This window comes from Triturus cristatus, chromosome 5_1 (genome assembly GCF_964204655.1).
Source record: "Triturus cristatus chromosome 5_1, aTriCri1.1, whole genome shotgun sequence".
Taxonomy (NCBI): Eukaryota; Metazoa; Chordata; class Amphibia; order Caudata; family Salamandridae; genus Triturus; species Triturus cristatus.
The window spans coordinates 126143656-126287834 of NC_140587.1; the positions used below are offsets into that span (position 1 = coordinate 126143656).

Below are 144179 nucleotides of genomic sequence, written 5' to 3' on the forward strand. Positions count from 1 at the left end.
ACGCACTACGTTGTGCGTAATTGACGAACTGTTGGCTACGACGAGCGGCTGCTCGTACAAGTGTTTTCCCGCGTTTGGAGTGCAAGCCGTGGGGGTTGCGGTTGCTTCGGCCCAGGGTTTCGGCATCAGAGTCGGGTATCCAGGAGGAGATTCGGAGTTGGTTTTGGCGACGGAACGTGGTGAGGAAACACCACGAGTCAGGAACAGAGGCATTTTCCGCCTCATTACGACACTCGAAGGATTCACCTGACGGAGTTCGGGGGTACACGCGACCGCAGCGTGAAAGTCTCCGAGTGGTATCCGGGGAACTTCCAAACCGCAAGTATCAAGGGGTGTGCGCGCACGGATCCAGAGACAGGCTAACGCTAGCACACCTACAAAGGCTCTAACTTGAGAGGCTCAAAGACCTCTGACTCGGTCTACAGGCAGAGCCACTACAAACCCTGAAAGGAAGGGAGTACTTACAAATAGTGGTATCATATTACCCAAACGTTATGATTCTCTTTTGACCGCGCACCTATAGGACAAGTATGTAAAGCAGGCTGGGTGGCATTTAGTACTATCACACGTTCTAGCGCTGAGATAAAGGTCAGTCAGGCATTTGAAGGGTCACAAGGACCTACCAGTATTGTTTTCTGAGAGTGTGTATCCCGAGAGGGTTGTACACTATAAGAGTACCATTTACCTCGTGCTAATAATCATTACGCAAAGACATAGCCTCTCACAAACTTCTATGGTTACTAGACATAACAACCCCCGAAGTAGGGGGATAGATGGAGATTGGTCATATGGTGTGTGGTTATGCTAACGAGTTGTGGTATGCGTGTTTACGAGGAACTAAAGAAAATCATTTACTGGTAACTGGTTAGTGAGAATTACTGAGAGTAGCTAAGTGTTAATGCATTGTATTTTATTATTGTTTGTACCTTAACTTTCTTTACAGGTTCTACTCCCCGCTTTTCCCATCCTTCCCTTCCCTCGCTTGATTGCTCCAGTCTTCCGTGCCTTTAGTGCAGGAAGTTGGTGACGTCGAGAGGTGGACCCCATATAGCGTCGCCCGAATCCTGAGGAGTATCGGACCTGGGACTGATTCATAACAACATCGAATAATATGCGGGTGCTGACTAACGGTGAATATGATGCACCCCTAAAAATTTCAGAGTCACATGACGCTATATCAACCGCCAGGAATATCCGGTTATATCCTGGCTGTACAAGGACAGTAAAAAAACAATGAAACCCACACTGAGAGAGAAATATTCCTTGTTATCGATATCATTGTTTTTTTCCTTTTTAGAAACGAGCTCTTGCTTTGGGAGTTTGTTTCTGGAATGCAAAATGTTAGTAAATGTTGGATGGCTGTCCATCAAAGCCAGCGATGGCCAGCCTTTAGACTCTCACAATATGGACTGGAAGCGCCTCCACAGCCAATGTTAAGAGATCACTGCTGGGCCAGGTCTTCTCTCTGTTTGGCATGCTGAAGAAGGCCAGGTGGCGAGTAGAAAGTACTCCACTACCCTAAAAACCTTCTGTCTGCCCACCAAACTCTAATTCAAGCAATTTGATTCAGTGGCAGAATGTCACAACCTAGTGACTGAGGCTGACTTTGAGTGGCAAAGCCCTAACCTCAGGATAATGAGTGATTTTATTAAGTCACGTTTCTAGCAAGGTGATATCATGAGTACAAGTGATATTGTAACTAAGTAGTTGGTACTCGCTAGTGTTATAGGTTAGTTGAGGAGAAAAACGTACTTAAGACAGTTTGTGGTCTGTGATCCAAGGAGTTAAGGGAGCGAAGCTCTGATGAACATTCTTTTTCTGGTCAGGGAAGAGGTGTGGCGCAGCGGTCAGGGCAGCTGACTCCAGAACACGGGGGCTCACGGTTCGATCCCCGGCGCCGGTGGCAGGTTAGCCCAGCACCACGTGACTCCGGGCAATAGCTTGCTTAATCTTCCCGGCGGCCCCCAGCGCCTTGACATCCTCGGGTAATTGTTCGTGCTTTACAAATACTGGATTTAATTTCACACGTTCTTGATGTAAATATCAAACAAACGGCATAAGATCCTAGGTTGGGGATACATGTGATAATGCCTGAGTAAAGTCCTAATTTAAATACAAATACTCCATTTGAGGCCTCATATTCCAAAGTCTGGGCTGAGCATTTTGTACTTGCATGAAATTCTCATCTGGAGAAGAACCAGAGAAGAGGAGGAAAGGAACCTAAACTGGGAACACATTCTGAAATAAGGGATTGATGACTCAGCCAGGAAACCCACCAGTGCCAATTATCCTTCTTATCTACACTGACCATTCCCTGAGCAGAAACCCTGTCTCTATCATCACCTAGTGATTCTGTGTTGGGCGTGACAGACAAAACTGCTTGATAGTGGCATGATAATGCCTAACCTGGGGATATATCGGAGTTAAATGGTTAATAGAAATAGGATGGGTCTATCTCATCTAGATTCTGCTGCTTGTAAGGTTGTTGGCTTCAGTAAGGAAAGGGGAGGAATATGCCAACCAAAATTCAAACTGCTGTTGGTCAGGAAATTGGGCTTTTTTTCCCTGACAGGTTGCATGGGGCCAGTTTGTAACTTACCCCTCGCTTGCTCAAACAGTTATTCACTCAATGCCTACATAACCTTACTCATCACTCTTGCTCACTCAGTTATAACTGACTGACTGTCCATTAAGTCACTTTCCTCACTCATTCTTCACATGCCTCATTTAATCCGTGTTCATTTTTACAACCTTTTTATTCACTCCATCCCTGCTCATTATCTTGTTGACTCACTCTCAACTCACTTCTCAGTCACTCTTACTCTCCTAACTCTGGCTACATCTCACAGAAACTTTACGTTCTGAAGAATACTTTTACCTGTAGATTCCTCATCTTTTGAATATCCCAGGTGCCAGTCTGGATCTGGAAACTCTTCAGTAGCTCTCCTACCCAAGTAAGGGGTGCTAATTCCACTTCAGTGCCAGATCTTCTGAGTGTACCTTTCACTTTGGCTGAGGTATATTCATGAATTGTCAGTTGTATTAGGCCATTGGAAATACTGTCATGTGTCATAGCTTTATCCATATGAGAAATAATAATTGTTTGAAGGTTTATCTTCTAAATCAGGAAGTATATACTGACATGAGAATAATTTATAAACAATTTGAAATCTTACCTACTTATTCAGTAAAATTCATGTCTGTGTTATGGTAACGACATATGTGGATGTTGGTGTTAGTTTGTTTTAGAGCTGTATTTTATATTTTTTATGTATATGTCATGTGAGTATATCTTTTGAATATTGATAACATATTTTTGTAATTTTTCTCCAATTTTCATGTGTTGTAGAGCTCTGCTAATTATGTAATAATGTATTTTCAAACTAAAGAGATTGATTGCCCTAGGAGTTACATTATACTAACCGTTAAGCTCCTTTCATAGCGCAGCTCTGTCTGGCAGCTGCTGCTGTCCCTGTTGCTGCTGCTGACCCGGAGGTCAGAAGTACGTGGTACTCCTCCACCCACAGGCTCCTACCTGTGCCTCAAGCGTGGTTGTCCAGCAGTAGGGTGTCTCTGCTTTGCTGCTTGAATGCCCTTCTGTCTCTCTTTCTGCTTTCCTCTCTCTCTTTTATTTTTCCTGCCTTTTTGGCTGTTGCTTTTCTTTTCATTTCTTTGTTTTTTTCTGTTTCCTCCTTCATCGCATTGCTGCTGCTTCCTCCGTGGCCCACCTTCCAGCTGTCCAGACCCCTCTCAAAGCACTACTTAATGGCAGCCGCAGTGAGGCCGTGCCTTTGGCCCGCCAAAGGCAAGCCTGTCAGCACCCAGCCATGCCTGGACCGCGCCCAGCGCCAGGGATCCCGATTCTCGGACCTTCCACCACTACAACGCCAGCACCCTCCTCACCCTCAACTGTGGATGCTAGGCCATCTGCCACCTAATGTCACCGAAGGAGACCCATGGACCTTTTGCTTGCCGAAACTGCAACCATGCCTTCACTCATGCAAACACGACAGCTCCTCTTGCCGCCCCCCAGTGCCCCCGACCGGCTCAACTTCATCCTCCTCACCATGCGATCCCTCCACAAATACGCCACAGCAATCTGGGAGCTTCATGATGCGGCCTCTTCCAACATTGCCTTCTTGACAGAAACCTGGACGAACCCCAGTTCCGGACCGGACATCGCAATCACCATCCCCTACGGCTACAAAATCACCCGCAAGGAGCGCACCGACCGGCCAACCAGGAGGAGGCATTTCCATCGTCCAAAAGAAAACCTTCCGACTGACCGCGCACTCAAACGATCCGACGACAACCATGGAACATCTCCACCTCCAGACCTACCCCAAAACCTCCCTCCATGGCACCCACGTCTGCTTGCCCCCGGCCCCTACCCGCCATTCACCAATGGCATTTTAGACCTCATCGCACCTCAGGCTCTCACATCCACCAAGTACATCCTACTTGGGGACCTCAACTTCCACCTAGATAACCCCAGTGACCAGAACACTGCCTCCCTACTGGAAAATCTCCCCAACATCAGACTCAAGCAGCTAGTGACCACACCGACCCACATAGATAGACAAACGCTCAACTCCATTTTCTCAACCAGCAGGATCATCTCCTACAACCACACCTCTGAGCTCCTCTGGACCAACCACCACTGCATGCATCTCGCCTTCACCACACCCACTGTACATCACCGCCCTCATCACCCCCCATCGCAGCTTGAACAACGTCTCGTCAACCTCCTTGGCACGCCGACCCCACCAGCTCGCAACCTTCACCGATGGATCTCCAACTGGACCGACACTCTGGCGACCCTCACGAACACACTAGGCAAGCACAACTCCAAGAAACCCAGCTGGTTTATTTCCACCCTCCATTTTTCCAGCTGAACCTGCCAGCAACTTGAGAAGGGAAGGAGGAACAACAAAACACTGGAAACCCATGCAACCTCCAAATCCGTCGTCAACGTATACCACCTTCTCCTCAAAATCACAAAGAAAATGCCCTTCCAAGACAGAAAAAATGCCAACACACACAACAGCAAAGAACTCTTCGCCATCATCAAGGAGTTTGCTAGGCCCAACAGCGAGATCACAGGAGTCCCACCCTCCTAAGATCTCTGCAAAAACTATGCACCTTCTTCCACCAGAAGATCAGGCTGATCTACGACAGCTTCAACACAAAAGATCCCGCCAACCACACCCACCACCACCGCACACAACTACGCCGCACCCCAACAGATCATGCTCAACTGGCTCCGGTCACCACAAACAACACACTCAAGACAATGAAAAGCATCTGCACATGAGTTCCATTGGATCCCTGCCCGTACCACATCTTCCACAGAGCAGCCGCTTCCATCGCCACCCAGCTTTGCCGCACAATCAACTGCTCCATCGAAACTGTCACCTACCCAGAAGACAGGAAACATGCCAAGATGAACCCCCAGCTGAAGATACAGTCCACCAACACCACAGACCTCAAGGACTTCAGACCCATCTCTCTCCTCCCCTTTCCAGCCAGCGTCAACAAGAAGGCCACAGATGCCCAACTCTCCGAGTTCATCAAAGAGAACCACCTCCTGGACACCTCCCAACTGGGCTTTCGAAGCAACCACAGCACCGAAACCGTACTCATCGGTGCCACAGATTACATCCGCTCCTTCCTCGACTGAGGAGAACCCGCAGCCCTCATCCTGCTGGACTTCTCGGCCGCCTTCGACATCGTCTCCTACCGCACCCTAGTCACAAGACTCCACGACACCGCCATCCGCGACAAGGCACTGCACTGGATCCACTCCTTCCTGAAGGGCGGAGCACAGCGAATCAGACTACCCCCATTTCTCTCTGAACCAACAGAGATGTGCTGCAGAGTGCCTCAGGGCTCCTCCCTGAGCCCCACCTTCTTCAACATCTACAAGGCACCCCTCGCGGCCATCGTCAGAAGCCAGGGACTCAACATCGTCTCCTACACCGACGACACCCAGCTGATCATCTCCCTCACCAAGGAACCAACAACCGCCAGAACCAACTTTCACAACAGAACAAAGGCAGTCACAACCTGGATGCAAGACAGCTGCCTCAAGCTCAACTGCGTCAAAGATGAAGTACTCATCCTGGGACCCACCCCCTTAGCTTGGGATGACACATGGTAGCATGCCACACTAGGAACCCCTCCCACCCCTACAGATCATGCACACAACAGTGGCATCATACTGGACTCCTGGCTCTCAATGAACCGCCAAATCAACGCTGTATCCTCATCCTGTTTCCATACGCCCCATCTACTTTGAAAGACCCACAGAATCTAGAAAGACGGTCACTCACGCACTCATCACCAGAAGACTGGACTATGGCAACTGTAGGAAAGTGGGTTTCTGCTGCAGTAACACCCCCCAACACACTTTTTGCCAGATTTCTGATGTACTTTGACCGGTGTGCCCTCGATCCCTGCCAATCAGGTTCCCAGGGCCTATGTTACTTCCCAAAACTGGTACTTAAACTACAGAGGTGGCCCCACCAGCCAAGGGAACAGGCCACTACTCAACAGTAGAGAAATAAGGCTTCCCTTGGGTAGCTATATATCAAAACAATTCACCCACTCACGCATCCATTGCAAACACCATGAACATTCTAAGGTGTATCAAAAATAACTAAATCAAAATTAGTATTTTAACCTCCACCACCAAACTGAAGATGCAATATCAAAAATGTATTTGATTATTTAAGACATCCGTGTGTCACACACAATATACGACCATTTCAAAATATATAAAAACATTATTAATAACATTCATACCGTGGTCTTTTGAAATAGAAGGAAATCACCTTCCAGGACCACGCAGGTTGAGTCACCGCGCGAGGATTTCGGGATAGCGGTAAGAGTATGTGTGATGAGGAGATGGCTGTGTGATTGTAGCAGCCGTGGAAAATGAACACAAGGGCATGTATGAGTCTTTAAAGAAGGAGTGACTCGCGGTCCAGTTATTTGGACTGGACCTTGTGTAATTGCCCAGACATGGCCAAATACGAAGTAGATGATGACGTACAATCCTGTTTGAAGTGATGAGATTGGGTGCGTGCCTCGAGTCAGTATTTAGCAAGATATCGGTATGCAGCGGAGATTGAAACTGAGGTTGAGGTACTATTATGGAATTTATACAAAGGATTTTGTGATATTTCCAGGGACAATTTTAGGAGTACATAATGATATATGTCTATTTCCACGGATGAACCTATAAGCAACGAATGTGCTGTTTGTAAGGGATCAAAAGTATAAATAATATACAGCCTTATGACTGAGTGGGAGATGGTATGTGGGCCCATGGCTCTCACTAGGTAAATATTATGATCTCTACAAGACAGGACATGGAGCTAGACCATAGTCCATTTTCTGTTTTTATCAATACCTGCACTAAAGTAAGCTGCAAATGGGGGTGTTTTTCTAAAACAAAATCTTAGTCTCTTTTGTTTGTTTGTCAGTCACTCTTGATTCAATGCTAGATGTCGAGGGAGGTGATTGCTGACCTCGATTGCCCTGACGAATTTGCCGCTAATACATAAAGGCAATGAGACATGTCCTTGAAGTGGTTAACAACATGCCGTGTTTTTAATGCTGAGCAAACTCACATTTCGGATTAAAAAGTCACAATTATATGTGTGAGTGTAGCTCAATTTTATTCAGAGACACCCTCTGTCTCTTCTTTTCACGGGGTCTTCATTTTATATTCTTTCTTTAAACCTTCTTTTTCACTGGACACATAATTTTTTCTATATGAGAAAGTTATCAATGATGACAAAAACGTGGGCAAGCTGGTGAGAACCTTCCAGTAGCTCCTCTGGTGGTGCGCACGTGAGATACTTTCTCATTTCTCCACACATTTTTCTTTGTGGTACACATACACTTAATTAGAGTGGGTATGTTGTATTTTGAGTGACTTGACTGACTATCTTCTTTCTCTTTCTTGTTTTAAAATATTAGGTAGATGGGCACAGAGGATTAGGTCAGACTGTATAAATGAGCATCTGAGTTTTGGGTGGAGATATAAGTATCCCCCGATACCAATCCTATACAAACATTTATGAGGGTGCCTTAAATTGCTGGATCTTTTGTGATTGATGTATAGCTACCCAAGGGAAGACTTATTTCTCTACTGTTGAGTAGTGCCCTGTTCCCTTGGCTGGTGGGGCTATCTCTCTGGTTTAAGTATCAGGTTGCACAACCAAGTGGTCGGAGAGGAACACTGTTACAGTGTAAGATGGATGCATTTAAACATTTGGCTTTAGTGATGACCAATTGAATATAATATTGAGCACAAGTAATAAAAGTGGTAGAGGAGGAGAAGATCCAAGAGTACTTTTTAAATGAGATTTCGGCAGCCATCAAAGCAACAGCTGGGGCCAAAGCATGTGGACAGGATGGATTCCTTATTGAATTCTATAAGGTTTTCTTAGGGGAGTTAATCACTCCTTTGAAAAAAATATTTAATTATATAAAAGGAGGCGGCCTAGTTCCAACTAGCTTTAAGGAATCAATTATTGTATCCTTTGTCAAAAAAGATAAAAACCCGGCAGATGTTAATTCATATAGGCCCATTAGTCTTCTGAATTCAGATTATAAGATACTTATTAAAGTATGGGCCGAGCGCTTTTCATTTGCAGCTCAGGAGACTATCGGTAGCGATCAGACCGGGTTTCTAGCTGGTAGATTAATGGCAGCGAATACCCAGTTTTTAATTCAGGCCCTGGACTTTTTTAATACGAATTTAACCCCGGCCTGTATCGTTATAGTCGATGCAGAGAAAGCATTTGACCTCGTGAACTGGAAAACCTTGTTTTTCACTCTTGAGCGATTTGGTTTTCCGGTCCAGGTGGTCAATATGCTCCATAACATATATCAGGGAGCCACGGCCCAGGTAGTCATTAGCTTAAAACAAGCTGGGACCATAAAAATTAATCGTGGGACTAGACAGGGCTGCCCGATTTTGCCCTTGCTTTTTACTTATTTTATTGAGCCACTTGCAATTAAAATACAGAATAATATGGCGATTAAACCCGGCATGGCTAAGCTGAAACTCTTTGCAGATGACATATTTCTATATCTGACTCCAGATAATGACAATCATGAACTGGTTTTAAGTGAATTTACAAGGTTTGAGTTAATTGGTGGTTATAAAAATCAACGCTAATAAAACTGAAGTTCTCTCTCTCAACGCAGATTTAAATTCCTTTCCACCTTGCCTGAGGAGACAAGCAATTAAATCAGATCCAATTAGATACCTTGGGATATATGTATCCAGTCAATATCATCAGCTATTTAGATTGAATTATTTAAAGATGAAAGAAAAATTTAAGAAACTTTTGGATCAATGGCTTTTACTTCCCCTATCGATAGTAGGAAGAGTGTCCTTAATTAAAATGTCTATACTTCCGTTACTTATTTTTCTTTTTACTAATGTCCCAATTAGGATCAATATGTCCTTTTTTAAAGAATTAGAAAGTCTATTTATAGAATTTGTCTGGGGAAAGAAATTACCGAGGGTCAAAATGACAGTGGTTCAATTATCTACTGCACAAGGGGGTCTAGCCTTGCCTCATTTAAGAACATATTACGAGGCAGTTTTATAGATTTAATTTCGGGACTCATGGGATCTAAATGTTTTAAAGATAGCTTTTTTTAGATAAAATGATTCAAGAAAGTGACTCGCAAACTCCAGTATTCTTAAAAACCTCGAAACTTCCAAAAAAAAACAGGTATAAGATTTTGAAGGATCTGGCTTTTCGACTCCAGTCATTTTTTTAAAAAAACGGGTTCTTCGGGTTTCCAATATTTAAAATTGAGTGAAATTTCCACTTGTGGTCTTCAACTTCGATCTAGACATACCAAGAATTGGGAGAGTTGTGGACTACTTGAGCTAAGACATTTTATAATTCAAAATCGGGTGATATCATGGCAAGAGGTAATGGCCCGGGCAGAAAGTCATCGAAAAAACCCTTATTTTGAATATCTACAGATTGCTCACTTTTTTAAAAAAATGATGAATGGTGTCCTGAATATACCTGATCAATTGATGGTAGCCCTATATGGGGCCAGAGTAAGCGGGGTGGGGAACTGGTGCCGGTTAATATCTAAATAGGGTCAAATGCCCGTGTTGGCAAGCCATTTAGCTAAAATAGATCGCGAGACCGGGTGTACCCTTTCCCTGAATGACTGGGAGGCTATATGTCAGCTAGGAAATAAATCTTTGCGTGCGGCAAACTTTAAAAGGATGGCCTTCCTTTCGCGATGGCTCTCCTATTTAACTCTGGCTGCTCTTGAAAAAAGATTTCCGGGAGCCGAGTTTTCGCTGCCAGGCGGACGGGGAAGGCGGGTGGCACCATATTTTTTTCGGATCATAGTATTCATTTTTCATTTTTATGCTGTAGCTGCATTATATGGTACTGTAAAAGCATTTGCACTTTATAGCACTGCACTTTATTGATATTTCCAGGAACATATCTAGGTTTACTGGCTATTGCACTTTAGAAAGGTTCAAAGAGGGATTGTAGTACTTACTTTCTATATTAATGTTTTAGTTACAGTTTATTGCACTTTAGTAGCATTTGCACTTTATACTGTTGTACCTTTTTTTTCAGAAGAGAGACTACAGTATTTATTCTTTATATCAATGTTCTAGCCGATTCGTATTTTATTTTTGAAATATCTGGCACGTTATACTGTTGCATTTTTATCAAAACTTATTTAAATTTGTAACTGTATTGTTTACTGTGCTTTATCTTAAATGATTTGCACAAAATTAATATTGGATGATGATGATAATTTGCTGCTGCTGCTGAATACTTCTTTTTCTTGTGTTTTTGAAAATGGAAGCTATCAAATGGATTATGTATTTCTGGATTCTTTGAATTCATGTATATTAAGCTCTTCTCAATAATAAATAAATACAAATAAAAAGTAATAAAAGTGGCCATAATGTAACTATCATTCCGAATGAAGACGAGAAATGGAATAGATGAATATATCTGAAGAAAAAAATGACTAGAACAGAACTCCATTCAGAGTTCCTGATAGAGTATTGCACATCAGGAACAATCCTAATAGGATTACAAGTAAAGAATGAGCCTAGGTTCTTTGTAGTAAATAAAACATTTTTAGACACCAGGACCCTAATTGCAAATCGTTGCAGTAGGACCTGGATGTTGCTTATCATAGAGACTGCAAAGGAAACCATACTCATAGAAAAATGTGAGATAGAAGAACTAGAAACTATCCTTAAAGATAGTAATGCTCTGGGTGAAGCCCAAAAAAAAAGTTAGATGAGATCAATCAAGACATCCAAGGTTATCGAGAATATCTCACCAATAAAACAACGAATAAATTGAGAAAAGACATGAGTAGATTTATTTGAAGAAAGATTATTACACTGACAGGCAGGAGCCACAGTGGAAGAGACAACCCAGAGCAAGATATTTTAATCAAAGGCGCCCAAAACATGTGGCTTTTTCAGACACATCTGGTTCCAGCAGCCAAGAGGAAATACCTAACCGAGAAGAAGGACAGATGCAGGGACTAGATAAAGAGTATGAGGGTTTCTTAGGAGCACGACAGAAAAGGAACCAGAGGGGTTACATAAACAGAGGCAGAGGAAATGGGGGGAGGATCCAAGGGATAAGGAACCAGCAACAACAGGAGTACAACAGAAACACACAGGTGTAGGAACATATAAGGACAAGGAGCCAGAAGTACTGGCGATAAAACAAACCCCCCTAATCAACCACTCCAAAAGGGAACTTAATGCAACAGAAGAGGAAGTGTCAGGTAGAGGTTTTAGTTTTACCTCTACAACAGGTGTAAATAAATTCCAAATGCAGAAAGACCTCCATGCATTTTTTAGAAAGGTGAGACTGCTGCGCTTTTTTTAAGGCTAACCAGAGAGAGAAAGTCCACAGGACTCAGGGCTTAGACCTAAATCCACCTTTAATCCTAGTTTAGGTTTAGTGGGCAAAAACGTCGAAACATTTTAGACGGTTGTCAAGATAGGGGTAAATAACCTCCTGTAAGAGAAACACTATCAAACTCATAATGTGTCTAGAGACCAGAGAGAAGCTATAGAATCTCTAGTAGCCGACACTGGTATTACAGTGAAACCGGCAGGTAAGGGAGGGGGAGTAGTGGTTTTTGATACAACCGACTATGAACGATGAGCATTGGCTCTCCTTTCTAATCCTGAACATTATCAAAAAGTACCCTATACTAGATTACAGAGATTGAAAAAAGAAGTGGAATCTGCTAAAAATGTAGAATGGATAAGCATAGAAGAGTACCAATTTTTGTGTAATAGGAATCCTAAAATTGCAGCGTTTTATGGACTTCCAAAATTACATAAAAATACTAAGGATCCCCCCCTCAGACCTATAGTTGCCTCCATAGATTCACAATTAGAGCCTCTGAGTAAATATGCAAATGCATTTTTAACGCCTTTAGTGCAAAAACAAAAATCGTTTGTCCCACTAACGCAGTAAGGACCCTTGTACTGTCAGCAAAATGTATGCTATGTCATCTTAAGTAAAATGTGTGTATACGAATCTGTGATTGCCGCAATGTACGAAATGTGATTGTGTATGTGTAATGACCAACGAGTTGCAAATAAAAAGAATTATACAAAAAAAAAAAAATCGTTTGTCAAAGACACGACAGATATTATCAATAAAATTGAAGGCCTGGATTTTAACAGTAGAACAGAATATATGGTGACCCTTGACATAGAGGCACTATATACAAATATACCTAAATTAGACACAATTAAAGAGGTAAGACAAACCTTGGAAAAATCTGATATAATAGGGGCAAACAAAGATTTAATCCTTAAATGCGTATCCATGGTCCTCCTTAACAACATTTTTTTGATTCAAGGAAGATTTATATCTTCAACTCAAGGGGAGCAGGATGGGGGCAACCTGTGCTCCGAGCCTGGCATGCACCTATGTTGGAGCCTTTGAGGAGAGATATATATATATAATTAAATCTCCCCATTTTATGAAAATGTTCAAAATTGGTATCGTTTCATAGACAATATTTTTTTCATCAGGCATGGCCCACATGAATAGCTGGACAAGTTTATTTCATTGCTCAATCTAGGTGATAACAATTTCAAATTCACAGCTCATATAAGTAACAGCAATATGAACTTTTTAGACATCACAATCAAACATAATGAGGGCCACCTAGAAGTTGAATTATAATCTAAATCAACAGACAAAAATACACTCCTCCACTATAGTAGTTACCATCCTTAAAGTCAGAAGGACAACATACCATTTGGGGAGTTTCTGCATCCCAGCAGAAATTGTACCTCCTTAAAAGATTTTTATACCCACTCAGATAGGATGAAAAAGAAACTGAAAGAGAGAGGGTATCTGAATAAGTTAATCAATCACTCTTGGAAAAGGGCGAGATTTTTCGATAGGGATAACCTCCTTAAAGGAACTAAGAGAGATAAAACACAGGAAAAATAGTGATGGCGAGTCAGTTCTGCACGATTAGTCACAAATTAAAAACATCATTAATCGTAATTGGAGAATCCTTAATGATGGGGAAAGTACAAGTCTTCCCAAGCCCTTGTATGCATTCAGGAAAAACAATAAGAAATTCCCTTGTGTTTAACTATAGGGAAGATCAGGGGGAAACACAGAGAACCCTGTCAGGCAGATCAGCGATAGGGAACCACAAATGCGGATATTGTAGCATTTGTGATTTATGTGTGACTACAAAGGAGGTATCCCTTAATGGGGCTACACATAAGATTACAACAAATTAGGGGTCAATGGGACCCATCTCTGCGCACTGTTGCTACTGGGTATAGAGATATATCCCTCCTGGATTTTCAATTTTTTTTTCAAAATCATAAACTTCATTCAGTTCATTGGCTCTTGAACTCACGATTGAAGTAAAACATAAAACGATATTCAGTACATCACAATTTTATTCATTGGATATCAAAAGGTTTGTTTCTTGTTATATGAATAAGTGAACTCCTTAGTTGATCAATACATTTATTGAGTTGCCCAATGCATTTCGAGCCTACTCGGCTCTTCTTCAGGGGCTTGGAATTCTAAGACAGAGATAACAAAATTAATGAACTTAGGTGATCAAGATGCTAAAACGCGTCATGTCAATCAAGTTAATTATTGGTACATACATAGATGCATACTGGTTAATGTATCAAACGATGAAACACTCAAGAAAAAATGTGTGTAGAATATACCTCCACCTGGAGAAGTGATCAAAAGATAAGAGTGATAAGAAAGAGACATGTGTCTTCATGCAAAGGAAAAGCGGTAACTGCATACCTGGTTCAAAACCGAAGGAAAAGGACTCGTTCTGAAAGAAAAAAATCTCATAGGAAATGCGTCTAAGGAAACCAAAAGGCAATCTCAGAGAACTTACGAAGAACGAACTGGAACAGTACAGGATCTCTAATCTGAAATCAATCCCGGATATAGGACGAAGGTACTGGTCAGAAGTCTTCGTCGGATAATAGTAACCAAGACTGAAGGCAAATAGATATACCTCCGGGTAAACAAACGTGAACTGGAAAGTCTCGCGGTAGAGAAACTATCGAGCAAAGTTCTCAGGGAAGCTCAGTGGCCATCTTTAAATGGCTAAGTAAACATGGGTGCGCATAAAGAAAAACTCATTACAAGTAAGAATGCTCCACGGATGACTAACAGTGGAGTCTGAAATACACGAAGAACTGAAAAACACAAAAGTTGAAGGGAACGATAAACCTGTGCAAGAACGTTGGTAAAAAATTCGTGGGTAATAAATTTGTGGGTAAAAATTACAGTAAAAAACGGCATTCTTGGAATAGGCTGGAAAAGACGTGGAAGTGTGGAAAAGATCTTAAGGTGGTGAATACAGTATAGGAGGAAATTCAAGTGAAGTGAACACAAATGTCAGGAGGAAAACGCAAGAGTCTTGAGGAAAACGTTCAGTGATCATGCGTAATTTTTCTACAGTCATGGCTGGAAACATACAATGTTTTATAGATAACAAGCAAAATCTATTTTATCATTCATTCCCTTATCGATTAAGGTGTCCAGACGTTTAATCCAATATGTCTCTCGTTGGAGGAGACTTCTGGTGAGATCTGTGTCTGGATGTTGGACCACTGATTCAAGCACGGAAAACTTGAGTTGGGCAATGTTGTGTTTCTCCTCATTCCAATGAGTGGCTAAACTGCTGTTTTTGTTCTGTGTCCTTATTGTGCTCTTGTGTTCGGAAATACGAACTTTGATCTTTCGCTCAGTCTTTCCAACATATAATTTGCCGCAAGGACATTTGATATAGTAAATTAGTTTCGATGAATTGCAATCACAGTTGTAATAAAGATTGATCTTTTCTCCTGTGAGAGGGTGATGTAAAATGTTCCCTGCGATAACATTATTGCAATGAACGCAATTTCGGCATTTGGACATTCCTTTATAGTTGGTGTGATGTTGTTTAGTGGGGGTGTTGATTATTTCTTTGATATTCTTCGAACGTTGATATGCAAACATGGGTGGATCTTTAAAGATGTTATTGAAATCTGGTTCATTTTGAAGCATTTCCCAGCGTTTATTGATTATTTTCTTCATTAATCTTGAAGCAGTGGAGAATTTAGACACGAAAACTTGTCTCGTTGTCTGTTTGCGTGGTTGTACTTTTAATAAACTTTCTGTGGTCTGTTGGGTTGAACGTTGTTTTGCATGTTGTACTACATCCTCAGGATATCCTCTTTTCAAGAACATCTCTTGTTGCTGTGTGGAATGACTCTCCATGTCTTCTGGTTTGGAACAAATCCTTTTGATCCTTAAAAATTTAAGGATGTAGTAGAACATGCAAAACAACGGGCAACTGTTGGACTTGGCCCTTTTTGCAGGGTCATCCTTGAACTTTTTGCCTTCCTCCTGTATTTCTTCTGACCTGTTTTTGGCGGTTTTATGACTCTGGGCACTTTACCACTGCTGATCAGTGCTAAAGTGCATATGCTCTCCCTATTGTAAATTGATGTATGGATTAGTGATTCCATAATTGGCTGGTTTGGTTTACCTATCAGACCCTTGTACAGTGCACCAGGAGTGCCCAGGGCTGGTAATCCAAATGCTGCAAGTGGGTTTGCAGCACTGGTTGTGCCACCCACAGAAGCAGCCTGTTAAAGTGTGTCTAAGGCTTGCCATTGCAGAGCCTGTGTGCAGTCTGGTACTGCCATGTTGACTGGGCAAGTGCACCCACTTGCCAGTCCCTAAACCTTCAGTTTGCTGCATATTAGTCACCCCTATGGTAGGCCCAAGGGCAGGGTGCATTGTAAGTATAAGGTAGGACAAGCCCTGATGTGTGTGGCATGTCCGAATAGTGAATTCCAGCCATTTTCGTTTTGCACCGGATCTTCAACGCATTGCCGTCCTTGCAACACTTTTGTTGCCCTGCGTGTCGCATCTCAAGGTACATTGAACTCTGAGTGTCGCATTTACCATCTTAAGAGAACTAAGCTAAATACTACCATTTTAAAGTAACAGTATTGTGGATTTGTGTTGTTTATGGTCTTGTGTTAAGTCTATATAAAGAATACTTATTTTTTATATAAAACTGGTGTGGTGTCCATCTGTAGTGTTGTCACTTGATTACTGTATGTGTTCACAAATGCTTTACACACTCCCTCTGAGATAAGCCTGTCTGCTCGTGCCAAGCTACCAAGGGGGTGAGCAGGGGTTATTTTAGGAGTGTGCCCCTTACCCTGACTAGACGCAAGGGTCCCTATCACAGGTACCTACCTATGCCAACTAGAGACCCCCAAATCTAACAGCAACAGAAACCATGGAGCCACCCATCATGAGGCCCGGACACCCAAGAGGGCCACAACACCCTCCGTCACCACACCGAGGCCCGCAACACCCACCCCCCGGGACCTCCCTCAACACTGGACCAAGAAACTGCACACCAACACCACGAATCCCAATACAAACATCTTGCCTGATGTCGCACAAGCAGGAAAATCAACAGACATGCGTGGCCAGGAAATGGAGACTCAGTCAAACAGCAATGCAATCACCAACACAAAACACCATACAAACAAAAGCCCAGACAACCCATAGGATGAGTCCTAGTGGCTCCTCACTGGACAATCTGTAGCACACAGCCTAGAAGACCAAATCCAAGAGAAGAAGGTGTGCCATGCACCCAACAAAGGAAAGAGAGGGAGAGAGCGAGGGAGAGAGAGAGACGGACGGAGTGAGATTGCACAAGCAGCGCAAGGCCCCTCGGGCATCTGCCTAAACATGCCAACATGTGTGTGTGTATTGCCATCCGTACACCCTGAGCCCAAGGCCCTGTCCCAAACTCAGCACCAAAGCCGCATCACATTCTGAAAATGCAAGTAGTAGTCAGACAAACATCAGGGATGAAAGCTCCATTGTTCCAATGCGGAAGGCGGGAGGACAACTGCACCTCTGGCCTTGGTCCAGAACGCGCCTGGAACACCCTGCTAGAGATGCCATGGCAGACAGAGACGACTCTCACACCACGTGCACCCCCAAATGAACTATCCGACTCATCCACACCACACACACAGAAGTCCCTTCCTGTGGTACCCCCGCATGGCATGCCCTAGACACTCCTGGAAATAGCAACCCACTTGCCCCAACTTTGCACACACAACCGAATCATTGCTCAGACCTGTGGCATATCCTCCACACAACTGCCACAGTTCAGAAGAGTGCCCGTTCCACGAGACGCACCAACGCAATGGCAGGCCATAACGGGCACATGCACAACCCCCGTCATGTGGAACAGTACCGTGCACGTATGCTGCATTTACTGGGCGCAGTGCCACTGGCAGTGCTGCGGATCAATTACCGGCTCGGCTTCCGCATTGCCTACGTCACATGCGTCCAACCCTGGTTCCACTGCCGAACAAGCACATTCGAGTGTCCCATGTATGTCTGCATATCCAACACGACTGTTGATGAATTGGACTATGACTTGTATCTGCGCCCCCTGTTGGATCACGAGCAGGAGTAGAACTGAGACAGCCGTGCATGGGATGCCTTGACATACTGCGTATGTATTGGTGGTTGTGCATGGGAGATTGCACAATTCCTCCTGTGCAGTGACCACATCGAGGCGCTCCCCTGTTGGGCTTTGTTGCGGATTGGTGAAACGGCGTGGGCTGAGCACACCTGCCTGGACCACTTAATGGATTGGCTCACCCTGGGGTTCCTTGAATACGACAACAACATACTAATGGAACACATGGCACATGAAGCTGCACGGGCATTCATGGACGAGTAACTGTGTTCCTGCAGCCACATCCGAGTGGCACCCACAGCACATGTCCCAACAACTTGTTGCATCGTGGGGATAGCTCACACATCCCACCACGACAGAGGACACGTCTGCCTTTGTCCTGGCTCTGTATGCATGTGCGTGGAACAACACGTGTGTACAAACACCTGTTCAAGGTGATGCAGGTCCATGCCTGGTGCAACACAGCGTCGCTTGGCAACTTTGCCAATTCGAACACACTGTTGGGGGAGAGCACACACATGGCAATGTAGCACGACATGTGAACCTGTCGGACCCTCACACCTGATCACTGTCAGCAGAGCAGACAATCGGTGCACTTCAGAGGCAGAGCACTCTGCAGATCCCATGGGCAGTGAGTCATGCCCCCTCACACGGGGAAATGGGCAGACGCCAAACAACACATGACTCATCCAGCAAGGTGGCCTGAGAGCGTTGCCACCCATGATGAATGTTGCCCATTTTAGCCCCAACATTTTCTGAACTTCGACATGTACCCATGCTGCGTGTAAGTGTCTTAAGCATGTCCCTGCCTGTTGTGGCCCTTGCAAAGTGATTATGGTGTCGAAGCCCTGACCATGTGGAGCAATGTCCTATATCACAACAGAATGTGTCCACACAGATGTGTGAGAGTAGGTATGCGACGTGAACTTCAGGTGTCACATGTGCTGTAGGACACCACTCCTGGCCTGCTTTCATTTGGGTCACTCCTACACACAACCCTATTCAATACATGGACGTGTGCCTACGTTGGGGGTTGTGACATTGTTGTTGATGTGCAATGGGGACACAACTAGTACTCACCTTCACAGTCATCCAATTGGCCATGTGTCTCAGGGATACACATGCGCATAGATGTCAGTTACCAGGGTGTACCTTCCTGTGCAATCATTGTACCTACATCCAGCCATACCTCCACATGTGAGTGAACATAGTGAACACACATCTGTGTGATTTAACATGTTTTATTCACATTCAGGGGATTGTGGGAGCTGGTGCTGTACATGGCCATCCAAGCCCACATCACATGGAAGCCCAGTGGTGTGCCAACCAGTGTCCTTTGGGGATTGCAGAGTGATTGGGAAGAGGGAGAGTGCAGTCCGCAGCAGGATAGCTGTGTAATTGGCCAGCGTTGAAGAAATGGCAGTCTGTGTAGGTGTCTGGGTGAAAGTCGCAAAGTTTTCCAGGGGTCACTATGAGGTGTTTCCCAGGCCATGATGCATAGGTCATAACCAGGCAGTGACAGGCCATACGGGGGTGATGGCTGCTACTGCCTCCTTCCCCTCACAGTAGTTCACATCCCCTTCTTACTCCCCTGATACAGGTTCTGTGTCCGGTGTGTGTGGCAGGATGATGGCTGCATCACTGTGTGCTACTGACACATCAGACTGCGAAGGTGATGGGGCAGCATCACTGTGTGCCACGGACACATCAGGGGTCGGAGCTGTGTGTGTCGATGTTCCCGCTGCAGTCATCTGGGAACGGCTCAGTGGCAGCAATGGCAAGAGGCTGGTCTTCGCTGATTTGTGTACTGCGATTGTCCTCATCACATGATTTTTCGCGATTTGCATTTTTGTGGCATGACGTAGATTTTGACGCTGACATTTGACGAGTTATCTGGTATCTATCGCATGGTACCACCTTGTTGTGAATTCCACGTTGGCACAGCGTTATTTTCCCGCGATGGGCTGCGATATTTAAAATTGCGTTACGCTACTCTTATGGTAGTTAAAACACGTTCTTGTGAATATACCCCGTTGTGTACCTGATACTGTGTCCCTGTGGACTCGGATATATAGGGAAACTAGTAGGGAATTCGGGAAAGACTATGTAAACACAGGTCTGCTATCAATACTAAAAAGACAATGCACCTCTAGTCAACCACTGGATGGAGATGAAACATGAGATAGCAGAAATAAGATGGATAGTTATAGAAAAAATAAAGGATCAGAAAAGAGGAGGTAATGAGGACAGCAGACGTAAACTGAGAGAGCAGTGGTTCATTATTAAATTTGACACCATTAAAAATGGTCTCAATAGCAGAGAGGATTGGGAGAAAATAAATGTGGGATAACAGGGACAGAGGCTCTGGGGACAATTGTTACCCCGGCTTTTACGAGTGAGCCTTCATTATTAGTTATTTATAATCAATAATTACGGATTAGTTTATATTGAAACAAAGTCCCTAGAAAGTATCGATGGTATCTTACTACAGAGGAATAGTTTCAGTAGCACAAGTAGAGTAACCACCATTCATCTCTGGATGACATAATACTCAATTTTGGAAAATGATGCTCCCCTCACGCAGAAGTACGCATTTTTAACTTCAGTAGATGAATAAACTACCAAAAGGAGTCTCCAGTTTTTTGATACCATAGAACATGTTAATTAGATCATTTTTGCCAAATGACCATTGGTATTATAGTACGAGTGTTGACAGTATGTTTAAGGTATTTAAAGATGGCCACCAGACAAGCGCTTCGAGTTAGGAATATAGTATGAGTGTAGACAATAACCTTTAGGCAGTTAAAGATGGCCTCTAGACATGCGCACTGAGCAAAGAGCATGTAATGCCGGGAGACGTGGTACCGCGTTTCCAGGTGTTTTTGCTTTAAATAGCAAGCCATTAAACCAAGGAGGTAACCACAGAGCAATAGACACGGGTGAAGACGGACAGAAAAACGGTAAGTAGGATGCGACAAATAGATATTTTGACATGTTTCTGTGTGAGACAGGGGGCCGTGACAGAACATAAGAGAGGAATTGGTATAATCTCGTATAGGTGTATTATCAAACCTCTGGGGGGCACTAAATACCAAAATTAATACGAGGTAGAGTCCTTTTGTCTTCGCTATTTTGGCGTACATGTCGTATTAATATCCAGTAGCGTGTACTATCCTGTGTTGATTTAATTTTCATGCAGATGGCCATAAATTAATCTAATAGTTTGGGAGTTTAGAGGTACCCTGCAAGAGTGGATATGTCCTAGAAAATCTATCTAATATCATATACCTTCGGTACATAAGATTTTTACAATACATTTTCCCTGGTATTTTAATAGAAATCTGACACATTGTCCGTTTCCTTTCAGGTAGCTACCCATAAAATTGAACACTGCATGACTCGCTGAGCGTGCAATATGAACATTTACTGCCCCAGATCAAGTAGGAGGCAGCACCAAGAGGAGCAGATTCCCTGTTCAAAAGAGGGCTAGAACTCTTACTCAATACAAATAAGTGTTTTTCGTTTTTGAGGTAAAAATCACAGTGGTCAGCTTTAGTTTCTACCTGGCCAGAGGGCAAAGCTTTATTTAGCAAATATGTACTCTATACTTTAGATGTTTCTTTCCCTCTTTGATATTTACATTTGTAGAAGTACCGCTACGACAAATAGGGTACTTGGTGCGTGGTGAGATTTAAAATAGGTTCCCTGCCACCTACAATAAAGCAAATTGAAGCATCTACACACTACACTGAGAGCGATGAGTGTAAATAAAGTAGATTTTTTAATCCTGAGTGTATGTGGAATGGATGTATGGCGTGTTTTAAAGTGGATTGTGATCATTCTATAAAACAAGTTTATTTTGCTTCTTCCACCAACCCGATACAGAGATGCAATGTAAACAGATTTAGTAAAAATTTTTAATTGGGTTGTTAATTTGGTGAAGGTAACAGTGACTCATACATCTGAGGGAGGGTTACTGGTCCAATAGTACAGATATTGAAACCCCCTCATTGTGTATGTTTTCCCTTTATTTGTTTAGAATAGATCTCCGATAATATATAGAGGAGGAAACAAATCCCTTATCTCGCTTGTCCTGATGAAGGTGGTCCACAATTGAATGATTGCCACCGAAACGTGTCGACACCATTTTCCCTGAATCCAACCACAAAGAAATTTAGGAAGGAATAAAGTGTTATACCGACCAGTGAACATCTTTGATGAATTAATGTTGGATTAGCCTGTGCAATAGTTCATATAGATCTGTGCCAACAATAGGATCCCCAATGTATTTGTTTGTTGTCTTTTTCGCCGGATTTTAACATGTGTTTATTATGTATATGACTCATATACTTTCATGCTATGTATGAATTTTATTAATGTTCAAAAAAATCAAATACATTTTTGTTATTGCATCTTCAGTTTGGTGGTGGAGGTTAAAATACAAATTTTGATTTAGTTATTCTTGATACACCTTAGAATGTTCATGGTGTTTGCAATGGATGAGTGAGTGGGTGAGTTGTTTTGATATATAGCTACCCAAGGGAAGCCTTATTTCTCTACTTTCCCAAAACTGTACATTTGTACCCACAATTGACACCCCTCTGGCCACATGTAAGTCCCTTGTAAAAGGCACCATGGGTACCAAGGGCATTTAGAATAGGGAAGGCCTCCAAGGACTGCAGCACATATTGTGCCACCCTTACAGGTCCAGTACCTTATCACACATACACTGCCATTGCAGGCTGTGTGTTTTGGTGCAGAGAAATGTGAAAAGTCAACATGGCACACATACCTGTGTGGAATGCCTGCAACTCACTGCCTATGGTGTAGGTAAGTCACCACTCTCACTGGGTGCCTTATACCACTGCTGAGAGTACAGTTGCATAAGCACTGTACCCCTGCAGTGTCAAAGTCCATTCTTAGACATTGTAAGTGCAGTAAAGCCATAAAGAGTATATGGTCTGGGAGCATGTCATTACAAACTCCACAGCACCATAATGGCTTTACTGAATTCTGGGAAGTTTGGTAGCAAACTTCTCAGCATAACCACCCCACACTGATACCAGTGTGGGATTTATTATACAATGCACTCAGAGGGCATCTTAGACATGCCCCCTGAAAAACAACCAGCCTCTGGTGCGTTCCCTGACTGGTAAACACCAGCCTGCCACCACAAGACACGTTGCTGGACCCCTGGGGTGGGAGCCTTCGCTCCATGGGCCCAGAAACAAAGCCCTTCCTAGACAGAGGTATTCACACTTCCCCCAGGTCAAGAAGAGCCATATGTGGCAGGGGAGCTTCAAAGGACTTGCTGCCTTTGCGATACGCCCCCCCCAGCCTCTCCTGCTATCAGGAGCAGGCTCCCTTCCTGTCTCTCCCCCTTTTCAGCAGGAAGACAGGCTGGAAAAATAAGAACAGCCCAGAAGGTTTGCCTACCTCTGCCAACCCCACCCCTCAGGTGGGGGAGGCAAGGTGAAGCTCACTCTTCAGTGCCCGCCATCTTGCAGATGGCATGCACTCTCCAATCAAGATTAGGGATTGTACCCACTCCCCCACGTGGGGTGAGCCTGCCAAGGGTGTAATCACCCTAAGGTCAGTAGCCCATTGGCTACTACCTCGAGACACCTAAAACGCTCCCTAAATACAGTATTTAGGGGGCAGCCCCGAACACAGAAGGTAGATTCCTGCAACCTACGAAGAAGAAGTATGGAATGAATCACAGAGGAGACTACAGAGAAGAACTGACTTGGCCCTAGCTCTAATGGCCGGTATGCAGTTTCCAGAGATCCTGCGCCAAAAGTCGAACTGTCCTGCAGCCAGCGACCTTCAAAAATCCCTGGGAGGAGTGACTGCCTTCAACAAAGATTGGATTTCCTGCGAACAGCAGCTCTATTCAAAAGTAACTCCAAAGACAGACTCGGAGCCTGCTGAGGACGAATCAACATGATGCCTAGAAACACCACTGCACCCGTTGCCTATGCCCCGAGTCCAAGTGGATCACCAGTCCCAGCAAGGTCCCACAGCACTCCAGACTCTAAGTCCACCATGGGTAGACCCCTCCAGGACTCCCCGATGTTACCTGTAGCCTTTGCATGGAGACCCACCCCACCCGCGAGTGGCCAGGTAAGGTGAAATCTGACCTCAAAAGGCACCCCTGCATCCAGCTGCCCTGTGCCCTGGAGAAGAGGACATGAGGTGCACCTACGTCCCCGGGCCCTCCAACCTACCTGCCCTGCTGTTTGTTCCTCCCGGAAGAATTCCTGGACCGAGTCTACAGCCAAAATCCCATAACGGCAACCTCAATAGGATTTCATTGGGCTTCTGATCCCTCCTAAGCACCCTGTACCTGGTCGCCCCTGCGCCACTGGTGGTGTGGACTTGGTGCTGACCTGGGACCCCCTTTGCCCTGACCTTAACCCTAAGAGCTTTGGTCCCGAGACCTCGTGTTCTGCTCGTGAACAGACCCCAACCGAGGTGACCCTTATCCCTATTGGCTAACATTGGCATCCTACACTCTGCACCCTAGTGCCATTGGTGGTGCAATTTGAGTGCCTACCTGGACCGTAAGAAACATTGGTCCTAACCCCCCAAAGAACCCACTTGTAAGACGTTTACTTACCTGTGAAACCGATAACCATTTTTCTCTCATAGTAACTCATGTTATACGATTTTGGGTCTAAAATGTTCTAAGTGTTGAACTATTGTTTTTTATGGGAAAACAGAAACTTTAACTCAAAGCCAAGAAAAGTAATATTTACCTAGCATTGCGAGATCCCTAGGTGTGGCATCTCGGCATATCACCACCACTACTCAAAGTAATCTAAAAGTAATTTTAAAGTATTCTAAAAGTAATTACTGTGCAATTCAAACTGCTTTTTAAAGTGATACTAACTTGTAACAATTGCAAATCCATCCTCAAATGCATTTTAGTGTAAAGGTTAACAATTGATAGTATATTTTACCTACCTATACCTAAATAAAATACAAGTATCCCTTTTTGATACTTACCCAATTGTTCTGGATTTTCAATAAGCATTTATTGAACCAGCATCATTCTGGTATAAAACATGTTTGTGGCGACAATCATTAGACAGAAACAGATGTATAAGATTACAAGCACCAACAGAGTAAATGCAATGTATAATTCTACCATGGTTCTCAAACAGTGAATATATGCAGGCATATAGATACATGGCAGTAATCACGCGTACTCCTACAATGCAAACCCTATTAAGTGTACCTAGCATGTATGTGGGTGTAAAGCCAAGAATCCCCCATCCCCTCTTGGTCTCAAGTTCGTCGCCCAGCAAGGGGTGTCAGACCACTGCATGCTGGAGTTTCTGCGTGCAGGAACCTCAGCGTCTTGTGTCAGCATGGAAGATTCTCCTCTGGTTCGCCCAGCAAAGATGTGGCTCTTTTATACCCAAATGACACCCTCTGCGGTTCTACCTAAATGTGTCATTGTACTGTGGGCCTGTCTTCCAAGGATGACAACAGCGGTGACTTTTGTACAGAGGTTTTATACAGAATATGGTAATCCTGTTGTGTGTTATTAAGAATCCTCATGCATAATAAATTAGGCTAGAGTGCGAAGAAAACAACAGACGTTTATTCTGCACATAACTATGTAAAAGGTGAGCTCCCGATCTTTATGTAGAACAAGGTAAGACAAATGTAGCTAAAAGGTTGTGCAGCTACTTATGTCTATATTGGGGTACATTGGGGCTCATAACACTCTGAGGGATCTCCCCTTACAAGAGGTACTTAATGCCAATCAGAGACCATATGCGAGATTGCCCCTGGGGTACAAGAATAGCCCTGGTGCTTTTGCGGCACGCATTGTGTTGATTTGACATGAAATGTTCCCTAATGCCTTTTCATATGACAATTATATTTACTTGACTGATGATTAACTAAATCCGCATCTCATGCTCGTAGATCGCATTATCAAGCGTTTTGCAACTCTAGGTTACAAATTAAATTTTGCAAAATCACATATTGCCTTTTTGGCAGTGCTTTTCCCTGGTTACGAGCTAAGTAACAACAGTAGGGGGTTAGCACCACACTTTTTAGAGAGATGTGCCCAATTGCAGCCTCCAACTACCCTCAAGAAGTTACAGTCTCTGCTGGGTTTCTTGCAGTCCAGATTATGCCCAGAATATCAAACCGTTATGGGCGTTAATACAATCTTTTTCGTCTTTCTGTTGGCTTCCGGAACATACCGCTGATCTGCGGTCTTTACAGTCTGATCTGCTTGAAACTCAATTCTTATTAACTAGGGACAATACCACAAATTTGGTCATAAGGATTGTACGGGGTAGGATTCACCTATGTCACATTTAATGAAGTAGACCCGGGACCCACAGCTTACAAATCACATTTGTATACTGCTGCAGAAATTTGTTTTTCTTCTACTGAATTGTTTTTAACAGCAGTACAGATGGCGATTCTAAAGGAACGCTCGCTGTCTCAAGCCAAGCGCATCTTCATTGTTTCACCTGTGCCCGCTTTGGAAGCGGTCACTAAAGCGAGTATACTGAATTCTAAAGCTCTGCATCCACGTTGGATACAATGGGCTAGTTCATTGACGTTGGCTACTGTCAATTTCTTTTTTGATCCTTCTTTGCATACATAGGAGTTTGTACAATATGAACATGTGCATACACTTCCTTCATACCTACTCCCTCTTAGCCAGACCTGTATTGTTTACACTGATGGTTCTGCACAGCCAGCCATTGGCTCTAAACATGCTTATTCAGAGCCATACGCTATTGGGCCTGGTGATTTTAAATCGTCCTTAGTTCACAAACAATCCCTTGGGGATTGCACGGCACAATTAGCAGAGTTGTGCGCTTTACTTTTAGCTCGAGTTTGCTGATCCTGAGGTGCCAACTCTTGTTGTATGCAATTCCTTCACTGTGTACAGTCCTTTAATGACAACTTGTACTTTTGGAAACAGAATGACTTTCATGATTCTACGGGTAGCACAATAAAGCATATAACGCTTTGGGTCAGAGTAGCCGCTTTTTAAAAAAAAATTATAAATGTTTTTATTAACAAGTTCGACATATAAGTACAGTTCAGCAAAAACAATGGATGGGATCACAGTGGAGCCAGTTGCATTATACACATACAGTAGGATAATTCATTTGAAATCACGGGGAAGGGCATCATCACAGTCGAAACTACGGGGTGCAACACACACATGGCCATGATACTCATTCCAGGGCTCACATACCTTGGACCATTTTCGGGGGCAGCCGCGGGCAATGTATACCGTCTTTTCCCTCGGCATACACCAATCAAGGTCCTTCTACCAGTCTGTGATGGTGGGTGCGTGCGAGGCCCCACAGAGCTGGGCTATGTTCCTCTTGGCGACCATGTAGCCGAGAGTGACCCACTGTGTAGTATAAGTGGCGAGGTCAGTGGGCACCCATATGTTAAGGAGGCACAGAATAGCCGCTCTTAAGGAACATTTACCACTCACACGTTATCCATACACTGGGCCATCAGCGTGTGGGAGTACACGCCGTTGGTAATTCTATGGCTGATGAGGCAGCCAAATCTACTCTGTAGCAGCGGTTACTAGGTCCGTGACCAAGATTGACGATGACATCTTGGAGGCTATAACCGCAACCAAAGAGGGAACACTATATCCCCAGGGTTTCACTTTGCATTATACCCATCACTTAACCACTGATAATATTCCATTTGTAACTATTCCTTCAGTTGGTAAATCGCTTGATTCCCAATGAGGACCGCAGGCTTTCATTAATTGTGGCTGCCCATGAAGGAATGGCTTCCGCACATGCAGGAGTGGCAACAACAATTTCACTTTTACAGCAGAGTCATTGCTGGCACTGCTCATACCAATAGACACACAAAAATTAGCTTTCCTGTGACATTTTTCAACAGATTAAACCTTCTACATGTTCACGTCCACCGCTCGTGCCGTTATAAAAGATTTGCATGTCTTTGCAGGGACATATGCCTGTAGCACCTTCCATTTAGAGCAAGGTCCGGTTTTTGCCTCCAAGGCTTACCATAGTGCGATGAAGTCTATGGGGGTGCATGTGCATTTCTCGTCTCCATATCGGCCTAAGGGCAGTTCTGTTGTGGAGCGGAGGAACCGTGACTTAAGGCAATCTTTAACAGCTAGGGTATTAGGTAAGGACCAGGGCTGGTTGACTCATCTCAAATCTCCAACGTGCACTAAATAATCTCCCTGGAAGTTCTCTGGGTGGGCACACCTCGTACGAAATGCTCTTTGGCATTAAGATGTTTTCACCAGACATTGGCAGTCTAGCCACATCGGACGTAGATAACCATTGTGGTATGTTACAGGATCTACAAAAGAAACAAGATGCTCTAGCAAAAAACCATTAGCCCTTGCCATTGGATGCAGCATCACTGATTCCAGTTTCTGGCTGGCTTTGCTAAAGTTGGTGATCTGGTCTGGGAAAAGGTGGCAAGCAAGAAAGAATTTGGTCCCATATACTGTGCACCGGTCCCAGTTCTTGGTCTAAAGGGAACTCAAACTGTGATCTTACCTCTGCTACCTGGTTGGAAAGATAATCAATTTATTTCCATTGAACATGTCAAGTTACACCATATGGCTGATACTCAATAGTATGCCTACAAGCATTGCACGTCGGGATGTTTCACTTCATCAAATGAATTCTGTTTCTACGAATTCTCCCCAGCAATTGGAGGGGGAGATGGAGTCTTCAATTGATTTATTACCTGTTTTGCCTTCTACATCTATGTTGTGAAAAGGAGTATGCTTCCCCACCAGTTGATTTTACAGTTGAAATTCCTGAAAGTAGGATACATTCACCTTCCAATGAAACCCCCATAGTTTCAGCTCAATTCCAGTGGTTACTATATAGGCCGGGACAACTTTTCTTCAGACACATCTTCGTTGTCTTTGTCTGTGGTAGTGCCTCCAACATGGATTTGTGTTTTCATCTTGTGGTTGAAAAGAACTTACCTGGTCCCACCATGGACTTATATCTGGATTGTGTTGTCCATGGGATTCCTCTTCAAGTGGGTCAGATTCGTGACTGTCTTTTTCCTTTTGATTAATAGCCTGAACGCACTGCTGTAGAAATGGTTGACGGAGTACTGGCCCCTCATACTTTATCGCATAAAATGAAAAAAGAGATCAAACCCTTGTTAATATTTCCCGAAGTCCCGATCGCTGATGGCATTGTTTGGGACAAGGTGCCACTTGATGTATATGGTCCTACAAAGACCCTACAAATTCCATAGGTCTTCCGTGTTTCTTTGGTTGATTTTGTTTGCCCAGGATACATTGAGATGATTATGATGTCAATGCTGTTTACTCACTGTTTTCAGATTTGCAATATTATACTGGTTTTGATGCCAAAGTTCTATATTTAAATTCTGCAGATTTATTTTGCTACCAACATTATGGTCATCACTTTTTACACAAGACCAGTACTCAAGAAACAAATTTTATTTATACGCAATGGGAGCATTGCCCAACACCATCTACGGAGAGTTCTACAACTCAGAAAAATAAATCTACATACTTTCCTGGTTACAATCTATCAGACCCAGCATCATATTTTTTCAAACTGGACGTCCCCACTTTGACAAATACATGCTTACCCACACTAAATTAATTTATTTATTGTCCGTTTTAGAAAATCTGTCCCTAAAACAGTTATGATTATTGGAAGGACACAATTGATTTAAAGACTATATGGGGCACTTAATTTTGGCAAGTGCAAGGTATTGAGTCCTTGCATCGTGCCTGTTTAATACTGTCTCAACTGATATTTTTAAAGCAGACGGTCCAACAAACAACATGTTTCAATTTAGCTACTGCTAAAAATTTGAATATTCCCTCTATTCCGTCTGTAGGAGAGTAGGATCTGCACTTATGTTGCCCCCACTTTTTTTCTGATGTTAACACTGGTTTCTGGCTATAGTCTGGCTGGGTCCCTGCTAATCAGGGCCCCAGTCTCTCTGTTCTCTCTAAACAACTTGGCGTGCATATTAGATGCACTAGTGATTGGATGCTGTGGTACCTTATGAGCCCCTAGTATATGGTACCTAAGGTACCCAGGGCATAGGTACTTCACAGGCCTACCAGGGGCTGAAGCATGTATTATGCCACCCCTGGGAAGCAGACTAAATCTGACACCACAGGCCTGCTACTGCAGCCTGGGTGAGGTAGTGTTAGCACTCCTCACTGAGGTATAGATTCCTACATCTCACCACACACATATATCCCTGTCACCCCTAAGGCGGGCCCTATCAATCCTGAGGGCAGGGTGCTTGGTTTACAATGTGAGGGGGTGCCTCTGCATGAGCAGGACCCCTCTGCAGCTGGCAGAGTCTATTCTCTGTGGCTGTTTGTGGATGCGGTTAAACCATATACTCAAGTGCATTATAACCTACCGGTAAATGCTAACTTTGGAATGACTGCATCAAAACTTGGAATCATACCCCGACACCAGTAACTGGTGTGGGAGTATGATCCCACCCTTCTAGAGGGGACGACATGTACCCACTGTGGAAACACGGTAGAAATCTGAAAGAGCCCTGGCATCACAAAATGGATGCCACCAGCACAGACACTGGGCTGCCCTCCTGCTGCTGACTGAAACTCGCAGTGGAGGAGGCCCAACAATAGGCATCCTGTCACAGGGAGGTGTCACCACCTTCCAGACAGGATTTAGTGTATTGGGGCTGGGTGGGTGCACTCCTAGAGTGCTTTGAAGTCCTGCACTGGGGGAGCAGTAGGCTCCTCTGTGCATATGCCAGCTCAAACCGGTTCAGGGGCTACCTGTCCCTGCTCTGGCGCGAAACTGGACAAAGGGAAGTGGGTGTAACCACCCCCTACCCTGACCCTCCCAGAGGAGTGGTCATAAAGCTAGTCCCTCCCTTTCTTTTAGTACAAGATAGGGAACCCTTGCCATTGCAAACTAGATATCCCTGGACGACGCTTTACAAGAAGAATCCTGACCCTTCGACGTTCCACTACCTTTGGAAGACAGAAGAATCTCCCTTGGAGTCCAGGAGTGACTCGTCTGCTTGGCAGGCCCCAAAAACTGTAATCAACGGTCGCAAACTTTCCCGCTCCCTCCGAAGTCCCTGCAGCCCCGGAAGTGGATTTAATGACTTCTCGACGGCCATTGTGAGTCCCCAGCAAAGCGGAGGTGAGTGGACCCCACGAGTGACGAGGAACAGCAATACCCGGGTGCCGTGTACTATTGTCGAGTGCAACCCCTTCACGACGTTCTACGAACTTGAGCGTTGGACCATATGTGGTCCAAGCCTCCAGCAGGATTTCCCTCGAAAATCAGATGCCTACCTCGTCCCAAGTGACCGTGGGCTCCTGTGAAGTGAATCCTCACAAGGAGTCTTCGTGATCCCTTGCCCGTTGGCTTGTGGGTCCCCGGAAGACTTTCTCATCGAACCAAATGGCTCCCCTGGTTGCTCCAGGCCTGCCCTCACTTACCCTCTCTGGGTGAGTCCCTCAGACCTTCCTGGTCTGCACCGCTGACTTTCTTCATTTTCCACGAGACTTGCTGTTGTCAAGGCTTGTTGGCTCCAATCCGGGTGCCGACACCTCAGTAACCTGCAGACTTCGTGGGACACGCCGAATCCTGCACCTGGTCGTCCTCAACGCCTCCTGGACCTCGTGGCTGAAGAGTCAAAACACCCTTGATTACCTGAAATCACCCGACTTCTGTGGGCATCCAACGTCCTGGCCCCGGGTCACTGGCAAGTGACTGTGAACACTGTCCCTTCTGCTTTCAGGACTTCTTCATCTTGAATCCAGCCTTGGATTCCACCGGACACTTCTTCAGTCTTCACAAGCAGCAATACTTCTTCGGCTTCCACTGAAAACGACGCCACCCGACACCAAAAGACACCTATGCACCCGGCTTCCCTGGGTGAGGTAACTCGTGCACTCCAGTGCTCCTGTGGGTGTTGGCCCTCCAACTACTTACCTTGTAAGTGACTTACTTGTAGACCTCCTAGAAGTACCCCTAAACTTTAAAAATCCAACCGTGACTTGCTCCATTGAAATCAATAGGGAACCCGCGGCTGTGTTCTCACACTGCACGCGTCTCCCATGGGTCCATTACTTACCTGCCTTGGGTGGATTAGTGAAGCCCCAGCAATTCTACAGGCCCTAGGCCTTGTCCCCTTGCAAGTCGACTTTCCTAAACCTCTTTTTTAGTATATGGTCTGGTACGCCCCTAGGGCCCCAGCCATATTTGTGCTTAACTTATTGTGAAATGTTGATATTTGCATATGTTCCTGACTTCTAATCTCATAAAGAGATTAGTAGAGTGTGTCTAGTAATAAATACATATATATTTGAGATATATACCTGTGTGGTGTCCTTTCATTTGGTAATTCAAGAGATTTATAAGGTAAAACAAGCTGCTTTACATTCCTCTGAGACTTAGCCTGAAGGCTGCTCTCCACAGCTACCACTAGGATAGCTTTCTTTAAAAGGTTGTCTTAAACCTATCTACCATAAGAGTCGAATTGTACTGGTGCAAGGTGGCCACTATAACTAGTGACCAGCATATGCCTGGCCAACTTCTCACACCATCCCTGGCTCAATATGAGACACAACATACACATACCAACTATACGATTGAGGACTTGACTTGAATACCAGATGGCACTTCAAATTAATCTATTATTAGTCCTGAGGGTTGGTGATAATGGCCCGCAGACATCAATGCTTTATAAATGTTACAAATGGGTTTACCCAAAATAGACCTGATCCTAGTTACCCCCGCTCACATATAGTTACAACTTATTTGGTTGGTAAATTACGTCAACAATGGTCGGAACACTCCACGCTATTGGCTGTGAAGTAACATCTTTCCCTTTTGTCAGGTGCCATTAATATTGGTGCCCAAAATCCCTGCGTACTAAACGTTTTGTTTATGCAGCCTTTAATGAATTTTGGAAGCTGACACAAATGGAAGCAGTCGTACGCTTATGACAAATTGAGCAAGATAATTTGGAAAAAAATCTTGCCGTGGTCAATAACATAAACGCTCTCTTCTTGTATATATACTTTGAATAATATTGTATCATCCGTTAATAATATTGTTTAAAATGAGGTATCTTTCTGGGCATTGAGTCCACTTTGTCTCCGTCCGACCTATCCCCCCCCTTGATATTCCTGTGGATCGGTAGGGTCCCCCCTAGGGGAGCACATGCTGCTGTTTCCGATTGTGGGTTGCCTTGTGGACTTGTTTTTTCGTTATTTATATAAAAATGAAACCGTTGTGTGGGGTCCGGATGGTGTGGCTGCCAACGCCTTTTTTCAACTCCTGTGATCTCTCTTCTGCCGCAGCGTGTGTTCTACTGTTTGTATTATATGCTCTTCCTGTTTGCTAGCGGCCGGCCTGAAGGTTGTAGGCCCATCTTTGTATATTTTTGGGATTCTGTAATAAACTGTTTCAACAAAAAAATAAAAATAATGAGGTATCTTCTTTGTATCATGGTCAAAATCAGCTGCGGTCAGTCATACAGTTTGGTTAGACCTTACAGACACTTAAAATGGGAGAGTACCATGGGATTACCTGAATGCTTCCGCACTGTTTTTACCTTTCAATTTGACAGATAAACAGAAACTAATGTCTATGAAAGATGCAACATACACTATATTACATATTGAAACACTTGAACAATTACCATTTCCTGTAGCGGAAACAGATTCAGCCATGGGGTTAATACATAGTGTTATTTCATTACCCATCCTAGTTTTACAGTTTACAGCGTGAATAAAACACTATCTTGTAGTTGGATATGAACCACTTGGGAGCAGTTACATTCATGAAGTGTGGTCCTTACCATGAGCATTCCGTTGACAGAGTGCAGAAAAGGAAGTTTTCCTTACAAGGGAGGATTGTGACTCAACAGTTGGCCACTCACTTGTGTGTAAGCAAGTAACACTTCACAGTGACTGCAACGTTTCGGCCCCTAATTTAGCCTGTTTTTTAAAAGGAACCCCTGTTCCTGCTGTTATTGCAACTCTCACTTAATTTTCCAATGGCAGTTAACTAATTTTCAACAATCAGAACTGCTGTGGCTTACGGGCAGGCATCCCATGTATAGTAAGAGTTTCACAACAAGTTACTTGTTGCAGCAACATGCTGTCCCCTCCCCCCCGCCACATGGGAGTGTAGATAGTACGCTGTGGCCTTCCATTCCGACTTTGAAAACAGATTTCAATAAGCTAAGCAAACTCAAAGTGCTATTGTTTCAACAAGTGGCTCTCGCGTCAGCTCGATAGACCTCTGAATTGCAGTTGGCAAGAACATCAAGTAAAATTCAGTCACTGCTAAACACGAATCTCCCACTACACTTAACCAATTCTTTAATGCGTCTGATACAACTGGCCTGGCCCACTTTTTTAAAGTTGTGGGATCTGGCCTTGTAACATCTTTTCGGACCATTTTTGGAGTAATCCCTGCTTTTATTCATTCTACTGCTCCTCCTGGTTTGTGTCGTTCTACTACTTCTTTTGCTGAGCCGCAATGGCTGCTCGATGTGTGATACTGCCAAGCCAGGAACAGTTGCAGCTGTACCATGATCAGATGCGGCAGTTTTTTGGTTTAATGCCATTGGAAGTTCTTGAAATCGACTATTGGCTGACCTTCCATTACATTTATTTAAGTTGGCTAAACTTGGGTGACCCCTACCTCAAGTTTACGTCGTAACACAGTAGAAAAAAGTTGACTTTTTAGATATATCAATTAAAGATGCAAATGGAGTCCTAGAGGTTGAGCTGTTTACAAAGCCAATTGCAAAGAATACTCTTCTTCACTTTTCAAGTTTTCACCCAAAGTCACAAAGAGAAAATATTCCCTTCAGCCAATTCCTCCGACTGCGGAGAAATTGCTCTGATCTGAGTGACTTTTATAAACATGCTGAGATTTTAAAGGGGAAGCTCAAGGATAGAGGATATCCCAAAAAACGAATCTCAAATTCATTTAAAAGAGCTAGGTTTTTTGATAGGGATGCCATGATCAACAAGCCTGTGCGTGAAAAGACAGTTTTAGAAAAAGTAGTATTCGTTAGCAAATTCTCCAATTTAAGTAATCAGATCAAGAATAATGTCAATAATAACTGGCATATATTAAATCATGAGGAAGAACACAAATTAGAGAAACCCCTTTATGTTTTTAAGAAAAATAAGAATCTAAGAGATGTGCTAGTACACACTTATTGAGAGGAAACCCAAATTGTACTGAGAACTATTGTAAACACAGTTGCCATTGGCAATGTCAAATGTGGAACATGTAATGTGTGCGCGCAGTGTGAGCAAACCAAAGAAATTCATTACAAATGATTGCCACATTAAATCAAGAACACTAAACAACTGTAGAAGTAGGAATGTTATTTACCTCCTACGTTGCCCATGCAACAAAGAGTACATCGGGGAAACTGAAGAAGAATTAAGAGTAAGGTTGCAAGAACACAGATCAGCTATTAAAACTAAGAAACTCAACGCCCCTCTAGTCACCCACTTCTTAGAACAATACCATGGTGAGAATGATTTCATATGGTTCATTCTGGAGAAGGTGGCCATTGGAAAGAGGGGTGGAAATATTCACTTGAAACGGAAAGCCCATGAACAGTGGTATATTTCCTACCTTAATACGGTCAGAAATGGTCTCAACTCGAGGGAGGAGTGGGATCGATTAATAGGAACAACTTGAAGGAATGGATTTATATTATAAAATACATTTGGAGAATAGATATTTATCCAACTGTGGAGGATAGTCACCTCAGAAAATGCCCTTATTTTAGGTTAGGAGGAACTATTTTTCAACATTTCGCTTATAAGTTTTAGATATGTGGTTAGCCTTTAATTATAAGATGCCCTTTAAAAAAACACGGATTAAATACTCCCGTGACTCAAACTGTGATTTGGCTAATAGATGCACTATCAGTATGGTTTAAATTATTTTTACTGTGTCCATCTAATATTTTTAAATTTGAAGTGGGAGCAATATATTACCAGCTTCAATCATTTTTTATAATGTTATTTGTGTCGTTAGAAATATAGGCATGGCAAATCATTTTAGCGTAAGTGCGTTGAAGCACTCGCACTATCCAACATATTAACGTATATTGAATTAGAGTGCCGGCCCAGATTTGGGTAAGTCGACAAACATGAATATCAATAATATTCGTGTCTAGATCTGTGCAGATATGTAATTTGGTTCGAGAGATTGTAGCCGTAGCTAATAATACTAGTACGAAACTTCACCTCTATAAGATGGCGGCTGTTTGCCATAGTTGGTCATGTGACCTACACAGCTGAAACTCGTTTTCAGAGTGGAGTTAATTAATGAACTAAAAGGAGGATATTTAAAGCGCGTACTCTTGAATACGCATTGCTACACACTAAACGGAGGTATATACCCCGCCCTACTCCCGGCCAAATCGAGGTAAGCTGAACGGGAGGATTTACACTGCTAGACAGGGGCAACCTCTATCGGAGGCCTAAGAGTTCGATTTGTTTAAGGGGATGTTTTTCTTCTTTTTTTAGTTCAATTATTGTTAAAAGCAAGAAAATGGGGATAGATGGATTTAGAACGAGTCCCAACAAGGCTACACGAGTCACAACATGGATACACTTCTCGAAACAGGGGGGTTGGTTTGAACGACCCATGAGTAACTAGTGGGTTGACGCATATGGGTTTAGAGACTAAAAAGGCATCTAATCAGTTTTTTATATAGCGGATTAACTCGAACGATAGAGTCGTGGGTTTCAGCTTAACGAGCTAGAAAGTATGAGGGAGAGTGTAGTCACTAACAATTCTTTGATGTATTATTTTTGGTTGGTGATACCCAGAATCCTTCACTGCATTTCAGATATCGTAATGTGAGTGATTTTATCGTAATACCACTGGTATCGCATCTATTGGAAGTGAAGGATAGATGAATAAAAGTCGAATCGAACAAGGTAATAAACAAACTGGGGTTTTTAAAAAAAAAAAATCTGACATGGCGTACGTAGAATTCAAAGTGTAGCTTCAGTGTCATTCTCTTTTGTACATATAGATATTTAGAGACACTGCTTTTTTCAGGAGAGTCACTATCCACGCAAAAATAGACTTCGAGGTAATTTTATGAACCATAGTATGGTCGTAATAAGAAGTTACATTTGGGTAAATATACAACCACATAATGACGAATGCGGTCGTTTCACGCCCAACAGGTATTGGAATAACACTGTCCTTAGAACTCGTGCTGTTTTTAAATGGTAGGAGGGCGAGTGTTTTTAAAGAACACTGATGTGGATAGAAATATTGAGGTAACCCCCCCCCCCCTCCCATTTTAAAATAAATGTGGTATATGGGAAACGTGATACTGGCACTAACCTAATGAATAATGGTATAGATCTCTTTAGATATTCGTAGGAGCAAGTAATAGGGATCTGCCCACGAGCTCTGGAATTGGAGACTTTTTTAAGCCCCATTTGGTGGATCACACCTAAGGTATTGTGTTTATGATATGATAGTGTCCATTGACACATCTGACATGCGGATGCAGGTATGAGTGCGGTTCGTACTGTTTGGGAAATCCCCTTTTTTTGTCACCAGTGTGTGCATGATGTATGTGAAGAGGAAAAATCAAAGGACAGGTTTAATTGTAATTTGTTTTATTACAGAAACTGGTTCTTACTGGGAGTGATATTGTTTTGTCCTGAGGAAGGTGATGGTTATACTGTAATACTCACCGAAACGCGTTGATGCTTCAATAAGGAAGGTCCTTTACAAATCTATGTGGACAACTATGTTTGATGAAATAATTCTATAAATACATTAGAAAAATTGTTATGATCCATGCAAAATTGAATGGTCCTTTCATTTAGGAAGGCTTCTTCCTGTTTATTCTCCCAATTTTGTATTTTTGCCACTATGGATTAACTGTATAGGTGGTTTTAAGCAGATAGTTTTTCAATAAAAAACTTTTTATCATGAAATGTACTTAGGAAAAGACTATTTTGATATATGTTTTTATAAAAAGAATGTATATGTTATAGCATATTAAATACATTTTTAATGCCCATTTGATTTTTATCTTTTGTCTCGTTGTTTGCATACTGGTGACAAGGGATTCTTAGTATAAGTGTTGATTGGTGTATGTTGAACTTCCCAAAGGTTTTTTTTTTTATGACTAAGACCTTCCATTATGCCTACTTTACCTGCGTGCAACCTGTGTTCTACTGCATCCAGTGCCCTTTTCAATGGGCCCTGGACATCTGCTTGTCCACTACGTCACACGCTGCCCTGGGTTATGAACTGTTGATGGGTCCCTTCGTGTCCCATAACCAGAACTGTTCCATGGGTAGGCAACTTGTATATGATTCTTCACTGGGGCCAGCAGCCGAATCGAGTTCCTTTGCCCGTGCACAGCGCTTCCTAGATCGGAGTTCCATCGAAGTCGACACAGGTCGACACTCTGGAAAGTTCTGACGCCTTATTGGCGCTTATGGCATTCCACTTTTCCCGTGAGGTGTTTGCCCCAGATGATACACCACAATTGGATATTTTGTTACCTACCAACATTTTTTTTCTTCCCTTTTTCAAATCTCGGCCCATTAGGGTCCAGCTTTGGACCCAAGTTGCCATTTGGTCTTTGACTTAGGCGCTTTCTCTCTGCTTACCTCTATGTTAGTCCAAGGCTAACGTCCTGACCAAGAGAGGGTTTCACATGGCCCATGGGGACATTGTTGTCTTCTCTAAGTTACAATGAGCACTCTGCAGACTGTCCACGGCTTTGCACACAAGAACCTACTATCGTTTTCACGCTCTCTGAGGGTTCCTGGGATTTTGTCTGAACATTGAAACCAAGGTCGAACAACAATGCCCCTTGTTATTATGTTCAGGTCCTAGCACCTAGACAAAACATACAGATGCAGCTGTTTGGGAATACGTGCTTTGGTCTTATTGGAATACATGGACAGGTTGCGAACACTTGGAGAGGGACCTTTCCAGGGAGAAGAGCATAACAACACATATGATGTAGATCTACCATCTATAGACTGAGGTATGGTGTCTGCAGATAACAGCCAGAGATCTTCTAATATATAATCATCCTGCTTCTATACAGTGGGAGGGAGGTTAGGCTTATCTGTCTTTTACAATGACAGCTCTTTTTATGATTTACGGACTACTTGCTATGCTGACTGTATTTGTGTTATGCATTTTTCTGCTCATTGCGGCACGTATACTGCATATTATGGCACGCAAGTTAAAATAAATATTTTAAACTTCTTCGTGTCTGTCAAATCATATTGTGGACAAGTACAAGAGTGTGAGCGAAAGGGTGGGTCTTGCAACCGCACGATTCTTGAGAGAGTCAGGAGTGTTGTGTTCTGGGGTGTCTAATCACTTGTTCCTCTGTGAGTGAGTAAGAGGGCAAATGAGACGCTATAGCAAGTCGGTGGTCCCAGGCTCATGGGTACTAAGGTGGTGGGATGACTTAGTACCTATATACTATGGTCCCATAATCCTACACATAGTTCTGTGTTTGTGCAGAATCCCTGCAACATGGGCATAGCTGAGAAGCTCCATGCCAACAAAAGAATACCAGTTACATGACACGGTACACAAAGAAAAATTGAAAAATTAGATATATATCTGCCACTAACATCAATGATCATCTGGGAGAGATACACACCTTTATTTGCATACGGATGTGTGATGCCGCAGAGAAAATAACTGAGGTTTTGTTTAACATGCTGTAAAAATGAGAAATGTAAGTTTGATAAGCCTTGGGACAACGGTGAGCTATACTGAGTCTTGGGTGGCACGCCAGTCTCAAATGGCAAGTGCACCACTCTGGAATACTGAAAGGCAGCGTATACCTGGACAGGCCAAGCACAGCATCATCATCATGATTTTTTTACATGTTGACATAACAGATTTAAGACACCTAACATCTTGGTGGTACAGGACACTCAGTTACCCTTTCAACCAAGGACTTCTTATGGCTCTTTCACACTTCTCTGCTAAGTGGTCCAGTGAAAAGTGTCCATTACATACCACTGTTGGTAGGAGATCGGGCTTACGGCCTTACACAGCCATATTACATTCTTTTTATTTATAGAAAAACTCAAACTTTTAATAGTTCATATGTGGGCTAGCACAAACCCAGCCTCATGCATCCACTAGCTTGCTTACGTTCATAGTGCATTCAATGTCACATTCCTTATTTTCCATTTGCTTCATGGTAGTGCTGAAACAGTCTTTCTTTAAAGTTTTTTCGAATCATTTGGAAATGGTCAAGCTTTTTTGCTTTTACTTTTTAACCCTCTCCTCACTCATTAATCGTAATCAGGGCAAACAACTTCCCCTTCTCCCCCGAGGAAACTAAGAAAGCAGCCAACATAAGAAGCAAACCGGCTCCTGAGAAACATGCCTTTGTCCTTCTCACTTCTCCTTGGCTGTTTGTAACACCTGAGGTCGTTGTAATACTACCACCTGCAGCAAGAAATGTTCTTCATGCCATGGTGGCCCCTCATTTCCAGAAGACAACATTCCATAGCTGAATCCAACAGGGGTAAACAAAGAGGGCTATGAAGGGGAAGATGATGGAACCATAGAGGTAGTGATCCAGCATGCCTCCGGCCAGGGCCTGTAGGAAGAGCTGCCAGCACTCTAGCAGCGTGATGGGGAATTCAATGAGCTCCTGATACAGGAAGATGCAGAACAACAAGGTGACTGCTGGCGTGACCAGGATCAGAAGCAAAGCATACAGCAACCTGCCAGCGAAACAAACACACAGGTTGGTGGACTGAAATGGAACAAAATCCTTTAACAATGGCATGTCAGCAGATTAAGAAGCACACATTTTCGATCTCTTCTAGCAGACCAACTCTTACGAAATGAATCTCGCTATCTCTCATGAAAGGTAATCCCACTTTACTAACATGCAGAGCAGCCATCCACAGACTGAACTTCCATATCTACCATAAAATGAGAGGAAAAGTAGGGGTGGATGGAATGGTGCCCTTCCCTCCCAGATGAAGCCATTATAACTGCTTCGCAGTTATACCTGAATGGAGAATCCAGGAATACCTCAAACTTGAGACTTGTAGACATCCCTTAATGAAGTCAAATCAAGCACCACTTTGGTCCATTGCAAATTTCAGAACCATGTTCCTAATAGGTGTGAAGAAGTGAACTTACTTGGGCCCTACTGGTTGGACAACGGCTGCCACAGGAACCAAGGTAACGGCCAATACAAATCCCAGTGAGAAGTTAATGAGCGCGATGCATCCAAGTTGAACTGCCAGGTACAACAAGGAAATCAGCTTCAAAGTCATCCATCCTCGATCTGTACCTGCACCAGCCAGAAACCTAGGAAAGAAGATACAGGAAATAATGAAAGGTGGAGCATGAGGACAATGGCAAAGATGGAGCTGGGACACAGAACAGGGGATAGAAGAAAAGAAACTGCATAAAAGGCAAGAGTAATTGTTGGGACAAAGGTCAGCAGCATGGCTCTGAAAAGCTGTTGCCCTGCCATGTATGTTTTTCCTGGTCATTCCAATATTTTTCCACTAACAAACTCGACAATCCCACAAAACACAGATAATCCACATTTACTCATTTGTTGGTTAGTAGACCTTTGCTCTTCTGAAAGAGGGTCATCGTAAATGAAATTTTAATCTGAGTGAAGATGGCTGTATCTCACTCATCATAGGCTGAGGTCACTGGTGATGGTAGCAGCAAATTTCAAGTCCAGAGGCATGGCACATTAAAATATGGTAGGAGACTGCCTCTGGTTTGTCTGTAAATGTCTGAATTATCTCCCATGAATAGATTAGTTGTCTATGTTTGTGTATGAGAAGTGTTTATGTTTCACAGTAACATAGAACACTGTATGGATGGGCTCACACCTGGGCTCCCTCCATGCAGGCTGTCCTTTGATCATGGTGGTACTAAGGCACTTCCCCTGAAACTAGTCTTACTAGCTGGGTGCCAGAGGCTTCTATCCCCTTCCTCTACTACTGTTGTTCAGGGTAGGCTCTGCACGCTCAAGTGAAACTACCACACACTCTTGTGTTGTTGGCTGTTGCCTTCAGCTCAATTCCATCCAAGTGCAATCCGCATTGATACCTTAATCAATCCAATCTGGATTGACCTCAGACTCTTTTTTGGAAGGCTGCAAAAGGCCAATGAGAAGATTCACTTTTCCAAGATTTGAGAAAAACTTTGGATTAAAAAAAAAAAAAAGTTACTTGGTGGGTTTATGCTCCCAGTCCTCATCATGAAGAAAGGCTTTATACTAGTCCCCTTTAACCAGTATTTCATCCTTGCACCAATTTGCAGCAGAATGCGGATAAGTCTAGACTCTTGGAGAAAGCTTTGCTCTAGAGACCCTAAGTGAGAAAGGGCACTCACCAGACCTTTGAGGGAGGAATTCGATTTCCCCTGCAAAGACCAGCTGTTCAGATCCAAAGCAGAGTTGTACAAGGCCAGTGTATTGGAGGATTTCCATGAAAGACTCCTCAAGGAACCGAGCAGACATAGGAATTGAAAAGATCCCCACAGTCCAGTTAGTGTAGAAAAGAAAAGACCAAGCACTGAAATGATGGAGAAGAGGCAAAGATGCCTCTTCTTCAGAGTAAACTGGTTATCCTGCACCTTACCCAGCCCTTTCCATGTATTTATGATGCCACATTGGACCCTGTTTTGGGAGTTCAAACCTAGACCTGTCTGGAAATTTGAAAGGGAGTCCAGTTTATTTTTCAGGCAGGGAATATACTGATTTCTAAACTATTTGAACCATATCTCTGGCCCTTTACGATTCAGGAGATGATATAGACTCTAGTCAGTCAGTCAGTCAGTCAAGATTACTTTATTCGGCTCATATCAAGAACCATAAAAGTGTGAAACATCAAATACATACACAATAAATAACATTTAAAATAGACATTTACAAATATGTTTAAAACCGTGATAAAAATAAGACTTAGTCAAATGTAATCAGATTTCAGAATTAATTATATACAACACTATATCCATTTAATTTTTTTCCTTAATCTCATCGCAATAGCCAAATAATTAGCTATGTTAAAAATCTCCCAAGTAGTACCTAGCAGCTGGAGATACAAAAGAGCAGGTTTGACTTGTCTAAATCCTTTGTTTTTAATAAGGGGGATGATGAACTTTTTACGGAGAGGGGACAGATGTTTACAAAAAAAGAGGAAATGGACAGTATCCTTAAGGGAGAATCTGTCACAAGAACAGATCTCCAGGTCCCTGTTCTTCATCCAACCTACAGATTCAGTGAGTAAAAGATGGTATTTGTTCAGTCTAAACCTGGTCAATAAAAAGCGATGATTCATGTTGTTCACTATGGTCAAGTAAGGTTCTATACTACTAGAGGTAATGATTAGCTGGTGGGCCTTTACTGTAGGTTTTGCTAACTCCTTTTCTTCTCTGGCTAAGGTTGTCCGAAGCTTATGTGTGTCTTTCACCCATTTTGTGTCCCCCTTTGACAGATTATTAGGGTTATCAAATAATTCTGGGCGACCTAATTCATTGGTTAAATTCTTGACATAGCTCAGCCAAGGTATAGCCTTACCGAACTCGAGAGATAAACAGTCTTTTATAATTTCACGGTTTAGCTCAAGTTCCGGATTTTGCCAGATTGATAGCCATTTTAATAGAGGGGCTAATGCTATCCGATCAGTTAAGTAATCAACCCCACATTCTTGATGGACGATGTAACCGGCGGTTGCCTGGGGGAGTGATAGAATAGATTTAAGGAACTTATCCTCTATCACCTGGAGATCCTTAACATTTCTGAATCCCCACAGGTCCGCACCATACATGGCTATAGAAATACACTTAGCTGCATAGATATTCAATATAGCCTGCATAGGCTTCACCCCCAGTTTTCGAGCAAAGTCCAGCACACCTATGAATGATCTGGCAAAGGCATTACGTTTTGCTGCTAATTGAGGGGCCCATGAAGACTTATCATCAAAAATGACCCCCAAATATGGGAAACTGGTGATTCTAGATAGGACATGACCCTCACAGAGCATGGTCTTAGCTTTCTTGGGTTTGCAACCTACAGTCATAACATGAGATTTGGCGAAATTCACGCTTAAATAAAGTCTTTTCATAAAGTCAGCGAATGTATCTAAAAGACTTTGCAGCCCTACTGCCGTACGTGCTAACAGTGCGGCGTCATCTGCATATAATAGTGCAGGAATATGATACTTCCCTGCCCTAGGAATATCCTTACATGACTCAGTTAAGGCAGTGGCTAGGTCGTTAATATAGAGTGTAAAAAGCAGGGGAGCTAAAATACAGCCCTGCCTAACACCATTAGAGATTCCGAACTTGCCAGTACAGTTACCCAAACGGTCGAATCTGACAGTGGCAGAAAGATCTCCATGTAGATCTGCTAGAAAATAGACGATGTTCTCATCTACGCCACACTTGAGAAGTAGTTCCCACAGTTTCGACCGATTCACTCGGTCAAAAGCCGAGGATAGGTCCATAAAGGCAAGATATAACGTCCCTTTCTTGGCTATAGTATATTTGCCTATTAATAGGTATAGATTCAGGCTTTGGTCTATAGTACCCCGTCCCTTACGGAACCCATATTGTAAACATGAAAGGGTGTTGGTATCCTCCAACCATTCTGTTATTTTACCCAAGACTACTCGCCCCAGGACTTTTACTGCGGAATCAATAAGGGAGATAGGGGGGTAACAACTAGGGTCCCCTCGATTGCCCTTTTTAAAAATGGGTATGATCACAGACTCGGACCAAGTGTCCGGAATGCCTGCGACACAGACCCTGTTAAAAATATTCATTAAAACTGTGGACCAAGTCTCAATATCTGATTTAAAAAGGTCCGATGGGACGCCATCGGGTCCTGGAGCCTTGTTACTCGTCATTTTACCGATGGCCTCAGCCACCTCGACCTTGGTTACCGATAAAGTATATGTGTTCTGGAGGGGGGAATTCAGCCCTCCGTTTGTACCCCCTTCATAGACTGACTTGAAGTGAGAGTGCCACAGGTGTTCCCCAATACCGCAATCCAATTGGTCATTGCAGGGATCACGAAAAAAAGGTTTATTAACCACGGCCCAGAACTTTGTGCTATTACGAAGGACGTCAACGGAAGAAAGTTCTTCCCACGCGTCCTCCCGGATCTCCTTTTTCCTGATTTCCAGAGTTTTTATATATTCTTTCCTAATCTGGGCTACGGTAGACCGAATCACTGGTTTGCTGCTCAAGGCCGCCCTCAACTTTCTGTTGGCCAATGAGCAGTTTTTGTCAAACCATCCCAACTCAGCCTTATCCATTGTTTTAACAGGACACCGAAGATCTGCTGAAATCTGAGAGCAGATTACGGAGTACGCCCCTAGTACTTCCACATTCCCTGCTTCTTGGTCAAGGCACGTAATCAACTCAGGACCAACCTTCCTTTTTAAGTTAGCAATAAAATCATCAGGAATAACTTTATTCCATCTGATCCTGCGGTCCTGGTCTGTGGGACGGATATTGGATTTATCCATTTTATCATGGGTCATAACAGATTTTAAGAAAAGATCAGACAAAATGAGGGCCACGGGATTATGGTCACTAAAATGTGTCCAGGCTACTGAATATCCATTAATCCTGTCCCCGAGTACTGTACTGACAAAGATGTAATCGATCACAGAATGTTTACCGTTCCCTTTAAACGTAGGAATGTTCTCATCCACCATAGGTGGGAGTATCAGGCCGTAGTCGGCGAGGATTATTTCCAAAAAGTCACCCTGTGGTGAATGCTCAAAATGAGCCTCCCTCGACTCTATTGGCCCTAAGGGGTCTATCAGTAAACATTTTTCTGGGCATCTGTGAATGTTAAAATCGCCCATGATAATAATCGAACAATTTTTCTCGTTGTCCTCCTTAAATTTTACCAAAAAACAATTTAACGCGGTAAGATGTTCAACTGTGGTATCTCTATAATAAGAATTATAAAAATTAACAATTAAAAAGTCACTGCCCCCATTTAGCAAAATTTGAACTGCCAGACAATTACATGAGCCTGTATCGAGTTGAGTCAGCGAGCCAGAAATACTTGCTGAAATCAAGGTAACCAACCCCCCCCTTGGCCCTCCCCATATTGGATGGTACTGCAGGCACAAAAAAGCTTGTATAGCCATCTATAAACAGGGTATTATCAGTGTCCCAGGATTCTTGGAGACAAATCACTTCTCCAGAGCAAATAAGATCTCTCCAGGCTGGGTCGTCTATTTTATTTCTCAAGCCTGCTATGTTCCAGGTGACCAAGTTGGTTAAAGGACTCATGGGTCCATGAACAGGACCATTGGTTATTGGTATCACTGCATCTGGAACCGCGGGCCGAATTTCAGAGACAATAGTGGATTCTTGTGACCCTAGTCACTCATTTTCGTCTAAAGTGGAAAGGGCGGAATATCTATTTGAGACAGGGACAGCATAGTCATGAGGAGCACCACTCTTTGGAAAGTCATTGAACGTCCTCATGTCAAAAGCTGGGGGATAAAAAAAACCCAGAGGGAGGACATTGACATACTCATGATGAATTCTAACTGAGCCAGCCTGCCTCAGAATGTCCTCAACCAGCCTAGGGGATCTAAAACTTATAACAATGCAGTCACCATCAAGACACTTATTAATCTTGCCCACCCACGGGACTCTTCTTATCATCAGGAAATTACTGTGCAAGTATTGCCCCAGAACAGTTTTATTCGATAAGTAGTGGAGGGCCTTGTTTCTAAGGGAGGTCCAATGCTCCCTGTTCCCATCCACGAGCTTTGGAACATTGGCTAAAATGATTGAATAGGGGCAAGCCTCTGGTGGCAAGTGTAATGTCGAGTCCCTCCCTAAGGGCTGAGCTGGAGAAGGAAACCTCCCCCTTGGGTTCTGTGGGCATGTGTCTTCACCCCGAACTGTTTCTGCAACATTTAATGGTCGGGATTTAATACTAGGGCCTACACCCGGGGTGGTACAGGGAAATATGGGTTGGTGATGTGTAGTGATCATTGTGTCCAGCAAATTGTCAACTGTAGCTGTACATGCGTTTAATGAGTCAACTACCGAGGTACTTGGCTCAACGTTTAAGACCTTAGTATTAAGATGTGACTCAATTTTAGTAATACGGTCCTCTATTCGCTTCAAGGTGGCCATTAGCGGTGCAGTAAGTAGCTTAAGGCGGGCATCGATGATTGTCGCTAGTTCTAGCCCCAAACTTTCAGTGACAATGTCAGGGCCCCGAGTTGTACAATCATTTGTTCCCACGCACATTGTCTCTCCAACTAACTGGGGAGCACTAGGATTAACCTGAGCCAACCCGGGAGCAGAATGACTCAATCTCGAAATTTTCGACTGTTTCCGAGTTCCCAGGGGGTTGTTTTTGGCCTTTCTTTTACCAGACGTAGCTTTACCCCCATTTAGTGTCAAGTTCGAACTAGCTCTAGTTTGTCTTGTTCTGACAGCCACAGGGGAGGGGGCAGAACTCATTTTGGGTGACATTGTGGATATGACAATGGAAGTGTCCTCAGTGCCTAACCCGTTTTGGGACATACAAGGATGGGCTACATCGGGGGGTGCGTCGCTAGCAACAATAGTCGTGGGAGGGGTAAGAGACAGAATTAGCCTAGGTGGTTCTAATGAAAGTCTACGTTCCACCGAGGCAATTTCTTTAACAATAGCAGATTCAGCATGTTTCAGATAGCTATCTAAGGTCCCCAAACCCACGGTTCTTTTACTGGTTTTGGAATTCATTTTCAACAACAAAAATGTGAGGTCACGTGCCGTGAGAACACAACCAACCACCTGAATTCACAAATCAATGGTACATAAATTCAACACAACATTACCGGCACCAAGTAGTCCGTTATAGAGCAGCAGGTACTGTCCCAATGACGCAGGACAAAGGGAGTGGTCCCAGCCCAGCCTCAATCGTCCTCTGAGGGCCTAAGAGAGCCCGCCCTTTGCCCGGGCTTAGCCCGGCGCCGCCCGCGTGCGTCCCGCGACACGGAGGGAGCCTGACGCCTAAGAGCGCCTCCGGGCGCGGAAGCGTGCGTGTTGGGGGCGGGACCAGAGCAGGGGCTTTTGGGGGCTGTAGTCTCCCGTCTCCGCAATCACGGAAGATCGCAGCTGCCGCCCTCACAAGAAGCACAACGAAGAGGCACCAAAGCCCAACGCCCAGCAACTCCAGTCATCACTTGTGAGGATTCATCTCCGCATGTTCATGTTCCACAGATAGCCTTAAACTGACACCCATCGAAATATATGCAATGTTGTTGATGTCTGTAGGTCACTGCACCTCATAACCACCGCTGTCCCCCAAAGAATTCGCTGTGGCTCTAGTCACAAATGCATCAGGATGCACTAGAAGTACGGCAAGCGGGGTATCTGTCACTTTTGTGATAGAGTATCGAGAATAATGAATCCTTTTGGAAAACTGTAGCAGTATGTTCCAGAGGAGCAAGTAGGAACTTTGAATATAGAATCTGTAATGATCCTAGCAAAATGGAATTTGAAATAAATGAAACCATTGCAGCCATTAAAGCCTGCTTAAAAGTATGTACCCCTGGGCCTAACAAGATCCCCAACGACTCATTTGCCCAGCGTTGAAATGGGCATCATATATTAACATATTGTTTAATACCATCCGGTTAGGTATAAAGATACCATATTCATGGAAATTGGCAGAGAGGATTCCAATATTTAAAAAAGGTCAAAGCAGCTATCCAGACTACTAAACGCCCATCAGCTTGATTCACGCTGTACAGAAATATTTTTGTAAACAAGTGTTTGCCCATTTGCAGGAGTGGATGGAGGACCAAGCAGTTCTATCTGAATTCTAGGCAGGCATTAGTTGTAAAGTTAGCACCATAGACCAGGTCTTTCGCTTTATGTGTATCTCCTAGAAAACATTGTTAATCGACAGGGGAAAACTTTATGTTGCCTTTGTTGATCTAATAACGGCTTTCGATCTGGTTCCTAAAGCTAAGCTCTGGAAGGTTCTAGAGGTAATGGGTATTCCTGGTAAGCTCTTGAACATACTGATACAGCTCCACTCAGATAATTATACACAAGGGAGTTAGGGTTAACAGAGCCCTTTAGAATAAATCATGGAATTAGGCAGGGCCGTGTACTAGCCCCTATGGTCTTTTCATTACACTTCAATGGTGTGGCAAAATATCTTGATAAGGATGGCTGTGACTTGTCCAAGGTGGGTGAGCAGAGGGTCCCTACCCTGGTTTTTGCAGACAACACATGACAACTCTCAAAATCACTCCAGGGTCTTCAGCAGCTTTTAAATAATTTTCACTTGTTTAGCATTGAGGGGGGGCCTAGAACTGAACACTGAAAAAACTAAGTTTGTGGTCTTTAGCTCGGTCGGGCAAAAGAGCTTTGATAGGCAAATGACTGTGGGCAGCATACCCATTGAACAGGTGCCCTATTTTGACTATCTTGGTGTATGGCTTACACCATACTTAAACTGGGAACATCACTGCATCAGTGTTGTCATCGGTGATATGACGGACCATGTCATGAGTGATGTAATGTGTGAGGTCATAAGCAGTGCATTGCAGGGGCGTAAGTTATAGTTCGCTCAGGTGACTAACTGCGTAATTCTATGATTTGTACGAGTTAAATCTGAGCCCAACTAGAACGTCCCTGTAACATCTGTTCATTAATTGAATTTCTGAGGTTTTTAAAAATGTTATTTCCTAACTAGAACGTCCCTGTAACCTTTGGTTCTTTCAGAGAATTTCTAAGGTTTTTTTTAATTGTATTTCCCAACTGCAACCTTTAACTTTTTAGCGTGAGTGTAAGACTGAGTGCATGAGTGTCTCAGTGGGTGAGTGAGTGTCTCAGGGGGTGGGTGAGTGGGTGCATGAATGTCTCAGTGGGTCTGCGAGTGTGTGCGTGAGTGTCGGAGTGGATGCCTCAGTGAGTCTGTGAGCGGGTGCGAGAGTCTCTGGGTGGGTCTGTGAGTCAGGCGAGAGTCTCGCAGTAGATCTGTGAGAGTAGGAGTGATTCTGTAAGTGGGTGCATGACTGGGTCTGTGAGTGGGTGTGAGTGTCTGAGTTGTTCTCTGACTCGGTGCATGAGTGAGTTCTGCTCGTTTTCTTGTCACTTCTGACCTTTATTTTGCCTTTTTCTGCTCACTGCTGGCCTTTATTTTGCCTCTTCTGCTCGTTTCCAACTTTTATTTTGGCTCTTTCTGATCGTTTCGGATCTTTATCGTGCCTCTTTCTGCTTGTTGCCGACCTTTATATTGTTTCTTTCTCCTCATTTTGGACCCTTATTTGGCCTCATTCAGCTCATTTCTGATCTCCATTTTACCTCTTTCTTCTCATTGCAGACCACTATTTTGCCTCTTTCTTCTGGTTTCTAACCTCTATTTTACCAATTTGTACTCGTTTCTGATCTCTATTTTGCCTTTTTCTGCTCAATGCTGGCCTTTATTTTGCTTCTTTTTGCTAGTTACTGACCTTATTTTGCCTCTTCCTGCTTGTTGGTGAACTCTTTTGCCTTTCTGCTCATTGGCAACCTTTACTTTCCCCATTTCTGCTAGTTTCTGGCCTTTAGTTTGCCTGTTTTTGCTTGTTGCTGACCTTTATTTTGCCTCTTCCTGCTAGTTCCTGACCTTTATTCTGCTTCTATCTAACCTTTAGCTAGCCTCTTTCTGCTCGTTGCTGATCTTCATCTAGCCTCTTTTTGCTCTTTGCTGACCTTTATCTACCTTCTTTCTGCTTGTTTCTGACCGTTATTCTGCCTCTCTCTGCTCGTCTCTGATCTTTAATTTACCTCTTTCTCCTCTTCTCCCGGGACCACAGGGGGAGCAGCAAGGCCCCTGTGGTCCCAGCAGGCTCTCGACTGCTGCGAAAGCCGGCATCGCTTTCACACACAGGAAGCTGCTAAACATGCAGCTTCCTGTGTGAGAAAGCAATCTGTCCGTTTCCTTGCTTGCCTGACAGCGGGCAGGGAAACAGACGAAAGCTCCGCTTTCAGCAAGCGCGAGCATTTTCACAGCCGTTTAATGTGACTTAGCGGGTGCTGTTAAAGTAGGAGCCGGCCCTAGGGTGTGGCGGTACCCAGGGCATGTATGGCTACTGGAGAGTGGTTGCATGCCCCCCCCCCCTTTCTTAAAAACAGGCCGCCCGGGGAGGTGGTGGGCACTGGGGCTGAGAACGTCCCAGGAAGTGGGTCAGCCTCCCTCCTTTTTAAAAATAAAAAAGCCCAGGGGAGGTGGTGGTCCCCGCGGCTGGATGGGGGAGGGTGGGCTCTGAGCCCCCCTCTTATTAAAACAAACCCCAGGGAGGTGGTGGTCCCCGGACCTCAAAGAGCCAAAGGAGGTGGGCCCCATGTGCATCTCCCCTTGTATTATTTTCCGCATGCCCTTGGGACCTGGCCCACCCAGGGAGAAGTTTTATACAAGCACGGCAGCCTGAGCTTTTTTTTTTTTTTTTTCAGCGGGAAATGCGGATCCAGAGTGGCTCCCATTGCAAATTAAAAAGAAAAAAGCTCTTTAGCCAGATGGGGTCCATGAGGGACCCCTCACCCTTCGTCCCTTACCAGAGGCCTGGGGGATCAGGTTATTCCTACCCTGCCGAGTTTCAAGATGGCTGCCAACACTTCCTGGTTGATGTGTTGGCAGGCAATCACATTTCAGCACAGTGACTGTCGGATCCTTGGAAGATCTGCGGTCCTATTTATAAAAATTTGGATTTTGGTTAATGTCTCTAAATCTACTGAATGGATTTACACCAAATCAGAAAAAAGGCACCCCTCTGGACCAATATCCACCTATCTGCCAAATTTGGTGCAATTACGTTCAGCGGTTCAGGCTGTAGCGGTGTCTAAAATCCCTATCGGAAATTGCATTGGGAAACGAGTTTTGGTACACCCCACAACCCCGCCCCCTGTTTTCTCGAGCCCCGCTGCACGGATCGCCCCAGAACTTTCAAAATAGCAGCTGAAGTGAGTGGCAAACTAGATCTGAAAATTCCATGAGGATTCGTCAAATGCCGCCAAAGTTAATGGCAAAATAAAACAAAATAATTCCTATGGAAACTAGGTCCTAACTATAACTACCTACTATATGAATGTATATGGTTGTGATGTGACAGTCAGAGAATCCATTTGTCAGTAGACAACGGCAGTTGGAACTGAAGTAGATGCTAAGGACCTCAGATGTTGTTGAAGAAACTCAAAAGGACACGCAAGGAGGATAAGTATTGTCATCTGGTAGTTTTGGGTCGGCCATGGTGAAAGATTGCTGAATGCAGTGTCGAACCAATCAAGTGGTACTAGACAGCAGAAGATGAAAGTCTTCATGGTGGAGAGAATGACATCAACTGTGTAGCCTTTTGTGTGGGCTGGATCGGAGACATGTTGCTAGATGTTGGTCGAGGAGAGTAATTTTCATGAAATTGGTACTGTAGTCACAAGCCGAAATCCCTGAGAACATACCAGGGATTTGAATTTGGTGGTTAAGAAGTCTATGATTTCTCCTACCAGTGTTGTGCTGGCAATGGTAGGGTGGGGTGGGGAAGAGTCTGAACATTAGGTAGAAAATGGTTGCTTGTGGGGCAGAGTGTGTACAGACAGGTGAGGAGCTTCAAGTTGAGCGGGGCATTCCTTAAGTGGGCAGGCCTAATATTTTATGGGTCTCTTCAAGTTTTGAGTGTTCAGTCAATGTTCTCTTTGTTCTACCGTGGGAAAATAAGAATGTTAAGAATGTCTGTAGAGGTGGCGGTGAGTCCACTTTCTGGGATGAAGACTACATACAACTGTGTCAGTGATATCTGATGTATCGAGCACTAAATAGCATACATTGATGAGGATGATGTACAATGTGTGTTTGCTGTGCAGATGGTAAAATGGACTTAGAGGGCTGTTGAGGGTTAAATAAGTGGGAATGATGTGTGAGTGCAGGTTGATTATTAGCAGTAATGGCGATACGTGATTATGCTAAAATGTAGATGGTGAAAGCTTACTCAAGACAAGTTTTCAGGCTCACAGTCAATTCTATGCCCTAACACAACAACAATATAGATGCCCACATATTGATCTGCCTCTGGTGCAGAGTTCTTGAGGAGGTCAACAAATTGACTGTCTGGATGGGGCTTCTTTTGGAAGTTCAAGATGCCCTTTGTTCTTTTTGACAGAACTGGACGTTTCGTGATTGCTTTAGGCTGGATTTTTTTTGAATGTATGACATTGTTCTGCATTCTGTCCATCAATTGTTGTTTTTGCATTTGTCACCCCGAGTGGGAAGGGTATGCTCAGACGTGAGTCCCTTGCTCTCCATGCCACTGGAATCATGCTATCCTGGCTGACGAGGGCTGAAAGCCCGAAACCGGTCCTAGGATGCTTGTTTCCAGTCCAGGGAGGACCTGGCTTGGCAGTTCGGGCTGGCCTGTTCCCATGGGGCACAGGGTCAAGACTGATTTGCATATGGCTGGGTTCAAACTGAAATGGCATGGTGAGCAAAAAAACGATGGATTTAGGCCCAGATCTCTGTACTGGGGTGAATGTATGACATTGTTCTGCATTCTGTCCATCAATTGTTGTTTTTGCATTTGTCACCCCGAGTGGGAAGGGTATGCTCAGACGTGAGTCCCTTGCTCTCCATGCCACTGGAATCATGCTATCCTGGCTGACGAGGGCTGAAAGCCCGAAACCGGTCCTAGGATGCTTGTTTCCAGTCCAGGGAGGACCTGGCTTGGCAGTTCGGGCTGGCCTGTTCCCATGGGGCACAGGGTCAAGACTGATTTGCATATGGCTGGGTTCAAACTGAAATGGCATGGTGAGCAAAAAAACGATGGATTTAGGCCCAGATCTCTGTACTGGGGTGAATGTATGACATTGTTCTGCATTCTGTCCATCAATTGTTGTTTTTGCATTTGTCACCCCGAGTGGGAAGGGTATGCTCAGACGTGAGTCCCTTGCTCTCCATGCCACTGGAATCATGCTATCCTGGCTGACGAGGGCTGAAAGCCCGAAACCGGTCCTAGGATGCTTGTTTCCAGTCCAGGGAGGACCTGGCTTGGCAGTTCGGGCTGGCCTGTTCCCATGGGGCACAGGGTCAAGACTGATTTGCATATGGCTGGGTTCAAACTGAAATGGCATGGTGAGCAAAAAAACGATGGATTTAGGCCCAGATCTCTGTACTGGGGTGAATGTATGACATTGTTCTGCATTCTGTCCATCAATTGTTGTTTTTGGATTTTTTTTCCGACTGGCGGTCATAATTGATCAGCTGATTTCCAGCCCCACTAAGCCCTCTGATCAGATGCCACCAACACTGCGGAGCAAACAAGTGGGAGTAAACAAACATGAAACAAACCATATTTTCCCATGTACTACGCAAAAAACAGTACTCTAATATGTGGTCATTTTTATCCTTAACCCTCTATAACAAAACATGTTTGCTAGAGAGTCGCAATATTATCTTTAATCTATCACCAGTTTTGGAGGAGCCATCATGAATATGCTCCTCCCCCTTGTCTCTATACAAGATCTCGCCAGTTCTGGTTCCATTGCTGTCTCAAGCATACTTGCGTGTGTTGTGTGGAAGAGCAAGTCCAGCAACATAGATAGCGATGAAGATCAAGACAACGGCTTCTGACTCAGAAACTGGAAAGTGGTCTGTGGCGAGCTCCTGACCCAGCACTGGGAGGTAGTATAGACTCAAGCCTGTGGCATGGCTGATGAGAAGCGGAGCCACCAATGAAAGAAAGCCAGGCTTTGACACCTACACATAGAGAGGAAGAAAGTAGTCAAAGAACTGTTAGTAGGTCACGGGGCTAGGGTTCCAAATAAATGACCTGCGAGTACAAATGTGATGCAACTCTCTAAAACAAAGATATGCTTCACTGTTCATGTTTAGAACAGTATATATATGTGCAGGAGCAAACTTTCCTCTAATTTACTAGCTTTTTTGTCTGCAGTAAAAAGGTTTACCTATGACTAATTGTTAATCCTCACACAGAAGTTGCGGTTTCTTTCTTAAGATTATCCTAGAAAGTGTACGAACCATAATGTCATTCAACAAGAAAAGGCAACAAGCAAGGTATCCAATAAACAACATTTTAGAGCACAGAAACATGGAATTGAAACAAAGAAGAAAATATTATGGCACACTAATGAATCCCAGAAGCTTGAATCTGTGAATAAACCTCAGAACTGTTTTGAAAGGCATTCTTGGAAACCAACTAGGCCCTGAGCATCTAATGGCTTCCGATAACAAACGGTAAGAATGTGGATGATGGAGCTGGCTGATGGGCGAGTGGATGTGCGGTTTGATGGATTATTGGATGTGTGGGAGGATGAGTAGGTGGACAGGTGACTGAACTGATGAATAAGTGGTTTAATGAGTAAACATGAAGGATTTGTTGGCAAATAGAAGGGTGTGTAGGTCAGCAGATGGGTAGGTTGATGTGTGCCCCTACTTATTAATCCATGTTTACATGAGGGGATCAAATGGGTATTTGATTGAATCAGTGGATGGCTAAAGGAAACAGCTTGATGGATGAGTGAGTCCAGGATAATTGGCTATGTGGATAGACGAGCAAATTGGCCGATGGTAGAGTAGGTGAATAAATGAATGGTTAGGTTAGTGTACAGATGGAGGAATATGTAGATGGTAGAGGAGTATGGAGTGGAGGATGATTAGGTGGTGCAGTATTAATACAAGTGAATGAACAAGTGAGTCACTGTACTAACAAGGGGGTAGCTGGATTGATGAGCGGGTAGATGGATTCATTTGTGGGTAGATGACTATTGATGGGAGGGTTTACGAGTAAACAGGTTCACGAGTAGGAGGATGAACAGGCTAATGGTGAATGATTGAATTGTAGGTTGAGGGCAAGTAAGTAGGAGGATGGATGTGTGAGTAGGTAGACAGCAGGTGAGTAGGTGGCTAAATGTATGGGTTAATAGAAGATTGACCAGGAGGTTAAGTGAGAGGAGGGATGGTGCATGAGTAGGTGGATGGCCGACAAGTAGGTGGGCGGATTAGTATTTGGATAGAAGAATGAGTAGGTAGATTAAGTAGGGGATGAGCAGGTCAATGGATCAGAAGGTGGATAAATAGGTTGATAGGTATGTGGATTAATATATATATATATATATATATATATATATATATATATATATATATATATATATATATATATATATATATTTAGTTTGAGACCGAATGAGTGGAATTGCAGGATAGAAGTCAGTAGCTTGATGGTAGACATGTGAGCAGCCAGCTTGTGAATGTTCAGTGAATGGGTTGCTGGTTGATGGTTATGTGAATACATTTAAAATTGGTGATAAGATGGGTACGTTGGTGGATGGCCGAGTAGGTTAATTGATAATAGATGTGTAGGTGAATGAGGAGTATGCATGTGGTTGTGAACAAGTGACTGGCAGGTTTAAGGGTGCTGGTCAGGAGGATGTCTTTCAATAGATAGATAGGTGGTGGATAAGTAAACGTTTGAGTGGGATGTGGATGTGTAGGTAGTGTATAAGTAGGTGGATGGATGAGGGAACAGGTAGAAGAGCATGTGCATGAATCAATGATTAGGTCAATAGATGTGTGAGTAGCTAGAAAGCAGATGGATGCGTGTGTAACAAAGGATAGGCAGGTGGATATGTGAATGGAGAGATTTGCAGGTGGATTGATGATGCAGTAGTTTGATGGTGGATAAGAACGTAGCTTACATGTTTAGGAAGCACCAACAGAATGCAAACTCCTGGGCAGTCACATCCAGTAAAATAACCCCATGTCTATCCCCCAGCAATGGGCAAGACAGTAAAGTTTACATACCTCACGATTCTTTCCAACCATTCTCTCTTCTCCAACACCTTCCATCAACACTTATCTGTTGATGAAAGGTGGAAGGACTCAAAGCTGGAAAGTTTCTTGCAGTGAGACTAAACGTACTAAATCACCTTTCCATTTTTAAAGGGTTGTTGTTGTCTGTCCATGGAGGGTAGTACATGGAAAGCAGACAAAATATTCTTATCAATGAAGCTTCTGCCTGGTATTTTCAGATGAATAACTGAATTGACTCTAAACAGCATAAGTAATTAAAAAAAATATAATGTGTTCTGTTGAACTTTAATTGAACAACCAAGGGTCATTTTTTATTTTTGTATTCTTAAAGTGATTTTTTCAGTTCGTTCTCTGAAAGAGAAATAACCTATTCCAAAGTATACCAGCAAAGAAGGTTGTTTCAGGAACCAAACTCCTCGTAGAGTCACCACGTAGCTCCAAGCTTAACATCCACCTTATCTACGGTAGGAAGGCTAGCGTTGCACCATTATAAATCACAACTTTAAGTACCTCCTCTTCCTCATCATCGTCGTCGTCCTCATCATCATCTTCCGCGACACCATCTTCCTCTGGACTTTCAGACCTACTTAGTTTCATCCACAGGTCGAGGGCGTAAGACAGTTAAGAGAAATGTGTGAAACATCACGGTCACCAAAACGTCATATCACCAAATCCAGTACAAGGTACCTTGCAGCACTCCAAGTATACACAGCATTGCTTCATATGAGCAGTAGCATGTCAAAGAATAGGAAGCAAAGGGGTTATGATGTATAGAGGAAGGATAGTGTGCCAGTGCAAAGGAGGACCAACTGAAAAGGAAGAGGGATTAGAGTGTTGAAGGGGACAAAGATGACACACAAGGGGTATGCAACAGAAACAGAGAAACCACATGGCAAAGGATGAAAAGCAATAGAAGAATACTTCCATGGCGATTCACGTTCTTAGTTCTGCTCATCCTCCATCACTACTGGTTGAGAACTGCCTGTGCCACCAGGCAGGACTGGAAACAACCAGAACCATGTCACTTTAGAGAGTTTGGAGTCCACATGTGAAAGGGTGCATTAACATGCATTACCTCCTCTCCACACAACGTTATAGGCATCACAGTCAGCATCTGGTTTAGCTGCACATCCACTGGCTGCATCTCACTCTTCCTTTCCCCATGCCCCTAACTTTAAAAGTTTCGGCAAGTGAGGAGTTGTGGGGCTGGCACTAGGGTGGGTGGTGAAAGTGGATGTCCGACCTCATCACTAGCAGCGAAGGGGACTGAATGCACTGCTACTGCAATGACGTCACGCCAGCACCCCCAGTTGACTGATGATTCAGTGGAGTACATTGTGTATGCAGCAGTGTAAAGCTAGATATGCATGGTTTTATTTCAATGAAAACATGTACGGAGACAGATCACTGCCTCACAACTGTTAAGCCAATTAGTAAAACACTGTATTCTGGCCTTCCTGCTACTGGGCGTAGTTCTGTAATCTTAACCCTTGAATGACTCGCCCGGTTTCAGCGTTTGTGCCTGCTTATGATTATCTGCTTCACTACAACGGCTTTGCTCATCTTTAGTTTGGATCCCCTGGTGTAGTCTACTCTTGTTGCTGCACACACTACGTTAACTACTACAGATATTTATTTAGATTACTGAATTTAGATTAGGTGCACCTTGCTACGGACTGTGTCCGTGAATCAGTCCCTAAAGGCACTGAGATAGTCTAGTCTCTGGGATAATTTCAAGGATCGTCTTGGAACTGAATGTTTTATTTTGTAATTTTGTTTGATTTAGATATGACTACAGACAACTTTAGCTATCTGAAAGACATTATGTTAAGCATTCATAATGCAAAACAAACAACAAGAAGTACTGAGAGACCGGGCTTGGCTCAGCTCCCTTCATCCAGTTGCTTTTATGCGTTATAACAGTTTATGGGCTTGAACGGGCTGCCTGTCAAGGCCTTGGTATTTCGTGACTGGTTATATTGTCGGATGTGTTCCCATTAGGCTTAGACGATCAGACATCAATTAGTCTTTTTGCTAGAGTGCAAATCCGACATGACTTGCAGCTTGTAATTGAGAGCCTATGTGTGCTCTTTGAAGTATACACTTTCCTAGCAGGAGAACTTTTTTAATGCAGCTGTACCGCGTTTTGCTTAGGAAGGGCATGTGGTGTGAATGCCTTAGCCAGCAATTAAGAAACAGTGCCGTTCAGTAATTGTCCGTGACCGATCACTTATATTACTCTGCTGTAATGTGAACATGGTGGATTTGTGGCTTTAACACTGCTAATGCAATCTGTTCAGCAAAGGTGGCCTACTTCCAATATCCATATTGTTGTAACCAAATATATTAGACTGAGTGAAATTTTCTTTCTAGAAAAGCTTACACTAAGTCAGTGAGTGTTTGTCAAAGACTTCCCATAACAAAAATGCCAAACCTACTGGCTTTCCTGTTGCTTGTTCCTTTTAAGTTACTAAGAGTTTTGAGAGGGGGTGTAACGTTTGTAGCTATTGTTCCTCTGACCTTAGGCATCTGCTGAGGATTTTACAAAAGCTTGGCACTTAAGAGCCTTTTGTCTTAGAGCCTGTTTTTTCTACTCACTGCTGAAGCTGGTTCACCAGAAATCCACTGTGGAACGACAGTAGTGTCTTGTTCACTTAGGACGGTCTTCCTGGAACACATCAGTAGACTAGCATGCCAATATGTGTACTCAACCACCACAGCTAAGGATGAACAGCAAAGAGTAAGAGGACAGGAATCACTCATGAAAGCAACATTTCCTTACTTGGCCAACATAAACTGCTTCCTTTTCAATCCTGTGGGAATGTCACTGCATAGCTGCAAACAGAAAAGGGACAGGATATGCCCAAATGCTGAGAAATAAGTTGCGCAGAATATCCTAGGAGAGAGGCATACATTTTTTGGAAGTGAGGAGAACAGACAAATCTGCAATGGACACATTCCTTTGAATGGCCTGCAATTTTGACTTTAAAATGAATGACTTGAAGACAACTGAAATTTCTCCTTAATTCATAGTAAAACAATCTTGGCAATTTTCAATTTTATATTGCCTCCTAGTAGGATCCCAACTGACCAAATGATACATGTACTTCAGGGATGACCAGGTGTGCATAGTTCGAGTTTCAGGGACAAGGCTCTCAAATGGGTGTTGCTATCTGTTGCAAACCGGTCTAATCGCAGCATGTCCCAGCTTTTTTAACAGAAATGTTTTCTCTGCTGATCTTCAATGTGTGTGCTTCATATTTCAGTCAGCTGATGAAGTCTACCAAAACACTAAACTATTTAAGCAGAAATGTTCCTACACTACTAGAAAGATTTTCTTAGAGGACCCTGACCCAGACCGGAATTAGCATAGCAGTGTTGTAGTCCTTGAGAATACAAACCACTATACCCTTGAAGAAGTGAAACAAAGATTTCCAGCCCAGGAAAATAACCTTACGTTACAGGTAATTGTTGTGGAGCACAAATATAATAGAGTGGCAAGAGAAACTGTTGGCACTTGTCTCCAAGGTCAGTCATATATTCAAAAAACAAAATCACAAGCAATAGAAGGAAGGTGGCTTATCCAAATAAATTATTCTAGTTTAAATGTTTTTCAGAACATTGCTCGCACTCTTCTAGAATCGCTAAGCATACTCAAATTCTTGTTTATTGGCTCTATGTAGCTCTATGTAGCACAAACAGGGGATCACGTGTTCTGTACCAGTATATATGAAACTAATGATTTTGTCAGGGCTCAAAGTATCACATTTCCTAATATGTAGAAAAGATCTTTGTTCTCTCTCTCAGTCAATAAGCGACTAGAATCAATTATAATATATATCCAGGAAAAACATCTCTAAAATAAAATATGTAGCCACCTTCATTCTCACAGCTTCAGTTATGGAGGCTATGGAAGCCATAAGACTAATAATTTCCATAGACATACAGAGCTAACAATACAAGTATAGGTTGGGACTGATTAGCACCATTTCAGCACTAAAACAGACATCAATCATTGGCATAAAATCGATTTTTTAAATCCACGCTGAGAGACTGACTGCATGCTTTTTTGTAAGACTACGATACAAAATATGCATCTAAAACTGAGCCAAGGGAACTACATGACTGCAGTATGTCATTAGAACCAAGAGCTTCTGGAACTACTGTGGCAAAAGGTTCTTCACTGCCTATTAAAGATGCAATTTGTTCTGGCGGTAGAAGGCTTCATGTACAGAGTTGGCCACCACTGCTATAAACTCAAATCCACGTGATCAAACTTAATTTCTTATGATTGACAGAAAATCCTACAGTATTGAGTGCTGTTGAGGCAAGGTGAGAATTCCCTTGATAAACAGCAAATTAAGTCTTGTAAAGCTAACTGTATAAATATGGGTAAAGATACATTCCTTGAAGATTAAACTGGTCTGCCAATGCAGTAAGAACATTCTGGGAGTAGAGTTCAAGTCAAAGGGTAAGCATCTGTGCCTACAAACCTTCCTTGCTAATTACATCAACATAAGCATCCTGGAGATCGACTGATGTTATTCAATTGCCAAACTGACTGGGGTTTAAATTCAGAGTTAGTGGGACTGTAGGAAAGTTTTCTACCAGGTGAAACGGGTTTGGGATGTAGTGGCCTGGTATCAGCAGAATTCACCCAGTTTTATTGCATATTACTATGCAGTACAGTAAAACATTTCACCTTGTTCTCTAGAAATAGCACCCAGCCGTTTTTTATCTTCCTAAAGCTCTGGAAATATTACTGAAAGTTTAAAGGAAAACAGATTATCTGATGGAAAAGTCAAAGCAGAATGTACATTTAATAGTTAATGAAGCAATTTCGTTCAAGTGATCAGTGTCCATTACTGTTAAGAGAAGGATTACAGTCTCCCAAAAACATTTGGGGTACTTATGGACATATTTATTAGACATTTTTGAGTCAGTGCTGAATAGTGCAGAGAAGTGGGCTTTTGTTGTAGTTACCCCCAACTTGTTGCCCCTTTTTTACCTACTAGGTGCCGATTTTCGATTCTGAAAGTGCACCGAGGTGTGCTAACCAGGCCTCAGTGCTCCTTTCCTAAAACAAGGTAAAGTGTAATTGCGCTACAAATGGCTAAGGACTTTAGCACCCCTGTAAGTCCCTAGTAAAGGGTGCTCCAGGTACCAAGGGTACTACAGCTGGTCCCTAAGAGCTGCAGCATATATGATGCCACCCTAAGGGACCCACATACAAATTTTACACAGACTGACTGCCATTGCAAGCTGCGTGACATGGTGCAAACCAAGAGTGAAAACACTACATGACACACTCCTGTGTGTCATGCCAAAGTCACTGTATCCAACATATGTAAGTCACCCCTAAAGCAGGCCTTGAGACCTATGGCAGGGTGCTTAGATTTTTATGAGGAGATCTCTGCATGAGCAGATATGCCCCTGTGATGTCTAGTTCCATTGCTTGATATTGCAAGTGAGAAGGGAAGCCATCTTAAGGTATGTACCTGGCACTGGCCAAAACAAGTTCTCCAGCTACATAATGGCTTCACTGAAACCTATGGTGTTTGGTATTGAACTATAGCAAAAGTGCAGATATGCTGTTCCTCTGGAGTCAGGAAATACAGAGTCAGAAAAGAAGGGAACCAACAGTATGCCCGGCATGGGTCAGTGTTGGCAATTCATGTGTTGGATTTTAATGCCCTCACACACCCTTGCAGGTGTCATGCTTCATCATCTGGGCTGCTCTTCGTTGGGTCGGCGGTGCAATACCAACAGGCATCCTAAATTGGGACACTTTAGCGGAGATCTTCTATCCAACAGCCGTGCGGTGAAGTGCGGGTGTGGGGCCAGGACAGTGTAGATGTAGTAAAGTGATTTAAAATAGGATTGGGAGTACCTTAGAGAAGACTTTATTCTGGGGGTCTCCTATCCTACATAAAAACAATAAACAAAGCACTAGCCAAAGTAGAGTATCTAGCTCAGTGATGTCCTTGTTACAAAGTGTAGGTCAACATGTTTCTCGCTTATAGTTATCTGCACTAGCGATTCTTCAGGACCAAAAATGCATGTAAACTATCTACACCTTGCATCAGTGGTATGCAGAGATATCTTCGTAAATATGTGGTAATTGATTAATGTACCCGTTAGCACCTGGATCTACCTGTTGAGGAAAGAGATAAGGCATCATTCAGGCTGAGGTACAAAACAAGCATTGATACGATCTTAACGGTGACTCGGACACCTCCTGATTAACATCTGCGAAGTGAACGCGACTTGCGTTGGGAGGAAATCTTTAAAAACATGGATAAAAACAACACATGGTGATTATCCGCAGTGAACTATGGTGACTAATTGTCCCTGTGGAAGAAACACGCAAGCAGCAGGGATGAGATGGACTCACTCAATCGACGTAATACCCAGGCTTCAACAGCGCCCGGTGAAACACGCATAACGCTCTACACACTGCCCTATAACCAACATGTTAACAACCCTACATAACCACAAATCTAATTGAGGACGAGCACGTATGCCAGATGTTAATATTATCAGTTTTACCAACTTTATTTAAGGTGACCAGCCATGACTAGTATATGGTTGTATTTGATCATGGTCTACCATTTACGTATAGGCTATCATTTATTTAATATACCTCACATTAAACAACGTCACCATGATGAGGACAAACAGTTCTGCCTTCAAGATGACTGTGTTTGCTATATGTTTTTATATGGTCTCCCATCCAGTCCACATACATAGAAGCAAAGCCTTATGCGTGTTTCACCGGGCGCTGTTTTATTTATGAAGTGCGAATGTCAATGGGCCTTAACTGGCTACGACCCACTCTTTATACAAAGACCTGGCATTTAAAAAATATTATTTTTGCCACCTCTAGCCAGTGTAGCCTCCCAATGTGTTTGCAAACTGAGGTTCTGTTTGATAGTCCTAAAGGCAGTCATTTCGCTTAATTTAGAATACTTTGGTAATGGGCCTCAGAAACAACAGTTTCTGGGTGTAACAGTTGGTGAAAAGTATATAATGGAGTGGACTCTGCGGCACCGGCAATTCCCAACCAGATAAGAAGAGATAGCAAGAAGACGGTACAGAAAGAGAATAAAACACATAGTGTTGCGGATAATTCACGCGCACTCAGAAGAATGCAGGTGTGAGGACTCATTCATACCAAGGGGGAGGTGGGTACCAGTACATGCACAGTCTTAAAAGGCCGATGGTAGGCAATGCTTACTTGAGGAAGAAGGGTGATAGGACACCCATGTATATTCTGGTTGGCGGAATGCATTTTATGCATATGCTGAGTACGCGGACATGAAGGTAGTCTCGGGATGATGGTACAGGTTTCAAGTATACTTTGAGAAGTAAATGGCAGCTCATTCATACTTTAGTTAGGTGGATGACAGCTCGTACATACACGTAGGTGGATGACCGCTCATACATACTTGGGGAGAACCACAGGTACACATGCATATTTTGGGCAAGTGGTAGCACATGCAGACTTTGGTCAGTGTATCTCACACACACAAACCTTAGTAGGTGGATGGCAGCACATGATTAGTTTGGGAGGGGAGTAGCCAACATATAGTTTTGAAGGTATGCGAAACCCACACATCCCTTGGAAGGTGGATAGTAGCTCATTATGGGGAGGTGGAAGGGACCTCCTGCATACTGTGAGAAATGCTGATGGTCCACATATACAAGGAGACATTGGATGACAAGTCATGCAGATTATGGGAGGTGGAAAGTAGCCTCTGCATTCTCTTGGGAAGAAAGAATGAAGTTTCTTACTCTGGGGGAATGTGGTTGGTTCCTTATGCATGTTTCAGGGTGTGTTCAATTCTGGTGATCCCCCGCCTTCTATGTAACTGCACATGTAATAGAGGAACATTGCAGCTCTCTGGTATTGGAAAAAACTGTACTTTTCCAATATTAAAACATCAATGTGAAGAAACAGGACCTTAAAATGGCTCTTCACACTTAATGAAGGAAGCTAGTTAATGCATAAATTAAGGACAGGGAAACGCGTTTGAAGTGGAAATCGGCTAAAGAAATCTCCAATCCTGTATTCTGTGTAGGTGTGACAGCTTGCCGAACAGATCACCACCTGCCCAGATCCCTCCCCAACCCCTCTGTTGCCCGACACTGCACCAAAGCAAAAATTCATAATACTGCTCCATAAAAGGATATCTTAAGGACCAGGATGAGCACAAGGAAGCCCAGTGCTGGCATGTAGATCCCGATGGAGACAAAACGGGAGAGAGAAGGCAGGAGGTAGAAGAAGTAGGACTGGTGCAGGCGCTCCAGCAAGTTGTTGAGCTTGCGGAAAATTCCTTCTAGGGTCCTGCAATCAAGAGAGAAAGGATGATAAATCGAGTATGTTGGGGAACAACTTTCAAAGGAACCCGACTATTCCTCCTTTCTGACAAAATCAACACGGTCTTACACAAATGGATCGGGTAATATCACATAAAAAACGTATACAATAGACGCTATGACTTGGGGGTTTGTTTTAATGTTTACTTGACTCCCTAGTAGGTTGCTGATACAAGCCTTACTTGGATATGAAAAAGGCACATATGGCTGTTGCTCTTGCAGTCTGGACCATGTGGTTGCTAGCACTGAGCAGAGAAATATAAAGAAAAGTTACGTGTTGAGAACCTACTGTAACCATGCACTTATTGTATGTAACCTGCAGGTCACAGGGCCTGTTTTCCTGCGGTTATGGTCCTGCATGCTGGACAGAAGCCAATCAGTTATCGACATTCATCCCCATGGCCAGAAAGATTAGCTGTGGTTGGCACGGCTCAAGGCTTTCTGCCTTTATTATTTAACATTTACTCTTGTCCCTTTGCTAAGTTACTTCACCAGGCAGGGTCAGGTTCTGTATGTATGAAAATGAGGCACTGCTGATCTTTGGCATTTCACAGACCGAAGAGAAGAAAAGGGGACATGAAGTATCAGGCTACAATGGCAATGGCTTCATTGATTAAATTCTGAATGCTAACTAACTTTCTTAAGTTAAATCCTACAAAAAATGAAATCCCCGTCTCATCAGCTGGAACTCATCTAAGTGGTGTTATGCATACATCCCGCATAGCACATCATACCTCAATCTAGGGAAATACTTAGTCACCTCACACTAGAAACATAGGTGGCCCAAGTTGCAAGCAGCGACCATTTCTAAATAAAGTGGTTCAAGGGAATCCTTGCCTTTTGTACCACCATACACCAGTCTTCAAATCAGACTTCGATCTTTCAGTCCACGCTTTACTACAGCAATGTGATTTATCTAAGAGACCCTTTAAAAACTACTGGATAGGCTGTAGATTGTGTAGAATGCTCTGGCCAGACTAATTTTTGGCATAGCCAGACATATTGATATCAGCCCGATTGCCAGGAAGAAGCATTGGCTGCCAGTGTAAGAGAGGGGTTTATTCAATCTTCTAATAATAGAAACAAGGAGCAGTACATCAAGGCTCTCATAATTTCCTAGTAATTTAAGTGGTCTAAACCTTCATGGGTGCTACACTTGTTGTATCAGTCGAGACTGGTTGCACCAAAATCTCACCACATGTTTTTTGTTGGTTCACCTTCTTTCTGGAACTCCATATCTCTGTTTTTCAGAGCGGAGATGCGCATGTTAAAATATCGAAAAATGCTGAATACTATGCCTTTTTAATAAATTGGTGGCTTATTGTTCTATTCAGATCTGACGTTTACTTTCCTTGTATACACTCCACTTTCAGTGGAATAAACGGTGCCTTTTTTCTTCATAGTTTTATAGATCCGTTTGTTGCTACAATAACGGTTGTCTGTTTTTAGTTTACAAAGTGCAGGAAGCATGTATTTCATGCAGAATTAGGTATTTTTACAGGTGCATTTTACAAATAAAAGTTAAGCTTACCATAACTAGTGCATAAAGCAAACAGGATTCAATAGCAGCCAATCATTGGGGATGTTATCATGGTTACAGGCATCCACATCACTAATCAACATCAGCCTTGAAACCACAGTCCTAAACAGCAGCTTATCACTCACCTCCACCCTACTAACCATCTGGTGGTACAAACACATCCTAAACCAACCTCAGTCACCCTAGACCTGATCTCAGACGTTTTGATGATCTCCTAGGAACTCATACAACCGTAGAGTGCTCATTCAGACCCAAGGGATAGGTTAAAGCTAATATTACTCACTCCAACACCATAACAGTGGGTATCACCCACTCATCTCCATAAATGTCTGTTGCTCCTCTACAACCGAACAAAGGACTAAACACAACAAAAATCTAATTTAGCTCCAATATCAAACTCTTCTCTGATAACCTCAACACAACTTTTTAATAACATATCCGGTCTCTCTCATTTCTAACCCCCATGCGGACTCCTGCCATCTGTGTTCAATATGTTACTCACAAAGACAGCAAGGGAAGTAGTGCCTATGTACTGCAAACACCTGACTAGCCAACCCTAACTGGTTCCATTATAACCATACAAAGCATACTCAACTTTGCTACAAACATCCAAAAGGACAGAAAAAGACCTCTATCTCACCAATCAATTACACCAGGCTTAACCTCTCCATACCTCAGCAGCCCTTCATTTCCCAAACAACTCTGCTACACTAGCTTACACCCTCACCATTATCTTCTTCAGAAAGGCCATTCAAATCCGGATATTCACATACATAATGGCCCAATATTCAGTCTCTAAACATGTTGGCGAATGCGGAGATGTTTAACCATGACGAACCACACAAGCATGTGTAGATTCCCATCTAAAGTGTCCAAAGAACATGATAAGGTCTTGTAAGCACAAATTTGAAATATGTCAAGTGGTCCAAATCAATCATTTAACATGTGAGCATGATGTGGCAAACCAACGACACACCATGCAACAACTATCTTCACAGAATTTGCACTATGGATAATAAAAAGAATTAAATAAACTATCCCGGGGCTGGTTCTTCACTCACTTGCCAATGGTGCTCATATCATACTTGTACTGTCGGAAGCTGTTTATTCCACGCACAGTGATGGCTTCAATATGATAGCGCAGGAAGAGGCCATGGTCTCCCTGGGGCCTCCCGGAACTTTGCTTCAGCACCATCAGCATCAAGGTCTGCAGGCTATGTACGTACGCGGGCAGATTGTCCCAGTCATTCCGCTGCAACTGGAAAAGGAGGAAGTGACAACATAAAGAGGTTTATTCAGAGACTAGCAATGTACATGGCTGGGAATGTAGAGATTTCTAAGATTGGAAAAAACCCAAAATATTAAAGGTGTGTGTGAGCAAGACCGTGTGTATGCAGCCTGTTTATTGAATCAAATCTAACACACAATGGCCATAAAGGTGCAATCAAATTTTAAAGTCAGCGTAACCGGAATAAAACAGAGACCCTCAACTTTGTACGAGAAGGTTATGCTATAAAATATTTATACAGCGCACGTACACCCAGAGGTTTCATGGCGCTAACTCTAGAACTTGACGGAACCAATGTAGAGTGTTAGTCATGGACCTGCACAATTAGCCAGGTTTTAAGCATTTTCCTAAAACTCAGAATGTCCATACATGACCGAATCTCCGGAGGGAAGGAATTCCTCAATCGCTGGGCCAGGGATGCAAACCTGCATCCTCCCTGTCATTTTAGCTTGAAGGCAGGGGTGGTCAGTAAATGGAGATAAGCTGAGCGGAGGTTGCGAGAGGGAGTGTACCTAGATAGGAGGTTGTCAATGAATTTCAAAATAAGACATCCTGTCAGGCAGAGGGAGGCAGTGTCGTTTTTTCAAGAGAGGTCTGGCCGATTGCCATCTGGGTTGCTGGTGGATCAGTCTCGCTGCTTGGTTCTGAACCTTCTGTAGCCGCTTGATTGAGTGGCATGGCTAGGTAGACTGAGTTGGCATAGTCCAGGTGTGATAGCACCAGGGCTATCACGACCTGTATCAGTGCTGCGTGAGTGAGCAGACGGCTGATTTTTCTGATCTTTTGAAGCTGAAAGAAACAGGACAAGACCACCGCCCGACTTGAGATCTTAAGGATAGGTAGTTATTGATCGTGACTCCAAGGTTTTTGACAGCGGTAGAGGGCACGGGGGATCCAAGTTCCGAAGGCCAGTAGTGTGGGCCCCAGACGATCTGACTGTTCCCTGTCAGAACCAGTTCAGACTTGCCTGGATTGAGTTTTAGATGGTTTAGATCCATGCAGTGGTGGATGTGAAGCATGGTGGTCTGGAATTCAAGAATTGAGTCAGGTGAGTTATCTATGGTGAACGTTAGCTGTAGATCATCGACATAATTGAAGGTAGTCACATTCCTTTCCTTCAAGGACTGAATCAAAGCTAAGAAGTAAAGATTAAATAGGTAGGGAGATAGTGAGGATCCTTGTGGGACTCCACATATGGATGTAAGCGTAGTAGCTTTGAATGGGGCTAAGTGTACTACTTGGGTGCGGCCTTCGAGGAAGGAGCTAATCCAGCTGAAGGCTGAGCCCTGGATGCCCGCCTTCCAGACACGGTCCCTCAGAATGCCATGATCAACTGAGTCGAAGGCGGCAGATAAATCTAGTAGCACCAGGGCATGTGGAATACCTCTGTCTGCTTTATCTCGTGAAGCGTCCAGGACTGCCAAAATGACTGTCTCTGTGGAATGGGCAGGACGAAATCCTGCTTGGTGTGGCTCTAAGTAGTCAGACAGTTCCATGAAGTTGTACAGGCACATTGCCACGTGGGCTTCCAGTACTTTGGCCAGATAAGTGAGCAGGGAGATGGGCCGGTAGTTTGACAGGTTTTGATGGTCTGCTCCAAGTTTTTTTCAGAGAGGGACCACGATTGCATGTTTGAATGCTTTAGGGACACAGCACAGCGAGAGAGACCCATTCAGGAGGGTCATAGCGGGACTCGGCAGGGCGGAGAGTGTGTCTTTTAAGACATGGGGTGGGCAGCAGTCCATGGGGGAGCCGGATTTTACTCTGGACAACAAGTCCAGGAAGGTCTTGGTGCTGATGGCCACAAAGTGATCCACGGTAGAGGGGTTCCGCGTCGTAACGAGGGGTGTCTCATTGGGGATGCGTATTTGGATGGTGGCTTTAATGTTAGAGATTTTTTCCAGAAAGTAGTTTGAGGAATCGTATAGTGCTTGGGTAGGACTATCTGCATTGGACAGTTTGTTAACAATAGAGAAGATTTCCATAGACCTATTGGTAGAGTTTAAAATTCTGGAGGAGAAATAAGCGGCCTTAGCTATAGTAATGGCTTTTTTATATACTTTCCGTGCTTCCGAATAGTGGCATTTTCCTTCTAGGGAGTAGTTCAGTCTCCATTTCCTTTCTTTTTGACGGAGGGCAAGTTTTTGTTCTTTCAGTTCGGCAGAGAACCATTTCTGTGTATCAGGGTGGCGAGCTCTTTTTAGTTTTTCAAGCGGCTCATGCTGATCACTAGCCGCTAAAAGCCAGGCTGAGATGTTTGCCTCCAGGAGAATGGCAAAGAGGCTCCTATTCCATGATTGATATACTAGTCTTCAATCGTCCCCTGGATAGTAAAGGAGAGTGGAGGCTCTTTCTTCCTACGCTACTGGAATCATTCTCTGTAGGATGTCTCCAGTTCCAGTTTCTGAAACCTCCATCAGAAGGAAACCATGACTAACACATTTTCCATATAGTCTGGGGGTGCAGGAGGCAAAGAAAACTAATCTCATTATAGAAGAGCAGTCTAATACTGTGAAAAGGCTCCCCACTGTTGTGTAGTTCCTACAAATCTATATAGGATCTGCGCGTTTAGACAACATAAACTAAGGGATTGGTGTCCAAACTGATTTCAGACACCCGCAAAGGATACGTAAGCCTTTAGACCAGCTAGCTCACAGTGCCACTATAAGCCCCCTAACCTTACCAAGGAGCGAATAGTTTCTGGCAACTATCAAACATGACAAACCTTAACCCTTCAGGGATCGTGAAAACAGTGTACTACTTTTTTTTCAGTCACTCGTGTTCACTTGGTCTCAGAGAGATACACAGAATAAACGATGGGGACGTTTTTAATAAGCATTTATTGAGCCAGCGTCATTCTAGTCTAAAACATGCGTGCTGCGACAACCATTAGACAGAAACCGATATATACGATTGCAAACAGAGTAAACAAAAGGTAGAAGTGTACCATAGTGCTATAACAGATTAATTAATCAATCATTTAATTTGTAAAGTGCACTACTTACCCGTAAGGGTTTCAAGGCGCGGGGGGCGGTGCTTCTGCTACTGGTCGAAGAGCCAGGTCTTGAGTTGTCTCCTGAAAGTCAGCAGGTCTGCGGTTTGTCGTAGGAAGAGGGGGGAGGGTGTTCCAGAGGCAGGTCCTTCTCCCACCGTGCCGCCAAGACCTGGAAGTGGTTCTACGGATGCGCGGGGCGTGGTCAGCAGAGCGGAGTTTCCTGTTGGGTACGTAGAAGGAGAGTCGACTGTTGAGATAGGCTGGTCCGGTCTTGTGGAGTGCCTTGTGTGCGTGGATCAGGAGCTTGAAGGAGATTCTCCTATCGACGGGGAGCCAGTGCAGGTTTCTCAGGTAGGGGGTGATGTGGTCACGGCGCGGGACGTCGAGGATCAGGCGTGCAGAGGCGTTCTGGATTCTCTGCAGTCTGTTGATGAGCTTGGACGAGGCTCCGGCGTAGAAGGCGTTTCCGTAGTCGAGTCTGCTGCTGACTAGGGCCTGGGTGACTTTTTCCTTGTGTTTGTCGGGATCCATCTGTAGATCTTGCGGAGCATGTGGAGGGTGTTGAAGCAGGTGGAGGAGACTGCGTTGACTTGTTTGGTCATGGTGAGTTTTGAGTCGAGGATGACTCCCAGGTTGCCTGCGTGGTCGGTGGGGGCCGGGGGCGTCCCCAGAGAGGCGGGCCACCTTGAGTCGTACCATGCTGAGGGGTTGGACCAGAGGATGAGGATCTCCGTCTTGTCTGAGTTCAGCTTAAGTCGGCTTTCCTTCATCCAGTCGGCGACTGCCTTAATTCCCTGGTGGAGGTTGGATTTGGCGGTGAGAGGGCCCTTGGTGAGGGAGAGGATCAGCTGCGTGTTGTCGGCGTAGGAGATTATGTTGAGGTCGTGCTGTCGGGTGATCCATGCTAGTGGTGCCATGTAGATGTTGAACAGCGTCGGGCTGAGGGAAGATCCTTGTGGGACGCCGCAGAGGATCTTGGGGGCCTCGGACCGGAACGGGGGGAGGCGGACTCTCTGAGTTCTGCCGGAGAGGAAGGAGGTGGTCCAGTCCAAGGCCTTCTCCCGGATCCCTGCGTCTTGGAGTCGTGTGCATAGTGTGCGGTAGCAGACGTGTCGAAGGTGGGGGGAGAGATCCAGGAGGATGAGGACCGCCGTCTCGCCGTTGTCTAGAAGGATCCTGATGTCGTCTGTGGCGGCGATGAGGGCGGTCTCGGTGCTGTGGTTGCTGCGGAATCCTGATTGGGAGGGGTCCAGGATGTTGTTGTCTTCGAGGTGACGGGTGAGCTGGGTGTTAACTATCTTCTCGATGACCTTTGCTGGGAACGGAAGCAGGGAGATGGGTCAGAAGTTCTTGAGATCGCTCGGATCCACCTTGGGTTTCTTCAGTAGGGCGTTGATCTCTGCGTGCTTCCAGTTCTCAGGGAAGGTGGCGGTCTCGAAGGAGAGGTTGATGATTTTGTGCAAGTGGGGTGCGATGGAATTGCTGGCATTGTTGAAGATGTGGTGTGGGAGAGGGTCGCACGGGGATCCGGAGTTGATTGTGCCCATGGTCTTGATTGTGTCCTCAATGCTCACGTTGGCCCAGGTTGTCAGGGTGTCGTGGGCGGTGGGTCCGGTGCGGCGAGGTCTGCAGGGGTTGTCCGGGGTTTGAAACAGTCATGGATGTCGGCGATTTTCCGGTGAAAGAAGGTGGCGAGGGAGTCGCACAGGGCTTGCGATGGTGGAATGTCGTTGGCGCTGGAGCTGGGGTTGGAGAGTTCCTTCACGATGGTGAAGAGCTCCTTGCTGTTGTGTGCGTTGTCAAGGCGGTCTGTGAAGGAGGTCCTTTTGGCGGTCTTGATGAGGTGGTGGTGGTGGTTGCGGATGGCGTCTATGTGGGCAGCGCGGCTATCCGGGTCTTGTCGCTGTGCCATATGTTGTCCAATTTCCAGCAGGTGCGCTTTGAGTCGAGGAGTTCCGGGGTGAACAAGCTGACTCTTCTGCTGGTGTCTTGGTTGGTGGGTTTTTTCCACGGGGCTACGGTGTTGGCGCAGTCGTTCATCCAGCGTTCAAGGGTGAGTGCACCATCATCGGGGTTGGTGGGGTTGATCGGAGGGTTCAGTGCGAGGCTTGTCTGTAGTTGTTCTTCAGTGACTTTGCCCCAGCAGCGGCGGGGGTCTGTAGGGTGCGGTGGTGTGTGAGGGGTTTTTGGAAGAAGAAGTGGATGCAGTGGTGGTCTGTCAAGGTGAGTTCGGAAGCGTGGCTGAAGGTGAGGTGGGGCTTAAGGAGAAGATGGCATCTAGCATGTGACCGGCGATGTGGGTCGGCGTCGTGACAAGCGGTTTCAGTCCGAGGTTGGCGAGGTTGTCGATCAGGGTGGAGGAGTTGTTGTCGTCGTTGTTCTCCAGATGATCGTTCAGGTCTCCGAGGAGGATGTAGTCAGTGGAGGTCAGCGCGTGCGTGCTGATGAGGTCGGCGATGGAGTCGCAGAATTGAGGCCGGGGTCCTGGCGGTCTGTAGACGAGGGTGCCTCTAAGGGTGGTCTTGGGGTCCGTTTGGATCTGGAAGTGCATGTGTTCGGCGGTGCTGAGGGTGTCGTTGAGGTTTGTTGAGACCCTGATGACGTTTTTGTGGACGATGGCTATTCCTCCTCCGGCCCTGTTGGTGTGGTCTCTGCGGGTGATCTTGTACCCGTCTGGGATGGCTATGGCGATGTCTGGCGAGGAGGCTTAGTTCATCCAGGTCTCGGTCAGGAAGGCGACGTCCGGTGATGCGGTGTCGAGTAGGTCCCAGAGTTCAACGGCGTGTTTGTGTGCGGAGCGGGTGTTGATCAGGATGCATCTAAGCTGGTTGGGTTCCGTGGTGGCGGGCGTCTCGGCGCTTACGAGTTAATATATTCAGGCATATAGAAACTTGGCAATAATCACAGCAATAATCATGCATACTCCTAAAATGCAAACCCTAGCTAAGTGTACCTAGCATAAATGTAGGTGTGAAGCCAAGAATCCCCCTAGGAAAGAGCCAACACCATTATCTGATGGGAAAGAACGAAGGACCCCACAGAGTTATTATACAGGACATGGTAATCCTGCTGTGCGATACAGAGTATCCTCATGCCAAATTACGACATTTATTCGGCACCTAACTAGGTAAAAGGTCAGCGCCAGAGCGGTTATATAGAGCAAGGTAGGACAAATGTGGGTAAAAGGTCAGGTGGCTACCTAGTATTGTGGTAGATTGGGGCTCATAACACCACGCCTTGGAGCACACCTCATATAGGTCTGTTGCCCGCTACACCTATCAATAAAGGGACCAATCTTTGATGCACATGATGAGGCTGGATACCCATCACCAGACCCCACTTTATTTTATAATTATTTTTGCAATCAGTGCAACACTGTAATCTATGCCAAACACACCCATGACAATCTACGCTGACAACTTCCTTTTGGAGTATGATGGCTACACTTGGTGAAAAACAGATTAGCATTTTTATATAAAATATTATTCGGGGGTACTGAGGGCTTCTCAGTGGCCAGCGCTAATGTTTTCAAACAGAAACCTCGCTATAGGAATACTGGGTATGGTAGCTGGAGTACTGCTCTTTGGTTCACTGGTGCTTTGCCTTCTAGTCTGCATTTCAATGCACTCATAAACACGGCAAGAGGGGCTGCACAAGTACAAGAATAGAAAATGACTGATCCTCACCTTTCCTTGGATAGTACATAGGAGACTGTTCTTCTGGCAGAATGCATTGAAGAGATTCACCAGATCCAGGTTGGGTAGCTGCCCATTAAGTCCTTCCACAGCGATGTCGAAGCTGGTGATCACGTCGCTGCTCATCTCCAATGAGACAGCTGCTTGAATCGCACCAGCTCGGCCCATCATCACCGATGTAGTCAAACCTAGGGTAAAATTCAAAGAAGCAAAATCTCAACTCCTTTCATGCACAGATGGCATCAAATCCAAGAATAGGTGCAATCGGATCTGCAGGCTGGAATAGAGAACTAGTGAAGGTTCTCAACAAGGAACAGAATCTTCAGCCTAGAAGCCCAAAATTCCATATGATGGGCACCTACTATTTAACTCAAAAGCTCTGGAATCGATTGTATACGAGTTTCAGGCAGGAGGGAAGGCAATATTTCTACATGGGACTCTTACAGAAATATCTGGTTTCATGGTTTTACCCATATGGCAATACTCAGACCATCAGTGACTGCGTGCTTACAACCAAGATTGTTAAATTGCAAGCCAATGCAAGGTCAATAATGTTTTTGACACCCCAGTCCCTGTGTCCTCATAATGCCCTCTTGATTTAACTTAATCAAAGTCCCGCTCACGGACAGTACAATGAGGAAAGGAGCAGAACATTTCCCTGCTAGTAAAATAAGTGCTCCTTTTTGTTACAGACCTGGGTTCAACAAAGGATCCTGAAATGCATTTTTCTGTGGAAGTGTACATCAGGCACGGATCCCCAGTGCATCTCTGAAGCAAAATCATTCACTATTTTCCTTTAAGATATTGCTCCACTATTCTGAACACGCCTCCATCAATGCTTTCGTTAAGAGTACTAGTCAAGCGCAACAAAGCAAGGATGTTTAAAAGTTTGTGATTCCACCAAGTCAAAGATAGGGTTCTTGCTTCTAACATTGGAAAACCATCTCTAATGTTGTTGCCCCAAACACTACCACATTAAATGCTGATCATACTCAAGACATGCAGTTGAGCTCAGCCGGCTTCAACCCCAGCACCTTGACCCAGGTCTCTTGAAGCATGTCTTAAGTATGATAAGCATTTAATGTGGCAGTGTTTGGGGCAGCATCCGTTTGCCTAATTTTGCTAGGACTCCTCTGAAGGTTGCTAATTTGGGGTGCTCCACCCAAAAGTGCATACTGTCCCTCCTCCCTCCACTCCACCAAAACTCCTTGTCTGGCTGGGGTGTAGATGTGATAGAGTCTCACTGGTGGGTATTGCCAGCCAGCGAGAAAAGCTTATAGTGGATTTTCTGATTCCTAATGCATATCGATGTGGTGTGTGGTTTCCCACCGGGTTTACCATTCGAGGTCAATGGCCAGCCTACTACGGTATTACTCCAGCAGATGTGGGCAGAGTTCGTAAGAAGAATGTAAATGGGGGCTATTACCCACCTATTCCCAAGCAGTTCTAGAATCATGGTTTCAAATGGGGGCGGGGCGAGGCTGGCCCTCTGCTTTATAGCTCTTGGTTTCATTTGGGTACTGAGAACCCAAAATCTAAGTCGGACGTATTGTAGCTGCTCCATCTCATTGACTTGAAGGTTACTATACATTGTGTTAACAGTTTTATATCACTCCCCTGAAAATAAATTCACAATCATTCTGGATTCTCTCTGTCTTTACTTGTGAAAGAGACTGCTCTTCAGTGTAGGGCTGAAATACTTGTTAAAGTTTATTAGAGTGTACACTGATACGAAATAGGCGAGGCCTAGTTTTTGTGCAATTTTGTCCCACGCGAGTATAGAGGTTCCCATTGGTATACTAAGGTATTCAATGGGTAGATTTCGTTTTTTGACCATTGATTATTCTAAGTTGAGCTGCTGTGTAATACAAAAAAACCTTGACCATGGGCCTTTATTTATAAAGAGGAGGGCATTTTTTCTTCTTTAAACCTCCTTCCTAAATCTATTATGGCCCTGGGAACCCCATCCCCTAGGTCCATTTATTTTTTAAAGGGGAGGGGGATACGTGCCCCCCCCAAGCCTCCCTAGACCCTGGCTGCCCTATCCCCCTGGGCCACTATTAAAATTAAAGGGGAGGCAGGCCAGGCGGCCCCCTCCCAAGGCCTTGTAAGGCCCTGGTGACCCATCCCCAAGGGCCGTTTTGTAAAACTAAGGGGAGGGGGGCATGCAACCCCTTTCCCTGGGCCAATGTCATCCCCAGGGACCTTATACCCATGGGCCAAGCGTATTTGTTGGGGGGAGGGGTGCACGTAAAACCCCCATCCCCTGGCCGCTTTTGGCCCCATCCCTTAGGGGACAGCACATTGTCTTTGGTGAGGGAGCATGTGCCCTCCCTTCCCCGGCCAATTTTGGCCCTGGGGACCTCATTTCGCATTTTCTTTAGGTTATGGTTCCCCCCTCCCCGGACCAATTTTAGCCCAGAGGACCTCATCACAGAGTCCCCTATTATCCCAGCAGGCCCCCTGCATCCAGAGGGAGCCAGAACGCCTCCAGCCAGTAGGGAGCAGCTAAAACATGCCGCTCACTGTGGGCAGAAGCAATATTTATGTCTATATCAAATTGCCAGTCCACTCCTAGCAGTTGGGAGCATTTTTCAAGCTCCAGCCCACAGGGAGCAGACTTGGAGTTTGCTCGCCCTTCATGGCAGATTAGAAATTGCACCCACCAAGCAAGAGCAAAACAGGTTTCCCTGCCTGCACCAGGGCGGGGAGAAGAAAACACTATTTCTAGGGGTTGGGCTTCCCCAGTTCATAGCCTGAGCAGACCCTGGGAGATCGGGTCCACAGGGCCATTAATGGCTCAGGGAAGGGAGCTGTGCGGCCTGCTCTCGCCTTTACGGATGAGGCAGGGCTCCAGGGGATGGAGTTCGAGGCCAAAATCCGACCGGGCTGTGTGCCCCTGCCTCTTTACTGCATGGCCAGACCATGGGGAATGGGGTCCCTAATGCCAAAATCGGCACTTTGAGGAGGAGGGGGTGCTGCGTGCCCCCTAGCCTTTCCATGCACAACCGGGCCCCAGGGATGGGATTCCCGGGAGCGACACCGACCCGGGAGTGGGGCTGCGTAGCCCCCCTCCTCCTTTCAAATTACAAGTGAGCCCCGAAGGATGGCATCTCTGGGGACGAAATCAGTCCAGGAAGCGTGCCCCCCTCACATTTTACTATGGTGTATATAGAACAAGGCAAAATTGGATCGTGTTTGTTCAGAAAACCAACTGCTGGAAATTCATTATTGCACGCAAATAGATTTCATCCCAAACCCACCATCACAAGTTTTCCATATGGAGAATTTTTCCGTATACATAGGGCTTGTAGCACAGAAAGGGATCTTGTACATTACCAACAAGAAGCTAAAATGAGGTTTATTGAAAGAGGATATAATCCTAGGAAATTGGGCATTGCTATAAAGAAAGCCAATAGCGAGGATAGGAGCAGGTTATTAAACCATAACAGGGAGATGGAGGTGGTGGATACACTAGTAGACACCAGCATACCGGAAACAAAAAAAAAGTCACAAATTAGACTGAATACCACCTTCAGCAAGCAGGCCAAAAACATCAGGGCAATAGTAAATCAACAATGGCCCATTATCCTTACGGATGCTACCCTTAGACAAGTGCTCCCTGCAAGACCCACTTTCACATTTCGTAAAGCTTATTCTAAGCGAAATCATTTGGTCAAAACAAGCCCTGAAACCGATAACAAAATCAGTTGGCTGTCACCAAAGCGGTGCTTTTTTAAATGCAATACACGCCACGCATGTAAATTGGGAACCAACACCACCTCCTATAGTACAGCTTTCTCTACAGACAGCATTGAGCTTAAAGGGCACTACACGTGCAGAACAGACCACACTGTATACGTGCTACAATGCAACTGTGGTCTACGCTACATAGGTAGCACAATGTTGCAAACATATATTAGCATTTACGAGCAATAGTCGATTCTGACCAGTCATACCCAGTAGCAAGGCATTTTAAATCTACACACAACAATTTGAGTTGCCTTCAATACTTTGTAATCAATGCTGTACAGACAAACAAAAGAGGTGGAAATCGTAAGAAAATGCTCAGGCAATTGGAATCCAAATACATTTTAGAATTAGACACCAAGTACCTTCTGGGTTTGAATATTGGTGAGGATCTGTATAACTACCAATCAGAATGCAATTATGTGTATACGGTCCACCATTGCTGCTGGCTGTGGTGTGCTTAATAATTGTATCCCGAGTGATATTCTGTATCTTGTATCATTAAGTAAGATTGCCCCACATATGATGATACAATATGGCTTTGCCAGTTGACAATATTGGGTCCCTCTTAGGCCAACAAAGGTCTACATATATGTATATATCCTCTACAGCTGCTGTATTTATTTTTAGAAGTTTAAATTACTGGACTCCACATGGTTGTAAGTCTTGGGAACACACCATGTGAGCACTTTAATACATCATTTGGCACTTTTTTTTCTACTAGTAGCACTTTAACATGGCTTATTATCATTGTACTGTAGATATCATGTGCAATATGAACCCAATTAACATGAAGCTGGCTATCGTTATTTGCACACTAGTTGTCCAAATAGTGTTATAATCGATGTATTGGTACATTTGATGAATATACTATCTGTTTTTATAAACCGTATTGAATTGTAAATCGATTTTAGCCTTCTTTACAACAGGTTCAATCAATGGAGTTTTGCACATGTATTTATAGATATTTTAGATGTAATGCAGCACTGATGTATTATTATCATCTATTACCAGCAAATTGAATTTTGAAATAGCAGTACAATAGTTGATATATGATCTATAGTATCTCTTCCATGGCTACTGATTTGGTCACTTGTCACATGGTTAGTGTGTTACCTATTAAACCCTGTTTTAACGTAGCGTGGTCATGTGATCAAGGCCCGAGCACGTGGTCGAAATGAGTCATGGGTAGCACTAACTAAATAAACTTTATTTTTAGCACCAGCAAATCTTGAAGTCCATACCTGTTTTGTGCATGACTTGCACTTGGATTGTTGGTTCGAATATATATATATACACACACACACACATACACACATATATACACACACACACACATATATACATACATATAAAAATATTCTTACATTAAAGCGAATTGTTAAAGTATTGTTATAGTTAGGTGAATTTGTCAGTGACAACATTAACATTTGAACTAAAAAAAAAACACAGAAATTCACCAGTCAGTTAGCAGAGCTAACTATAACTTGCGCACCGGCCATGCACTGCTTATGACCTTACATATTACATCACTCATGACGTGTTATGTGACATCATTATGAAATAAGTGGCGGCTGGTGAAAAAATAAAATGGTATGGCGCAATTACCTCATCGATTTTGCATGTGTGCAGTGAAGGTTATAAACCTGCTGCTTTTAGGGGAACGGACAGTTGCTACCACATACACATAAATAAACAAGCCCTACTGTCACTAAACACTAACCTGAATGAAGAAGGGTAAAAAGGCTAAAGTGCTGCGCTTAGACCAGCCTGGAAGGATTACAGTGAAATTGCAGAAGCACTACTGTGAGACAGCCTGCAGTGCCTGATGGTATCGCTGCCTGCCGCCATCAGAATCCTCGGTCAGAATGCAGGCTCGTTATAGCTGCTTAACTCAACTATTGTTCATGCTGCTGGTGTTACTAGCGGTGTGTGTGAAGAGCTAGCACAAGAGCAGTAGCCCTTGCAACCAGGAAAGGAGCACTCACTGCATGAGAGAGTGGCTCTCGAAGTACAATTCACATGCTAGGTACTCCCAGAAGAAGTGAGTACTGCTAATTATTTATGCTGGAGATTGTAGTGACTTGAGTCACTTTTGTGGTCTGACACCCTATGATGACCCTCAACAACCACCATTTTACCTGATTTTAGTGTGTTATATTACCCTAGCCTTAACGTAGGATGGCCCTGCATATGTCTGCCTCTCTTATGTCCTGTAATCTTGGTGTCTTTCAGTAGAATAGTCTTGCTAAGACTAGAAGGTGTGGGATGTCGAGGTGCAGTGTTGTGGGTGATGGTGCACACATGTGTTTAATGTTGGATACTGAGGGATTAAGTGTATAATGTTATTTGGGTTAGGTGAATTATGACTTTCACCTATTGGCTTTGACGTGGTCTAATGTCATTCTGTTTTCTGACTTTACCTTGCTTTATGGCAGTGCTGACTATTGCCTTTGACATGGTTTCATGTCATCCTTGCTTTTCTGATTCCATCTTGCTTTGGGCCTTTCTGTGTGCATGGCTTAACCAACTCAATTTTCATGACTGAAGCCATTTTCTGTGCCTGCACAAAGCTGTAGAGGTGGGCAGGGCATGTTTTGCTCTTCTCCTGTTTTTCGCACTTTACTGACTAGAGAGAACTGGTTCTTATCAGAGGAATGTACATGGTCTGTCTCAGAGCCATAGCAAAGGCCTGATCAACCGATGCAGTGGCCTGGAGCAGGCTGGTAAGGGCTCTCATGAGAACGAGGGGGCGAGGCTTGCTAGAAGCTTTGTTGTGTTCGAATTTGTATTAAAAAGGGGAGCCTACACTGGCCTGGTGGAAGTTCACGCCGTGGAGCAGACGTGTTGTCACCGAAGAGTGGGGGCTGGTGTCACCTCTGAGCTTTCACCCGGTTCAAACAATGGACTCCCCTTGAGCGAAGTGGGGTGAAATGATGAAGCAGTAGGTGAGGTGTCTCTGCTACTAACGGTCTCTTGATTCTTTACTGATTCTTTCCTTCTTATTTTCTGATTCTTATATCCATACATACATATATTTCTACATATATATTTGCTTTGATTGTGTATTTCAAATCGGTTATTTGATATGTGAGAGTCTGCCATGATCAATATATATTCGGCCTGGCCGTGATTGAAGTATTGTGTTAATAAATGTATATATATTCCATATGTTTGAATTCATCTTTTCCTTGTCGTAGGAGGTGATGAGTGTGCCCTCCTGGCAAGTGATGTGCAAAGTATATCTCGCTCTAGAGAAGTGTTGTGTGTGTTACCTTGGTCTAGAGGAGACTCATGTGATATTGTTTACTTGCCTTGCTTTTGTGGGGGGGGGGGGGGGGGGGGGAGGGGAGTGTTGAAAGTTTGCCCACCATAGGAAGTGCTGTGTGTATGTTATATTCCATAAGTTTGGAACGGATATTCTCGCCCTGGGAAAGTGACGGTACATACCTTGGTCCAGGGGAGATCTGAGACCTTTCATTACAGCGATAATCTACTTAATGCTTATTGATGGTAGGAAGGGCTAGGAAGGAGTTGGTGAGTCAATCTCCTTAATGGCCTCCTCTTCAGACCCTCTAACCAACACTGAGGAGATATAGTGGTCTGGTCCCTGATGTTCTCCTATAAATTGTTCCCATTTGTCCTTCACTTGGGATCTCAGTGTAAAAGGCAGGTGCCATTATCAAATGTAGGATAGTCAATTTGAGTATACAGTTCCCCAGTGTTAGGACTTTGTGGGCACTTCTGATCCAGGGGGGGGTTTCTCCTCCTCTGCACAACAAGTTGGTTTTGTAGCTCATATTAAAGCATTATAGACCATAAATTGTCCCAACAGAATTTCAAAGTTTCCCTCAAGCTCTTGAAGGAGCTCAACACTGTCACCATATATAAATCACCCGCCATGTGGATTTGGGGCTCAAGCCAGGGTTTTCAACTGTAGATTTTAGTCAGTTCCCTAAACTTCATCATGTAACAGTGTTGCCAGCCTATGGACTGCATTACTTCCAGGTCTGCTTCGTTCTGCCAAGAGTACGTCGCCACAAAAATTGCCTTAAGACGCAAGTAGGATACTTGCGCATGCCCCAAAAGGGCACCTACAACAAGTTATTCTAATAAACAAGCCTGGACCTCCAGAAGGGACAAAAGAGACTCCGATGCCACAAGCTCTTCCAGATAATCCATTGTTACCTGGCCCGTACGTACTCAGCTTACAGGGCACTTGTACAATAATTAAACCCACTTCATGAGGTTCACTTTTTTTTATTACTATAAACATCTTTTATTGAATTTTGTACAGATTAGAATAAAGGTCACACAATGAGCATGTTTGAGATCGTTACATTGCTATCGCACAGGCCATCGGCAGGCATTTGGTACATTATGTCCAATGTTCGCTCTACTTTTTTACTCTGTGTGGACATGCAAGGTCTCTGTGCGCTGCAGATAAGGCTATGTGTGCCAAGAACCTGACCATGCAAGCGAGTGCAGCAACAAATATCAGTGAAAATACCATTCCACATTGTCGCTTTAAAAAAGTGAAAAGAAGGTGCATTTCCACACATACAGCACCAGGTGAGGGGTCTTAAGGCAGGTTTGCAATATAGATACACATGCCATGACACTGGTTACACAGGTAAGTACACTCCGGGTTTAGGAAAGCACAGGACTCCAATGGTTGTACCATTATAAGACCCATCCTACACAGGGTTGGACTGGGAACGCAAAGCAGGCCGGGCATTACATGCAGTTTTTGAGGGGTTCTCCCCAAGAAAATTTGAGCAAAAGTGGCACATTCTACAGCACATTTTGCATTATATATGCAATTGTAGTAGCTTCTAAAGCATAGTAAATGATGACACGAGACTGCACCAGGATTCAACATTCGTTGGGAGGGCTCTTCAATGATTCCCTTACTATTACTCTCCTGCATTGCCCCTCATCTCTCCATAGCCCCTCTGTCACATGTATTTCATTTGTTTTATAGAGCCTCTCATACCAATGTAAGGCGTCAGAGCACTTTACATCACACAAATGCAGAGACAATGAATCATAGATGTGTAAATCAGTGTATAGAAAATGTTACATTAAACAAAGGGGACCACAAGGTGTGGAATTCATGTCATCCATACCGGTAGGCATTTTTTTTTATTTTTTTTTTTAAAAGAGTGCTTGGTCTGGAGAAGAACAAAACTCAGGATTCTGGATGCAACAGTGGTTAGGGTTGGTTTTACTAAAAATAATGTATTTCTACTCAAAGAAACCCTTTTAGCAACATTAGGATTATGAAAGACTCGCAAAAAAGCATTACTTTTTAACCTGTACCATGAAGTTTGATAATACTTCATAGCTTACTGTGCTAGATTAGGATTGTAGTTTATGAACTGCACACTAATAAAAGGCTTTTTGTAACAAGAGCAGCAACCCTCTAAGCCATGTACATTCTGTGATCTGCATGGTGCATGTCCTTTGCAGCAGGCATATTAACCCTCTGCGCTACCTTCAATGAGTCAAAACTGCCATTAGACAAAACTCCCATCTCTCTCCAGCAAGTACCTTATTCACCATTAATTAGCCAGACACTTATTATTGCTGAAAACAACTGGCTATACAAGGAACTCATCAAAAATTCCTTCAAAAAAGAGGGGGGTCCTAGGGATAATTTTTAAAGACCTCAACAGTTTCAAATCCCCACATTAATACAAAATACAAGTAAAAACAGGAAGTCTAGAAATAAATATAACCCACAACAACACAAACAATGACCATTACAAATGTAAGAAAAGGAGTCTTAAAGAAAAGTGAATGAGATCCCATCACCCACCGAAGTGGCTTGCTTCATCATCTGGGAGCTCTTAATGAACCTAACCCTCATTAGAAAATTGAGAGACATGGTTCAGTGAAAAAAGCAGCAAAGGTTTCACTTGTGTGGAAAAAGCCAGTATGTGCTTTCGGGGTGATGGTTGCAGTGCTAGTGTAAAAATGTGCAAAAATTGGTGATTTTAAAATTGACTAACAAGACACAAAAATGTTTATTCAGCGCTGTCTTGGTGTCAAAGTAAAAGCAGTGTCTATACAGTTTTAACAAATAACTGTAGGATGTATTGGTCTACATGTTTCAGCCCTTGGATATTGAAATCCCGGCTTTCGTCAGGACCTTTGTTTAATAAGCTACTGCGAGAAAGGAAGTGCTTAATGTGCAAAAAATAAATCAAACAATAAAATCAAGGTTGATGAACCATACAACCTGCGTACATCTGTGGATCAAATTTGGAAAAATACAGACAGTAGTACTGGTATAGTACCCGGCTTTGTGCGGGTGCGCGCCTCACCTCACCTGGCATCCGCTCAGGACGTGAGGCACCGCTCTCTCCGTCGGTACCCCTCGCTGAGTCTGAGCTAAGCTTACATTTGTAATGGTCATGGTTTGTGTTGTTGTGGGTTAGATTCATTTCTAGACCTCCAGTTTTTACTTGTATTTTATACAAGGAACTCTGCAGTGGGTGCTTTAAAACTGCTGCACTGTTTGTTTACTACTTTTACAAATCTCTGGTAATGGTTTCATAAAAACTTTGATATACTTTTGAATGATGCATCTTAAAAGAAATTATTCAAGTTTAGAAGTCGTTGCGGGTTTGCTAAAGAAGCACGGAGGCACTGGGGTCTGTCTTGCCGTAGTGCAAAGCGGTCTGTAGTTCATAGGGAGAAATGACAAAGGTTGGTGTTGCCAGTCTTGACTCCAATTCAGCATCTGCTGAAAAGCCTGGTGGATTCACTATAATGGCATTGCAGCTGCACCTGCCGACTCTGGTACGGAGGAACCAGACTCGGTTTAAGATCCTGCAATTCTGGGCAAGTTGTTACCTCCTGCCGAGCCGAAAAAAGAATTATGTAACATCCTGGTACTCAAATAAACTGCCCTAATGACCTTTGGTCATGCTCAAGCTATTTAAAACTGCTAAAATAAATAAAGTAAAAAAAAACAGTTTTTGCACACTATGCTGAAAGGGGAGAAAAACCACCAAAGATAGAAATGTTGCAGCCTCAGGCAGGGAAACCTGGTCTTGCAAACAGTGTTCTTGCTGGTCATGAAATGAGAGAGTGCAGGAAGTACATATAGGCGCTACAAATTCCAATCCTCCTGTTTGAAGCAAAATGACATTTGGGGCACTTAGGCTGCTGTTCGTACCTGAAGTGCTTTTAGAGCGCTGTCCCTTTGCTGTGTGGCATCACGACAGAAGTGGCCCTCCAGAGATTGCTGCCACTGCTGCCCCGCAACAATCAAATGACCGTTTTTCGTGCCGCTCGTGTTTTAAAAGCAGCGGCATGAAACGGTCTCTCACGGGAAGTGTGTGCATTCTTCACGTGAGACACTGCGCGCTTGGCATAGTATAGGTGCACGCGCACCTTGCAGGGAACTACGATTGGGACAATACACGACTAGGACAATACAAATCCCCAGCAGCATCCACATTCCCGGCCTCAGTTATGGTCATCAGCCTATTGGCCCAAACACTTCCCCCACACTCGACCATTCTTGAGGGGACACCCCCTGGCCTTGTAGACCGTCTTTCCCTGCAGGGCGCACCATTCCACCCTTTGTGCCAGAGTGAAAGGGTGGGAGGAGAAAGGGTATCTCCAGCATGTGGCAATGTCACGTTTGACAACCACAGAGGGCCATTCCCAAGAAGAACTGATCAGTACTCGTACCCCCAGAGCCCTCCTAACAAAATCAACACTAGGGTGAGAGGGGTCTCCCATCCAAGCACCTCATTGAACTCCCTCAACTGCAGCCCAGAGGTTTTGAAATGCAGGGCACAGCCAAACCATGTGATAGAAATTGGCAACAGCGCTGGACCAGCGGGAACAAACCGTGTCAGAGATAAGACCTGATCGGTAGAGCCGAGCCAGGGGGGAGATATGCAGTGTATAGATAATATGTTTGAATCAACCACAATTTAGAGGAAATTGTGATGACCCTTGGCGCCATCAGCGCATTGCGCCAGTCGTCATCTTTGAGGGTTCGCATCCAGCCCTCCCATCGGGTTCAGAGATGGTGTAGACTGCCTGGTTTATTAACAACCAAGGTGCTGCAGATCTTGGAGATTGCTCCCCTGCCCAAATCGCCCATCAGAATTTTGGCCTCCAATGGGCTAAATTTCAGAAGAGAGTCAGTGAGCGAGACGGAAGAGTGGAGAGCTTGTTGCAATTGAAGGTATTTATAGAACTGTGTGTGGGCCAGCGCGTAGGTGACTCAGAGTTCCTGAAACAATCTTGTGTGTCCCCGATCAGACGACCCCAAGTTGCGAGATTCCAATCAGGTCCCCAAGGAACTGGGCGGCTTAGGGTGCATCTCTACCGGATGGAGCGGTGTATAAGCGATGATGATAAAAACTATTTGCAGTCTATGGTGATCAGCCAAGCAAGTGCTGATCTGGTCTCTTCATATCTAGAACATTGCTTAAGATGAAGCAAAGCCACCTCCACCCTATTTGTAAATATGATTTTTAGTTGCCTTCTAGTCGCAGTCAGTTTTCTCGAAAGGATGATTGATTGTTTCGCACTATATTCTTTCTTCAGCTTTTTCAACCTCTTTTTCATATTTTTGGACTTTTAGGTTCAAAAATGTGACATGACCGTAATGCATTTTCCTAGACCACTGCCTTGAACGCAACTTGTACTCTACCCCTTCCGCTTCCAGGGTAATCCTCACCCACTTATTAGTAGAAAAATAATCATCAACTACCGGTTACCCTAGTGCACCTCCAAAAATCAGGTCCTGAAGTAAGTACAGGTGTAGTCACAACTAAGAGCATCCCAGTTCCATATCTATCTGTGAAGTGTTAGGCTAACACATTTCTAGGTAATATATAATCTATTCAAGAGTGGATCCTGAAGCACGTGTGAAATTGTATTCAATAATATCTGTATGTTTTTCTGCCACTGGTCCCTCAGACCAATCTCACACAACGGGTTCTTGAGTTTCCTAGAGGTCGCTCCCGAGCGACTCCTCAGTCTCCAACCTACCAGATCAGTATTGGTGCCCATCCAATACTGACTTTAAATCCCCAGTGATTATAATGTCTCCAAGTGCAGAATGCATAAGGGTCCACAAAAAGCCCTGTAGGTAAGAGGCTTAAACTATATAACCATGGTGATATTTTCTGAACATTTATCACCTTTTGATGGTACCATTCAAAGATCGTATCAGAGTAATTTTCAGTACACGCTGAATGGATTAACACAGGTTCTATCTACTGTGTCGATGAATTATAATTGCCCTAAAGTCTTTATATCAAATTCCAATTGCACGAAGAGTCAATGTGAAAGTCCTATACTTAAGACGCAGTGTCAGGAACTTTCAATCCATAAGTGCGTCACCAACCACCGAGCAAATTTCTCACAGACTGTCAGTGGTTAGACTATTTGCTAATATTCCTCCCATCAACTTTTGAATGTTTAATGTAATGGCTAAGTGGGCCAGAGTATGCCTAGACGGCAGCCCCTTGCTTGCGGTGCCACCGGATCCACGCGGTTGCTAACTGACAACAACTAATAAGGCTACAACCAGTTGCTTGAGTTCCATCTTGGAAGAAGCCTCGTCTGGCAGTTTGGGATGGACTGTTCCCAAGGGAAGCAGGTTCTGAACTGATTTGCACATGGTAGGACTCTGTCTAGAGTGGAACAGTAGGCTAAAATGATGGGTTGGAATGCTACACCGTGCGATTGTCAGTGGTAATACTATTTGCAAGCATTTGCCCATCTGCTTTTTGCGTTAGATCTTTCAGCTCATCAGAATCTTGATACAGCATACTCTACATATATGGAACTTTAAGCATGTCGCCTAAATATCCTCTGCCCTTTGATGTGAAACAAAGACCGGTCACTCAGAACCTTGGCGGATCATCTGCAGTTGTGCAAGGTTTTCAAGTTCATGCTGATCCCCAAATATGTGGCCCTCCTGCATAGTATAGCAGTGGAGTGCTACAACAATTTGTAAGTTACATTAGGATATTTTCTGAGGCAGAAAAAGATGACTAAGCATTTATGTTATACTGTTATGGTTATTGTTCAAGAAGGATAAGTAGTACTTGAACTATTTTTAACAGGTGATAGTCAATTAGTCTGCTGTTCGGAGGCCCGCTACATCCTCAATTCTTTGCTCTTGTACATATCTGGTTATCTCTTGCCACTAATATACAGACAACATGCAACTGTAACAACATCTCAGCTCGGAGACAGACGTTACATGAATGTGACTCCTCAACTAATCATGAAGAACATCGCCAACACTAAATGAATCCAGAAGGAGATTCTGCTCCTCGCCTTCAACCTAGAGATTGCTCACCGCTCTGGCATCTCTAGGGTGTCACAAAAAATGGCTACCAAAGCAAAGTTCCACTGATATTTGATGGAAAAAAGGTTATCCACAGAGCATGGCCAAGAGTAGCTATCCCCAGCTCACATTTCGTTGTATCAAGCCCTACATCCATAAGGATTAGCTTCATATTGGTCAAATATCAACTGTACTGTCTCTGCAGTTTCTCATATTGATTACAGCAATTTCCTCTGGACTGGTATTCCCAAAGTCGGAGTTGCCCACTCACAGACCAGCTTGCCTCATGTTGAATGGCTCCAAGTGAGCACCCACCCCATCAAAAAACTGGCAGCTTCATTTGCATGCCATTCACCAGAAACCTTTCATATATTTTGGTATAAGACTTGCCATCTTGGTGGTTTAACACTTATGAGCAAAGACTACTTCAGTATGGCAATTTCTTGCTTTAGAAAGAATGATACCCTGTCCAGCTCCTTCTAAGTCAATGTACCCAGAATTTAGAACAACCAGGCAAAATAATTCAGAGTGGTCCCTTTCTTGCGCTTCTTCTAGCATGGGCTCAAAAACGCCTCCTTGAGAAGTACTGTCTGACATCTGGCCCACACTCCTTACTACTGCATTATTTATATAACCTCTCACCTGTATAAAGTGTAGCCCTATATTACCTTACATCTATCCTGTTCTTACAACCCAGCGAGCCTCTAATGCTCAATTACCATGCCATTGAAAAAGTGTGACCATACATTACCTCACATCCATCCTGATCTTACAACCTAGTGAGTCTCTAATGCCCAGTCACCATGCCCTTACCAAAGTGTGACCCTACATTACCTCACATCCATCCTGTTCTTACAACCTAGTCAGCATTTAATGCCCAGTCACCATGCCCTTACCAAAGTGTGACCCTACATTACCTCACATCCATCCTGTTCTTACAACCTAGCCAGCATTTAATGCCCAGTTACCATGCCCTTGCGAAAGGGAGACCCTACATAACCTCACATCCATCCTGATCTTACAACCTAGCCAGCATCTAATGCTCACTTACTATGTCTTTTCCACTTCTGGCCACGGAATAAGAACTTTCCTTGATGCCGTGATATCACCTGTAACTGTGCATGACTAAAACATTCTCACAACATGCCCTTCCTTCCTGTGTATCATACCTTGCTTGTTCCATGTATTTTGGCCGCCTCTGGTGGTATTAACGTAAATCAGTCCATCTCTTGTGTACTCTGTAAACATCATCTTCTATAATGCGCCTTCTACGTCACTATGTGGACATGATACTGGACATTATGTAGCTTGGAGTGGACGCTTTGGCTATATATATACACACACATATATATACACACACACATACTGTCTAGACTATTTTGACCATGTTCCCCTGTACATCACTATGATGCCACCAGGAGCAGGGTGTGCTCTTGCCAAATCTTCATAAATAAATAAAAAACTAAGTCAGTGGGAGAAGGGTGAATTTTTAATGCTTTTGGAAAATTGATTATAGAGAAGGCTTACAACAGTACCTTCAAGAGGAGGTACGCTAAAAGCAAATGACCTGAATCACAGGGTGGTGCAGTGTGTTGCCGGGGTAGCAAGCGAGCATGGAGTTTTACAAGCACTAGGATGAACATGTGCAAAGGGAAATATTACTAATGTGGGCTGGGCAAGGCTACTGAAAAGAATGAACACATACTCCCTTAGCAGGTTTATAGATCTGTTGTTACCTGTTATATTGACATCATGGTACGCCTCCAGCCAGGCCTCCATGCCAATCAGATCATGCTCGTTCACCAAGAAGATGATGTCTTTGGCCCAGTAAATCTGACCTACAATACAAAAATGTAAAGTGCGTTATTGGTTGTAAAAGGATCCATGGGAGGAGCGAGAACAAGGAGAAATCTGCAGCTGAGAAACGCCACCTGGATTTTTACCACTTCTAATGTGCCTACCTATTCAACCCTGAAGCATTCAACACAGGGGTGGAAGCACTGACACATCTCACCCCCATACAGTGTACAGTAATTGGAATCAAAGGGTATTTCCCGGACACATACTGTGAGCATGCAGTGGTGTATCTATGCTTTATGAAAACCAAGACTGTCTCAGCCAGAATGTAACTGGTGATAGTTTAAATAGCCAGTTCACAGGCATATTAATGGTGGTGACTCCATGAAACACAATGCTCTTACGATACAGCAATTTTGAATTGCTAAGTTATAAAACAGTTAAAGGGCATTGCTTCAAGCAATAGGTCGTTAGCTAGATTTACTGCTGACAAATGGGCTTTTAAAAGATCATATATTTCCATCAATAGAGTAAAAAAATGATCTTTACTCAGGGTTACGTAGAGTACTGTGGCCACAAATCATCATCCTGGTTTACCTGGATGCCCATGTGAACTTGTAAGATCTGTTTAAGCCAATTAAAGGCTTTGTTGTCTAAAGGGTTAACCTGCAAGATGTTTGAAGACAGAAGTAGGTCCACCTGCAAAAAGTGTAAGATCTACACAACAAGCAATTTACCTCTGTTCTCTACCATGTCAACCTGTACAACTTATGTTTCTACCGTCTGAGGTGTAAGCCTTTAAGACCGCTCTTCCCCAGTGGGTATCACTGTGGTTATGCGCCTGAAAGAGTGGTACGACCAGGGGAGAATTCAGCATTCTACGGTGTGAGCCTGTATAGTCAGTGTTGTTAGGGTATGGCTCTGCAGTCTAAGTTTTGAGCCGGTGCAGACCCCGTTACATAATGGGTGTCTCTTCTGTCTATGTGAGCCTCCAAGACCTGCTACATGGAGGTTAGCTCTGCAGTGAAATGTGTGAGCCTGCATGGCGGAGTGTTACCTGGGGAAAGCACAGCAGTCTAAAGTATGATCCGATATGATCAGTGCTCCTTATGGATAGTTCCGCTGCATAAGAGCGGAGCCTTTATTTATTGCACAGCTAGTGGGATAAGAGTTCAGTTACCTCTGAAGTAGGATGCTAAAGCGAGCATCAGGCCCAGCGCCTGGTTGTTGCGACCTCCCTCACTGACCGGCACACTGAGCACCAGTGATTCTGTGCTTGCCGCTCTCGGAGCACGCAGGATCCCGTACACATTAGTTCCCTTTACGAGCTGCATGAAGGGGAGAAGAACAGGAGTTACTGAGTAACCAGAATATCTTGTCATGCTTCAATGCTAGCATTATAATGAGCAGAATACCTCTGTAACCTAATGACAGCATGTGGGGCTGTCATATACATTTAAACCGGGGGATATCTCCGTCTTCTAAGAAGAAAGGTGGCGAGATCTGTGAAACCTGCACAGAATACTGCTGTTTAAGCCAAAAGAAATCTGCATGGCATATCTGCATGGCATATCAGGTTTTCAGAGTCAAAATGTTCGCAGGCATCTGTAAATAAGTTATAACCAACTTTATTTAATATTCTTGTAGTGTGATCATGTGCTTAGATGTATCTGATACCACCAATATTGATCTGGACCTCAAAGAACTTGAAACCTCGTTTGTGAATGCAGCAAGGAGCAATATTGAGGAGCCATTTATTAAAACACTGGGCAGGTAACAAGCTTGTCAAAGTTCAGAGTCCTGGTAATTAAGGATAGTATGAGCTCGGAGACAAACAGGTATGCTTGTGGCTTCCTTTCCTCTGGCTTTGGTGTGTTGGAAAAAGGTTATTTTCTAAAACAACAACCCTCAATGTAATGCTCCTCTAATGCTTTGGACAGATTTCAAAAGAATTTAGGTTCTCAGTTCTGCCTCACAGTCCCTTAAGTTTGATTTTCAGGACAATCTTCTATAACCCTCATCTCACAGCTCAGACAACTTGCAAACATCACTTTGAAGCTTATGTCTGCTTCCTTCCGTGGATTTTGCTCCTTACAACACTCTATTTAAAGTCATTTTTGCCTTTAGCTGAAGATTTGAATCAGTCTCTTTGGATATTATGGAAACAGTGTTACAGGGAAATAATTAATCCTGCACATAAATCTGGCCCAATACCTACAAATCTCTCTGTGGCTTCATCTGGAAACGGCAGCTTGCGGGAGAAGGTCTGTGTGTACACCTCTAGGCCCAGGTTTCCCATGGTCTCTTCAAGCCAAGCTACTGGCACCCCCCTGAAAATGCAATGAGGAAAATAGGGGAGCATCAACATAAGAAGAGGAGGCAGAATGGGAAGATTCAACAAACTGATAAAAGTATCTGAGAAAACAGAAACACTGGCCGCACTGTTGCCAAATAAATAATGTCCCCAGCTCTTGGTTGTCCTGGTCTGCTAACTAAATGAGAACTCTAAAAGACCTGAAAAGGAGACTATGAATTTCACCCCACTGAAGACAGTGCTGTCATACTTTCTTTGAGATAGACAGCCAGAAAAAAGCTAGTTCTGGCCGTATCGAATACCATTTTCCTTTCTAAACTCTCTGAAATTGATGTTCTTACTGTCAACAGGCGCTGGGTGAAATTTAAAGTCCAGATCAAGTCAGATGCCCCATGCAAATGAGAAAAATCCCTTTGCCTCTGTGCCTGCCCCGTATTACCAGTCACAGACTGCACCTACCTGAAAGGGGCTCTCTTTTCCCCTTTAAAAGTGCAGGCAAGTTGCCGCTTGCACAGTGAAAAACCAAACAGCTTTCAAGCAGCCTCTCTGTATTTCATGTGAATGCGCTGCCACATGGGCAGCACAAGTTTGCGGCTGCCCTAGGGGCAACCCATTCCCCATAATGCGGCCAATTTTCATTCATTGCACCGGGCGTATCTTTTTAAAGATGCGCCCGGCACAATAAAACAAAATGCGCCACATGTGTGATAAGGCCCCTGGAATTTAAAGATTGAAGCTAGGAGTGCTGCAGTGCATTAAGGCTTATGAAGCCATGACCGAGGATTCAACCAGCTTCTGATTTCGATCAGAAAACCATAAATGGAGGTTTCTCCTTTCACTATTGCTAGATGGGTTCATTTGGTCATGCAGGAGGCAGGCCTTGAAGTTTCAAAGTTTGGGTCACACTTTGCACCAGGGGGCATTGCATCAAAGGCTTTTTCTTCAGGTGCTCAGTTGAAAGACCTTCTGAATTGCAGCCGACGGGTGCTCAGATACCATATTTAAGCATTTTTAATTTCAACCAGTTGTGGATGTGGCATTGGTCATAGTGATCAAGCTTTAAACTGCCATTATCCTTGCCTCCAGTCTGGACATAGAATAGGTACAAAAGGGGGTGGTGACGGACAGAGCATCAGAACCAATCAAACAATCACACCCAGTCAACAGATCTGGGTTTGATCCATCACCAATCTTTAGCCCACTCTGCCACCCCAGTTCAGACATGGCAATATGCAAATCAGTCTGACCCTGTGCCTCATGGGAACAGTCCAGCCCGAATTGCCCAGCCATGCCTTCCCTGGACCGGAAACAAGCTTCCTAGGACCGGTTTCTGGCATTTCAGCCGTCTTCAGCCAGGCTTGCTTGAATCCAGTGGCAAAGTGAGCACTGGTCAGACTGATTTGCATATGGCCATGTCTGAACTGGGGTGGCAGAGTGGGCTAAAGAACGGTGATGGATCAAACCCAGATCTGCTGACTGGGTGTGAGTGTTTGATTGGTTCTGATGCTCCGTCCATCACCACCCCCTTTTGTACCGCTTTGTTCGCCATAAGTTGGCAGGGTATGCTCAGACGTGAATCCCTTGCTCACTTTGCCACTGGATTCAAGCAAGCCTGGCTGAAGACGGGTGAAATGCCAGAAACCGGTCCTAGGAAGCTTGTTTCCGGTCCAGGGAAGGCATGGCTTGGCAGTTCGGGCTGGACTGTTCCCATGAGGCACAGGGGCAGACTGATTTGCATACGCCCATTTCTGAACTGGGGTGGCAGAGTGGGCTAAAGAACGGTGATGGATCAAACCCAGATCTGTTGACTGGGTGTGAGTGTTTGATTGGTTCTGATGCTCCGTCCATCACCACCCCCTTTTCTACCGCTTTGGACATAGAATACAACATCCTAGCGACCATGAAGGAAAGGTTTCAATTTTATTAAGGGTACACAGGCGAGGATTATCCCACCCAGCAGGATAAATATCTAGGGTTCAGATTCTGTTTTGTTACGCTGACATTTAGAGGTTGAGAATAAGTAATTGATGGGGTTGGTGCAAGTGTTTTGGGACTGGTGACATCTATGAGGGTTGAGGGTGCAGAGGCTATGGGGGTGTATTCAATATTGTCAGAGTATTCATGTTCTTGCTCAAGAAGACTTACAAGAGATTTAACAGGATTGCTTTGTAAGAAGAATGTAATGTGTTTTGTTGATGGGTATTAGATGCTCTGTACTAGTTAGCATTTTGCGTAATGGGTGTGCATGGTTGCGATTTGTTGGACTGAAACATGAAAAAAGAATAATTCAATTGAGGAAGGTAAGTTGTTTTGTTTTCATTTGTGTCTCTGGAATGTGGAAGCTGCGTTGTGGCTTATGGTGGTGGGAGAGAGTTTAGGTACAGCCGGATAGATCTGAAAGCTCTGATCAATGTTTATTTTTGTTTACACTGGGGGTGTTAGAACTGGTGAGGATGTAGGCAATTGCTGTGATGGAGTAGTTGGTGGTTTGAGATGTTATGGAGCAATTGTCCTGTAATGAGATGGTCGGGCAAATAGATTATAACAATACCAATACATGTCAGCTTCGCAGACTTTGGCAGAAATGAGTGGGTGGTAATGTTGATTGGCAATTGGGTTTCATTTGACATATGGGTAGGTTCTATCTTTAAAAATGAAGAGGTTGGGGGAAATTCCTTATGTGTTGGAGATAAAGGTTTGGTAGCTTTGTTGTGGTCTGGAATGGATACAAGTAGATGGCTATGTAAGCAGGACAGGAGTTATGAGAAGGCAAATCTGATGGGAGGCTGTGTTCAGAGGGGGGGGGGGGCTGGTGATGGGTTTTTGTGTAGATGAAATGTCCTGAGGTGTACTGAAAGTAGAGAGGGGAGAAAAAATGAGGGAAGAAAAACGAATGATTGCGGAAGGTGGTCATGTAATTGGAGGAAGATTTCAAGTAGAGCTGGAAATATTTTTGTTAAGAGTTGCTCAGGAGGAAGAGATCGGGTTTTGGTTTTCAGATTACTTTTTAAGCGAGCAAGTTATACTTACATGGGCAGCAAATGTGTAAATGTAATCCTTAATAATTCTATCAACATATATAAACCAAGTTCACGAGCAATAAAAACATTTGCTTACTCATACGATCTTAAGCCCACATAATGCTTTAATCAGCAATAATACGAAAAAATAAATAAACCAAAATTCTGAGGATGTACAATAATCTAACAGTTATTCTTTAAATACATCATGACATTCATTGCACCTCAGCACTCACCCAGCTTTCTTCCTAACACCTGCGAACTCTCGGGCATATGAAAGAGCTTTCTCGCCATGGACAAACTGTTCCTCCACCATGGTGGAACCCATGGCATTCTCAGAAATATAAGAGCGCAGGGTGAAGGGATAAAACGCCAAGCCGAGGAACCACATGATACCAGCGATGTAGCTTATTATGCTGTAGGGGGAAAAAAAGACTGAGTCAAGTTAGTCCACTTAAGATTTAGGACATAGTTCAACAGCTAGAAAACAAAATACGGATGAGAGTGCACAAATGCAGGCGGACAAGAACACAAAGTACATTAAAAAGGGCCCCATTACTGGATTGACATGTTAAAAGCACCGTTTCATATTTGTACAATTTTGCGTTTTTGGCTACTGTAAAATACTGTGTGGTGACTGCTTGGATGGGACCATCGCTGCAATGAGTGGTGGTCTCCTTCTTTGCCTGAGAATACATTTTTTCATCACATTTGGCTGAGAAGAACTGGTAGTGGTGCCATCATACGATTAGATTTGAAGAAGCAGGCCTTTTTACCAGTTACCTTCAGTAAGAGATGCATACTGGCATTTTCAGTCTTGAAGGTTTGCTTTCACCTTTCAATAGGGTCTTTCACTCCATCCTTGTGGGACATGGATGGAGCACATTTGAAGCATGCAAGCTGTGTATGAATGTGGCACAGTTATTGTTGAAACGTGTCATTTTGAGCACCTTGCGGGTGTATGGCTCACAAGATGGAAGATGGCGAGAGCCTGCCAGACAAGGGTGTGAATTGTAGGAAAGTCTAGGATACTTTGAGGACCTTTGAAAAGATCGAGGCTCTTATGATGCAAAAGTAGGGAGGCAGATACCTCTTTTGAATTGTAGGGACGGATCCCACCCCCACCCTGCTTAATTCATCCCAGAGCTCTGTGTATACAGTGTTGTGGATTAGTCATGTAGAGAAGGTGCTCCTCTTTTATGTTATTGTCTCACGAGCCCGTGGCAGAGAGCCATCTGCTACAACCACATTCCTGCCAAATATGTAGACCAAACAGATATTGCTGAGTAGCTAGTGTGAGCAGAAATCCACTTCCCCAAAACCAGACTGGTACCAAAACAGATCAGGCACAGGGATATACAAATGTTAGTCTGTTAGCCAAGGATGAATATGGGGTATATTCCCAAATCAGTGTACCAGGAGTTTCTCACTGATTGATGATGAGGCAGCACACACCTGTGTGTTGGGAAGACGCTTGAGTTCCAAGAGTGGCGTCTTTGGTAACCAGTCCTCTTGTTAAATTAGGAACAGAATTTAACTCCTGTTGAAATCCTGCTAGAACTTTGACTGGGAGATTAAAAGGAAAGAGGTATCAATGGTGAAAGGGAAATTGGAGATATACATATAGCGAAGAGCTGCCCACAATATTTTAGAGATTAGCTCAAGCATTCCATTCATCACTTTTTAAATACTTTAATATGTCGCCCTTAGTGGGAGGGGTATGCCCAGATATGGATCCCATGCACACTGTGTCACTGGAACACAGCTATACCTGGCTGATAAGTCCTTAACTAGGGCAAAACCGACCCTATTGTGCTTTTGTTGTAGTTCAAGGTGGACCTGGCGTGGCAGTTCGGGCTGGACTGCTTCCACTGGAGCAGGGTCAAGACCGATTTGCATATAGCTGGGTCCAAACTGAGGAAGCACGGTGTGCAAAATAACAATAAACTGGGACGTGGCCCGAATAATTACCAGTGGCGAAGATTACTTCAAGCATTCCATATATCACTTTTGTATACTTTAGTGCTTAGAGAAATAAGGAGCAGTGTGGATAGGTAGTAAGCAAGAGTATGTAGCATTGACCGCAATGTCAAGAATGAACCATTGACGTATGGTAAGCAGTTGAGGTCCCTTGTGCGAATGTTAATCAACTGCCCCTGGTTTGTCTTTCAGTAAGCTAGAGGTCTACCTTTAGAGTTTGCTAATGCCGAGAAGAGACCCTTTTCAGAGGAGGCCAGGCAGACATGACCTCTACCCCATGGCCCACACTCACCCAGTGTTTGTTGCTGCAGGGCCTTTATTGAATTGCATATTTGCAGCTAAGAACTATTAGACCGATTTGTGGTCTACTCAATCACAGTCATCGAACCTCACTGTGCCTGGGGAAATCTTGGTGTGCGCGCACCAAGCATCAACTGGACTCCTGTAACTATCCCCCCGGTATCCAAACATTAGTATGGGTCTTGTGTCTGGCTATTCGGTCCCATTTTTAATGGAGGTGCGTGGTTGGGTCCAAGTGCCCACCCCGGAGGCTGTAGGAAAATATCTGACGCAGCCTCCGCTCAAAGAGCTTCAGGATTGTGCATTGTGCACCAGAGCTGCCAATGTCCACGCCCACCTAGCACTGTATATTGGTGAGCACGACTTATGCTCTTTGTAAGTGGCAGATCAGGCAGAACAGTTGTGCCATCTGGAGCATTAACATCAACGCAAAGGCCGAGATCAAATTTAAAACGGCAACTACCTTGACCCCTGCTAAGAGGACACAGGGCAACTGAATCTCGCTGGGTGGGATAACACAGAAAGTGCTCCTGTGACAGCGGACTGAGTTAAGGCCCGGACTACAAGTCCCACAGTACCCAGGGCAGCACCAATAGAAGCAGGAATCGTCTGTGGGAGTTGGGACTTTGACACAAAGGCATGGGTTCCATCACCTCTCAGGATTACTCCAATACAGTACCCACAGATATCGGATTGCCCGGATTAAATCATGTACATAGCTTTAGTCTGCGTTTCCTTGGATTGCTCTGCTGCACGTCCAGTGCTAAAGGAGTGTACTTGGTGTTCAGCTCTTGGGTCCAATAATAGGCAAGGCTGTAGGACACGAGAGGTAAAAAGCCTCAATGGTCCACACTCGAGAAACCCCAGCGTACCCTTGAACACCCAAGTCAGTTACCACATGCACCTGCATGCAAAACTGAAAACTGCTCGACTCTGCCATCCTTACCAGTGCACACTAAAAAACAAAACAAAAGAGAAGCATGCGACAGGCCAGAATAAAAGACTTGTGATAATATAGGAATTTTGTATACTAATATAACAATACCCCACACAAGTGTTGGGTTCAATGGGAAAGAAAAATATGTATTTTCCTACTTAGCAGTCATGCAATATGCACCCTGCTGCGATATGCACCCTGTTCCTTTGCTCCAACTACTTTTTAAATCACCCCTCTGCTTCTGATGGCACCTCTGTACCCCATGAGAAAACACTTGTGTTCACAAGGCTTCTAGCCTCAGTGTTATCAATGTATGTTTAATGTTACCTTCAAATCTGTGTCAGCAGTATGACCACAGGAAAAGGGGCCACATATTCACAACCTTATGAAACTAACTCACAGTGGGAGGAAATGCATCTCTACGCAGGTACTCTATGAATAGATACACATCCTCATTGGACAATACAGGCTCTAGTTACAAGTTCAGACATTGTTCACATCGCTCTACTATTTCCAGACACAATTTTGCAAGTTTAGAGAATAGATAATATAAATCTCAGCTCATTCCATGCCATGACTGACAGTGCAAGCTTGTTTTATAGTATTTTAGATTTTCTATGGCCTTGTCAATTAACAAAATTGATACTGGATTTTCCCCTAGGTCTAGATGTCCCCCTTCTTCCACTGATCAGTGCTGGCTTCCTCTGATAGCGTGGCCATTTCAAACTAGATTGCACTGGTTGTCTGAGAAATGGGTACTACTTTTGGCATGCCTGAAACTAGACTTCACGATCCAATATTAGGATTTATTCACCACCCTTCATTCAGATGCAAAAACAGACATTACAGATACATTTGTGTCGTGAAAGGATAGCCTGCACTGTGCACACCTGTGCTGTCCTTGTAGTCTGAGAGGTCGCCTTTCACCACCGATAGCAGCACTGTACATGTGCTGTAAGAGTTAAGCTTCCACTGCGGAGTCCTGCTCTACACATCTCATGCGTCTGTAAAGCTTGCGCTGCTGATGCACAAGGATGGGAGTTGAGCCTTCATTTCTGATAGCTGTGCTGTATCTGGAGTGCTGCGCCTACGATGCTGATACACGTGCTGTATTTGTGGTGTGCGAGTTTTGCCTGTACTTTTGGTGTAAAAAAGGTACGGAAGTACTTCCTGTCACTTACCAGAGAGGAGTATTAAGCCTGGTGACGAGCCGCGACAGGGCTCGCCTGCGGTTCGGGTCCGACAGCAGCCCCATGGCTTTATCCCTGGGCACGAGTGAAAGAGGAGTCTCTAGGGGGAGAGGCCACACAGCTTCAGCAACAACAAATGCTAGAAAATATCACGTTTTACAAACAGTAAAGCCATATACATGTGCAGTACCAACGCTGAAGCTGTTGAACCCTGTCACATTGACAGGAAGAGTCAGAGGACAGATATTTGGCGCGGGAGGAGAAGCACACGCAAGGAAAAAGGTTTTCTAAAAGTGAACGGATAAAATCCAATCAATTATGGACTTGGTAAAGAGGCTATGCTCCAGAGGAGGTACAAACACAGGATGCCACCGTCTGGTAGGCTTGACTTGGGAATAATGATACATATATTTTATTCCTTTGATCACATTTTCAAAATGTGAAATGTAAAAAACATAATTACCACAATTAACTACAAACAACAAAGATCATAATTGAAAATCATTACTTATACAACAAGCATTTACAATGCAATGGTCTCGGCAATATTATAGGTAGAGCTATTGGTATTGCTCATTATTTTTTTATCATTTTTGTATCCCTAAATAAATGGCATTGTCATTTCTATTGGCATTAGTTTTTTTTTTTGCATATGTGATACCTATTGCATTAGCAGAGAGAGAGTGAGGTAGGCAGATAGAGAGTGAGGTATTGAAATAGAGAGTGAGGTAGTGAGAGAGAGTGAGGTAGAGAGTGAGGTAGTGAAAGAGTGAGTTAGTGAGTGAGGTATTTTCTGATGTAGTGAGATAAAAACAGTGAGTGATGTTGTGAGAAAGATTGAGGTAAGGAAAGAGAGAGTGAGGTAGTGAGGGATGTTGTGAGGTATTAAGATAGAAACAGATAGTGATGTAGTGAGGTAGTGAAAGAGTGAGTGTAAGTGACTTAGTGTATTTGAGAGAGAGAGTGAGGTAGTGAGATAGAGAGAGTGAATTAGTGAGTTAGAAAGAGAGAGTGAAGTTGCGAGGTAGTGAGAGAGTGATGTAGTGAAGTTTTGAGAGAGTGTGTTGTGATATAGTGAGGTAGTGAGAGTGAGATAGAAATAGATAGTGATGTAGTGCTAGAGAGTGAGGTAGTGAGATAGAGAGAGAGTGCATATAATGTATTTTAACCTGTGTGATTGTTGTGAAATCTGACGTATATACCCCTCCCCCCCCAATCTTCCTGAAGAAGTTACCCCCGTGCATTATGCGAGGCTGACTGCAAATAATCGAGTCCTGTATTTCACAAGAAGCATTGACCAATAACCACTGACAAGAAGAGCTTGTGCCCCAAAAACTTGCCCAGGGCTGTCTGCCTTGCAGGCCAAAGAAGGCAGAGTTCCCTCCCAAGCCGTGATCTTCGTGCGAGCAAGCAAGTCCTATCTGCCGCCATTTACTGTAACCTCACAGACTTCACTCAGGCGTCCCTGCAAAGGACCCCCAGGGGTGAAGCTTCCATTGGTGCAGCAGGTGCAGTGGCACCAGGGACACACTGAGCCTTGAATATTATTGTATTTCACACTTCAAACAGCAGCCGGGGAGGCATGTCCTTCCTTGCACTAGGACCACTGACACACTGACTACAATAACAACACTGTGAACCCCGCTCAGTCAGGGGGCAAGCCTCGATATCCGCATCCGGCACGAAGGCGCGGTCCGACTGAGGAAACTGCGCACTCCGTGCCCCTTTGAGGAGGGAGATAGACAGTTGTGTCAACAGAGCTCAGTCCTCAGGGGGACATTGTGGCGACGAGATTAGTAGCTTTCTCAGTACTGTCTGTAACGCATGCGGGGCCTGAACTCAGCTCAAAATTCATATTCAACATCAGAAATTAGGTATTGCCTGAAACCGACTCAAGCGGGCATTGACTGCTGGTTCACACACACTGGACATAGACGCGCCGCTCGTCCGCACTTAAACTACTCTGATAACTGCACAACGTGCACGTCAGTTCTTAGGTTTCACGCGCTAGAGGAGTTTATGGAAACTGTAACCATTAGGGAAAGCCCCTCTGTAATGGTCACGGGGACACTACACCCTCAGTGCTCAGTCTTGTTAAACACTGATATAAACTGTGTCGACGGCGCATCACTTGTTAGTATGACTGACGCAAACTGACCACAGCTCAATTTTTAGTCAAAATGTCGTTTTTGTGATATAATGAATATTTCTTGTAAACTGTAACAGTTACTTTCGCAAATCTTAATTTTCCATTTGAATGCCATATGGAGTATTTATTTGTCATTTTGTTTGAAAGTGTGCACTTGTGGTATTTACGTGGGCTGCATACATGGACCTCGCTGCTCCGGTGTAATGTGATGAGAGTGGTATATTGTTAACTTTACCCACGCGGTGGGACTCGTGGTACACAAGTACCGATTTTAAAGACGCCCCATGTTCATAATGAAGCGCTAGGATTTGCATGTTTGTTGTATTGGCAAAATGTGCCCATTCTGTAGTACTTTGGGTAGACTGGCACAGACTCATTCAACACACGCCTCGGTTTTCAGAATAACCCCGGCGAGGACTCAGCAAGACCGGGGCATTGTGTTGGAATGTGCGAAGATGCCCTTCCGGGATGGGGCATCTCTTGAATGTCAAAGCCCCTTTTCCAGGGGGTCCGGGCTTTGTTTATATCCAGATGGCGCCGATTACTTCCCAGTAGGGACAGTGGGCGGTCATTAGCAGCTCACTGTGAGGTAAATTGGTAGGGGTCGCTAGGGATACAGTGGGGGTGCTCCCGTGTGGGCGGGGGCGTGCCTAAGGTGGTGGTGGGCTGCATGGCTTTTGTAAGTGCGTTTACATAGCGCCTCAAACCTGCCGAGGCGCGAACAATTAGGGCGTCGATGTTGCAGGGTCAGATTCAGGCAGGGACAGAAAATAGACCCGGGCTGATTGACAGAGACTCGTTGCACGGCCTTTTCAAAGAGCCTCGTTCGCGTCCTTTCAGCTGTGGATTACGGGCGGGGCAGCCCCACTTCTGTGGAGATTTACGTGGCAGCGCGCGCAGGTGGTCACCCTGGCGGCGGGCGAAGCAGCAAAGCTAATGCCGCACAGATGGTGGCATGGCGTGTGTTTCAGTCTGGAGCAAAACAGGGCTTTAACAAAACATTGATTTGCACACTTGTATGATTTATTGTCTCTTTCTAATGTATGCGTATGCTCTAAAGTGCTCAGATGCCCCATATTGGGATGAGAGAGGTATTAAAGAATTAAATTAAACATAAATTAGTGCATTTAACTTGTTATTTGTTTTGGTATTCATACAGACAGATATATCCGATATTCTTACAGTGAATGCATATCTCTTACACACAAAGTCAAAAACATGTCTCCAAATCACAGTTTCTTTTAAGAATTTATGAATTGATAACCTAAGAGCCTTTGTTTCCCTCCATTGCATTGGCATTTAGATGCTACGATCAAGATCGCTTCCAGCCAGGACGATACTGGAACACAAGTGAGACTGGTGGCTCTTTAAGTGAGGCCTGTGCGTTTGGACCCAGTTGTAAGTGAAAGTGGGAGAGACGCCTCGTCACCGGCAGGCTGCTGCTCTCTACGGAAAGCATACCATGCTACAAGCACATCTAGAATGCATCCCGGTGTTGGCAAATTCAGCATACTCCATCAGGCCAGCAGAACCAGAGCAGGCTCCATAACAGCTGCTGGTTCCCTGATCTAGCTTGACCCCCTCACTTCCTGCACTGCCTGCACGTACCATACGAATCTATGCAACAAAGACATTAACCCACTGAGCTCAGCTGTCTTACATAAAACACATCTGTAACCGACATTTATAGGCGATGCTGTGAAGCAGGAACATTAACCTGCTGTGTTATTGTAAGAGCTAAACATGAGATGAAAGCCCACGCAGGTCACTCCTGCAAATGCATTTAACACCACAGTCACCGTCTTCCACCCAACAAGTCCTGGATACGCACCGATCGTTGCAACTGGTGCCTTACCCCGTAACCTAGTGTAAAACAGAGCCTGCCTGTGACTAAAGTAAGCCAGAAGAAATAAAATGTACTATCCAACTTTTCCCTGCTGCTAATTTCTCTGAGGAGGGAGTTTGTAAAAAGAAATAACGCATAGCTCTCATGACTACCGAATTTCTGCAGCAGCCTTCGCTGAATATATATCGATTGTCCGAGCATTGTTTTATTGCTCATCACCCCTGCTCTCGCTTGCAGCTAGGTACATTACTCTATAGGGGGACTGGAGTTCGTAGCTATCACTTCTGAAACGGTGAAAGCAGCAGCACCGAAACATGAAGGAAAACACACGACGAGCCAAGAACAGCGCAGACACAAGCAAAGCCGGAGTTCGTGGACGGCGCAGTTCTCTGCCCGGCGGGTCTGTTCCCAGATAATAACATCGCACTGCGGTCTGCGGCGGGGTACGCAGGACAATCTCTCGGAAAGGGAGGCGCTGGCCGAAAGTTCATGCACTCTTTGGAGAACCTACTTTCATACACGGACCCAAAGACCTTTCATTTGACAGGCATCCCATTTCGACACTGCGCACAGTTTATTTTAGTGTGCAAACTGCATGTAACCACGCTGGGCAACCTACACTCGGATGGTGGTGCTGTGTCGTATCACAGCCCCCGTTTTTCAAGGCGGGCCCGACTTGACGTTATGTTACGCCTTATCACTCGCTCGCTGTAAGCTGAAGCGCCTCGCGCTGGAGGCAGATGTCGCCTGCCACACAACGGAAAACAGGCAGGGATTTGTAGGAGAGCTCCATACAATTTAGCGATAACTTCAGGCTCGACATGAGGCTGCATCACATAACAAACACCTACCTGGTTACTCCTAAAGCAGGTCAAGCCACTTAAAGTTTTGTACGCTCAACATGAGAGGACTTAATAAACCGGTAAAACGCAGGTGCTACTGTCCTAGCTAGGGGGAGAGGACGCCATGAACACCACCGCCTTTCTCGAGCGAAGAAGAAATGCCTCGGAGAAAGGCAGCGGCCGTTTCAGATTCGGGGGCGTGTTTCTTTTTCTCTCCTCTTGCCATTGGCTGGAGGAGAGAAAAACACGCCTGAGAAAGGGCGTGGCTAAAAAGTAGAAAGAACAGCAAGAACACGCCCCCGAATCTGAAAAAGACGGAGCCTATTTGGAGGGACGGCTCTCTCCTCCAATGCCTGGCCTCCGTTTAGGAAGCCAGCCAATGGATGAGAGGCAAAAAGAGAGGCGGGCTAAGGAGCCACTCTAGGAAACATTAAATCTCGACTTCCGGTTCTGCCTTCGGCAGACCGGTAGTCCTCGACCTAATAAAAAACATTATAAGTCACTACAAGCTCCACTCAACTCTGAAACCTCCTATTCATAAAAAACTCATTCGCACCATCTGTTGAGTTCCTTGGTTAGGACGCCACAAATATGTCCATGTTGGGTCATTAAGAAACCCCGGGGGTAAAAGGCCGGTTGTTATGAGTAGGAATGAATTTGTGTGGGTCAACTTCAGACTATATAGCATACAAATGGCTCATCGCCTGAATGTTGTTGACCATTCTGGTTGGCCCATCTCTGTGAAGAGATTTCTAACCAAACCACATATGAAGCAAGTACAGGACATGTTAAGGTTTATCTTTTTTGAAGACTGAAGAAAGAATGCATGCTCTCTTGAGAAGCAAGATTAAACTAGGGGCTTGGAGTCTTGGTACTACCTTGGACAAAATTCTGAGAGATATTCTGGATGTTAATCTGAGTTTCTGAGCAGTATATAATAATTAACTAACATCAAGTAACCCAATGTGACCTCCTTTGTAGCTGGGTGGAAAGACGTGGGGGGGGGGGGGGCGGGGGGATAACTTTGAGAAATCATACACAACTCTCTGGTTATTTGGCAGTGAACTGCCGGTACTGAAAACTACAGGAGGGTAGAGGAAAAAAGCTGATGCAAACGAAAGAACAGGGCTGGGTTTAGTGGAGGGAAATATGATAAACTGAGAGGAGAATAGAAGGTTTTGAAGCAAGATAATATCCTCAGATGGGGAGAATGTTAATCTGCAGAGTGCATATCATCATCAGTCGGTCAAACAATTTTGGTACAAAAAATAATTTCACCTTAAACAGAAGGAGTGCAATTGTCATTCTAAAAGTCAGGAAGCCATCTGTGGAATTCCTGAATGGATTCCTAATCTAAAACTTCACCCTTAGCTGTCCACCAACAGCTGCACAAGAGTCCACAAGACACAAACCGGCTTTTAGGAAGCTGCTTCATTTTTCCCCCCCAAGCAAGACAGGTCAACACCTGTCAATCACCAAGACCATCTTCCCATATTGTAACTAAAATCAACCTAGTCCTCTAGGATGAAAAATGTGCGTTCTGTCACGCTTACTGGAAACGCCCAAATTCAAAATAAACATTTAGCTGTTAAGTCTTCTCCCCTCTAGAAAGGATATGTCTCTTTAGGTCTGACATTAGCCAAGACTTTTTGATTTTACCAAACGTATATGTAGAATACTCATGGGTGGCATCAGCTAGCCCTCTTCCTCCATTGGTATGGTGAGGAGTTATTCAATGTTTCTTCTGCTCACTAAAGCATCCAGAATGGGGCAGTGGGTCAGCCTGCTTCAGTCATTGGCTAACTTCACTGTGAGTGACGGTTTTCTGCTCTTTCACAAGGAGTACATCCACTAAGTAGCTCTTTCCAATGGCAGGGATTACAACAGCAAGGTGCGTTTTTGAGGCAATAAATATTTTCGGTTTTAGTCAGCGAGTTCTTTTTCCTTTACTGGCAACAGCATCTCCAACAATAAAGTTTAGAAAAACTATGAAAAAACAACCATTGATAAAACCAAAAAGCTTGCAGACAACGGCAGGCTGATTGGCTTTGCCAATCCTTTTTGACATTTCGGAACACTTTCTTCATAATCCTTCATAACTTTAGTCAACCAATGAATCCAGGCCAAATTTGCATCTCTCACTTCTTGGTGAATGGAACGATACCCAGGATTTGTGACAAGATGAAAGACATGATAAAACTGATTTTGTTTGATAGAAAGTTGAAAAAGGGAAAACGCGTGCACTTTTTTAATAGTAACGTTTTCTGTATTAAAATAACCTCTTTTGTAACTTTATACAACCAATATTTCTTTGACCATTCATGCAGCTGGTGAGGAATATGGGCGAGAAGCCAGGAAACTGAACACTTCTAAAAACTAAACAACATATCTGAATTTGACAACGAGTCTTCTGTGTTGATTATTCAAAGATCCACAATGATTTCATAAAACGATGATAATAAAAAAAACAGGCAATATGGTTTACATTATTAACTTTCTCTGTGTCGATTAAAGGCAGATCCAGGAAAGCAATATATTGTTATGTTCCCCAGACTACTCTGTTCTATATACCTGGAGAAACTAACCATGCCAAGAATCACAGTGAATGCTCACTGTGCGAAAACCATGCCTAACTTCAAAGGGGGGAAAATGAACAGAAACTGGGTAGCAATGAAAGCGAACTGTACACCCCAATCACGGATCAGGAATAATTCATATTGATTCCTCCTAGGAAACCTAGAAAAGCATGTAATGAGATTGTAAGGGAGTTTTAGCAAAAGCTGTTTGACGCTCAAAATATTCACTTTAAAATTTCGAAACACCTATGTGCCAATTACAACTGTTGTGTTTGATTCTGACACCCCTCATAATAAAATAAATGTTGTCCCACATGCATACAAGAACATATTGTATAGGAGAGAAATTGATAAAATTGCAACCAAGTCACATGCATTTGTGAAGGATAATTTACAACAGAAATTTGACATTAATTTTATGTTAATAACATTACTTCGTCGTAGTGTTCAGTGGGTGAAAGGCTGGTTGGTGGCAATAGGAGAGACAATTTCACTACTCTTTTCCCTTAGTGGAGATGAAATGTACATGGGGGTGGAGGTAAGAGAGAGACGTGTTTTGTGCTTGGAGCCCTGGTTCCCCAATCTATTATATTTTTTTCTTTTGACAAAAAAAATGATCCCTGGAAGTTTAGGGGTATTTCAGGAGGAAATACTCCCGATCTGCACTACCTGTATGTAGACCAGAACTGTGAAAGAAGGGTCAAAAAGAAATATCCCTCGAGACTGCTGGCTCAGCTCCTGTAATACAATTTAGCTGCTCAAATAAACATTCCTGGGACTCGAGTGTGCTTTTATGTCTATTGGAGAGCATAACAGCGAGTAATGACTCCCATTATTTTCACATGCCCATAAGACTAAAAGGCTGACATGTCTACGGGAAGAAGCCCAACCCTGGTTTTACCAATACATGTCCACTGTGAGGGACGTTTCCTTTGTGTCCTGGGGCAATCAGAGAATACTGGGAATTATCCTGTGTGCACAAATATTTCAAGCCACCAATGACACCATACTCCAGTTGCATAACCGAATTACTGCAATTAGGTACTTGACTCTCTAGACACTAGTGAAGTCGAGCAGACAAGACCTGATCTAGAGGAGGTAGGGGGGTTCAAAATTAGACAGAATAACTATGAAGAACACTCAAAACCAGGTCCAGACAGTGCTTTTCTTTTAAGGAAGAGCAGAGCTTTTATTTACAGGGATGTGAAAACAGCAGGGACATGTATGATACACATCACAAAACGTTTACTCGGCAGGTACTAGATTTCCGATTACATGGACCATGTGGCAAATGTTATTCTCTGGGTGCACTGAAGCCATCCTAACAAAGTCTCAATGGGTGCGTGATAGAGAGGTCATACAGTGAAGCAACCGTACGATGATAAATAAGTTTGATGCTCTGTTTAAACGGACTTCAGCTTCAACACTGATCAACTCAGCAAGCTGATGCTCCATATGCTGAGCTTCCAATCACAAAAATAGTAAGACTCTTGCTTTCAAATAACCACCTGGCAAACAGGGGCTAGTGTCAGGCTCTTCGTGTCCAAGTCGAGGGTGCCCTGGGGTATGAAAGCTAGTGTCAGGGAGCGACAGCTCATGGGTTCATATTTTGAGAGACCAGTTAAAGTCAAAACTGGTCGCAAGCTGTTTAAAATGCAGCATGTGTAGTAGTGGGCAGACATGAAGGAAGATGTCCTCCCCAGGGTACCTATTTTCATGTACCCGTTTCTTTGAATTTTCCAGAGAGGAGGGTTCCCATTGGCTGGTGGCATTAACTAGACAAGGGTTCGCCCGTTCCCACTTTGCATTGGATTTTGGACTTGGGAACTAACTACTGCTTAAAATAAAGTCTGTGAACCAAAAAGCTATAAGGATGGTTGAAATAAACATTCAGGCCAGCTGGCTACTGGCATCATGACATGTCCCCATAATAGGGGTGTGAGTATTTTAAATTTCCAGAAGCCTTACTATATAAGGGACTGGGGGGTGCAATGTGCATTTGAATTTTTTGCATCAATGGAAAACTTCTCTATTGCAGAAAAGGCTAAAGACAAGTCAGGCCCCTTCTCTAATACCGATCAAGAAATTGCACATCCTTTGCCAGTGAGACCTCAAGAGAACTAAGGAAAGTCTATCAATGCCCTTCAGTGCTTGAACTGCACCCAGCATCCTTGGTCATCTCCCCTCCCCTGCCTGACCCTTTGTACCCCCAACTCCAGCCGCTGCTCCCCAGACAGCACTGAGGGACCATTCTCCTGCGCTTCCTACAAGTTTTCATGCACTTACAACCAACATTAACCGCACCAACACTCCACTCTCGCACACTACAACCACCCACACAACACTAGCAGCACTCCCATCTACAGACCACCTGAACCGAAAACCAACTTCACCGACACCTTCATGGACTTCTTTGCACCACTCGACCTAGACCTAACAATGACATCCTACTCAGAGACCTGGACTTCCACCTGAAACACCACGCTGACCCCAACATAAAGTACCTCAAGGATGACCTTGTAAACCTGGGCCTCGCTAAACAAGTAAAGGGACTTACTGGACCCTATTTTGCCATCTTTAAAAACATACCAGTCTCCTGGCCACACCACTCCCATGTCAAGTTCAGCATCCCAGTCTTGGACCAATGCACACCACCAGCGCCAGACTAGCCTATCAAAAATGGAAGACCAACTGACAAGGACTACAACACCGCTTTCAAGACCCACTGACCCAAACACAACAACAGCCTTCCAAAGCTATTAATAATTTCAACAATTGGATCACCCTTTGAATTGAATTCCTGACCCCCGTCAAACACAGCAATACAACAAGAACACCACCCCAGGACAGTTGGATAATTGAGGAACTCAGACTGCTGAAATACCACGAAAACAACTGGAAAGCAAAAGGAGAATGAACCAGGACAATGAAGACAGGAGAACGTTCAAATCCAACCTAAGACGTTATTCACCAAATGATCGAGACCACCAAATGTGATGCTCTGGGGAACCGCATCGATGCGAGCACCAACGGAAATAAAAAAATATTTACCATTGTGAAAGATTTCACCTTACCTACAGCTGCATCCAACTCAATCATCCCCTCTGCAACAGTCTCGGTCCATTCTTCAGCAACAAGATCACTGTTATTTACAGCAACTTCAACCCACAACCATAGTGACAGACTTTGACAAAATTCTATCAATCTTATCCAAAGAACAAATGCTAAGCACATGGTCCATCTTAACCCCAGAATGACAACGCCTACACCATGAAGTCCATCCACTCGGTCCCATCGGAAACCTGCCCCTACCACACTTGATACAGAGGATTGCAAACCATAAATGCCATACTCGCACCCATTTTGAATGACTACCTCTTACGCGAATTTCCCAGACACTTGAAAACATCTTCTATCGCTGAAACCCTCCCCGGACCTTTCAACACTCTCTAACGACAGACTGATCTACAAACTACCAATCTCAGACAAGGGCTTAGAGAAAATCATCAACATATGCCTCACCAAATACCTCAATGACCACCAACTCATCAACACCACTGAGTGTGGTTTCAGAGCCAACAGCACGGAAACCGCCCTCATTGCTGCCACAGAGGACATCCGCATGACACAGGACAGAAAAGACACAGAGGCCCTCATCCTCCTTGACCTTTCCACAGCTTTTTACACAGGCTCCGACCCCATCCTTATCCAAAACCAACACAATATCGGAATACAAGGACACACACTCCGATGGATCTACTCCTTCCAGACTGAAGGACCCCGTTAGGTTGCTTGCCACCGTACACCTCAGACACCCATGTCTTCATATACAGAGATCGGCAAGGATCCTCGAGCCCCACCCTCTGCAACACACACATGATCCCTTTAGTAAGCATCATCAGCTCTCACAACATTAACATCCTCTCCTATACCAACAACACACAACTCATTCTCTCCCTCACAGACAAGATCCCAGTATTTGGAACAGGTTTAATGATTACAACTCTCTGAATACCAACGAGACCAAAATTGTGATTTTTGGGTAGAGCACTTCACCAGGGGAATGCACCTAGGCTTGTATTACTAAAAGGGAGCACTATCCCCGTTTGTGCAACAGCGCAACTTCAATCAGGTGCACCATGTGCAACCAGGGAAAGTGCGTCCTTTATGAAAAATGAGCTGCCCTCAGGACAGCCGCGAACTTGCGCGGTCCTGATGGCAGCACACTGAAGTGAAATACAGCTGTTTAAAAGCTGCTCCCTTTTTATCTGGGCAGTCAGCAACCTGCCTGCACTTTCAAAAGGGATTAGACAGCTCCTTGCAGGAGGATGCAGAGTGACTGAACCTGCCTACAGAGGAATGCCTGGGGGGGTCCATGGGACCCAGGTTCCCCACTCGAGGGAGCTGCCCTCAGGGGGTGCACTGACAGTGTGCCACCATTTTGTGGGGTACTTTCAGTGCACCTCCCAAGGCCACATTTGTCTCTGTGGCCACATTGGCAATACGGCATGAGTGTAGAGGCAACGTGATTCCATCATTTGAATGAGGCCACCTCCCATGCAAATAAGGAAATGCCCTCTCACAATAGCCCTGGCACTACAGATGCCCCAGTGCCATCTGTATTACAGAAGGAGGCCACACAAGCCTCTGCGGTCCCTTCTGTAATACCAAAATGCCCTAGGGGTGCACACGTCCAATGCGTCCCAAGGGAACTTTCTGTATTACAACCCCTGACGGTCAACAGAGCTAGGACTAACACCCACACTAAGAACCTCAGGATCATTATCAACAGCCAACTTGACATGACTGCCCAAGTGAACACCAACAACGCCTTATGCTTCTATACTGTGAAGGTTAGAGGTACATTTTCAAATGACTCCCAATCAGCACCCACAAAACTGTCACACACGTCCTGGTCATGTGCAAGCTGGACTACAGTAACACCCTCTTTGCCAGGATCAACAAAAATCTTACCTGATGGCTGCAGACCATTTAGAACTCGATGGCCAAAATCACTCCCAACCTCCCACAATGCACACACATCATACCTCACCTGAAGGAGCTCAACTGGCTCCCCATTCACAAACAAGCACAATCCGAACGCCTCACCCACGTGTTCAAGACACTACATAACACTGGCCCAGTATAGCTCGACAATAGCATCTGCTTTCACAAACCTTCCACACACATCAGCTCATCTAGACTCCTACAAGCACACATTCCTCGTTTACGGAAAACAAGATCCAGCAGCCGAACTTTCTCCTACATTGCTCCGGAATCGTGGAACAGTCTACACATCAGAGCCTCCTCCTTACTTCTTAAATTCCGCAAGAAGCTAAATTACTGGCTTTTTTAATAGTCCTACTAAGCCTTACGTTTGGCTAGACTCACACCTGCTCAGCGGCTAGACTCGCACCTGCTCAGCGGCAGGATACTGGGCGATAGTGTACGCTACCAATATGCATTACAGAACATTTGAATGGTAGCGCGCAAGAGAGCGAATGCCTATGTTCCTGTGTCACATTATGAAATAGGTTTTCAGGATAAGAGATGCAGTAACAGTGCATCACATCAGAAGCGGTCCACAGTCAGTGAGACCCTAGGGCTTTGGGAGGGGTTCCAGATCCTCCTTCTTACCCCAACGGCATCCACACCAGTCAAGTCCAGCCACACAATGCAGACTACAGAACGATTCCTGCTTTCCTGTTGAAAGCCGTGCCAGCTGGAAGTAAAAGATGATTTCCCAATCTTCCCAAATGCTATCTTATCCTTTTAGGTTAATAAACTCAGAGTGCCAAAAATAAATGCAGAGGATTCTTGGATATAATTTACCTGCTAAAATGCCAGCTTTTTATTTAAAGTCCATGAGTTTGTCTTCCAAATACCAGATGGTCATTTAGATCAAATACTCTCATATAATACTGTCCCACATGTATAAAATTTCACTCCGATACCCATGCATCACAATTACGTGCTAGAGATGGGGCTCCTTTTTAGGTCTCGCGCCTAGCGTTGCAGTGCATAGCACTGGTCGCGCAGCGTGAGACGTATTGTAAGAGGGTTCTGGAAGCTGACCACACGCATGTGCCTGTTCTTTTGTTATTGTCAGCTGCTATTGGCTGTAGCGTGCGTCTTTGTGAAAAAGGCAGCACGCCATTCGTTAAAGGTGTGTGAATGTCCCATCTTCTTTCCAATTGTAACCGCCCATTTCCCGACGGTGTTTGTTACGCGCAGCAGACATGTGTTTGTAGTTAGCACGCGTTCGCTTTGCTGGCGCGCTCCCTCGTCCCTGCTCCACTGCTGCTGGCCCGGAGACTAACAATGATGTGGGAGCCCTGCTTCCGTTGGGAGCCGCTGCAGCATCGGGTTCACTTGCAGGCATTGCTGCCGAGCTCAGGTCACCCGAGCGGGGTGAAGTCTGGCAGCGCTAGATGCAAGCTGTCCCCAGAGCCGCGCGTTAACAGCCCTCCTGGTGTTTCAGAGCCCACACCATTCCCAGTGCAGTCATGTGAGGCATTTTATGTGCACCACAGCCAGAGGTAAGGGGGTGTAACATGCTTGAGGTGGTCCAGTGGGCACAAATGTTGCGTCACACGTGCGGTGTCCTACTCCTGCCTTGTGCAGGCAGAACATCGCACAGATGTGTAAACGAGGCAAGGATGGGAGCTGTCTAACGGATTCCCGCCTGGCCCCAAACATATAATCCTGCAATTAATTTACCTCTGTCGTCATAAGTCACGTGGCTGTTGCACTGGGTGTGTTTACCTGGTTCGTGAAGCTGCACTCAGAGGCGACGCTGTGCCCCTGTGTGCACTACCTGTGAAGCCCCTGTCCCTTCAAAGACAGCCCCCGTGGGGAGTCAATTGAGAGAAACAATCTCCGCACTAATTAACATTCCTGATACCGGCCACTGCGCGCCTGTCACCACAGGCCCCATTTATCCAACTTGCACACTTGGTTACAGAGAAGAGGATGGGGGCTTCACGTATGGGACTGTTGTCCGGGCCGGTGGCGCACGCTGCGCACCCAATGGCTGCATCTGTGCCGCACATTAATCTCACATTTAGATCACACGACCACGTGCCTCTGGCTGCACTGCTGTGCAAAGCATGACGTGCAAAGAGATGCGATGGTTGGCCAAGATATGGACGGGATGTCGCAATTATTACAGGACTTATAATCAATTGAGCGTTACATTTTTGCAAGCGAGTAAAGCAGTTAATATCACTACAAACATGTTTTACACAACAGGTGCGATTACGGAAAGCGATTTGCACGGATTCCCTGTGGTACAGGAGCACACGCGGGCCCACACCTGCAAATGCGTGCACACATACATACACTCTCGCGTGCTCCACAGGCTTGTGTCATTCTGGTGAATAATACTAAAAAGCCTGGATCTTTCCCCCCCCCCCCCCCCCCCCTAGAAATGTGTTGTTTTTCCATTTAAAAAAATGGCCGTTCATTCTTGGTCATTTTTCTGGCGCACATTTAATGGTGCGCAGACCACGATGTCGTGGCTTAGGAACAAATGCACATTGTCCCAGAGCAGACTCCTAGCACACTACAAAGTTCGTGAATAGGGTTGAACTCAATTTACTTTTGCATTAAAGATCAACTACCGTTACAGACACACAACCAAGTACAACCGGCCGATGTAAACGCCCATATTATAAAAAGGCAGCCAGATTGAGAAAGCAGCCTCGATGCCCCTCCTAATGGTAGAAAGAGCTGTGAAAATGCAGGTGCCAGAATAAAGCAAGGAGTACTTGTTTAGTCCACTGCTGCTCCGACATATGTGAATGTTTGCAGTATGTGCATGTGTGAGAGAGGGTCAGACTTTCGCTTACACACCTGAACTTATCACTCAGACTTGGTAACATTGGGAACTCTTTAATATTTTAAACAATAGTGCACTTACTGGTTCACTATTCTCTTTCTATAATAGCCTTTGTTTTCCCATCTTGCATTCTTCATTCAACCTATTGCCTTTAGCTCTTTCAGAAATATTATGGATTTATTATGCAACAATAACAATTGATTGGGCACCTAAACTGCGGAGTGTCCACTTTAGATTGGTTCAGAGATGTTTCCTCAGGTACACACCATCTCTTCTAATAGGCGTAATGTAGAGTTGAGGCTTGCAGAAGTCTTAACTAGAGATAGGGCCACACAACGGAGCAAGCCCAGGGTCACACAGTGGCGCAGTTCCAGTCCAGGGTCACGCAGAGTCGCATGCCCAGCCAGTGTCACACAGTGGCGCAAGGCGACCCAGGGTCGAGAAGAGTCGCATGTCCAGCCCACACAGTCACACAGTGGCACAGACCTCCGAGCCCAGCCAGGGTCACATGACTGCAGAGGTCTAGCTAGGGGTCCAGTGGCTTCAGACCAGGCTCACACAACGGGGCAAGTCCAGCCCAGGGTCACACAGTGGTGCAGTTCCAGTCCAGGGTCACGGGGCAGTGTGGGAACTATTAGTGTCTTGCTGCTGCCGGGGCTGGGAAGGGAGCAGGAATTCTATGTTTGAGAATGTTCTTCCTCCTCGAGGGCATTGGCTTCCAAGAAGTCGAGGCCCAGAAAAACATTCGCTTACTCATCGTTTGGTTTGATTTCTTCAATGATGTGTTTTTCATTTAAAGTATTATTTGCTGAAATTGTAACACATTTTGTGTGTTCTTGTGTGGCTCCCTTCCTCCCTCAAAGAATTGTGTTTGTTCAGATTTGTCTCCCTCTGTGTTTCTCCTCGGTTCTTAACGGATCTAACCCTCCCCTCCTGCTTTTCGGTTCCTGATAGATGTGCCACCCCCACACTCACCCTGCTTCCCGAATTATTTCTATGTGTTTCTCTAAATTCAACCTCCCACCCCAAACAAGCATTTTTTAGGTCTCGCCTGACCCAGCGCATGCGCTGGTCTGGCGAGACTTATTGAGAGGGCTCCAAAAAGTGCTATCAGGCCAGCCTAGAGCTACAGTGCATGGAGAAAGGCGGGGCCGGGATCGGCCCCACCGCAGATATGGCGGGGCACAGACCCCCTCCCCCCCCCCCCCTCGCCTTTGCACCCAGCCGGTGCGTTCCACCGCGTCACCATGACGCGGTGGGTGCGCCACAGCCGGGATTGGCTCGCGACGGCGACCCCTTTGGCCCGAAAGCGATTAAGGTGCTTCCGGGTCAGGGGGGGCAGGGGACAGGCCAGTTAGAACTGGCCTGCCCCCAGTGCTGTGATAAAAGGCCGGGGAGCGCGGGACTCGGTCTCTTTGTCCCGCGCTCTCCCTCCATCTGGACGCAGCCTCTAGGAGGCTGCTCACTTTTTGTTACCCACCCTCCATCCCCTGTTGCAATGTGGTTATTGGTGATTGAAAATGACGGTGTGGTTTTCTTCCTTAGGCGTTTTTTCCCATTTGCAGGTCATCAATCGTCGTATTTATTGCTATTCCTTGGTCAGGCGGGAAGGTCATGACTAGTGAGCAGTAAATTTAAGGTCCTTAGGGGGCGGCGTCATTCTCGGATGGGGTCGCCCAGGGGGAGGGACAAGGGTTCTCTCCTAAAACTCCAGGGGCAGTACATCCGGTTGGCTGGATGGGTGCGGGGAAAGGGGGGAGTCACGCTTTCTTTTAGGCTGTTTGGCCACCCCGCACTGGCATGGACGTCACTAAATGGCGCAGAGTGCAAGACCCCCCAAATTTGCATGGAGTTCAGGTAACGTATGGGGGTAACCGGGGGGTGGGGGTGAGATCCCTCTCGGTAAGCGGGCCCTCTGCGCATGCGCAACCCTACGGGGGCGCGTGGTAAATTGATAAGGATCTGGCACCAGTCAGTGACCTTGCCATAGGCCCAAATAGGATACACAGAAAGTAATTAATGTACGATTATGATCATTATGTTAGATTCGGATAGGAGAACTTTGTATTAGAGATATGTTAAGATTAGCCATCTGAAATCTGTGCATATGAATTGTAATCAAATGTCGTGTTATGTTTCTGCGTATAATTTGTGTAAATATTGTTTATTTCAAAATTTTAATTTTGTTTTCATATTTTAATAAATACGGCCGGGGGTTGTACAACCCCCGCCTCCAAAAAGTAATTACCTCTCACGTCCCTCATTAAAAATTTGTTTATGCGCAGGGGGGAGGGGGAAATTCGGTAGTCACAAACAGCGTGACTCACAAGCGCAGTAGTGCATACACTCACACTGTTACATGCTTAAAGTAGCGCACAGTCTATGATGCAGTGACACAGACTATTACTATGAAGCATACACACTTAGACATACCTAGGCAAGTGCACGCGATCACGCCTGATTTCAGATTTGGACTTAGCATTCACTGCGTTCTGTAGTCTGAGAAGCATTTGACACCCACAACCACCAGCCTTTAGCTCATACACACAGAAGGTGCCAGCACGGGGCTCCCTCCTATATCAGCCTTAATGCGCCCTTGTTCTGCCAATTAATTAGCCTCCGAGGGTGGGGCGGTCCCACTTTTGCTCCCCCCACCCCCGCCCCACCTGCCGGGAGGCTCAGGCACATTACAGACAGAACAGCAGCGGTCCCCAGGCCTCCAGCTGCCTAATAACTGAGCTGCCTGCAGCCCGGCGGGGCACAGCTGGGACCTGCCCCGCCGGGCCAGCCGGCCACTGCGAGCCGCTCTTTAGCTGGCAGATGGTGTGACTTTGGACACTTTTACCCGCGTTAAAGTATTGCATGCCCCCCCTCCCCCCCGAAAAATATACACCCCTGTTTTCAAGTGGAGGCTGGAGGGCATTTTACTCATCCTAGAGACTAATTACTACTCTGATTTCTAGTGTTTATTTGGAAGGGACAGAGAAGTTGCTATTGTGTGTTGCATGATTTCTTATCAAGCACGTAGCAGCAAACACCTGGGTAGGTAAAATGCATGAGAGTATTTTTCTAAGGTTTATCCCAAACACAAGCATTTAAAAGTACTTTGAGATATGATAAATGCCCAAGATCACACAGGGTGTGCCTGCAGTGATGCCGTAATTGTGCCCAGCTATCAGGTTTTACAGTTTACACTTCAGCCTCTGGATGGGAGGTAGGATTTGTAAAGTGTGCCCAAGATCACACAGTGTGGTCATGCAGCGGTTTTATTGTCTACTGGACCAATAAAACGAACATTGTCCAGTATACCAATCAAATTGCTCTCCAATGACACCAGGCAAAGCAGACGCTCCCTCCAACAGATTACCAAGTGCACCCAGCTGTGCACCTGCAAACAACGAACTTATCAACCTTCATTGAAAATATGCACCACACAAAATAGATGTATTATTCCTCCCAATCTGGATGCATCCATTGTCCAACTTAACACTGCACTTCCTTAATGTGCAGTGTTAGTACTTCTTTACAGGCATGTCTTATTTAATGTGCAGTGTTACTGCTTATTTGCAGGTATGTCATATGTGTGTCATTTAATGTGCAGTACTAGTACTTTTTCATTTCAAATGCCAATAACTCAAACATTCCCTAATGCGAGACCTATTGCATTGCAAATGCTTGTTAAGTGGTAGCTATCAAATATTAGGAGTAAAGACAGTAATCCAGAATATTCAACAAAAGAGATGCAGGACCAGAACTAAAGTCCCTCAATAAGTAATGAAGGGGCACATGATGAGGGACCTTACGGAGGATAGACTGTGAGGGGATGACGGGTAAGGCAGGCACCAGGTGCCTCTCCAGCTAAAAGGAATACCTTCTAGGCGGTATCGGTCTACATTAGAGACACATTCGAAATAATTGACTTTGAGTCCTTTTCAGCTCCTACGATGACCACGGAGGTGTAACTAGGGGAACAGAGTTCCTGATCCCAACCCTATATGGCGGCTAAAAGGTAGGTTTTGGTGGAAAGGTTAAGTGGGTGGATGTGTGGCCATGTAAGACGTGTACACAAAGCCTAGGGGCTACCCCCTGAGTTTAAGTGACCTTCTGGCCGATACTTACACAGTCCTTCCGTGGAGTCTTAGGTTTGCTCCGCTGTTGCTTCTATGGATATCATTTGTCTGTAATTTCAGCAGCACTTCCGGGTCGCACAAGAACCGGTCCCACAGCTGCGGACATTCTGGTCGTGGCATGGGGTGGGCGGAATCGGTAAGGTGGAAGGCGACCTAAGATTGGCGGCACCTCAGCCAATCGTACTGTGCCGCATTGAACTTGCAGTGCTGATTGGCTGTGGGGTTCACTTGTTCCTCGACCACCCCGCTTCTGACAGTTCATGGGCGTGGCCACATTGGAGCGGCTGGGGGCGGGTCTTGGCTGTAAGCGTGCCAGAGGGTAGGCGGTCAAAGCTTTTCTCTGTCCGTGCAAGCCAGGATCGGTTGTTGCCGTCCGCGGTTCTGGCTGAGAAGAGTGGAGAAGGGATGGGGCTTGGAGCAGAACTAACCCCGGGTGACCAGAGTGACCCATCTTTAAACCCTGGTACCAGGCCCATACAGCGGCTCGTCTGTTAACGAGTGACAACCGGGGGCCCGCGGCTGCTCATGCATCTGTGGCTCAGGCTGGGTCCAGGCACATGTTAAATGTCTAGCATTTATTGATTCAGGGTATTCCGTGTCAACTGATTAGATTCACCCTTTGCTGCTACATTGGCCTCTCCTTGGCATGCCTGCCAGACAACATGTCAAACTTCTGTGGCATGATTGACATGGCAAGTCCCGCTGCTCTTTTCACCCTGTTGTGCAAGTTCTTTCATAAGTAAGCGGTGAACTTGTAGTTGATTTATTTTACACGATCGTAGGAAACCACATAAGCAGCAGCAGGCTCCTTGCATGCTGTTGTAATCATAAGAATTACTAGAATGACTGTGGCGTGGAATGTTGGATGGATGGAATGTTGTATGTCTGTGAATGTCAGTTGGGTATGGGCTGAGCAGCAGGACAGCTGCTCCTGGTGGGGTTTTCATCATTTATACTTATAACAACTTAAATAAAGAATATAACTAATCTACGCAAGAAGTCCAGGACATCTTATGATTACAACACATGCCCTCAGCTCCTTTGCAAACGACTACCCTTGAATTCCAGCGCGGCAAGGAAGCAGAATACAGCGTCACTACACAGTTCCCTTAACACAGCCACACTAGCCATAGCTGCCAAGGTCTCAGATTGCTTTTGTGTTATGTTTCTGTGGTTCAGTGTGCTTATGTGTGACATTTCATTGCCTTTAAGTGACGCTTTAGAAACAAGCAGTTATAGCTTGTGCCATTTTGAACACATACCGAGTATAAACTGGGTAGAAATGGCTGTGAATGCTAGCTAGCATTTGTTTACTTGGCAGTTAAGAGTTACTGCTTAAGAAACACATTTACCTTCATTGTTGATAATAAAGAACATTATCACTGAAGAGAGGTATAATAAAAGAAGAAATCCAGGAATCCAACGAAGGTAGGATATATTTATTATGCAAAAGATGTTCTCGAACAGCAGAGCTTCCTAGGTCAAACAAATTATCCAGCTGACTGATTCACTGAACATTTTTTTTTTTCTTTTTTTGTTTGAAAATGCTTTATTAGAGAAAAATAGAAGGAACAGCGAAATACAGATCATTCAAATAACATAGTCCATGGTGAATTAAAAAAGAAAACAGTAGATCAATATTCGCTAACAAACGAAACCTAAAAAGCATTTTATAAAAAGTTTTATAGAGAAAAAAGGGGGGGAAAGAGAAAAGGAGGAGGGAAAGGAAGAAGAATAAGTAAAAGGCACTATAAAGAGAATAGGAAGGAAATCAGGCGAAAGGATAGGTAGAAGAGAAAAAGCAAAAAAGCCTAGGATAGGGAATAATTAAATACAGGAAAAATAGATGTAAATGGAAAAATAGAAGAAACATAGAAGAAGAAGGACAGAGAAAAAGCTGTTCATGGAGGTTTAAAATTCTCAGAGGATAAAGGAGAGATACGTTTCAGAGCCATGCGGTCAAGATAAGTTGTGAGAGGCAGCCAAAATAAATCTCTATTAATGGTAGGGGTGGAGGCAGCAGCAAAGCGCACATCAAGCCTATGATGATGACAGAGAGAGTTCCACCAACATTGTATAGAGAGTTTGTTAAGGTCCTTCCAGTTAAAGGATATGTGTTGAAAAGCCAGAGCCAGCATGAGATCTAATAGACCAAAGGAGTGTGAGGGTACATCTAAGGTGTCAGAAAGACTACCTAAAAAGAGAAGAGGGATAGAATAGGGAGTAGAGATCGAAAATAGGCGAGAAACAAGACCACACCTGACCCCAGAGAATAACAACAGGAGGACAAAGAAAGAGTAGGTGAAAAAGATCAGCATTAGGGGAGGCACAGGTCCAACAGTTAGAATCTTTATCAAGAGAGAAGCGAGAAATAGAAACTGGAGAAAGGTACAATCTGTGGTAAAGAAAAAACATAGATTGGGTCAAGGAGGCAGAGCGAGAAATTTTTAAGGACCTGGACCAAACTTTATCCCAAAGAGCTATAGACCATTCACAGCCTAGATCCGACTCCCAAGCACATTCCAGCTTAGATTTCAGACGATTAGGGTTGGGGGAGGAGAAGAACTTATAAATAAGAGAGGCTTTGGGAAGAGTAGACAAAATCTGAAGCGGGGGGATTGAGATATAGGAGATGACGACGAAGGAAGGGAATTATAAACATCAAGTATAAGGGCCATTAGGACAGTGAATCTGTGGAAAAAGGATTGCGGGCAGTGAAACAAAAGTCGGAATCGAGGAAATGAGCAAGGAAGAAGACCATCAAAGAGTTGGTTAACCCACACCAGACAGTTTGACCTCCAGGCATTCCAGCAAATAGGGCGATTGTGTAGGAGAATAAGCGAGTTATACCAAATAGGGGAGGCTAAAAAGGATTCACGAGAAGTTAGATCAGAACGGACCAATGCACGCAAAAGAGAGGAAGTATGCTTGAACAAGGGGAGAGGAGTGGTTAAGTTCTTAGCAGAAAAATGCACAACCTCCGATAAAGAGAACGGAGAAAGCAGAGAACGTTCAATATGAAGCCAGAGAGGAGCAAGAGGGGAAGGTGTCAGAGAAAGCCAGTTAGAGGCCTGACGGAGAGAAAATGACCTATGATAGAGACGAAAGTCTGGAAAGTTGACTCCGCCATTCGATTTTGGCTTCCGAAGAGCAACTAGAGCAACCCTCGATTTTTTATGGTTCCATAAAAACTTAGAAAGACAGGAGTCGATGCGTTTAAAATAAATATCAGGAATATGTATAGGGAGCATGGAAAGAATGTATATAAGAATGGGGGATATCATCATTTTCATCGAGTCCAGCCGACCCCACCATGAAAGAAAGAGAGGATTCCAGGAGGATAACAGTTTATCAATACGGGATAGTACCATAGACATATTCAACCGAATGGATGAAGAGATGGAATTAGAAAACCATATTCCGAGGTATTTGATTTTAGAAGAATTCCACGCAAAGCCAGTGGCAGAGAACTGATGAGGAAGACAAAATTTGGTGAGAGGGAGAATCTCCGTTTTATCAGAGTTGATCTTGTAACCAGAGACTTGCGAAAAGGAGTTAAACTCGCTCAATAAGGCAGGAATGGATTTTTCAGGATCAGAAATAAATAAGAGAATGTCATCTGCATACGCAGAGAGTTTCAAATGGGACTTGCCGTAAGGAAAACCAGAAATAGATATGTTATTCCTAATAGATGTAAGAAAAGGTTCTAGAGCCAGAACAAAAAGTAGTGGGGACAAAGGGCAACCTTGACGGACTCCACATTGGAGGGGAAAATAAGGAGATAAATGACCATTGACTAAAACAGATGCCTTAGGGGCAGAATAGATTAAAGAGATAAGAGAAATAAAATTAGGGCTAAAGCCATGCCACCTCAAGGCAGCAAACAGAAAGGACCAATCAACTCTATCAAACGCCTTCTCAGCGTCTACCGAGATGGCAGTTAAAGGGATAGTAAGAGAAGGTACTTTATTTAGGACATTAAGGAAAAGGCGGGAATTGTCCGAGGTAAGTCTGCCCTTAACAAAACCGCACTGTTCCTTGCCAATGAGATGAGGGAGAAGAGGATCTAAGCGTAAGGCGAGAAGTTTAGCGAATAATTTGTAGTCTACATTAACTAAGGATATTGGTCGGTAGTTTTTACAGAATTGGGGGTCACGACCATCCTTGGGTATAAGGCAGATCGTGGCCTCGTGAAAAGTACCAGCAGCTGTGCCAGAGCTAAAGAAGGACTGGAAAAGTGAAAGAAGTTTTGGGAGCAGAAGGTCTGAAAAATGTAGATAGAATTCCACAGAGAAGCCATCAGGACCCGGGGATTTACCTTTAGTTAGAGTCTTTAAAGCGCTGCCAAGTTCGGTAATAGAGAGATCATGATCAAGAGCAGGGAGGTTGAGATGAGAGGTGGAGGGGGCAGGGATGCTATCGAAATAGGACTGGATGAGAGAAACAGAAGGAGGCGATTCAGGAGTATAGCGAGACTGGTAGAAAAGTTGGAATTGGGCAAGGATATCCTGTTCTTTGTGTAGAAGAAGATTATCGGAAGAATAGATCGACTCTATAAAGTTACGCTCCCTACGGGACTTAAGATAATTGGCCAAAAGTTTACCCGATTTGTTGCGGCCACCATAGTAACGAGCACTACTCCGTAGTAAGATTGAAGAAGCATTATCATTAGTGGTTTTGTTGAAATCAAGCTTGGCACTTATAAGATCTGGTAAAACAGTTTTGCTAGAGGAAGTATAGAATTTATGCTCTAGGGATTTAATATGAGCAAGCAATTCTTTCTGTTTATTAAGAAAGTGTTTCTTTTTCCTCGAAACAAAGTCTATTACAAAACCACGAGCGGTTGCCTTGAAAGAATCCCAGATAACATGAGGGGCTAAAGAGGGATCGGAGTTGAGTAAGAAGAATTCTGTAGCGAAGGAGAGAAAGGAAGAGGAAAAAAGAGGGTCCAAAAGAAGAGAGTTATTGAAACGCCAACGAGAAGACTTGGGATGTGGAGGGAGAAGATCAAGGACTGTGACGATGGGAGCATGGTCTGAGATAACTATTGGTTCTATAGACGAAGATAGGAGATTTTGAGAAAGAGATTGAGAGAGGAAGATGTAATCAATCCGAGAAAAAGAGGCATGGGGAGGTGAAAAGAAGGAATAATCTAGAGTGTCAGGGTGGGAAAGTCTCCATGAGTCAATAAGGCGTGAATTAGAAACAGTGTCTAGAAATTGTGTATGTGATTTGTGAGGTGTAAAGCGGGCAGAGGATTTACGATCAAGAAACGGATCAACAATTTGATTACAATCCCCACCCAAGATGAACATGGAATCACTGTGCTTGGTGACTGAGGTTTTGATGTACATGTACTTCTGATAGGTACGGGCGACATGCTTGGGTGGGTGGGTAGGGAGGAGGGGCTCGTTGGGGGGGATGTTGGGAGATGGGGTGGGGGGTATTTTGGCTGTCTCGCACACTCATGGTGGATTACTCCTGTGGATGCACTACCTAGTAGCACGGACATTATTGGGGTGAATGCTGTACAGATGTAGCTTATGTGCTGGGGTGATTATTGCAAGATGTCCTGATTTGGCTGGGGGGAGGACTATGGGGGACGGGGATTGACTGCATTTTGTTCTGTGACCTAATAAAGTTTGTTTAAAAAAAAAGAAAACATGCAATCACTGTGCTGAACACATTTCGAAGTGATTAAAGGCCAAAAGTTACAATCAGGGTGGGTAGGACCATAAACATTAAATACAGTCAAAGAAACAGAATTGATTAACAATTTAACTAAAACCCATCGACCTTCAACATCATTATCTTGAGAAAGAACTTTACATTTGAGCTTCTTGTGACACAAAATGGCCACACCATTCTTTTTGTTAGAAGTAGGAGAAAATAAGACCGTTCGCACCCAACCTCTCTTCAGTTTAAGAGATTCAGCCTCAGAGAGATGAGTCTCTTGTAAAAGGACTAAATCAGGGTTGTAAGAAGCTAAATGGGAAAGCACTCTCTGTCGTTTAATAGGGTTAACAAAACCTTTCACATTCCATGAAATAACTTTGAACTGAAAACAATAAAATTGTAAGGAACAAAGAAAAGCCATAAGTACAAAAAGGATATAAACAGTGCCAACCGATACATGAGAAAAAAGGGCGAGACAACAAAAGAGTCAAAAGATACAGAAAGATAAAGGGAAGGGAGAGAGGGAAAAAGGTAAGAAAGAAAAAGTACAAGGAGAGACAGTACATATCCAAAAGGACGACTGAAGAACACATACCTGAAGGGGGAAAAGGAGATGACAATGAGGTATGGGAGGATTCGACAAGAGTGACCTCCTAAGCCAGGAATCCACACACTGCACCAGGACGGAGGATGAGTAAGACGAACCGTGTGGGATGAAGGAGGACACATCGGGCAATCTAGGCGAGGAAGAGAGAAACAAATGATACAAAAAATTATGCTAAACAAAAACCACAGGAAGGCCAACAACATATGAAAAAAGGAATCCAATCCGGTAACCACAAAGGAACCACATCAAAGAGAGAAAAACATATGCCAGGATAAAAACATATCCACAAAACCTGCAAGAAAAACGGGAAAGTCAAATAATCAACCATTAACGGGATTGGAAGTATCCATGCCAGCACTAGTCTGAATATGAATGAAGTTCTTGAGTTCAGCTGGATCTTATAAGGACCAAGTGTTGTTTTGGTGAGTCACTTTGAAGGTACAAGGGTGAAATAGACCATACCTAGCCCCAATAGAACGTAGAGGAGCTCGAAGAGACAGGAACTCTTTCCTTCTGGCAGCAGTGGCATTGGAGACATCTTGAGAGAGAAAAACTCTCTGACCCATCCAGGATACTTGACGCTTTGTTCGAGCAGCAGAGAGGACCAGAAGAAGATCAGAAAATTTTAGGAAGAGGATGATGACCCCTCGTGGTTTAGTTGAGGAGGAGGAACGAGGACCGAGCCTATGGGCTCTTTGGATACTTAGAGAAGTAGTAGCAGGAATGTCCAAAAGTTTGAGAAGAAAAGAGGAGAAAAACACCACAGGATCATCTCCTTCCAAGGACTCCGGCAGACCATAAATGCGCAGGTTGTTTCTCCTGTTCCTATTTTCCAAATCCTCAGTGTGCTGTTGGAGAGTGAGAAGAGACTTCTCCAGAGAGGAAATACGCTGAGAGTTAGTCTGAATCTCTGTGACCTGCTGCTCCACAGATGACATACGAGTCTCCATATTTGACCATTTGGCTTCAAAAAGCTGCATCTTCGTATTGGTCTCCTCCACAAATGGGCGCAATGCGCGTATTTCCTCCAGCAGCATTTCCAACGATATAGGTGATGAAGGGGTCTCAGATGGAGGAGGAGGAGAATCCTGTTTCAAGCGCTTAGACAAGGAAGCAGAAGGAGAAGACTTGTTCAAGGCAGATTGCGATGGAGAAGCACGGCTAGAAGACGCTGTCGCCATTTGTTCTGTGGGAGAAGAGTGACCTGTCGTTGAAGAAGAGACAGTTGAAGGAGAGCTCTTCGAGGGCACAAAGACAAACTTCGGGTTGCGTAACTTGCCCATAGGAGCTAGAACTTGCCAATGACTGGATGAGCAATAAGCAATCTGCCAATGCGCCTCGTGTGTGAAGAGCAAAAAATTCCAGTATGCTTAAATGGAGAACACAGAGGTCAGCAGGAGCAGCAAAGAACCACAGCAAAAACCATGGAAAAATCAAAAATCAGAATCAGTTCCAACCAGTAGTTAAAGTCAACTTCCAATGGCAACGAGGAAATCACCAACCAGTGCGGATGACTTATGCGCAGAGGAACAGTAAAAACAGCTGCGGAGAGATCCCAGGGTGTGGCGAAATTTCACTCTAAACATGGAATCCTCAAGGATGAAAAAGGGCGCATTCCTGGAGAAATCATCAGCTAAAGCACCTCAAGAAACATTTGGTAAGAAAAGTATAAAGGCAGGGGTCCTCCGTGAGGCGATATTCATGAGAGGAAAGGAAGCGTTCCACTCTTTAAGCTAACATGAGGCGGTCGGTCTTTCCAGGCATTTCCCAAAAACAAAGCAGTGCTGGATAAAGAAAGGTAGGAGACTGGAGGATTGACTAAGCAGGAGCATTATAGGAGCGTTAAGAGCAGAAGGATAAAACCATTAAGCCATAATGTCAGAGTCCAGGCACTGAAGAGATAATGTGAGGAACATGCCAGCGCCCTCCTCAGCTTCGCGCTCGCGACGCGCCGATGACAAAATGGCGGTCGCGCTGAGGGAGTTACATATAGGAGCGAGAGCGGGGCATAAACTGCATAAAAAAGAAATCTGGCGCTCACATCTTAAGCACGAAGCTGTCCGTTCCAAGGTGGCACAAGAAGCAGACGATAACGGCCGCAGATAACTGACAGGGAAGGAAAAGTCCGCCGCGGTGCGGGAGAGCTCCGAGCTCAGGCGGCCATCTTGTTCGGCGTCCAAGCCACGCCCCCCGTCGATTCACTGAACATTTTAACTCACGTTCCCAAGTGTTTGAGGAGTTCCATGGATCAACAAACAATTATTATTAGGGCTCCCAGTTTTATGGTATTTATAGTTTTGTCATTTACGTCTGTATTTATCCATATTTATTTTAGGTTTTGTGCAAAAATGAAGCTGAAATGTGTATATTTCTGCATGTATTTAACCAGTTAATGTGCATAGTGCCTGAACGCCTGACCAGTTTTAATGATATCTACACACTCAGATGGTAAAATATGCACTTGTAAGGAAATATGTACATTTTAGTATCAATGCTGTGCAAATCTACTTCTGTTTAAGGCTTTTTACTAAAATCCCTATTTTTTTTTAACCCCCTTGGCTGCCAATCTGCCAGCTATTGGACTGGCAGTCATGATTGACAGCATTTAGAATCACTCAAAAAATCCCAATTTCCGTTTTATCCACATTTAAAAATAAATACAGACAGGAAAATTAAATGGTTTTCTGTCTGTATTTATCTGTAAAAATCTGTTAAAACGGAAAACAGGGAGCCTTAATTATAATATGGTAGGGGTCAGCTGGGGACATACCAATTTAAATAATTAACACCTAATAACAGGAAAAAAAACTAAGAAATATTTACAAAGGGGATTATAACACATCTCCCTATCCTATGAAGAAACAAAAGTAAAAGAAAAGAGGGGAAAGGGAAGAGAGGGAAAAACAGTTATGTTATAATACCAGAGTTGTACCATTGACTTACCTAGTAGAAGATTGTTCAAAAGAAAATAATTCATTTCATTACATAGTCCTGATGCCATTTTGGCACATTCACCGTCCTTTTACTTTGCCTGGTATCTTCCGACTCAGCTTGGTTTTCTTTCTTGTTGGCACTCACATGTTTTCTTGGAATACAGTGTGGAACAAGTCTGTCCATACTCCATAACTGTCCATTTTCCAATAATCCCACATTTTTCTTAACTTCTTTTATCTTCTCAGGATCATATAATTTGTTATACTTGTCTTAACTAGTACTTAGATTCCTTACCCAAACCCATTGTCCTACTCTCCATATTTGTTCTTTAACACCCTTTTTATTATCATAATTTGTTTGTATCTCTTTTGATGTCTGATAAAAAATCTTTATTAATCTCATGCTTTATCTAGAAAGATTTATTCTTGAAGAGCCAATTCTGGGTAAGTTTAGAACCAGGTTTGCGGCCTCTCAACAGACAAAATGGAGGACAACCTGTGACACTGTTAGGGGTGAGATGATAGGACCATAGCATATTTTTAACAGACTGAACAATTGGTTTATCAGTAATCATGGCTAACTGTAAGGTTTCTTTAATCATCCTGTTACAACGCTCCACCAACCCATTAGCTTGAGGACAATACAAAGGGGCAGTCACTTGTTTGATGGCTAAGCTAATTAGAAATTCTTTTATTTCTTCTGAGACAAGTTGTACTCCATTGTCTGTAATCAGAGTATGAGTAGCACCTTTACTGGTGAATTCTTCTGACAGGAAACATATAAGGGTTCTGGTATCAATATGTTTTGCAAACTTAACCGTTATCCATTTCGAGAAATAGTCAATCAGGACCAGTATGAATCTTTCTTGTAATCCTGACATCTGTAAAGGGCTAATTATGTGCAGTCCCAATATATCCCAAGATTTGATGGGAACTTCCACAGGTTCTAAAGGAACTCTTCTGCTGCATTTAGTTTTATCGCTTTGACTACCTGCGTGACAATTTTTAACTAACATTTCTATCATGGTATCCATGTACGGAATCCAGTATCCTGATCTAAGTTTGCTCTTGGTAAGGTTCGTACCTAGGTGACCTTCATGTGCTAGTTCACAGATATGATTTCTCAACTTCCAGGTGGAATAATTTTGTCTGATTTAAGAACAATATCACCGTCTATGGGCAGCTTTTCCCTCGCATTCCAAAAAGGTTGTAATTCTTTGGACAATTCACCACAATTACTTGACCATCCGTTTATAATGTTATCCTTGATGGTCTGTCTCCTCTACACCCACCCTGTGGCAAGACTTTGCATCAATGGGGAGCTCAAGGGGCAGTTTTCTCTGTCACAGGGTAGCAGACAGGAGTGCCCCCTCTCGCCCCTTTTGTTTATTATCGCAATGGACTCACTGGTGAGGAACTTACAGGAGCGCCATTTCCAGTGGGGTCTCCAATTTCAACAGTGGCCCCTCTTGGCCTTTTTACATGCGGACATTTTGCTGTTCATACGTGAGACATTTACCAATCTTTCTCTGATATTACGGGAAGTGGACCGCTTGGGGCTCTCTGTGGCCTAAGCATTAACTGGGCTAAATCGGAGGTCTTCCCCTTAACTGATACATCCCTGTCCTTCGCCCTGGAAATCCTGTTACGCTTGTGTGATGAACCCCATTGATACCTCAGTATTCTACTACACCATAAGGCCTCTGAAGTCATACATATCAATTACGGCCCTCCCATGTACCGTTTATTGATGCATGTTGACCGCTGGATAACGCTTCCATTATCGATTGCCGAGAGATTAGCTATCATTAAGATGGTCGTTTTACTGTGCTTTCTTTACTTGTTTATGAGCATTCCCATATCACTTACAACTATTTTTTTTGCCACGCTCAGAAGCCTGCTGACTGGGCTGGGGGGCGGGCCAGGGTAGGATGGCAAACACTCGCACTGCCTTTCGAATGGGGCGGGTTTGGAGTGCCAGATTTTTACTTATACTATTTAATAGCACAGGCGCTCTATGCCTAATTCCGGTATCACCCAGATGCCTGACTACAGTACTTAAAACCTGAGTGCCCCCAGGCTCGCCCTTGCCCCCTTCCTACTCTGTTACCTCATGGCCTTACAAGAATTCCAACAGAAATTCACACCCTGCAGACTACATGCTGGGCCTGGGAAAGGCAACAAAGGTATTTGCAGGCCGACTGTTTATATTCCCCACACCTACCGTTACGGAATAAACCATGGATATCCCCGACTACCGAGAGTCTAATACAACAGGTGCTCTCCTGGTGCTGGATTCAAGTACTGGGGAATGCGTTTAAGGAGGGGCGGGTGCGCTTAGTTACAGATATAGTGGAAAGCAGCGACACATCCACGCTGGACAGATTTCTTATACTTAGGACAAGGGTCTCTCCGACTGCTGTAACAAGCCTCTTGCTGCCGGAGCCGCAGGACTCTCCTCCCCCCGTCCACAATAATCATATCACCTGATAGCACGCATTTGGTTTCCCGACTACCGCCTTGCCCAGTCTCTTTGCCGGAGGCGGGGGTGAGGACGGCCTGGGAGAATGATCTGGGACGCCCATTGACTGATAAGATGTGGACATTTTGTTTTCAACAAACCAGCTTCATCTCCAATAAATACAAACACAAGCTCCTTCACTTTAAATATATACATAGGGCCTATGTCACCCCCAAACTTATTGCTAGAATTTATCCCACTAGGCTGACAATTGGCATAAATGTGCATCGCCTTATGCGGACTTCCTCCACCTGGCATGAAATTGCCCCCCGGTCCTGGCCTTTTGGGAGGCAGTTTCCGGCCATTTGACGCCGATGGTGTAATCAGAGCTATCACCCTCCTCACTGCTGGATATGTTCGCCCGCTGGGGGTAGGAATCCAGCTCTTTACTGCTATCGCTGTACTCCTGGCCAAGAGGCAGATTTCATTGCACGGGGGGCCCAAAAACCGACAGTAAAGGCATGGCTAAGAGATCTGATCTATTGTGATACAACCAGCGATGTTTATGCAACACTGATACCCCTTGCTTCTCGGCCCAAGAACATTTGACTGCCATTCCGCTCCTACCTATTGTTGCACCCTGAGCTTGAAACGTCTTTACACTATAAATCTGAAATGTACCAGCTGACGCATGTGGGTAATCGTTATTACCTGTACTATCGACACATGTATTCCTGGATTGTGGTTTGGAGATTGTTGTTCTATTTGCTACCGGAATATTGTATGACACTCACCGAATCAATGAGATGGGTATCATTTTTCCTTCCAGCGATTGAGTTTTCTCTTTCTTTGTGGTTTCATTTTCTGTTTTTCAAAATATCATAAAACCAAAGTTTTAAAAAAATGTAAACCTTGACCAACCTTAAATTTACATCCTCAGACGTGTTTTCACCAGTCAGACTTCAATATGGCAGGAATAATAACTTGTAAGACTGCCAGCTCATTTCCATAATACTCAACTTGTTTATCAATGGGAAGACAAGACAAACAATCAAAACTGTAATCTTTTCTCCTGGTACATACATCATTCTAAAGTTAAAACTTTGTAAATAAATCAACCACTTGCTAATCCTTTCAATATCCTTCTTTGCAAAACAGAAATGAGGGGATTGTGGTCGGTTCTAAGTTCAAAAGCTAAACCCTCAGAGAAAGTATTTAAAATTATTAGTAGCCCAGAAACATGACAGCTCTTCTTTTTCAATCATGGAATAATTGATATCCGCTTCTTTAAGAGTCCTGGAAGCGAATGCAATAATTCTCTCTTTTCCTCCCACCACTTGAAAAAGGGTAGCACCAAGCCCTCAATTGCTGAATCAGTAGTAAGTATAGTGTCTCTTTGGCTATCGAAATTGCCAATGGAAGGAGCTGAAACAATGACCTTCTTGATTTCATTAAAATTGACAGTATGGTTAGATAACCATTTAAAAGGTGTGTTTTTCTTCAATAAGTCTCATTGGTTAAACCAAAGTAAAAATATTCTTGATAAACTCTGACATATATTCAGGTAACCCAAGGAAAGATTTAATTAGGTCTCGCCTGACACAGCGCATGCGCTGGTCTGGCGAGACTTATTGAGAGGGCTCCAAAAAGTGCTACCAGGCCAGCCTAGAGCTACATTGCATGTGCGCGGGCGCGCGCGCCGCGCTTTACCGCGATTACTTTCACTTTTGGGGCCGCTTTGATGTTTGATCGTGATCGCGCATAGCCAATAGGTCTCGCTTTTGGAACCTTATAAGTATTTCGTTATGCAACTGTTGCATGGCTAAACACTTATAAGGTCCCAAAGGCGAGACCTATTGGCTATGCCAATGCTTGTTTTTTTTGGGTGGGGATTGGGGCTTTTGTAACTGATGCAATCAAATCTATTTTTGGTTTGATCCCCTCACTAGAAAGGGTACGCCCCAAAAATTCAAATGACGCTACCCCAATTTTTCATTTATTTTTCTTTAGGGTAAGGCCAACGCTTATTTTGTGCACACTTTTATATGTTCTCATTATAACTTACAGCCCTGAAGAAGTTCATTTCATGAACGAAACGCGTTGGCTGGCAAACTATTTATTGGAAAATAAAAAAAACTTACTATACATCAAGACTCATGGACTAATTGACCACCACTGTCACAATAACGAGCAGTGCACCACTCCACCAAACCGATTCTCTTATTTTCTGCACAGCAGTTGGCACTCCACGACGGCGAGTGCTCGAGTTTGTTTGTGCATGCTCACCCCACATCTGACTACCAGTTGACAACAAGGGAACAACACAGGGTAGTGCGATCACTGTGTCCGCCGTTGTTTGGAACCACAATTTTGCCTTTGTTGGACCGACCAGCACACCTGACTATCCCACACAGAATATGTCTAAACTGATCGACCGACGAGAAGAAATAGCGCAAGACCTCTTTGGGAAGGGGTTCAGTGCAGCGACATCTGCACAACCTACAGAACAACCCAACACTGGACTAAAATCATGTTTCATACGTCTGGAAAAAATAAAAAAACAAGAACTGACCCGCTGGTGGGACGGAAGGACCCTCCAGCAGTACATGGACAACGACAAAATCCCCAGAGGCCTCAGAATCCTCATTTTTCCAACATTCGAGGACCTCAGTGGAGGCCTATTGGAAGAATGGGAACATAACCTCAAAGAATCATCCTTCATCATGATGAGAATCCTCGTAAAACATGCTAATGAGAAAGGCCAGAAATTACAGGCAGAAATTGAGGAGATTGAGAAACAAATAGCTTCCATGAACTGTCACGACTTAGTTGAAAAAAACGATGCCATACTTAATAAAGTCATTGATGAACACCAACAATATCTCAGGGATAAAAAAATGGGAAAAATCAAGAGGGATGACCGTGACTATAGGGACGGCAGAATTTACACTTTTGTCAAAAAATATGATAACCCCACAAATAGCGATGACAGAAAAAGAACCAGGGAAGCAAGTCTAGAAATCAAATCTGTCAGTAGTAGCTCACTGGCATCCAATGATAGTACCACATCTAGTACAGGACAACAATCCATCCCTTTAGAGGAGGGCACATCCAACTTCCAAAGGGAATTGGAAAGATTACTCATAGACGAGAGACAGTCCAAAAGGAATACAAGAAAACCAGACGAGATGGGAGGACAGGGAGGAAGAACAGACAATCACACAATGTCCCTTCGCTCCAAAAAGACCAAGTGATCACCCACACCATTGAGCAACCTGAGGCTCCCACCACGGGGGGAACCACCGGACCTGCACCCCTGAACCTACCCAATTCAGAGTTACAGATCATCAACCTCTCCAATATACCGCTTGACAAGCACGAATTTAATGTTTTCAAAATGGGCTTAGGTTTCTGTCCCACCCAACAGGGTGACCTCGTTGATGTGCACATTGATCTGTACAAGTTTATTAGAACACTTAAATTAAAAGAATTTTTTGCACAGCAACAAATCAGACCTGTTGTCAATATTGTACCCACCACACCATCCGACCGCACGATTGGAGACATACGGGGGTACAAACACTTCTGGCCATCGAATCAGATGAAACACCCAACATACGGAACATCCTGGATGACTTGATCATCCAAGAAGATTACAATAGGGACACAGGCCTCAGGTGCAAATCCAAGTTCATCCCCTCCGGGGGATTCCATGCCAACATCTAAATATTCGGTGACTTAATCACACAGGAACTCAGGAAATTAGAAACCCCTGACACATACGCACGACATTTATCCCCTAACCTGCCATGAGAAGAGAGAGAGAGGCACTTCAGAAACTACAAGATGACACTAATATCGTCATCAGAGAGGCAGACAAAGGGGGTAATGTCGTGGTCATGAACATACAAGATTATATGGGGGAAATATCTAGACAGCTGAATGACCCCCATTGCTATGAACCCATCACACACAACCCTACTGACACATTACAAACCACCATCAACACCAGACTTTCTGTATGGAAAGAGGAGTGCTTACTGACAGATCAGGAAAATATATATCTGCATGTCAACAATGCGCGCTTCCCGTGCATCTATATTCTGCCCTTTCCACCTGGTCGATCAATCATTTCCGGGATGGGCTCCCCGACAGAGAGACTGTCCCAGTTTGTGGACCTCACACTCCAGAAACACGTCACCAACCTGCCCTCATATCTTAAAGACAGCAATGACATCCTGGTCAAACTGGATGGTTTCAATTGGTCTGAGGAACTCAGTTTTGTCACGCTAGATGTGGTTGGACTATACACATGCATTGACAAGCAGTACGGCATTCTCGCCACTCGCCATTACCTAGACACTGAAGGGGTAGAGCACTTTTCCTACAACAACATGATCATGGACATGATTGAGTTAATTCTCACCAACAATTTTTTCAAACATAATGAGAGGTGGTACCACCAATTGCAAGGGACCGCGATGGGTTCTAGATTTGCACCCTCGTACGCCGGTCTCTTCATGGGCTGGAACGAGAAAGAACACTCATGGGCACGACATGCCTCCCCCTGGACCCAATACATCGTGTACTGGGGGAGGTACATAGACGACATCATCTGCATTTGGTCTGGGTCCGAGACACTTTTGCATGACTACTTGCACTACCTGAACGACAACCCCTTTAATGTCCAACTAACCATGTAAAACCACCCCACGCACATCGAGTTCCTAGACATCCATTTCTTCATAAAAGAAGGAGTAGTACATAGCTCACTGTACCGCAAACCCACCTCATGTAATAGCATATTACACGCAGACAGTGCCCATGCCAAATCAGTAATTGCCAACATTCCTTATGGGGAAATGGTACGGGCACGTCGTACATGCAGTGAGGATGGGAGCTTCAAGAGGAACATTGCTGACATCAAGGCACGCTTCACGTCCAGGGTTTATGACCAAAAAACTGTAGACAAAGCAGAACAGAGAGTACTTGCATTACCTAGGGCAAAGACACTCCCCACCAAACACCCACATAGGGCAACTGCCCACGGTAACAAATCAATGAAAGAAAGGGTATCCTTTTTCACCAACTACACATCCCACAGTGACAAAATATTCAAGGCGTTTAGGAAACACTGGCACCTTTTGGTTGAAATTCCTACACTACGCCCTCTCATTAGCAACCACCGATCCTTGATCTTCAGGAGAGGGCGTACCCTAAGAAGTTCCCTATGCCCAAGCTACGTCACTACAAGGAAAGCCAACACCAAGCGTTTTTTGTGCATACTTTTATATGTTCTCATTATAACTTACAGCCCTGAAGAAGTTCATTTCATGAACGAAACGTGTTGGCTGGCAAACTATTTCTTGGAAAATAAAAAAGACTTACTATACATCAAGACTCATGGACTAATTGACCACCACTGTCACAATAACGAGCAGTGCTCCACTCCACCAAACCGATTCTCTAAGGCCAACACTCCTTAGTTTTTCAAAAACTTTTCTCAAATTACAATTGTGTTCTTCCTCACTAAAACCGTATATAAAGATGTCATCCTGGAAACACTGTTTTATCCACTCCCTCTAGAACATGTTGCATTATTCTCTGGAATGCTGCAGATGCGAGGCCAAATGGCATTCTTAAGAATGTGTAGTTTCCAAATGGAGTGGTAAAAGCTGTAAGAATTTGAGAATCGGGGTGAAGACCAACTTGATGGTATGCTGAGGAAAGGTCTACCACTGTAAAGTATTTGGCGTCATGTATCACACTGAGGATCTCATTTATTTTAGGAAGAGGATGTCTGTCAATCCATATGCTGGCATTAAGACTCTTCAAATCAACACACATGCGAATATTTTTACCTTCTTTCTTGGACTTAATGACAAGAGGTGCCAACTATTATGACCTCTCTACAGGTTCAATAACACCATGTTCCTGCAATTTTTAAGTTCTTCTCTTAAAGGTTCCTGCATAAGTAAAGGGATGGTATGCGTTTTGTATATAATAGGAACAGCATCAGATTTGAGTTTGATCTTATGTAAATAGTTTTTTAGCATACCGATTTTCTCCTACAAGAACATTAGGGAAATCTTCACTTATGTCTTTTCCTACTAAGGTTCTATCCACAAGAAGAACTTGTTCCTGATTATTTGGATCAAATTCAATTCCAAGGTCCCTTTGATTCTTCCAACCTTTCTCTAAAATTTTCCTTAAAAGTGCCATTGTCAATCAAGGTGTATGATGAACAAGAGTCAGCAAAGGCAGTGACAGATTTCCCATCTAACTGGATTTCACATATGGGATACTTAATTTTGTCATCCTCTTGACTGTAAACTTGAAAAATAAACGCATTACCATCTTCGTACGCTGAGTCAACTTCAGAATGAAAAACATGTACCCCTTTTCCTGTAGTTCTTGATTTACACATTTTTGCAAAGTGGCCTGGTCTATTACATTACCTACAGGGTACTTTTCTGGCTGCGCATTTAAGGTTATTAGCAATATAATTCAGATTACCACTCCTATAGCATTTCACATTATAGTTTTTTGACCTTGTCTTTACAATATGTTTACCTTCCTGCACCTCTAATACTTGCTCACAATTACCTATAACATTAATCTCCTTTTCATACCTACCATTATCCTTATTAATCTGCATTTCTTTCACACAAAAAGCAGTATGATCAATGCTTTTGACTATCTGAATAGCATGCTCTAAATATGGATTATGAGTAAGGAGTCTTTCTTGAACTTTGTGGGCATTAGTGCAATGGACCAACTGGTCTCTAAGGAATCTGTTAAAAGTCCAAACTCACATGAGGCAGACATACCTCTGAGCGTTGCTATGTAAGAGGTATTTTTTTCATTCTTTCCCTATACTCTTTTGAAAAATGTATGCTTCTCAAGTACAACATTCCTTCATTCCTTAAAATGAGTACCAAATGTCCTTAAGGTTGTAATAAATACATCTTTATCTCCATCTTCCCTCCCATTCAGCATTATAGGATAAATCCTCATAAACCTTTCTTCCCTAAACGCCTAAATTATGAAACAATATATGTTGTTTTATAGTTGATGAAATGTTTTCTCCCCATGGCAATTAAATAGGAATGCAAAATCTTTATCCATCTATCCCAAGGAATCTCTGGTTCTCCTCCCTCATTCAAAAATGGAGGAGGTTGGCTCATATTCATTACAGCCATAACGGAAAGAGAACTGGAATAAGGAAAATAATAGTAAAAAATCACAATAAATGTGAATGTAATATAAAATAAAGTTCAATATCCAAATCCAAAAAGACGAAAGGTTTAAAATGCTTCAGTTTTCTATTATTGTTAGTTTTTTCCTTAAGAGTAAATAAATTTGGGTGGTGAAAATAACTGCATGTGAGACTTTAATTAATGTGTGCCTGTGACTATTAAGAATAAACACACATGAAGCTCCGGAAGAGTTAAAAATGGTTTCGGGGTGTTTTAGCTCATTTTAATGGCACCGCAGTCCTAGAGCAAAGTCATGCTGTGGAAATGTGCCTTTTAAGGGGCACACCGGTGCAGGGGTCACCCTTCTCTGCCCACAGGTCATTAAACCAACAAAATAGAGATTGTCACTGAAGCTGGAATTCAAATAACAAGTTTATTAATCACTCATGAGTGGTACTACGTCCACACAGAACTCTCAAGTGCTGCCTGAGGTAGTACATGGAATACAGAGACCATGGTGCTTATATACACCCTTTGTTGCAGAGTAAGCATGTAGTTACAAATAGAAGGTACAAGCACACACAGGAATAGTTACAGCCAGACATGGGCAGATGGGAAATCACTTAGTTAGCAAAGTGGGAGGGGGAACAGAACAGCTTACAGTTGCAAGACACAGTTGACAGTTATGTCTTTAGTCGGGTGCATTCTAGCAGCTACAGGCCTTTTCTCAGCATATATACATTGCTTGAGCTTAGACTAGAAGGAGTTAACTAAAGCTGATGACTCAAGCAGAATAGAAAAGCAAGCAACAGTGAAGTCGGAAGAATCACAAGGCTAACAAAATGGATACTGCAAACAAGATGGCTTCAGCTCATGCTAACAGCAATCATTTTCGATTTCCAGAATGCTGTGACCGTCAGCGAAGAAAGGCAACCTGCTGCGCTCTTTAGAGACGAGGGACGTAAAAGTTTCTCACAGCGGGTAAAAGGACTTTCTGCTAAAGCTATGTCTGTCAGTGATGATAGGAGACTGGTAGGAAAAACTCAAGTGAAAATTAGCGTGTATGCTCTGTGGTTGAAGTGGTGTCTGTCAGCGATGATAGGAAGCTGACAGGCAAAACTCGAGTGCAAATTAGCGTGCTGGGCCACCCTGCCAGACGAACAGGCGTAAATTAAGTCCTACAGCAAGTAGAAACAAGGAAAAGATCGCAGCCGCCAAACACTCCGTAACACGAATAGAAGACTCAACAGCACGGATGAAAACTGGCGCAATGCCAGTCAAAGGTTTAAAATAAGGAAATTCAAATATATATTTCCATCTCAAAATGTGAGAAAACTCCTAAAGGGTGCAGTGTAGGCTGAGGAAATCACCCAAAAGGAATTCACACACTGAGGTGCGGATAGTTTTGTTCACAAAGCTGCAAAAGGATGGCACATTCGCAGAAGCGCAGGCACTGACCCAAATCACGGTAAACCACGCTGGAAACGGGAATACAACTGAAGTAAGATGTATTACCCAAAGCTCTAAGGAAAGCGATGAGGAGGTGAAAAAGTACGGACCGTGGAAGCTGGAATCACAGACACTAGAAGGTCCTTAGGGCGCTGGAGGAGCGAGGATCACAGGTGTGGGAACACCAGCTGTCCCCTGCACTGCTTTGGAAATTGTCGCCGATGAAGACAGGTATAATAAAAGAAGAAATCCAAGAATCCAACGAAGGTAGGATATATTTATTATGCAAAAGATGTTCCTGAACAGCAGAGCTTCCTAGGTCACACAAATGTCCCAGCTGACTATCTCACTGAACATTCTAACTCGCACTCCCAAGTGTTCCAGGAGTTCCATGGATCAACAAACAATTATAATATGGTAGGGGTCAGCTGGGAACATACCAATTTAAATAATTAACACCTAATAACAGGAAAGGGGAAAAAACTAAGAAATATTTACAAAGGCGATTACAACAATCACATTAACATGGTGCTGCAATACATCACTATGTGATTGACATGAGGCATTTATTAGAGCGGTTTCAACTCGCACCGGCCTGATATGATTAACAGCCAATCAGCCAGTGGGAAAAGTGCAAATACAGACCCAATAATGTAAAGTGCTGTTGAATATGAAGCTAGGATTGATAAACAGTATTAGTCACACACCTCACTGCTACATGGCATCTATCTCATGACCATACACACACTGCATCAAAAATGGGTATTCTGATTGAATTACGTTCCCCATTGTCAAAGGAATTTACATATTCTCAATTTTAAAACAAACTTTTGGAAAAAAACATATTTGGATCTCCAAACATCAAATGCATTGTCCTGCTTAAAGGTTTTTATTTTTACTTTCAGATGGTTACACCACTAAAGCCCCACTTCTGCCACTGTTGGAAATCGAAACTTTTGACTGGTTTTGAATGAAACTAATAAATGTTCCCCTCCACAGAAATCTTTTGCAAAAGATGTTTTCGGTTTGAAGAGAAACCAGTGTGTGTTATTAATTTCATTTGACCTAGGATGTGGGAGATCAAGATTATCTCTTATCACATCCATTTCTTTTTTATCTTATCTAAGGCTCCCAATATTAAACATTGCCTAAGGTGGTGGGAGACCTTAAGATAATTTTACCCTCTTGATCCTTGCGAAACCAAAATCCTGCTCCGCTGTAACTCGGGCGTTGTCGCACACCCAGATGCATTATGCGTCTTGGGTGGGAACCCTATGATGAAGCATGCCACTAACTAGTGTTAGTGGGTGAGGGTTCTTTTAAAAACCTCAAGGGTTTCCTGACTCATGTGAGTGAGGGGGCACCACAGGATTTAGAACTTTGGTAGCAGGCTCTCTTTCATTGTTATATTCGATAGGGAAGTAAAGCGAGCCGTTACTCTTCTTACTCTCTCTTTGTTATTCAAAGGTATTCTGCATTGCATCCACACCAGAGGTCAAAGTAGGCAGGGGAATGATGTTCCCAAACTGTATTAATTTGAGCAAAACTGTTCCCTTACTTCTTATTTAACAAACAATGGTTTTCCGTGGTTTGAAAGGGGGAGAAGAACGGTTTCTTCTACCATGAACGAGGAGGCAGCTAAGGAAGCAAGACTTGTCTCTAGGGTCCTATGCTCCTGAAAAAAATGTAAATGTTTAATCAGCAAATCCAAAGACTCATTGGGAGCCAATATATGCTTTAAATAATAGAATCTGGAATGTGTCCTTTTAATGGCAATCTATAAAAAAAGGTTTACACTAGCTACAGTCATCCTAATATTAAAAACAACTTTTGAAAGCACTATAAACATGTAAACAATCTTCATGTGGCATACAATTTATACTGTGAAATGCATTTTTAAAGGAATAACTAACATGATCGTAGGACTTTTTATCACATCCTTGGACCTTTTAGCGCTATACACATCATTGTCCCCTAGTGCACGAACCAGGATTTAAATCAATGACCATCCAGTTACACCCACAGGCATCTGAAGTGACTGCACTAAGGTATAACTCCCACAAAGGAGCAGGCTTCTCTAGTGATCATGGTTCAATGTGTGTCGGAGGCTGGCCTAGTATATGATGTACACTTATTCAAGTAACGCACCTTGCACTAATCCAGACAACCATTATGGTGATTTTAGTGTTCTTTGAAACCTCTCAAAGTGTTAGCTGTGGAGAGCAGCCTTCAGGCTTGTCTTGGAGTGTAAAGCTGCTTCTTTTACTAACTTTAATCAGTAGTGTAGGTTAGATGGAAAGAACACTTTGAAAACAATCAGGTAATGAGCACAGAAGACAGTGGTCTCCAGGGGGAGACCAAACAATATATTAAGAAAGTGGAATGCGAACGGCAAAGGATAACAGGACTTTGACCAGAAGACTCAGAGGAGCTGGGGACACAAGGAACCACTCAAGCTAATGAAGGCTGTGTGAGGTTGGTAACACAGCCACATGCCCAATGGAAGTCAATGGGGAAGTTGCTGTTTGAGTTTTGAAGAAGTACCCTTACCGGAGGACCTTGATGAAACCCTTTGGAAGACAGAAGATTGGAGAGCCACCCCATCCGTGGATACCCCAGGTACCAGGTTACCTGCACCAGGAAAGCCAAGTGCATAGTGGTGAAGGAACGTTGGAACATGCCATAGACAGCGATGGGAGACTTAGAAGAAGATGCCTCTGGAGAAGATGGCGAAAGAGTCCGGTGGAAGCCAAGGATGGATTCTGGAAGTGAAGAACCTGCAAGTAGAGGGGACGGAGTCTATGCCACTCGGAGGTAACCAGGAGGCACGAAAACACAATGCCCACAGAGGTTGAGAAGTTCATGTGAGATGACAGTGACATTGTCGCTGCAGCTGTGGGGACCAGGCAATGCCGGGGAATACCAGGAGCCGTGCATGAGCTGTCCCACGTCGGATGTCAGTGCCTAGGTGGTCGGTGTGTGGCAGGAGCACCAACAAGCATTGGTAGCCACAACTGGTGTGGATAAAGAAAATAAGCAAAAGTTGGGACCAGCGAGGTCCAAGTGACTCACAAAGAGCTGCAGAGTCAAAGCAGGATCCCAGCAATCAGGGGAGCCCACTGAAGCAAGAGAAGACCCTTAGGAGGACCCACAGGCCAAAGGCATAGGAGTCGCAAGAGGACCTCAGGCAGATCACCAAAAATGGAGGCCAATGGTGCAGAGGATGCAGTGAGGACCCTGATCTTTAGAAGATGAGGTGCTCGAGCTTGGAGCTTCTTGTAGCCCGAAGATCTCTGAAGTGCAGAGCCAACAAGCCGCGGCAACGGCAAGTCAACGCAGTGCATTGGGGTTTGGTCCCAGCGGGATCCTGTCCTCAAAATCACTGAGAAGACAGGTCAGGTCTCTAGGGAGCTGTAGAACCACCTAGGGATGTATGTAGGACGGCAGGAGCAGCAGACTGGTCAGCTTTGTAGTAGTGCCTATTGATGCAGGGGAGTGACTCCTTCACTCCAAGGGAGATTTGTTCATGTTTCCTTGTTGCCCACAGGTCCGTTGAAGAACCTGGATGAAGCACAGACACAGATGACGGAGAAGGCTTGAAGAACAGCAAGACCAGGAGCAGCAGGACTCTTCCTTGATGCAGTCTCAGTTCTAGTTGAAGTTCAAGTGTCCAGACGATTGAAGAGCGACATAGTTTCAGGGTTCAGTCTTTTCCCACGAGGAATCTGAGGACCCACCCACAAGGGAGCCTTTAAGTACCCTAAAGAGAGGGTTGGGATGACTCGCGGGTCCCTCTCAGAGGAGAGGCTGGACAGAGGGGAGGATACTCCCATCTCCTTTGTCCAGTTTTGCGCCATAGCGGGAATCACGGGTTCCTGAACTGGTTCAAACTGGAGTATGCAAAGAGGGCACAAAGAGTGGCTCCCCGCTCGATCCCGCCCCGATGAACATCTTAAACTCAGTTTTGCCTGCCATCAGTAAACCCATGGTGAACGTGGTTA

At 44.2% G+C, this 144179-nt stretch overlaps 1 protein-coding gene across 2 annotated transcripts; it reads right to left on the reverse strand.

Moving 5' to 3' along the window:
- Positions 1-39761: 39761 nt before the first annotated feature.
- Positions 39762-119998, reverse strand: GPAA1 (glycosylphosphatidylinositol anchor attachment 1). 2 transcript variants are annotated; one of them, XM_085604545.1, is made up of 13 exons: positions 119843-119998; positions 100462-100570; positions 96300-96479; positions 92948-93059; positions 91910-92057; positions 90669-90770; positions 74841-75037; positions 67933-68129; positions 65146-65299; positions 57463-57564; positions 54683-54879; positions 41289-41459; positions 39762-40861 (listed from the first exon to the last, which is right to left on the reverse strand). In XM_085604545.1, exons 2-13 carry the CDS (start codon positions 100533-100535, stop codon positions 40618-40620), a joined length of 1878 nt encoding a protein of 625 aa, XP_085460671.1. In that variant the 5' UTR covers positions 100536-100570; positions 119843-119998; the 3' UTR covers positions 39762-40617. The 2 variants fall into 2 exon arrangements, with proteins under 2 accessions (XP_085460671.1, XP_085460670.1); XM_085604544.1 differs by lacking the exon at positions 100462-100570 and having other exon boundaries at positions 119843-119989.
- Positions 119999-144179: the final 24181 nt, after the last annotated feature.

Coding starts and splice junctions, on each gene's coding strand:
- GPAA1 (XM_085604544.1), bottom strand. CDS start 119,973: ATGCCACGACCAGAATGTCCGCAGCTGTGGGACCGGTTCTTGTGCGAC. Junction 90,771..91,909: donor TTTAGCATCCTACTTCAGAG/GTAACTGAACTC, acceptor TTTGTATTGTAG/GTCAGATTTACTGGGCCAAA. Junction 54,880..57,462: donor ACGATGATGAGGAAGAGGAG/GTACTTAAAGTT, acceptor CTCTATGTGTAG/GTGTCAAAGCCTGGCTTTCT.